Here is a 144,179-nt window from a genome sequence, read left to right as displayed (position 1 = left end):
ACGCTTGTTCCCAGCATCCCTTGCTGCGGGCAGGACTGGTCCAACCCAAGGCAACCCTTTGGCACTCTCAACTGCCTCATCTTGAGCAGAACCCCAGGCTTGCCTGGGGACTTCGGTGGAGTTGTTCTGTGAAAAACTCTAGTATACGCATGACTAAATAAGTTGGAACTCAGTGCCAGTTTGGAGTGATTAAAGGATCCTGTGAAAGCTGAACCTCTGGAGAGATGTATATGCTTCTACTGTATAATCCCCTAAATTCAAAGGGGCAGAGGAGAAGCCTCATTTGATCCCAGCACCTGTGCACACCCACTCTTGCCCCTTGGGTTTTTGGCATGAGCAAAACAACTCCCGTCATGGCAGCCAGCTCCTGGCTTTTTCCTGTCACCCTGGGAATACCTTCTTAAGATTTCCTCCAGAGATTTGGTCCTAGACTTGTACTGGTGCTCTTAATATGTTTAGACCTGGCCTCTGGGACTTAATAGCAAGTCTAAGGAAGTGGTCATTTCAGAGGCAATGCTTTCAAACATGCTCATCCCTCTGCCTGAAATGCTCTTCCCTGTGTGTCTTTCCTGTCTCTTCAAACCCGGCTCTCATTCCAAGGCAGTCAGAGGCCACCTTCTCTGTCAACCCATCCGTGACCCTACTCTCTCACTTGGACTTGTTTAGTTCCTACAGCCTTGGAGCTTCTGGAACTCTTTTATACATATTTTGGTTAATTAGCTTTTGGAACTGTGTCTGGCACAGTTCTCCTTAAATGTTTGGGGGTGATGCTTCTTCGACTCCCCTTTCTCTGGGACAGCCTTTAAAAACTGCACCAAGCGGGACGTCTTGGAATACTGCGGGCTTCAGCTTAATGGAAGTCAGTAACTTACTTTCCTCCCTTCCCATAGAGTGGAATGGCTAAACCCTGAAGAGTTAAGAGAACAAAGTTGGAAACCTGCTCCATCACTTTCTAGCTGTGTGATCTTGGGCAAGTACCTTGACGTCTCATTACTTCGCATGTCTGTAAAATGCAAATAATGATGAGCCCTACTTACTACTGTTGCTGTAAAGATTAAATAAAATGCTCCAGGTATGGCACTTAGCATAATACTTGGCACATAAGAACCTAGTAACTGTTAGCTGTTGTTACCTTAACAAACTAAAACCCAAATCTGTTGCTGTTGAGCTGATTCTGACTCATGGCGACCCCTGTTATAGAGTAGAACTGTGCTCTATAGGGTTTTCTTGGTTGCAATCTCTACGGCACCTAACAACATCAGCAGCAATGATCTTTACAGAGGCATATCTCCACGCCTCTTCCGTGGCACCAATGGGTGTGTTTGAACCACCAACCTTTAGATTAGCAGCTGAACACAAGCCATTTGTGCCTCCCAGAGACTTTTTAAAAATCACTAGAAATCTATTGAATATCTAAGAGGAGACAGGGCAGAGTTGTAGGTTCCAGTCTCCGAGTCTCACACGGAATTGACATCTAGGTGACTTGAGACAGTATCCGGACCTTTCAGCAACCCATTCATAGATTTAAAAAAAAATCATCTTGTTCATTCACTCAACAGATACTCATTGCCTGTATATTATACACAAGCTACTCAGGCTCCCACAACCATTTTGTGGGATCAGGATTAATGCTGGGAAAATATTTTGTAGTTTTGGCTGAATGATGGATTAGCATTCTAGACTGCTTATTTCTTCACTACGATTTACTTTGCCAGCTCCCAGCCCTGTGGTCAGGGACAGGAGATTCTTTGCTTCGCTTTAGGGGAATGCAAGACTGAAAATAATACTCCTGTTTCAGCTATTTCTCAAACAGAAGGGGCTGTAAAGGGAGCTTAAGAGAGAAGTGTGTGGGTTCACACAATGCTTTCTGGCTGGAAAGGAATGAAACCACAAGGATTAGGAGGTACATGGCTTTTTTTTTTTTTTTTAAAACAGGAACAAGACAAGGGGCTTAACTCTTTATGAACCTGGGCTGAAGTTTAGGATTCATGATCTTTGGCTAACTGTAGTCTGGTGGTCAGTATACTTTTTTTTTTTTTGATCCTGCAAGTATTGTGTTCAGAATGTAGAACCCTTTGCTTGACTCGAGGTGGGGGAACATTGGTTAGATGCAACACCTGGTCTGACAATAAAGCAAGATTCTGTAGAACTTTTTGCTTCTTAGCCTCTGCCTAATTATTGAATGGCAAGTGTCCTGTAAGAGTGGCAGGCTGTAGCTCAATAAAATGTTCGATGGTGCATATTCATAACCCTTTCTCTGTCAAATGTGGGTGCATTTTGGGAAACACGATTTTTCTTTCTGCAGGACTGCCTTTTGCATTCCCACTAAAAGCCAGTAGTACCCTCCAGTTATTATAAGTGAAAGTGCTGCCGCTATTTCCAAAAGCCCCACAGGGGGACTGCACTAACCCCAGTTGAGAATTACTAACTGATACGGGACTCAGAGTGTCTCTACAAGGTCTCCTTGTTTGACGATGATACAGAGTTGAATGTTCACAATTTTCCCCACTAGGCCAGAATCCCTGCAAACCTTGCACACACTATATCTGGTTTTCTTCCCTGCTGTTTTCTGGTGCTTGGGATAGGGCTTGGCTCTTGCCGATTCTCAATTGATATCTGCACCAGGTTGTTGGAAAGACTATATAGTACAGCATTCATTTTTGCACACCTTCGTCAAACTGGACTGTAGAGTTTGTGGTATGCAGGGGTAAGGGCAAAATATTTAACAGACAGTACTTGCACAAGCACTGGCCCGTCAGAACACATCCTGGGGATTCTGGAGACCCCTAACCGTAGGCTGCTGACTTGTGGGGAAGTCCAGGAGGCCCCAAGGGTAGGGGTCAGGGAGGCAGGGAACAGCTGGAGGCAGCATCTATTTGTCAGCCACATTTTAACAACCAGAAAGGCAAGACTAGAACATGCTTCTGATTATCCGAGTGATTATTGTGCATGATACAGTATGTAGAAAGTTTTTAGTATAATATGGTAGCCATTCATTCATTGACCAAATACAGTGAAATTTATCTACAAAGTTTCCCCTCTGGCTTCCAGCCCCCACACACCTGTCAGTCTCCCACGCATCTGTCAGTTTGTCCTACTTTGGGGGCTTGTGTGTTGCTGTGATGCTGGAAGCTATGCCACCAGTATTCAAATATCAGCAGGGTCACCCATAGCAGATGGGATTCAGCTGAGCTTCCAGACTAAGACAGACTAAGAAGAAAGAGCCGGTGATCTACTTCTGAAAGGAATTAGCCAGTGAAAATCTTATGAACAGCAGTGGAACATCGTCTGATATAGTGCCGGAAGATGAGCACCTTAGGTTGGAAGGCTCTCAAAATACGACAGGGCAAGAGCTGCCTCCTCAAAGTAGAGTTGACCTTAATGACGTGGATGGAGTCAAGCTTTCATGACCTTCATTTGCTGATGTGGCATGACTCAGAAGAAACTGCTGCAAACATCCATTAATAATCAGAACATGGAATGTACGAAGTATGAATCTAGGAAAATTGGAAATTGCCCAAAATGAAACGGAACACATAAACATTGATATCCTAGGTATTAGTGAGCTGAAATGGACTGGTATAGGCCATTTTGAATCAGACGATCATATTGTTTACTATGCTGGGAGTGACAACTTGAAGAGGAATGGCGTTGCAGTTATCATCAAAAGAACATTTCAAGATATATCCTGAAGTACAACGCCATCAGTGACAGAATAATACCCATACGCCTACAAGGAAAACCAGCTAATACGACTATTATTCAAATTTATGCACCAACCGCTAAGGCCAAAGAGAAAGAAATTGAAGATTTTTACCAGCTTCTGCAGTCTTAAACTGATCGAACATGAAATCAGGATGCACTGATATTTACCGGTGGTTGGAATGCTAAAGTTGGAAACAAAGAAGAAAGATCAGTAGTTGGAAAATATGTCCTTGGTGATAGAAACGATGCTGGAGATCACATGATAGAATTTTGCAAGACCAATGACTTCATTGCAAATACCTTTTGTCACCAACATAAATGACGACTCTACACATGGACCTCACTAGATGGAATACACAGGAATCAAATCAACTACATTTGTGGAAAGAGATGATGGAAAAGCTCAGTATCATCAGTCAGAACAAGGCAGGCAGCTGACTGCAGAACAAACCTTCAACTGCTCATATGCAAGTTCATGTTGAAAATGAAGAAAATTTAGAAGAAGCCCATGAAGAAGGCAGCTTTCATTAAGTAATTCCAGATGTAGTGAACGTAATGTCAAAGGAAGCAAAGGTGCTATGGGAACCTAAGGCAGGGAGCACCCATCTAGTTCAGGGGTTCAGGGTGGACCTGAAGGATGAGTGGGAGTTAGATAGCCAGCTGTCACCTTCTCATTAAAATTGCAACATCAATCCTTACACACCCACACACCCTATTCCTCTTCCCTCCTTGATTTTTCTCTATAGCACTTTTCTTCATCTGACAAACGTATATTTTAGGTACTTATTTTTCTGTACATAAGATATATGTTTGTCTCCCCAACGAGGATGTAAACTCCATGCAGGCAGAAATCTTTGTCTGTTTTGTTCACTGACATATCCCCAAGTACCTGACACATAATAAGCATTTGATAAATATTTGAGTGAGTGCAGACTATTCCAGGCAGGGAGACTAGCATGTACAAAGGACTTCAGAAAAAAAAAAAAAAGAGCATACAGCATCCCAGGAATGAACAGGAGAAGTTCAGAATTTTGAACTTTGAAAACAAATTGCCAACAAGTTGGTCCTGACTCATGGTGATCCCATGTGTGTCAGAGTAGAACTGTGCTCCACAAGATTTTCAATGGCTGACTTTTCAGAAGTACATCTCAGCCCGGCCTTTCTTCTGAGGGAGGGCCTATTCCTCTCTACAAACAACAGTTTCATGAATCTCTCTTCCTCTCCCCTCTCCCAATGCCTATATCATACACAGCCTTCATGCTTTAATCCAAATGATATCATTTCTTTGAGGCCTGGCCTGATTCCTCCAGATCAAGGGTAGTCATCCTACCCACCATTATCCAGCACTCATTATGTGCCGAGAAATAAGCACTTCATTGATAAGATTTCATCTAATCCTGATATCTCCATGACCTAAGTACTATTATTGTCCCCCTCCTTTTCTTTTTTATTTTTGACAATACTTAGTTTTAGAGGATTTAAGTACATTTTGAAGAAAATCCGTTCCTGTCGAGTCGATTCCGACTCATAGCAACCCAACAGGACAGAGTAGAACTGCCCCCATACGGTTTCCGAGGAGCAGCTGGCGGATTCAAGCTGCCAGCCTGTTGGTTTGCAGCAGAAAGCTTAACTACTTCACCACCAGGGCTCCTTAAATACAGTAGATTCTCATAGTAACAGTAGTTATGTTCTGTAAGTCACCATGAACACTGAATTATCAAATAATGAGCCACTTGGTTCCTGCGAGCCTCTGGTTACATTTTCATTAACTGATCAATACATAACTTTGTTGTATGTGTGTTACTGTTTAAAGACACCTTATTTAGTATGGATCTCTTACAAATAATTCATTTTATGCAGTATTTCTTTATAATAAAACACTGACCAAGAAAGTTTTAACATTTTCCTGACCCTAGGTAAAGTGATCCCAAATTACTTTGGCTTCCAGCCTCACAAAAATGCTGCCCGTTATTCTTTCACTGGTTATCATCTCATAAATCCACAAATTTAGCCATTTTTCCATCATTTCCATAGCTTTACTATGTCCTATAGGTGTGACTTTAGCGCTTTCCAGAGTGGCTTCATGTAACAATAGTCAAATTTTCTCTTCCTTTTTCTGGATGTACTATATTGTTGATTCATTAACATTGGGTTCATGGCCAACAGCACTATAACTCATGGCTGAATGGAGCTTATCTAACACACATATTTTCTCCATAAGGTACATCGAAGCCTTCTTTCACTTACAAGTATTGATTTTGGAGTTGCAAATAAATTTTAGTCAGTAGGCAAATTCACGAATAGGGAATCTGCAGATAATGAGAATCGACTGTAATTTACCAGGAGCAGCCTAGATGTTAAAACGTTGAGTCTTAACAACTTCCTTCTGTCTTTTATCTTGCCCTTCTCCAGAAATCTCATCCCTCTCCAGGACACTCCTACCAGTTTACCTCGTGACCAAGGTTCCAGCGATTTATATATAGCTTTGCATCACCCTTCTATACTATAAGCTTCTTAAAAGCAAGAATTGTTCATATTTGTTTCCCTGGTACCTGGCATCTAGCAAGGATTCTATCGATGTCTCTCTGATGAAGAGACGTGAACACCAAGCTCAGGGGCAAAAGCTGACCACTGTTCTTGATAATTTTATTTAGGAAACAGAGGAGGCTTATCTTAGAGAGTTAAAAACCTTTCATTTGCCCTCTGACTTAACTCATTCATTCCTTCAGCAAATATTTCACGAGCACTGTGCTGAGTACTAAGGAAACAGATCAATCAAACAGAGCCCACACCCTCTGAGAGCTTATAACCTGGTGGACAAGACAGATGAGTCAATAAATCATTGGAATACAATGTCTCAGGAAGCATTTATTTTCCAGGTAAAGGCTGTCTTGGTGTCCGGAGTCCTCAGGAAAATAATGAAGACAGGCAAGCTAGGACTTGCACAATGTCTAAGAGGTTGAAGAAGAGACCCTATAAGCCAAGAACCACCTTTAAATACCAAACCATCATATAAAAGGACAACACAAATCTTCCCCTCTCCTCATGTGGCAGAGAGCCAGTTTGAAGCAAGAATGCATGAGAAACTCTATACTTGAGCTTGGTTTAAGCCAGTCAGTATTAGAAAAATCTCACATGAGTTTTGAATCCAGGCCAAGCTGGGTTCAAATACAGACTCCACTACTCATTAGTTGTGTTGTTGTTGTTAGGTACCCTCAAGTCGGTTCTGACTCGTAGTGACTCTATGTACAACAGAACAAAACATCGCACAGTCCTGTGCTATCCTCACAATCATTGCTGGGTTTGAGCCCATTGTTGCAGTCACTGTGTCAATTCACCTCTTTGAGGGTCTTCCTCTTTTTCACTGTCCCTCTACTTACCGAGCAATATGTCCTTCTCCAGGAACTGGTTCCACCTGATAACATGTCCAAAGCACATGAGACAAAGTCTCACCATCCTCGCTTCTAAGGAACATTCTGACTATACTACTTCCAAGACAGATTTCTTTGTTCTTTTGGCAGTTCATGGTATATTCAATATTCTTCACCAACACCATAATTCAAAGGCATCAGTTCTTCAGTCTTCCTTATTCATTGTCCAGCTTTTGTATGCATGTGAGGCAATTAAAAATACCATGACTTGGGTCAGGTGCACTTCAGCCTTCCAAGTGACATCTTTGCTCTTTAATACTTTTAAGAGGTCCTTTGCGGCAGATTTGCCCAATACCATACATCCTTTGATTTCTTGGCTTCTGCTTCCATGAGCATTGATTATGGATCCAAATAAAATGAAATCCTTGACAATTTCAATATTTTCTCTCTTTGTCACGATGTTGCGTATTGGTCCAGTTGTGAGGATTTTTGTTTTCTTTATGTTGAGGTGTGGACCATACTGAAAGCTGTGGTCTTTTATCTTCATCAGTAAGGGCTTCAAGTTCTCTTCACTTAAAGTAAACAAGGCTGTGTCATCTGTATAAAAGTAGATCACAGTCATTATTTAGTGCTCCTCCAATCCTAATGTTGTGTTATTCTTAATATAGTCCAACTTCTGGGATTATTTTCTCAGTATACAGATTGAATAAGTATGGTGAAAGGACACAAGCCTGACCACACCTTTTCTGATTTTAAGCCATGCAGTATTCCCTTGTTCTGTTCAAACAGCTCCCTCTTGATCTATGGGCAGTCACATGAGCACAATTAAGTGTTCTGGAATTCCCGTTCTTTGCAATGTTATCCATATTTGTTACCATACAGTTGAATGCCTTTGCAAAGTCAATAAAACACAGGTAAACGTCTTTCTGGTGTTTTCTGCCTTCAGCCAAGATCCATCTGACATCAGCAATAATATCCCTTGTTCCACATCCTCTTCTGAATTAGGCTTGAATTTCTGGCAGTTCCCTTTCTATGTACTGCTGCAACCATTTTTGACTTTTCACATAATTTTACTTGTATGTGATGTTAATGATATTGTTCAATAATTTCTGCATTCTGTTGGATAACCTTTCTTTGGAATGGGCATATATATGGATTTCTTCCAGTTGGCTGTCTTTCAAGTTTCTTGGCATAGATAAGTAAAGTGGTTTTTAGCATTGTAGTTTGTTGAAACATGTCAGTTGGTATTCCATCAATTCCTGGAGTCTTGTTTTTTCCCAGTTACTTCAGTGTAGCTTGGACTTCTTCCTTCAGTACTATCAGTTCTTGATTATATGCTACCTCCTGAAATGGTTGAACATCAATTCTTTTTGGTACAGTGACTCTGTGTATCCCTTCCATCTTTTTTTATTATTATTATTGTATTTTAGATGAAGGTTTACAGAACAAACCAGCTTCTGATTAGACAGTTAGTACACATATTGTCTTATGACGTTGGTTACCAACCCCACAACAGATCAACAGTCTCCCTTCTCAACCTTGGGTTCCCTATTACCAGCTTTCCGGTCCCCTCCTGCCTTCTAGTCCGTGCCCCTGGGCTTCTGTGCCCCCTTTAGTCTCATTTTGTCTTATGGCCCTGTCTAATCTTTGGCTGAAGGGTGAACCTCAGGAGTGATTTCATAACTGAACTAAAAGGGTATCCAGGGGCCATACCCTCAGGGTTTCTTCAGTCTCTGTCAGGCCAGTAAGTCCATTGTTTTTAGTTTTTTTGAGTTAGCATTTTGTGTACATTTTTCTCCAGCTCTGCCCAGGACCCTCTATTGTGATCCCAGAGCAGTCAGTGGTGATAGCTGGGTACCATCTAGTTATACTGGACTCAGTTTTGTGGAGGATGTGGTAGTTATGGTCCATTAGTCCTTTGGACTAATCTTTCCCTTGTGTCTTCAGTTTTCTTCATTCTTTCCTCTTCCCAAAGGGGTGAGACCGGTGGAGTATCTTAGATGGCTGCTCACAGGTTTTTAAGACCCCAGACGCTACTCGCCAGAGTAGAATGTTAAATTATGCCAGTGAGCTAGATATTCCCCAAGACCATGGTCCCCACAGCCCTCAGCCCAGTAATTCAGTCCCTCAGGGAGTTTGGATGTGTCTACGAGGCTTCTATGACCTTGCCTTGTACAAGTTGTTCTGGCTTCCCCAGTGTCTTAGTCATCTAGTGCTGCTATAACAGAAATACCACAAGTGGATGACTTTAACAAAGAGAAGTTTATTCCCTCACAGTCCAGTAGGCTAGAAGTCGGAATTCAGGATGCCTGCTCCAGGGAAGGCCTTCTCTCTCTGTCAGCTCTGGAGGAAGGTGTTTGTGATACATCAGTTTCCCTTGGTCTGGGAGCATCTCAGCACAGGAACCTCAGGTCCAAAGGACTCACTGTGCTCCCAGTGTTGCTTTCTTGGTGGTATGAGGTCCCCACCTCTCTCAGCTCACTTCTCTTTTTTATATCTCAAAAGTACTTGGCTTAAGACACTATTTAATCTTGTAGATCTCACCAATATAACTGCCACTAATCCATCTCATTACATTATAGTGATAGGATTTACAACACATAAGGAAATCACATCAGATGACAAAATGGTAGACAATCATACAATACTGAGAATCATGACCTTGCCAAGTTGACAGATATTTTGGGGGACATAATTCGATCCATGACACCCAGTATTGTGTACTGACTTACCCATCACCAAAGTTACCACTTATCTATTGTCTACTTAGTATTTTACCCTCCCTATTCCTCCTCTCCCTCGTAACATCGAAGATTGTTTCTTTTTGTGTATAAATCTTTTCATGAGTTTTTATAGTAGTAGTCTCATACAATATTTGTCTCTTTGTGATTGACTTATTTCACTCAACATAATGCTCTCCAGATTCATCCATGTTGTGAGATGCTTCACAGATTCATCAATTTTTTTTATCATTGTGTAATACTCCTCTCTGTGTATGCAATATAGTTAGTTTATCATCTGTCGATGGGCATCTAGGTTGTTCCCATCTTTTTGCTATTGTGAACAATGCTGCAATGAACATGGATGTGCATATGACTATTCATGTGATGGCTCTTATTTCTCTAGAATATATTCCTAGGAGTAGATTGCTAGATCATATGGTATTTCTATTTCTAGCTTTCTAAGGAAGCACCATATCATTTTCCAAAATCATTGTACCATTTTGCATTCCCACCAGCAGTGCATAAGAGTTCCAATCTCTCTGCAGCCTCTCCAACATTTATTTTTTGTTTTTTTTTTATTAGTGCCAGTAATGTGAAGGTGAGATGGTATATCATTGTGGTTTTGATTTGCATTTCTGTAATGGCTAGTTATCGTAAGCATTTCCTCACGTATCAGTCACTTGAATGTCTTCTTTGGTGAAGTGTCTGCTCATTTCCTTTGCCCATTTTTTAATTGGATTATTTGTCTTTTTGTTGTAGAGGTGTTGGATTTTCCTGCAGATTTTAGAGATTAGACTTTTGTGAGATTTGTCATACCCAAAAATTTTTTCCCAATCTGTAGATTCTCTTTTTACTCTTTGGTGAAATATTTTGATGAGCATAAGTGTTTAATTTTTAGAAGGCCCCAGTTATCTAACTTATCTTATGGAGTTTGTACATTATTAGTTATGGTTTATACCCCGTTAATGCCATGTATTAGGGCCTCTAGTGTTGATCCTATTTTTTCTTCAATGATCTTTATAGTTTTTGGTTTTATATTTAGGTCTTTGATCCATTTTGAATTAGTTTTTGTGTATGGCGTGAGGTATGAGTCCTGTTTCACTTTTTGGCTGATGAACACCTAGTTTTGCCAATACCATTTGTTAAAAAGGTCGTATTTTCCTTCCATCTTCTTTTAATGATTCCTGCGTCATTCAACATTTTCCTCATAGAATCCTTCAATACTGCAACTCGAGGTTTAAATTTTTTTCTTTAGTTCTTTCACCTTGAAAAATGCTGAGCGAGTTCTTCTCTTTTGGTTTTCTAACTCCAGGTCTTTGCACATTTCATTATAATTCTTTACTTTGTCTTCTAGAGCTGCCCTTTGAAATCTTCTGTTCAGCTCTTTTACTTCATCATTTCTTCTGTTTGCATTAGCTACTTTACATCCAAGGGCAAGTTTCAGAGTCTCTTCTGACATCAGTTTTGGTCTTCTCTTTCTTTCCTGTATTTTTTGTAACCTTTTGCTGTCTTCATGTTTGATGTCATCCCACAACTCATCTCGTCTTCGATCATTAGCGTCCAATGCATCAAATCTATTAGTAAGATGATCTCTAAATCCGGGTGGAATATACTCAAAGTCATATTTTGGCTCTCATGGACTTCTTTTAATTTTCTTCAGCTTCAGCTTGAACTTGCCTGTGTGTAATTGATGGCCTGTTCTGCAGTCAGTCGGCCCCTGGCCTTGTTCTGACTGATATTGAGCTTCACCATCATCTCTTTCCACAGATGTGGTCAATTTGCTTCCTGTGCTTTCCGCCTGGTGAAGTCTACACATATAGTCTCTGTTTATGTTGTTTAAAAAAGGCATTTCAAATGAATAGGTTGTTGATTTTCAAAAATTCTATTATGCAATCTCCGACATTGTTTTTATCACCAATGCCATATTTTTCAACTACTAAAAAAAAAAAAAAAATTTTTTTTTTAATCTTTATTCTTTGTTTCCAACTTTAGCATTCCAATCACCAATAATTATCAATGCATCTAATTGCATGTTTGATCAATTTCAGACTGCAGAAGTTGGTAAAAATCTTCAGTTCCTTATCTTTGGCGTTAGTGGTTGGGGTGCATAAATTTGAATAATAGTCGTATTAACTGGTCTTCCTTGTAGGCATATGGATATTATCCTATCACTGACAAGTTTTGAAATTCAGGATAGATCTTGAAATGTTCTTTTTAACGATGAATGCAGCATTGTTTCCCTTCAATTTGTCATTCCCAGCATAACAGACCATATGATTGTCTGATTCAAAATGGCCAATACCAGTCCATTTCAGCTCACTAATGCATAGGATATTGATCTTCAAGCATTCCATTTCATTTTTGACAACTTCCAATTTTCCCAGAGTCATACCGTGTGCATTCCATTTTCTGATTACTAATGAACATTTGCAGCTGTTTCTTCTCATTTTTGAGTTATGCCACATCAACAAATGAAGGTTGTGTACAGTTAGGGAAATCTGCTCACCTCTAAGTTTTAGTTCCTTTGTCTATAAAATAGGGATAATAATGCCAATTGAGGAAGGTGTTATGTGGGTTAAATGAAGCAAATATGCAAAGCACATCCTGTACTAGTAAAGGCTCCATGAATGTAATTGAAATAGGTTCTGGACTCACCAGGTCTGGGTTTGAATTCCAGCTCTGCCATAGTGCCACCTTGGGATACTACTGTGTGTGCATGTGTGTTCCCTGCCGTTGAGTCGACCCTTGGCTCGTGGTGACCCCACGCACAGTGTAAATAAATGCTGCCAGATCTGCATTGGTCTGGAAGCTCCACTGAACCCTGTTCAGCATCATAGCAACATACAACCTCCACTGATAAACGGCTAATGGCTGCACATGAGGTGCATTGGCCAGGAATTGAACCCAGGTCTCCTGCATGGCAGGAGAATTCTACCACTGAACAACCATGCCCCATCTACTACTGTTGTTGTTAGTTGCAGTGAAGTCAGCCCCATTTAGTCAGCTTCTCTAAACCTCAGTTCCCACCTCCATAAAATAGAGAAAATGATAATCTACCTCATGGAGTTGTTGTGATGATCCGTGAGACTGGTATATATATATAATATGGATGTGTTTGTGTGTGTGTATATGCCATATATACATACATATATACACACACATGTGAATATATAGTGTGTGTACATATACATGTATACATTAGCAGGTACTTGTAGGCCAGACCTGAGTTACATCCTTGTAAATTTGAATAATTGTTCTTTTATTCCCATCTACAGGACTGGTTAGTCCTATTACTGCTGTTATTTTCCCATCTTCTTGTCTAGGATTCCTAAAAGAGCTCTTACTGTTTCTTTTTAGGCTTAAGTCCATTTGTTGTTCCCTCCTCCACTTCAGAGTACCCCCAGCCCATGGAAACACAGGGATACAATAACTCACAAGACAGTAAGTACATTAAATAGAAGCACTAATGCTTTTTTTCCTTGTTCCAAAAGCAATGCATGTTCTTCCATGTAGAACTCTTGGTGAGAGTTTGAAATTCTTCTGAAGGCCACCTCCTCACCCAAGACCCCTTGGAGGAGGGATGGTTTCACACAGGAAAAGGATTTGTTAAGGTTTAATCCCATAGAGCTGGGGCAGAGTGAAGTAACAGGCAGCCTCTAACCACGGTTTACTCCCAGAGACATCATTGCAAATGCCTGAATCTGCATTCACTAAGGTCGTCTATCTTTCTCAGGATCCAAAGTTGAAAACACCCTCCTGCTGTCCTCCATTGGGTCATAAATCTTTCCTTAATCCTAGTCATTTAAAAAAAAAATTGTTGCTGTAGGTTTTGAAGCCACTCCCTCAAGCTAATAAGCTTGGCCCTTACCCCCATCCCCCCCAGCTCCTGCCCATCACTGGCTCACTGGTTAGGTTATGGGAGGCTTCTCTACTCTACCTGGTGGAGACGTGCCCCACCCGCAGCAGCTACTATCAAAAAGATCATGCAATGGTGTCTGTAATAGTAAAACACTGGAAACAACCAAAACATCACATGTGAGGAAATCAGTTAAATAAATTATATCACATGCATAAAAAAGAATAGGGTGGAAGCCATTAAAATCAGGTTGAAGAATAAAAAGACATGGGCAGGCATTTGCTTTATAAATTGTTCATTTGTTTTTTAAAATTATTGATCATAATAGAAACATATCTATTGCAAGGGTACCTCTTGCTCCTATACATATTTTTAAGATGCTCACACACGCATCCCTTGACTACATATTTTCTACTAATAGAGAGCAATAGAAAAGTGATAAGCTGAACCCTGTCAAAAGTGGAAAACTTGCAAGACTTGGAAAAACAACGCAGCTCTCTCAAGTTCTGGCTATCACTGGCTTCACTGTCTATCTGAGGTGGAATCAGGGGCGACTTTTCTTCTTCCTTTTTTTTTTTCTTCTTCAGGTATGTCTGTATTTTCTACAGGAATTATGTATTCCTTTGTGTATTAATTTCCGTTCGCTGCCACAACAAACTTTCACAATCTTGGCAGCTTAAAACAACAGAAATTTATTCTCTCACAGTTCCGGAGGCCAGAAATTCCGTCAAGATGTCAGCAGGGCCACACCCCCTCCGGAGGCTCCAGGGAAGAATCCATTCCTTGCCTCTTCCAGCTTCTGCTGGCTGCTGCATTCCTTGGCTTGAAGCCGCGTCACTCCAACCTCTGTCTCCATTCTCACATCCCCTTCTTCCCTTATCTCTCCTCTTTGTGCCTGTCTCTAAACTCCCTCTGCTTCTGACTTATAAGGGTACATGTGATTGCATTTAGGGCCCATCACATAAGCCAGGATAAGCTCCTCTTCTCAAGATCCTTAACTTCATCACCTCTTTTGTCTTATAAGCTGGTCTTCACTCTTTTTCCATATAAAGTAATACAGGTTCCAGAATTTAGGGTATGGATACATCTTTTGAGGGCCACTGTTCGGCTCACTACATTTTGTAATCAAGAAAAAGAGGCCTATGTTTTCCTTTTAGGTACTTAATACCTGGCTCATTATTTTAGCCCCCAGGCCAGTGCCCAGTACCTAAGGAGCCCTGGTGGTGCAGTGGTTAAGCACTCGGCTACTAACCGAAAGGTCCGAAATTCAAATAAATCAAGCCGCTCTGCAGAAAGATGTCAGTCTGCTACCATAAAGATTACAGCCTTAGAAACCCTGTGGGGCAGTTCTGCTTGTATAGGATCAACTATGAGTTGGAATCCACTCCATGGCAATGAGGGGCCCAGTGTTTGGCTCATGGTAGACACACAGTAAATATTTGTTAAAGGGAAGAATGAACTGCCCAGAGTAGTTACTGTGATCAGGGTAAGAAATTACAGGTGACTTCTTCCTTTTTGTTTTTCTTTGTTATTTTTGTTACTACAGCTTTTAGATGCCACTAAGAAGTATTTCCTTCTTTTTTGCTCATACTCAAATATTTATCCTTCTAAAGCTAGGAAGTCAAAATTTTCCTATGACCCAACATTATAATACAGAAGGGGGCTCAAGTTTTCCTGGCTTGTGCTCTATTCTAAGAGGGTAAATGAGTGAAGGGTCTCTACCCCAGCCTCAACCCCTCATGCAGCATTTTCTTTGCGGCAGCCACCCCGGGCAAAGTGAGGCCAGAGACTGGCATTGTAAGAAAGGCTCTCTTCTATCATTTTGTCCTTCTCCCTCTGGCACTGGGAGCACCGATTGAAACCACACCTAGAGTCTGGTCACCTGAAAGCAACTTATATCACCTAGTCTCCTACCTGAAAATGCTTCAACTCTACACTCCACTTAATCCCAACTAAGCTAATAACACTGAAACTGTACAGGGTCTGGGAACCCTCTACTCCCTCAGAACGCATTGCCTTTGAGTCAGTTCTGACTCATGGTGACCCCACTTGTTACAGAGTAGAGCTGTGCTTCATAGGGTTTTCAATGGCTGTGATCTTTCAGAAATAGATCTCCAGGACTTTCTTCCAAGTGCCCCGGGTGGATTTGAACTGCCAGGCTTTTGGCGAGTAGGGATCCCTTCCAGTCCTTTACCCCCACTCTTTTTTTTTTCATGGATTACCACCTCTCATCTAGAACGTGAGCTCCACTAGGACAGGGACTTTTTCTGCTTTGTGCACCACAGTGTTCCCAGCACTTGAAACAGGGCCTGGCACATAGGAGGTACTCAGAAAATGTTTGCTGAATGAATACATGGGGCCAGGGTTCCTGCAGGGAGCTTTGCTGGAGCTCAGCATGAAGAAATATGTGGAGCTCAGTTGTTACTGTCTTTGACCATCAACCTAAGGACCTTGGTCTATTGCAGAACACTTACAAAGTGTTTCCCAGAGAACTCCACGGGATGTACTAGGTCAAAAACAGGAATTCCACATTCAAATGTATTGTTGGAACACTGTGTTAAACAAAGCTAAGCAGGTTTCTTTTCTGTATTTCTTTCTAACCTTTACCATATAATTGTGGATATCCAAGCATTCCCATGTATTAATCCATAGCACACTTCTTTTTTAACACATCACATTGGATTTAGCATTTTCCTTGAAGACACTTTGGGAAATGCCAGTGCAGAACATGGGAAGATTTAAAGATGCTGGAACAGTTGTATGTATATACAACGATATTTTCAGAGGACTAATCTGGTAGGATGCATTAACAGAGAAAGAATTGAAACAGGGAGTCCAGTTTGGGGATTATACTATGAGTAAATTCTTCAATCGTAACACAACAAATATTACGTGCCAGGCATATTCTAGACACTAAGGATAAAGCAATAAACAAAACAAAGTCCATTCCTTGTGAAAGGAAACCAGATGTCCCTGTTTACCCAAGGCAGTCCCTGTTTTTGTCTGTTGTCCCCCATAACTATTAAATAGTGCCATCATCATTCTCGAAGTGGTCCTGGTTGAGATAATAAATTAAGTGGCCACCTTATTCTTTGGTGGTTTGAACCTACCAGTGGTTCTATGGGAAAAAAGATCTGGCAATCTGCTCCCATAAAGATTTCAGCCTAGGAAACCCTATAGGGCAGTTCCACTCTGTCCTATAGGGTTGTTATGAGTAGGAATTGACTTAATGGCACATAACAACAACAACAATTCATGGAATGGACATTCTATGGAAGAAACCATGAGGCTAGCCCATAAGACATGTTTGTACAAGTTAGACAAAAGCTACCCCTCTGAGGGGACATAGCCCACGGATGCATGGTTGGACAAGCAGACATCACACTTGTGCACTCTGAATAAAACCATCTTTATGGGAAGATGCCAGGATATTCCACTTGCAGGGCACAGCCTGGGTTGAACTTCCACCTCCACGGCCCTACTTTCAGTAAAATGCTTGCTTGCTGAAAGAGAAAAGGACTTGAGGCACTTACTAATGAAGATCAAAGACCACAGCCTTCAGTATGGATTGCACCGCAACATAAAGAAAGCAAAAATCCTCACAACTGGACCAATGAGCGACATCATGATAAGTGGAGAAAAGATTGAAGTTATCAAGGATTTCATTTTACTTGGATCCACAATCAACAGCCATGGAAGCAGCAATCAAGAAATCAAGAGACGCATTGCATTGGATAAATCTGCTGCAAAGGAACTCTTTAAAGTGTTGAGGAGCAAAGATGTCACCTTGAAGACTAAGGTGTACCTGGCCCAAGCCATGGTATTTTCAATCACATCATATGCATGTGAAAGCTGGACAATGAATAAGGAAGACCGAAGAAGAATTGATGCCTTTGAATCGTGGTGTAGGTGAAGAATATGGGATATACCATGGACTGCCAAAAGAACGAACAAATCTGTCTTCGAAGAAGTACAACATAGAATGGTCCTTAGAAGCAAGGATGGTAAGACTGTGTCTTACATAGTTTGGACATGTTGTCAGGAGGGATCAGTCCCTGGAGAAGGACATTATGCTTGGCAAAGTACAGGGTCAGCGGAAAAGAGGAAGACCCTCAAGGAGGTGGATTGACACAGTGGCTACAACAATGAGCTCAAGCATAACAATGACTGTAAGGATGGCGCAGGACTGGGCAGTGTTTCATTCTGTTGCACGTAGGGTTGCTATGAGTCGGAACTGACTCGATGGCACCTAACAACAACAAGGCCCCTACTGTGTGCAGAGATTTACAATCTAGGTGTGGAGTCAGGAAAAAACAAAGATGCAAGAGATCTTAGTTATCAATGCTGCTGTAACAGAAATACCACACGTGGATGGCTTTAACAAAGAGAAATTTATTCTCTCACAGTCTAGTAGGCTGGAAGTCCAGATTCAGGGCGCCAGTTCCAAGGGAAGGTTTTCTCTTTCTGTCAGCTCTGAGGAAAGATCCTTGTCATCAATCTTCCCTTGGTTTAGGAGCTTCTACACGTGGGAACTCTGGGTCCAAAGGAGGCTCTCTGCTTTCTTGGTGGTATGGAGTCCCCATGTCTCCCTGCTCGCTTCTCCCTTTTATATCTCAAAAGAGATTGGCTTAAGACACAACCTAACCTTGTAGATTGAGTCCTGCGTCATCAACATAACTACTGCTAATCTCACCTCATTGACGTTATAGAGACAGGATTTACAACACATAAGAAAGTCACTTCAGATGACAAAATGGTGGACAATCACACAATAGTGGGAATCACGGCCTACTCAAATTGACAGATTTTTTTTGGATGACACAATTCAACCATGACACTCGGCAGGCCTGGCCCAGCCCTCTTGTGTTGTGAACAACCCACACAACAATTAGCTGATGCCCTAGAACAGATCAAAGAAATAAATAAACAAACAAAAATGCATAAATGAATACAATGTCAAGTAGCGAAAAGCAGTGGAAAGAAGAGCAAAGCAAGATAAGGGGACTGAGAGTGATGCGGCACCAATATTGTATGACTCCACCAGCCACCATTCACAACGTTTTCTGTAAGTGGTACCCCCTGGAGTTGAGCAACATGGCCAATCTGACAACCAGTACTAGTTGCCTTTGACTCCGACTCTTGGTGACCCCATGTGTTTCAGAGTAGAACTGTGCTCCATATGGTTTCCAAAGGATGGTTTTTCAGAAGTAGATGAACAGGCCCTTCTTCTGAGGGGCCTCTGAGTGGACTCGAACCTTCATCATTTCAGTTAGCAGAGGAGTTCGTTAACACCACCTTGTTTGCACACCCAGGGATTCCCCACCCTGGCAGGGGGTACTGTTTTGGAGAGGGTGGTCAGTACAGGTCTGTCTGTGATGGTGGTAGATAATTTGACACCAACCTTAATAAAGAGGAAGAGCTATGAGAGAAAAATCATGGGGGGCGGGGAGGTGGGAAAGTGAACATGACATGGTGGTTGACTTCATGCAAGGGATTTGGGGAAGGAGTGTTAAAAAGTACTTCAAGTTTTCATGCATGTCATACTAGGGAAATCATGGTGCCGCTCAGTTCTGAACACTTACGCCTGCCCTGTGTGTATGGTTGGGGGTTGTGGGGTTGCAAGCAGGGAACATACCTGGCAAGAGCCACAGTCCTCCTCTGGGGAGTTGACCAGCTCAATCCGGATTTCTCAATATGTGTTTGGTGAAACACTAGCCAGGTGGTATGAGAATTGGTGTTACTAAGAAAAGTTGCTCAAATAAGTGTGGGAAATGCTGAGTTAAGCAAAATTAAACATATTTCTTTACTAGAAGACTTCTCGACGCTTTTAATAGGCTAATATGCTTCATGACCACCACCCATCTCTCAATCTGTCATACTCTGGTGGCTTGAGTGTTGCTACGATGCTGAAAGCTATGCCACCAGTATTTCAAATATCAGCAGGGCCATCCATGGTAGACAAGATTCAGCAGAACTTCTAGCCTAAGACAGACTAGGAAGAAAGGATTGGCAATTTACTTCCAAAAATTAGCCAGTGAAAACCCTATGGATCACAACAGAATATTGTCCACTATAGTGTTGGAAGATGAGCCCTCCATGTTGGAAGGCAAACACCAACAATCATGAAAATGGCAGAGGATTGGGCAACATTTCTTTCTGTTATACATGGGGTAACCATGAGTTGGAGCCAACTCCATGGCAACTAACAACAACAACAATGCTTTGTGAATCCCAAGCTGAGAATATGGACAGCAGCCTCTCTTCACTTAAGGAAATTTTTCTTCACACAGTGTTTCAGACTAGAGTTCCTGCGGTGGGAACTGTGCTCTAGACAAATGCCAACCTGACTAGAATGGAAAGCAGAGTCAGATAAGGGCAACAAGGAAGGCAGAGCTGACGGAGATAAGGGAATCATCACAGGGCCTTTTGCGCGGCCCTGAGGAGGGCAGGACCCCACAACTGTTGGGTTGGCCACAGCTGCCTTGGGTGGGCCTACCTGTGGCTGTCCCCACAGGCCTGGCTTCACTCAAGCCCCATGGTAACCTCTGAGTCAGCTCCCCCTCAGGGCCAAGTTTAGCCTCTGACTGACTGGGTGGTTAAAGTGGTTGTCTGACCTCCCCGAGCATCCACTTACCCTTCTATAAAATGGGGATAAAAATATTGCCCTCCCTTTCCTGGGTGGCACGAGGCGCTGGTAATTACTATTTGGCAGGGGAGCTGAGGTGCTGACAAGCTCTGTCTGACACATTTCTTCTCAGCTGCTCCAGACGCCTCATCTCATCTCCACAAGAGACCACAAACCCCGTGGTCAGCACCCCACAGTGTGCTCAGACCTCAGTAATGTTCAATGTTCGGTAATGTACTGTTCATCTCTGTAGCTGCTGTCAAAACAGGAGAGTCACCTAACCCTCTTTGGACACCTGGGCATTGTGGAGGTGGGAGACCCACCTGCCGGCTGCCCTTCCCAGGCAACATCTACCTGGAAGCAGCCATGCCATGTCCCTCTCGCTGAGGAAGACAAGCCCACCCAGCTGGGGCCGTCACGGGGCAAGGTAATGACAACATCAGAGGACCCGAGCCAAGCCCAGTCTGGCGGGACCAGTGAGCTGAGGTAGGTGCTATGTGTGTCTGAGCATGCAAGGAGAAGAAAGAGTGCCTGTAGTGAGAGGAAACTCTGGCTATCCTTGCCCCCATTCTCCCACCAGAGAGGAAAAGGAAGTGGCGCCTCCAGCCAGTGTCAAGGGAACCTCCAGACCCCTGTACATACAGTTAGCCAGTAAATCAGCCCCCATCCCCACTCCTGAGGGATAGGACAACCCTGCTCATGAAGCATAGTGGTCATTTGTAGCTACTTTCTCACTTCCCCTGCCTGTGAAATGCATTTGTACCCAGTTTCATCTGGATAGGAAATGTTGAGGAGTTAGTGAAGCAGCACATGGCACCCTTTAGACTAGGTTGGAGAGGCCCCTGGGTGGTACAAACAGGTAAGCGCTCAACTACTAACCAAAAGGTTGGTGGTTTGAATTCACCCAGAGGTGGCCTCAGAAGACAGATGTGGCAGTCTGTTCCTGGAAGATCATAGCCTTGAAAACCCTGTGGAGTAGTTCTACTCTGCATACACGGGGCTGCCAGGAGTCAGAATCAACTCGAAGGTAAACAACAACAACAGCCTAGGTTGGAGGCAGTTCTACAGATGACTGAAGTAACACCTGGCTCTGAGTAGGACTGAAAAATAGTAGCTGTTGGGTCTCCCTGTATGACTTTGAAATGCCAAATGCTCACCTGCAGAATGGGGCCATAACAATGAGCTCTTCCAGCTGGCTGGTATCAGAACTCATTCCTGTTTCTTGGGCATTTTGCCGTAATCCAGTGGTTAAGGTTGATTTACACCTTGCTTATTTGTACAGATAGGCCTTCTGATCCTCCCCAAAGCACCTCACTAGATAGTGGGCTTGTACTTCTATCCTTGGCTAAATTCGGCTGCTGTAAATGCTAAGCTGGAATCCCTGGGTGGCACAAATGGTTAACATGCTCCTCTACTAAACGAAGGGTTGGAAATTCGAGCCTACCAAGAGGTACCCTAGAAGAAAGGCCTGGTGATCTACTTCTGAAAAGCCCTCCACTGAAAACCATATGGAGCACGTTTCTACTCCGACACATGTGGGGTAGCTGTGAGTCAGAGCTGAGTTGATAGCAGCTGGTTTTAAACCCTAAGCTAGAGCTAAGATCCATGCTGATTTCTAGCCAACTCTCTAGCCCCATGGCATCGAATGCCAGCTTACAATCAAGATCTCTTGAAATCCCTGAAACTTGGGGGAGGTAGGAGGGGGCCTTAATTAGGAAACGACATCAGGAGACTGTCTAGCTCAGTTTCCAGCCCCTGCCTTCTTTAAAAGCCATCTCTGCCTTTAGCCCTAGCAGGTTACCAAGTACCTTGTCAATGTCAGAGCAGCCACGCAAAGAATCTTCGGCACGTTGTTAACCCCGTTCCAGCATGTAATTAGTCTAAAAGGCCTCCTCGCTGCCTCCATTCAGCGTTATGTCATAAAGAATCAGGTATTTTACTATTTGCAGGACATGGTGAGGACTTTAAAGAGTTAATTATGGCTCACTCAAGCCCATCCCCCAGATCCAGGAATTAAATTGTTTATTTTCAAGTGTCAATCTTCAAGACAGCATTTAAGGCAACTTCCTCATGGGATCTGAGTTTGACGTTGGATTGATAGCAGCTCCACGAGGGTACATGGTACTGGGTTGGAGATCATTTGATTTGGGCCTTCCTCCAGGTCTTGGCCAGGTATTTTCAGAGATCCCATCCTCTGTTCAACCTCAGAGAGAAAAGAGAACCAAGCCAAGTTGGAATTCTACTTACCCTTTTAGTTCCATGGAGTGAATCCAGCTAAAGCCATTTGTAATCTCTGAGCTGGAGAGACCAGCAGTGTGGCCAGAGTTCAAAGGGAGTTCAGCCCTAATCTAGATGTTACAATCTGAGCCAATCTAACCATGCAGGCTCTGAGGACATTATTATCAGTCAAGTGTAATTATAGATAAAATAGTTTTATTAATCAGCTTCCTAAGGGGAATGTGTTTATCTGATGGGTGTGTGTATAACGTGTGCATGGGGGTGGGCAGAGCATATGTGCTGTGTGTGGTTGGTCCATGCCATGGGGAGGACAGGGAGTCTGTTGGGGAGAGTGTAGTACAGGTAGGAGGGAGTGTGGCTGGGAGCTATGTCTAGGCACTATGGGGGCTCTGCAGGAGGGGCAGAGTGTATGTGGTCGCGTTGATAGCTAGTACGTGGTGTGTGTGTGCGTTTGTTTGCTCAAGTTTATACAACTGAACTTGAAACTGTGCCTGTTTCTCCACTATACCTTGGCTGTGTCATAATCCTTTTCCTAATCAATGAATTATTGCTGTTGTGTGCCATCAAGTCAATTCCAACTCATACCAACCCTATAGGACAGAGTAGAAGTGCCCCATAGGGTTTCCTAGGCTGTAATCTTTGTGGGAACAGATCACCAAGTCCTTTCTCCCACGGAGCCACTGGTGGGTTCAAATCACCAACCTTTTGGTTTGCTAACATTTAACCAAACATTTAATGATTGTGCCACCAGGGATCCTAATCAATAGACTTTCCCATATTTGTATCTAGCCGGGGTCTATAGAGATCCCAGCTGTGGATTCCACTTGCGGGTGCTCTCTTGGGTCACTAATTGTCAGCCACATCTTATCTCCAGACCCATCCTGGCATATCTTAAGTGTCTATCACCTTAAACAAGTTTGCCAGTTGCAAGTGTTTCTGAAAGTGTAGTGTTTCTCTTGCATATCGTTTGGCCTGACTGGAAATCAACTCCACTCACCTCGTGGCTAGGGAAAATGAACAGACTTCTTGGGACCCAAATACTGAAGACTATCTCCATAAAGTCTACAGTTTTGACTTCAACTTGATGAAGCCTCTGGGGGGGGGCGGTGTTAGGCTCCCCGCAGAGTAGGGCAGAGGGTTGAGCGATTACAGGGAGGCAGTAGAACAGACTTTGGAGCCAGCCTGGCCAACTCTGGTTAACCATGTGTGTCAGAGTAGAACTGTGCCACACAGGGTTTTCAGTGGCTGATTTTTCAGAAGCAGATCACCAGGCCTGTCTTCTGAGGCACTTCTGGGTAGACTCAACCCTCCAACCTTCTGGATAGCAGCCAAGATCATTAACCATTTGCACCAACCAAGGACTCGATTAATCTAACCAAAAAAAACCCGTTGCCGTTGAGTTGATTCCAACACGTAGTGACCCTATATGACAGAGTAGAACTGCCCCCTAGGGTTTCCAAGGAGTGCCTGGTGGATTCAAACTGCCAACCTTTGGTCAGCTGCCGTAGCACTTAACCACTATGCCACAGTCTGCACAGAGGGTTAAGTTTCTAGATCAGCCCTCTTGAGGCACAGCCCGAATCTCTTGGCCAGTTGTGGAACTCTCTGCCTGCCTTGGCTGGAACACTTGACCTGAAATGATTATTTCTCCCTTCAGAGGGCCTATGCAAAACTCTTCTCTCCACCTCTATTGCAGAGGTGACACCTGTACTTTGCCCAAAGTGGCAGTGGCAACATGGGATCCAACACAATCTGAAAGCCAGAAAGTGCAAGTGGCTGTTCCCTTCACCAAGGGGGGGTGGCATCCATTTTCACAGAGGCTCTGCAGAAAGGTGAATTTGCAAAAGCCCCTCTGAGAGGCCAGCGAGAATCTGATTGCTTGTATGTTGTTGTCGTTAGGTGCCATCGTGTCAATTTCAACTCTTGGCAACCCCAAGTAAAGAAGTAAAACTGTCCCATAGGGCTCTGTAGGGAGCAGATCACCAGGGCTTTCTCCTGCAGAGCTGCTGGGTGGGTTCTAACAGCCAACCTTTCTGTTAGCTGCTGAGCACTTAACCATTGCGCCACCAGGGCTCTTTGACGCTTGTTTAGAAAGATGTAAATCATGCCAACCATGAGTAATCTTTATTGCTTGATCTGTTGGCCAATCTGGTTGATCTGTTGGCCAATCTGTTAAGTGAGCTGTTGGGATTTCTGGGGCCTCTCTGCTCCCAAAAGGGCACATGGAAGCCCAGAAAAAAGTCTGGGTGAGGAAATGAACGTTTTATAAAGCTATTGTTCCATTTATTTTGTTGAAGATCATTCAAAAATGGCTGCACCAGTACATCGACAGGGAACTGCCAAAAATTCAGATCAGTTTCAGAAGAGGACGTGGAACGAGGGATGTCATTGCTGATGTCAGATGGATCCTGGTTGAAAGCAGAGAATACCAGAAGGATGTTTACCTGTGTTTTATCAACTATGCAAAGGCATTCAACTGTGTGGATCATAACAAACTATGAATAACATTGCAAAGAATGGGAATTCCAGAACACTTAATTGTGCTCATGAGAAACCTTTATATAGATCAAGAGGCAGTTGTTCGGAGAGAACAAGGGGATACTGATTGGTATAAAGTCAGGAAAGGTGTGCGTCAGGGCTGTATTCTTTCACCATACCTGTTTAATCTGTATGCTGAGCAAATAATACGAGAAGCTGGACTATATGAAGAAGAATGGGGCATCAGGATTGGAGGAAGACTCATTAACAACCTGCAGTATGCAGATGACACAACCTTGCTTGCTGGAAGTGAAGAGGACTTGAGGCACTTACTAATGAAGACCAAAGACCACAGCCTTCAGTATGGATTGCACCTCAACATAAAGAAAACAAAAATCTTTACAACTGGACCAATGAGCAACATCATGATAAACGGAGAAAAGATTGAAGTTGTCAAGGATTTCATCTTACTTGGATCCACAATCAACAGCCATGGAAGCAGCAGTCAAGAAATCAAGAGATGCATTGCATTGGGTAAATCTGCTGCAAAGGAACTCTTTAAAGTGTTGAAGAGGAAAGATGTCACCTTGAAGACTAAGGTGCACCTGGCCCAACCCATGGTATTTTCAATCACATCATATGCGTGTGAAAGCTGGACAACAAATAAGGAAGACCGAAGAAGAATTGATGCCTTTGAATTGTGGTGTTGGCGAAGAATATTGAATATACTACAGACTGCCAAAAGAACGAACAAATCTGTCTTAGAAGAAGTACAACACAGAATGGTCCTCAGAAGCAAGGATGGTGAGACTGCGTCTTACATACTTTGGACATGTTGTCAGGAGGGATCAGTCCCTGGAGAAGGACATTATGCTTGGCAAAGTACAGGGTCAGCGGAAAAGAGGAAGACCCTCAAGGAGGTGGATTGACATAGTGGCTGCAACAATGAGCTCAAGCATAACAACGACTGTAAGGATGGCGCAGGACTGGGCAGTGTTTCATTCTGTTGCACGTAGGGTTGCTATGAGTCAGAACTGACTCGATGGTGCCTAACAACAACGACAATTGTTCCATTTAAGATAATTAAGGACCGCTGGCCAAATATAGTGGCTTTTCCCCAATTCCCAGGGCTAATACGCTTCTGATGAATGCCAATAAAAGACTGAATTTAACAAGTGGTTGGATCTACTATGTGCCAAATGCATACACCTGCATTATTCCCATTCATCTAACCAATTGCCTTCATGTCATTTCCAACTCATCACGAACCCCTGTGTGTCAGAATAGAACCGTGCTCCATAGGGTTTTCAGTGGCTGATTTTTCAGAAGCGGATCACCAGGCCTATCTTCTGAGGCACCTCTGGGTAGACTCAACCCTCCAACATTTCAGATAGCAGCCAAGATCATTAACCATTTGCACCACCCAAGGACTCAATAAAACAAAAAAACCCCAATGCTGTTCAGTCAATTCCAACTCATAGCAACCCTATAGGACAGAGTAGAACTGCCCCATAGGGTTTCCAAGGAGCACCTGGAAGATTGGAACTGCTGTCCTTTTGGTTAGCAACTGTAGCTCTTAACCACTATGCCACCAGGGTTTCCTCAGTTAATCTAGTGAGTAGTTAATATTATTCTCATTTTATTGATTAGGAAACTGAGGGTTAGATATATTTAATAATTATCATTACTATTGTAATATCTATAATTTATTGAGCATTTAGCATGTGCCAAGCACTGGGTTAAGTACTTCTTATATTTCATTGTCTCATTTAATCCTCACCAAAAAATATGGAAGTGGTCAAGAATCTCATTTTACTTTGATCCACAATTAATGCCCATAGAAACGGCAGTCAAGAAACGACGCACTGCATTGGGCGAATCTGCTGCAGAAGACCTCATTAAAGTATTAAAAAACAAAGATGTCATTTTAAGGACCAAGGTGAGCCTGACCCAAGCCATGGAGTTTTCAATCACTTCATATGCATGTGAAAGCTGGACAATGAATAAGGACAACCAAAGAAGAACTGGATGCCTGTGAATTGTGATATTGGAAAAGAGTATCAAACATACCACAGACTGCTAAAAGAATGAACAAATCCGTCTTGGAAGAAGTACAAACAGAATGCTCCTTCAAAGCAAGGATGGCGAGACTTCATCCCACATACTTTGGACATGTTATCAGGAGGGACCATTCCCTGGAGAAGGACATCATGCTTGGTAGAGGGTCAGTGAAAAAGAGGAAGACCCTCGATGAGATGGATTGACACAGTGGCTACAACAATGGGCTCAAATGTAGCAACAATTGTGAGGATGGCATAGGACTGGGCAGTGTTTTGTTCTGGTGTACATACGGTCACTCTGAGTCAGAACCAACTCGATAGCACCTAACAACAACAAAACTCTATGAGGTAACAATTTATTTATTCAGTTTTTCAGATAAGAAACTGAGGCTCAAGGAGATAAGTAACTTGGCTATCAAGAGATAGAGCTGAGATCTGAACCCATATCTATCAGACTCAAAACCTAGCACTCTTTCTATTTCTGGTTTTTCTTCAGCTGCCTTCTCATCTGCCTTTTGCTCTCAGCAACACCGTGATTATCTGTTTAGTTATTGCAACACCTAAAAATGTTCAGCTAAGTCCCATATCTCACTGGTTCCTTGGAAACAAAGGGATAGCTGTCCACTGAAAATGAAACTGAATTCCACCCATCTGCCTTTGCAAATCAAGAATGAATTAAAACACAGTTTCATGAAAAGCGGTGTGGGTGACAATGATATCCAGGGCCATAGAAGACACTGGTCTTCACATTAACTCCAATAGCTCAGTGATAACTTCCAAGAATGCCGATCGTGGGCACTCAGCTTGGGGAAGGACAAGTTCCTAAGAGGAGAAAGAGGGTTCTGAAGTGCCCTCCCGGATCTGTGCACTCAAGGTACAGACGGGTCCATATTGTGAACCAGCAGCCTCTTGGTGAGATGGGCAGCTTCCCAATTTTGAGGGCTCTGCCTGGGTGGCACAAATGGCTAAGAGTTCAACAGCTAATCAGAATGTTGGTGGTTCAAACTCACCCAGTGGCATCATGGAAGAAAGCCCTGGCAATCCACTTCCATATAGTTTACAGCCAAGAAAGCCCTTCAGAGCTCAGTTCTACTCTGCAACACATGGGGTCGCCATGAGTTGGAACCAACTCAGTGGCAACAGGTCTGGTTTTTTCCTCTGAGATTTATCCAGTACCAGAAATCATCGGGTTTCAATTGGGATATGATGGCAAACTCTGTAATAAAGTGATAAATCAGAAAACATCATACTAGTGATAGGCTGAAGTTTTGTAAAAAGAAAAAGTACACTGCTTAAATTCTTACACCATTCTGTGTTTATAATAGAGACTATTTCTCCAAAGTAGTTTTTGAACAGAAATAAACTCAGGAAACTTCCATGTATAATTCAGACCTTTTTACTTTTTAATGACAAACAGAACTGTGGAAGAGAGTAAAAGGTTGCAAAGATTTTCTGTTTTGCAAAGAAAACAATATTATCTCAGTGTTGATAGAAGAAGAAAACCAAGCAATAACTTCCACAAGAAACAACAGTACGACTCCTGGAAAAACACATAGAGCTAGAGTAAGAGCAAAATCAGAGTTGTTGACCAAGCCTCACCTGTCCTGCACAAATTTGTCCCTGAACAGCTGACAGGATCTGAGGCCATCCTAAACTCGAGGTTTCCATCAACTGGCCGGAGGCCCCCTTGTTTATAGGGGCTGATCCACCGGGCACCACAATTCAAAACTTAGCCTGAGTTACCGTGTAGTGATACATGTAAAACTGGGTGGACCTCCCGTGAATCGTCTTGGGCTATCCTGTACTCATTCTCACCTCCCACACACCTCCAGGTTTCCCCCTGATTGAAAAAGCCTCCCCTTCTGGTCATCCCCGACACCGCAGAGCATAGTGGTCAACAGCCTAGGCTTTGAGTCAGACGATACTAGAATCAAGTCCTGGCTCTGCTACTTGTTAGCTCTGTGACCTTGGGCAAATTGCTGAAGCTCTTTGAGCCTTGGTTTCTTTTTCTGCAAAATGAGGATAATAACAATACCTACTCCTGCAGTTGTTGTGCTTGGCATCTAGTAAGCATCCAGTTTCGGGAGGTCATCCCAATATTTCATGGCTCAGCTCAAATGCCACCTCCCACAGGAAGCTTCTTCTGACCGCTCCAGCTGTTATTGGCCTCCCTCCCTCTTAAGTCTTACTGGAATTTTATCCTTCCTCTAAATGTTTCCTCCTAAATTCCCTATTAGGGTATCTGTTCCTTGAGGGCAACAACTAGGTCTTACTCTTTTGTATATTCCTGATGATACTGGCCTATTATATTAATTGATTTTTTTGGTTGCTCTATTCACCTATTTTAACATTTCTGAAATCAGGATAAGCTTTATAATCTATTGATACACTTAACATAATGTTTCCCCCATCAAAAAAAATATGTAGCAATTATTTAAATAAAAGATGTATCTTAGACTCAACAGCATCGTAGAATTAAGGTTTGGTTGATTGATAAGTATAGATTTGCCCAGACCTAGTCACAAATATATCCTAGTATCCTTTCTCACACTCCATCCTCACATGCTTCCACTCCCACCCTTTGACCAAAGACACGCATTTGGGTGACAACTGGCAGAAGTGAGTTCAGACTGGACCATGGAAGTCAGTGCTGTCACCCAAACCAAACCAAACCCACAGCCATCAAGTTGAATCTGATTCCTTGCGACCCTGTACGATAGAATAGAACTGCCCCACAGAGTTTCCAAGGCTGTGATCTGGAAGCAGGCTGCCACATCTTTCCTCCACAGAGCAGCTGGTGGGTTAGAACCACTAACCTTTTGGTTAGCAGCCAAACCCTTTAACCACTGCGCCACCAGGGCTCCCTCCAGTGTTGTCACACACAGTAACAAACTACATGTGTGAATCACTCTCACTCGACAGACAAGGAAACTGGGGTTCATAAAGCTAAGTTCACCAAGCAAGTCTGATGTTAGCTCACCTATAGAAAGATTAAGGCCTTAATGACTGAGTGGTTATCTATTGATAACCTAACCTTCATTACTGTGGTTTCTGGATGAATCGAGGTAATTAGCCATGGCTGGAGGGACTGGCCCACTCAACACCCAAGATTTCAGTGGCAGCACCATTAGCACCATTCCATCCTCTCACCCGAAAACCCTGGTGAAGCAGTGGTTAAATGCTACAGCTGCTAACCAAAAAGTAGCAGTTTGAATCCACCAGGTGCTTCTTGGCAACTCTATGGGGCAGTTCTACCCTGTGCTATATGATCACTATGAGTCAGAATCGACTCGACGGCAATGGGTTTTTGGTTTATTATCCTCTAACCAACAGCATGAACTGACCACAGGAGCCAATGTCACCTATTCCTCAAACGTTACCCCCAGCAACTCTTTCAGGAAGCAAGCTCTAACACTTTCCAGGGGGCTGAAATTTAGTAGGAAAACAACTGAAGAAAATTCTGTCTTCGAGAACCTTTCTTTTGAGAATGGGTTTGTTCTCTGGGCTGGGCCTCTCAGACCTGTGACTTTGGACAGCCATTATTGCTTCAGATTCATCGGTTTGACCCAAAACACAGAAACTTTGATGAGGATGACTTCCGGTACCTTTCTTGGAAGAAGAGAAACTAGAAATACAATCACATAGTTGTGCCATATATTTCACATATCATAATTACACCTTGTAACTACAAAATGAGTATTCTTATTATTATGCCTCTGCCAACTATTGACTTTGTCATTGCTTAACCTCCGTGATGCCTTCGGTGCTGCAAATGACACAGAGATCCATTACTTCCATCAAGGTCATAGCCAAGGAAAGGTTATTAGGGCAGCAACTTCATTATTGTATCAACCGAAGTGGGGCACCTGGTCAGGAGGAAGACCAGTACGAGGATCTAAGGAATGAGATGGACATAGGAAAGTGAAAGAAGATAGCGCAAAGAGAAAAATCTGAGAATACACAATTAACGAACAAGAATTGCTTGAGCACGTATTTGTTCTCAAGTCCATGCTGGGTGCTTCAGGGGACAATAGATTTACAACTTTTGGTCCTTGCTTTCAAGGATCCTTCCAGTAACCTTGGGGTACCTAAGAAAATGAGTATCCCTTCAACCTAGATTCTGGAACCTCACCAATACTAATGATAGCATAATGGTGAAGCTTGTGGACTCCGGTGCCACCCTGCCTAGGTTCAACTCTTGCTTTGTGTCCTAATAGCTGTGTGATATTGGGCGAGTTACTTGAACTCTTATGCTTCAGTTTCCTCATTAGTAAATTATTGATGATAAAAATGGTACCTACCTCATAGAAATGATGCAAAGATTAAATGACTTAATACATGTAGCATGCCTAGACAGTTCCTAACCAAACCAAACCCGTTACCATCGAGTCGATTCTGACACATAGTGACCCTATAGGACAGAGTACAACTGCCCTATAGGGTTTCCAAGGAGCAGCTGGTGGATTCAAATGGCTGACCTTTTGGTTAACAACAAAGTTCTTAACCACCACACCATAAATACTCAACAAATGGTAACTATTATAATTGTTCATTGTAGAAGGACATAGCCTACTTAATATTGTAATGCTCAAAGATCAGGGATCTCAACTAACATCTGCATTTCTCTCCATAACTTATAAATAGCCACCATTTGTTGAGCACTTACCAGGCACCAGGAATCGTAGTAGCCACTTCACAGATGAGGAAACTGAGGCTTCATCTAATGTCTCCCCGGTGGCAAGTGCCAGAGACAGGAGTCTGAGTCTAAAGCTCATGCATTTTACCATCACATGGCAAATCCTCTGCTCCTAACGGCATCATCTATGAAATTATCTAAGCTTCTATTTTAAACTCACTTTGTTTTCAGCCTGTGCTTCTTCTTGGGGAGGTGGTGAAGGTAGCAGGTTGGGGGAAAGAAGAAATGACATAAAGAAATGTTGGCCTAGATCAAAGAGGACAGGTTCCAGGAAAAGCAGGTGAAACATGGAGCCTGTTATATCTAGTAAAAAGAATTGGCACACCCATGTTTATTGCAGCTCTGTTTACAATAGCAAAAAGCTGGAAGCAACCAAGATGTCCATCAACGGACGAATGGGTAAATAAATTGTGGTATATTCACACAATGGAATACTACGCATCGATAAAGAACAGTGACGAATCTCTGAAACATTTCATAACATGGAGGAATCTGGAAGGCATTATGCTGAGCGAAATGAGTCAGTTGCAAAAGGACAAATATTGTATAAGACCACTATTATAAGATCTTGAGAAATAGAAAAAACGGAGAAGAACACATACATATGTGGTTACAAAGGGGGGAGGGAGGGAGGGAGGGAGAGGGCTTTTTATTGATCAGTCTGTAGATGGGAACTGCTTTGGGTGAAGGGAAAGACAACACTCAAAACAAGGAAGGTCAGCCTAATTGGACTGGATTAAAAGTAAAGAGGTTTCCGAGATAAAATGAAAGCTTCAAAGGTCAGCGAAGCAGGGGCTGGGGTCTGGGGAACTTGGTTTGAGGGGACTTCTAAGTCAATGGGCAAAACAATTCTATTATGAAAACACTCTGCATCCCACTTTGAATTGTGGCGCCTGGGGTCCTAAATGCCAACAAGCAGCCATCTAAAATACATTAATTGGTCTCAACCCACCGGGAGCAAAGGCAAAGGAAGAACACCAAGGTCACACGACAACCAAGAACCCAAGAGACAGAAAGGGCCACTTGAACCAGAGACCTACATTATCCTGAGACCAGAAGAACTAGTTAGTGCCCGGCCACAATCGATGTCTGCCCTGTCAGGGAACACAACAGACAACTCCTGAGGGAGCAGGAGACCAGTGGGATACAGACCCCAAATTCTCATTAAAAGACCACACCTAATGGTATGATTGCGACTGGGGGAATCCCGGAGACGGTGCTCCCCAGAACTTCTGATGGCACAGGACAGGAACCATCCCCGAAGACAAATCATCAGGCATGAAAAGGACTGGTCAGTGGAGGGGAGAGAGATACTGACGAAGAGTGAGCTAATTAAATTAGGTGGACACGGGAGAGTGTGTTGGCAACTCTTGACTGGAGGGGCGATGGGAAGATAGAGAGAGAGGGAAGATGGTAAAATTGGCACGAAACGAGAGACTGTAAGGGCTGACTCAATGGGGGAGGGCAAGTGGGAGAAGGGAGTAAGATGTATGTAAACCTACGTGTGACAGACTGATTGGAATGGTAAATGTTCACTTGAAGCTCAATAAAAATTAAAAAAAAAAAAAAAAAGAATTGGATGGGAGCCTTCAGCCTCATGTGGAGTGGCTTTTCCTTCAGGTCACTTGGACTCAATAGGGCACCAGAATTTTCAATCTACACCAACAGGCAGACCATGAGACCCAAGGATCTTGAACCAACAGGGAGGGCTCAAGGCCAGTGAGGCCAGAGCAAAAGAAGAGAGACCAACTTGAGCTCCCATTTCTATAGTGTGGTTTTAACATTAGGCAGGGCTGAGCTCAACCCAGCCCTGGCCACTGGCCAGCTGGGTGACCCCAGCAAGCACCGCACCTCTGTTTTCCTCATCTTAAAAAAAAAAAAGGCGGGGGGGGGGGAATAGTAAGAACTACCTCTCAAAGTCATTATGAAAAAAACTGAGGCAAGACAGCTCAGTAACCCTAGCACAATGGTTATAAATGTGTGACTCCCTCTTCTCTGTTCCCAAAGAACTACCCCATGAGCACCCAGAGTCTCACTAGCACAGCAGCAAGAAAAGGGCTCTGGAGGCAGGCAGCCTGGATAGAAATATTTACTCTACCACTTGTTAGCTGTGTGACTATGGGCAAGTTACTTAACCTCTCTGTGTCTCAGTTGCCTCATCCTTAAAATGGGGATAAATAAGTAATTCCCTCATAGAATTTTTTAAATTGTGTTAAGTATATATATAGCAAAGTATTTGCCGTTTCCACATTTTTTACATGTACAATTCAGTGACACTAATTACCTTCGTCATGTCATACAACCATCACCACTATCCATTTCTAAGTTTTTCCACCACCCTTAATAGAAACTCAGTGCCCCATAAGCAATGACTCCCTCCCTCCACCCCACGTCTGGTAGCCACCAATAAACTGTGGTCTCTACACATTTGGAAACCTGGATGCTGCAGTGGTTAAGTGCTATGGCCGCTAACCAAAAGGTCGGCAGTCCCATTCCACCAGGTGCTCCTTGGAAACTCTATGGGGCACTTCTACTTTGTCCTACAGGGTTGCTGTGAGTCGGAATCGACTCAACAGCAGTGGGTATGGTTTCTATACATTTGCCTCTTCTAGAGATTGCCTATAAGTGGGATCATACAATATTTGCTCTTTTGTGTTCTTCATGGAATTTTTGTGAGAATTTAATGTGAGTAATGAAAGGAACAGACCTGGCACATAGATAATAGAGCCCACACTTAGGCTCTGTACGCTCCACAGGTTTTAATCCATTTAATTCACACGACAATCCAATAAGAGATGTATTATTTTTTGCCCATTTTACAGATGAGCTAACTGAGAGGCTGGGATGTTAAATAAGCTTTCCAGACTGGGCCAGCTAGCAAATGGCAACTGGGGATTCAAATCTAGGATGCCTGCTTCCAGAATCTGTTCTCTTATCCACTATGTTATGATAATCATCCCAATTACTGTTACTGTTATTACCATGTGATTGAGACACGGGAAGGAGGATAGGCTAGACATTCTAAAATGCATCATTCTTTCTTCTGCCCCTCTTTCTTCATCTCCAGTCCTTCATCTGCCCCCACCATCCTTCATTTTTAGTCCCCATTTCTTTTCTTCCAACCAACATCCATAACACAGTTTTTATAAGCTTAGTGTTTGATATCAGCCAAGATCTCCACCCCAATCACATTTAATGTGAGGGTTAAATTTAATTAGAGTCAAATTCCTCTTTTATTTTGGTTTTATCTTGATCATCCCTTTTATCCACTGGTCAAGAAGACTATAATTCCATATACAGGCGCTCAGAGATGCCGTATTATACCTTTAGGACTACGAGAAAAACAGAGCTTGTTGTCATGCACACCCACTGCCATTTTTCATTTTTAAATATTTGAGCCAATGGAACAGAGAAAAACATAATTTCTCCAACAGACTCTTTTCTAAAAATAATACCAGAATATTCTGTTTTTCTTTGAAAACCTCTCCATGGAAAAGAGTGTGTCTGTGCATGCAGACACAAACATTGGATGCCTCTCAGAAGCCAGTGACAAGATCAGAAAGGGCCAGCAACAGAGGACATGGTGTATAGGACTCACGCAATCCCCTAGAAACCAAGGAGGAAAAGGGGAGATCACACAATTTTAGAGCTGAAAGGAATCTCAAAGACCATGTAATCCAGTTATTTACCAGCTCTTTTAAGTACAAGTTCTTTTGTTCAAATGAAATCTTACCCAGAAGATTTATAGAAAAGCTGAGATGCGCTTACGAATCAGGGAGGAGGAGTCTGGACCCTAACCCCCTCACTCCCCATCCTCTGGCCCACATATGCCCTCATGAGGGCTCCAGGGAACCCCTGTGATTTCGGGACACAGTTTGAAAATCATTATTCTAATCCAATCTCCTCCTTTTATCACTGGGGATAATGAAGCCCAGAGAAGCCACCTGACTTGCCTGAGGTCACACAGCAGATCAGTGGTATAAATAAATGGTCTTCTTATCTTTCTTCAACAATTTTTCCATGATGACACCCTGGGCCCTCTAATGAACTGCCTTTTGTTCCTCTAGAGTGTAAGTTTGTTTGTATTTGTATGTTTGTACACATGCCCAGTGTTCTCCAGAAAACCTAACCAACCAGTCCCTGCTCTCACTTTAAAGCTCCGAGTCTGTAGTTTAGACGCAAATTCTCAGCTGCCCAAGAGAATTGGAAGCTCAGGTCAACAAGGCATAGGGTTATAAATGCTGTCCCATGGATGGCTTGGGACATTGTATTTCACAGCCTAAATTAGATCAAGTGTCTGCTTTTCACAGGGAACCACTACAAAGAGGGTAGGCCTCAGTGAGGCACCTGAGAGCTGGCATCCACCTTGGGCCCCTTGTCTATCAGCTTTGGACACTAGACTGGGCCACTAAGCCACTCCGTTTCTCCATCCATGAAACGGGGGAGGGACAAGGGAGAAAAGTATGATGCAGCCCATTATATCCGAAGATGGTAGAAGTTGAGTTAATGTTTCTAGTGCCCTATTATGGATTGGGTTTTATTATGGATTGACACAGTAGCTGCAACAGTGAGCTCAAGCATAACAACGATTGTAAGGATGGCGCAGGACTGGGTAGTGTTTTGTTCTGTTGTGCACAGGGTCGCTATGAGTCGGAACTGACTCGACGGCAGCCAACAACAACAATTAGTCCTCTGAGTCAAAATGTCAAAGAAAGGCCCAACATTCATTCTAGGTGGCTGTTCCCTTCACCTGGTCAGTAGGAGGAAGGTTGGAAGACATAATACAGATGGGGGTTTCTAATTACTCTGCTCTATCGCTTAAAATCCTATGATCATCATAGCTAACAGAGGGTTTACTCAGTGCTTTACGTGCATAAGCCAGTTGCTGTCCAGCCGACTCCAACTCATGGCTACACCATGTGTGTCAGAGTAGAACTGTGTTCCATAGGGTTTTCAATGGCTGATTTTTTTGGAAGTAGATTGCCAGGCCTTTCTTCCACTATACCTCTGGGTGGACTTGAACCTCCAACCTTCCAGTTAGGTGCCAAGCATGTTAACTGTTTATAATCTCATGTGATCCTGACAACAGCCTGTGGCTCAGTACTAAAATTTGCATTTGACCAGTGAGGCTCAGACAAGCTAGTTAACTTGATCCAGGTGATACAGCTAGAAAAATGGTGGGCCCAGAATTTGAATGCAGAGCCACCTAGTTGCACAACTCATGTTTGTAACCACTGCCCGATACTGCCCTTTTTCCTTGCCACACAAGAAAGAGGGAAAATGATGTGATAGATAAAAGGGCAGGACCCCGCCAGCCCAGGAGGGACGCAGCACAGACAAGCACTAGGATGAGATTTCTGCGTTGCCCCTGCAGCTTGCACAGAAGAATTCCCCAGCAAACGCAAAACCCCGAGAAGCTCCCAGAGGCAAGAATTCCCGGCTTGTTTACTGAGTCCCCTGGGCTGGGGGTGGTGAGCTGGGCACAAAAGCAGGATAAAGGTAAACTTTCTGCATGTGAGAACCATTCCCCCCCTCCAAGGAGCCATGCCACACTGTATGTCACCGTCATCAAAGGGGCTGTGCATAAACCTGAAAAACCAAACGGACCTGTCTGTAGGTGTTACTTATATCACAAGGCTACAGGTGCCTTTATTTCCACTGTACGCTGATGCAGGGAGCTCCTGCCTGCCTTCTCTTGCCTTGAAACCTCCTCTTTGGACCTAGCCACCGCTCTCACGTAAGCACCTTTTCTTTGCTCTTTTGGTGGATTGTAAGTGGTATCAGGGCTCAGAGGCTCAGGCTGGGGCCTGGGTCTGTGTGTCTGTCTCCAGCTGCAGAGTGATAGCCCCTCGCTGCGTCCTTCAGGCACCTGCCTCTGGGGAGCTGTTTGGCTTGGATTTAATGGCTAGCCTGACAGAAAGAAACATTTTTGCCTTCTCTGGCTGTGTGGCCACCCTCCCCACCCTTACCAGTTCCCACTCCCTAAAGATCCCTTAACTAAGCCAAGGGGACTAAAAGAGAATGCCTACAGGCACTCTCCCTTCCAGCTCTCTTGAGGAAGGGAAGCTGGATGTTTACCCACACAGAGATTCTGCTTAAGCCCACCAGCCCCTGGATTAACTCCTTCTTTTCCAGTCTGCCTGTTTTACTGCCCCCTTGGTACAAAGAAGATAGCCATCTTATTAGAGTTTGGGGCATTTTTGAGGAATTCATCTGTGCAAAAGAGTTTAAAAGAAACCCATTTTGCTCTTTCTCACCACCTCAGAAAAGAATGCTTCCAGAAAAGCAATGGTTAGGGTTTTTCCACTGAATTCTCGGACCTTGTCAAAGACTGCAGTGCGTGGGGAGCCTATGGGTTCGCCCTCTGCTGGCAGCAACTAGTGGTACATGTTCCCTTCTTCCAGCTGAAGCCAGGAACCCACATTTGGATGTGGTGAGACTTTTACAACTTAGAAAGGATGCCAGAGATCATTGGGTACAGCCTCTTCATTTTACAGATGAGGAAAACTGAGGCCCTAAAAGGTTAAGTGATTGAAGGAGACAGCTTGATGTTTTAGTCTAGTTCAAAGACCCAGGGAGAGGGGTTGTTTGCCTGTCTGAGTAAAAGCTTAATTATTTTGTCCTCATGTTCTCCAAGGGAATGTTTTTCATGATTCAGGGTATTCTTCTTGCTGGAGTCCCACGTTTTGAGTATCTTCCCTTCGTAGCAGACTTCTAGATACGTTGATGATAATTGATTTTTCCCTCTGGGACAGGAATGAGCATATGCATTGCCCCAGTCCTCTGCATATATTATCCGGTTTTATGAACTTATAGGCATATTCTGATGATGGTGTGTTAAAAATCCCCATTTTACAGATGAGGAAACTGGAGCTCAGAGGATTGTGAGTTTTTATGTGCCACACCTTGTATGAAAAATCAAAAGAATTTCAGCAGACCGAATAGCAAGAGATTTGCCCCACAACACTTGCCTTGTGGGTGGCAGAGCCAGGATTTAACCCCCAGTGGGTCTACACCCTGGTGGCATAGCGGTTAAGAGCTACGGCTGCTAATCGAAGGTTTGGCTCTTCAAATTCACCAAGCGCTCCGTGGAAACTCTTTGGGGCAGTTCTACTCTGTCCTACATGGTTGCCGAGAGTCGGAATCGACTTGAGGGCAATAAGCTGGTGTTTTTTGTTTTGTTTTGTTTTTGGATCTAATCCAGAGCCGGTGAACTCTGCATTAAAGCCCGCAGTGAGCTCTCCATGGCACACCCTCCATGGGTCTTTGTGGCACCGTCAGAAAAACAGCTGAAAACAAACAAGCAAAACTCCCTACAAGCTGAGGGAAAATGAGGACTCACTTGACAAGACCTCAGTGAGTCCATGCCCACAGCTGCTTGGGTTTCTCCGAGAAGAACAAACACTCAAGGACCCAACCCACAATTCTTTCACAGCAAGTGTTGAAATACTCCATTGGGTTTTCCTCAATGTGTCCCTTCTTAGGGAGATCCAACGGGTAAGAAATACAGCCTGTCTTGCCCTCATAGCTCAGGGCCCAGTGAACATTCACTGCTGAGGCAACACCATTTTTTTTTTCCCCAATGCTGCTGAACCGAAGGTGGGATCAGGGAAGGCCTTCCTTGGCCTGCTTTTCCATGCTTTGCGACCTCCCGGTCTTGTTCTGCTCAGTGATGTTTTGGTGCATGAACAGCCAATGTGTAGATGCTTAATTAGGTGAGTTTTTGGTCACATGCCCAGACTGAAGTCGATGATCCCCACCAGGGTCAGGAAGGAATTTTCCTCCTCTGGCAAACTGGCCAAGGCTGGGTGGTTTGCTCCTTCCCCTCTCTCTGGAAGGCTGAGCAGAGCTACCTCATTGCTCAGGCCATGGGCAGAGCACCTGTCGTTGCTGCCTCTGACTCCTGTGGGGTTGAGAAGCCCACAGACCTGCCCCTCTGACCGGGTGGACCCCTCCCTGTGCACACATGGTGAGTGCGCTGGCTCTGAGAAGGGCTAGGAAGCCACTGGAGGCATCCGGAGACCTCAGCTATCCATGCCGTCGTTGTCTCACTCCCCAAAGGTATCCGCAGCCAGGCTTTCTCATGGAAGGGATCCAGAGGATTTCTCCAAGTTGTGTTAATCGTCTTTGATCTTTTCCTACTTACCAGGCAGCTGGAAAGGTGAACATTTTGGGGAAACTGATTCCAACAGCCTTGGGTCTGTTGGTGGACAGTGAGTGAGGGTCCAGAGTGTTTAAGAGGTCTGGTGAGGCCAGACAAAGAATGCCCGGAGACCACGGCTCTCCCAAAACTCTCACGCCCAATGGGGGAGAAGGTGATTGGCATAAAGAAAAGGAAAAGAGAATCGGGGAGGTTTTTCAGAGCTGAAAGTTGAATCTGTGATTGGATTTTACTCCAGTTTGGTGGACTTGCTTGTCCACATCTCCAAAAAGAGCCAATATATATGCATATGTGTATGTGAGCATATGTTGGGATGTGTTGGCTGAGTGGGTGGATCCCTGCAGATCATGGACCTTGGGCAGACTGTCGAGCTCATCTTGTCTGTGTCCTCATCTAGTGGGTGAACAACTGAGGCTTGGAAAGTTGCAAAAGGCAGAATCATGACTCCCAGCACAGTGCTCTTTCCAAGATGACAAGCCAGGTAGCCCCTTGACAAATGAAAAGCGTGAACAGAATGGCAGGCCAAGGGCCCTTGCTAGATATCCCCTTCTTGTCCTGCTGCTAGAAGCCCTGGTGGCATAGTGGTTAAGTGCTGTGTCTGCTAACCAAAAGGTTGGCAGTTCAAGTCCACCACGCACTCCTTGGAAACCCTCTGTCTTTTAGGGTCGCTATGAGTCGGAATCAACTCAACAGCAGTGGGTTTGGTTTTTTTTTTTTTTGGTTCTGCTGCTGACTTTTGGGCTAACCCTGTGCTTCTGAATCTTTTTTCATTATTGTCCCCCGAAGGAGCCTTTGGAGTCCCAAGGTGACACAAACAGTTAAGTGCTCATCTACTAATCCAAAAATTGGTGGTTGAAACCCACCCAGAGTTGCCTCAGAAGAAAGGCCTAGTGATCTACTTCTTAAAAATCACAGCCATTGAGAGGCCTGTGGTGCGCAGTTCTACCCCGACACACATGGGGTCACCAGGAATCAAAATCAGCTGGAGGGCAACAGGGTTTTGTTTTGTTTTTAAGGAGTCTTTTGAGATATTTTATTCCAAATCATCTCTCCCCTCAAAATGTTAATACCATAGATACACTTTATGTCCGTTTATGTACCCAGGGGAGGACCACAAAACCTTGTCATATATGAGATCGGATCCCCTAAGAACCGATTTTTGCCCCCTGGAACACAATATCACCTCTATTGAGAATGCACGGTCTAACCCCAGGCCAGTGCCTTCATGTGGCTGCGCCTCAACGTCCTTGCTAAGAAATGGGGCCCCAAACAGCTGCTCTGACCCACCTACCCTGCTCTGCCTACATTAAAGAAATCTGTAAGGGCTAAAATGTTCGATTATTGCAAGGACCTCAGAGGGCCTGAAGAAGAGGGGTTACTGAACACAAAGCAGACATTATTCCTGAGCTCTCACGCCTCATGTGTGCTGGCTAAGTGGCCAAGGTCTTTTGTGGGAAGCCCTGAGTTAATAACACCCCCTTCTGCTACAAGAGCAAAAGAAGAAAAAAGTCCTCGGCTTTTAGAAAAGACATTTTTCCAAATAGCAAGAAATAATTACAGAAGGAAAATAGCCCATTGTACACCTGAGTGAGCCCTTTAAGAAAACTTAATGGATATAATTTGCCACAGAAGGAATTACCAAAGGGGATCAGCTACGGCGTTCTGTACAGCACTGGGGAGATTTCAGATCTAGTGAGGAGGCTGGTCTAAAGAGAAGAAAACAACCGGTAAAGGAGGAAAATACCCTATTGATCAAAAATTTTTCTCATTTTTAAAATGATCGTATTCCATTTATCAAAGGATTTCCGAGAGCTATTTGTCAGGCACAGGTGAGGAAGATCTCACTCTTATTGTTGAATTTTGTTTTGGGAAGAATTTTTATTGCCACTGAAGACATGGGAACTGTTTCCTGCTTTCTTCCATTCATGGTCTACCTTTCATTTGTCCAAACCCACCAAGTGAAGGCCATGTCAGAAGCCTGCCATCCTTTTCCTTGGTTTTCTGAGCCTTCTGGACCACAGGAAAATGAGGGGGTTTTTACCCTTACCCCCCACTTAAGAGAGCTTTTCTGCAATCCAGTCCAAAAAGCAGAAGTGGCTATGGGCTCCAGGGGCCCTTCCCTCCCTCATAAACTCCAGCCCCATCCCTTTTCATCCTGCCTCCCAAACCCAAAACCCACTACTGTCAAGTCGATTCTGACTTGTAGCGACCCTATAGGACAGAGTAGAACTGCCTCATACAGTTTCCAAGGCTGTAAATCTTTACGGAAGCAGACTGCCATGTCTTTCTCCCACAGAGGCACTGGCAGGTTCAAACCTTTTGGTTAGCAGCTGAGCCCCTTAACCACTGTGCCACCAGGGCTCATTTCCTGCCTCCTGCTCAGGATCTAAAGCCATCCAATCTGTGGGAAAATCAGAGCCCAGACCCAGACAGCCCTGACCTCTGGCTGATATGGCTCCCAGTGGGGAGGAGATCCAAGGCCCCGATAACCTGCTGGGCGTGTTAACCCTCTCAGGGCTTCAGGAAGGAGACTTGCTATTGGGGTCTGGTTACTTTTGGGGGATAGCCCAGAAAGGATGCCTAAGTCTGAGAATTCAAATGTGGTTATTATTTATGTCAGGAGCACGGTTCCCGTGCAAATCTGGTGGTGGTGATGATGATGATGGCAAAGATTTGTATCCGAGGCCCACCAGGGATTAGCAAACATCTCCAGGAGTTGGTCTTTGGTTCTCGAATCGCACAATCTTGACTTCTCTTAGTACTGAGGTTCCATGTGATATTTAAGTGTGTCTGGGGTGTGTCCGTGGTAGTTGTGACTGTGAGTGTCTTTAGAAAGAGAAGTAGATGGGTCAAGAGTCAGAAAACTTGGAACCTTTCTACAACTTAAGGAGTCCCTGGGTGTTGCAAACAGTTAATGCACTTAGCTGCTAACCAAAAGGTTGGAGGTTTGAGTCTGCTCAGAGGTGCCTTGGAAGAAAGGCATGGTGATCTACTTCCAAAAATCAGCCATTGAAAACCCTGTGGAGCACAATTCTACACATGGGGCCGCCATGAGTCGGAATCGACTCCATGGCAACTGGTTGTCTGCACCTTAGTTCTGCTATCTACTGGCTGTATGACCGTGAGCAAGTTACTCAAACTCCCGGGGCCTCCACTTTTTCAGCTGTAAAATGGCGGGGGTGAGGAGAATCTAGACTTACTCAGTATCTTCCAGCATGTGGTGCTCCCACCACTGGTGATACACATGAGATGAATCTGGTCAGGGGTTGGCAAACTTTTTCTTAAAAGGGCCAGATGGTAAGTATTTTAGGATTTGAGAGCCAAAAGGCAAAATCAAGGATATTACGTAGTGTTTACATAACCAGTTAAGATGTAACCTTCAAAAATGTAGAACCATTTCTAGCTGGAGACGGCACGAGAACAGGCGGCAGGCCAGATTTGGCCTACAGCCCTTATTTAGATGGTTCATGGATGAACAATTTTTATTTAAATTCATATACATTTATTTTACGTATGTTAAAAGAATACTGAATTCCCATTTTACAGTAGTATAGTTTTCTTTTAAGTAAGTGTACTTACGTTAAAACAAAAAGGGAGTTGATTTTTTAAAAAAATATATTAAGTGTGTGGATTGAATGAAAATTATCCTGGTGGTAGGAAATGACTGAAGTTTGAAGAACGCTGGACTAGATGATTGATAAGCTCCTGACCAATCTTAAAATCCCATCCTTTTAATATCCCAAGAGGAGTCCCTGAGTGGTACAAATGGTTAATGTGCTCAGGTGCTTATCAAAAGGTTAGAGGTTCAAATTCACCCAGAGGCTCCCCAGAAGACAGGCCTGGTGATCCACTTCTAGAAGACAAGCCATTGAAAATCATGTGGAGCACAGTTCTACTCTGACACACATGGGGTCGCCATGTGTCAGAATCGACTTGACAGCAACTGGTTTAGTTTTTTAATATCCCAAAACCCAGATTGCAGTCTTTGCTGTGACACTTACCAGCCGTGTGATCTTGAGCTGCCATGTCCTTTTTTGCAAAATAGGGGTAGAGCCACCCTATCTCATTACCTTACTATAAGAATCAAAGAAGATAAATGGTGTGAACAGATTTTTTTAATCCACCAAACATGGATTCATTTTCTCCATATCATGTAAATATGGAAAGCTGCAAAGAGGTGGTTTGATGACGAGATTGGCCTAGGCAAGGATGAGTGTGAACGGTCTCAGTGCCACTCTCTTCTTCCTGACACCTTCCTCTGAAGTTTCCACCTTGCCAATGTGTGCAGGAAACAGAGCGCAGCAATTAGAATCATGGGCTTTTGAAACAGACAAACCTCAGTCCCCACCCAAACTCCACCACCTACCAGTTGGGCGGTTTGAAAAAATGTTACCTGGAATCTCAGCGCCTCCATCCCTCATCTGTAAAATAGGATCACACCTGTGCCTACCTGAGAGCCATTGTTCTGAGGAGACCATGAATAATGAACATAAAGTACTGAAGCAATTAGCTTGGAGCCCAAAGTAAAGTAAGCACTCAATTAGCGCTAGCTATAATTTCATGAGGAACCCCTGGTGGCGTATTGGTTAAGTGCTACGGCACTTAACTTCATGGGTTCACACTCTCTTATCTCAAATCTTACAGCCAGGTGTGCTGCAGAATTCAGAATTCTTCACATATAAGGAAAGTGTGATACAGTATATATGACACAGAATGCAGAATATAACCACGGGGTCTAGGACAGCTCCAAACAAAAACCAATTCCAACTCATAGCGACCCTACAGGTCAGAGCAGAACTACCCCCACAGGGTTTCCAAGGAGCGGCTGGTAGATTCAAACTGCCAACCTTTTGGTTAGCAGCTGAGCTCTTAACCACTGTACCACCAGGGCTCCCACACATCAATATTTCTGTAGTTCTTCCTATGGATATTCACTAAATGAAATAGATTAAGCTGTAATTAACCTCACCTCAATTCAGGACTGATTTTTTTTCTGGGAAATAAGTTTGGACCAAACACACATACATGTACACACACTCTCTCTCTTTCTGGTTTTGGAGCTTTCAGATTTCATAATTGTGCATAAGATTTTTTCATATGTAACAATTCTTACCCTGTTTTCAGGAGCATATTGTTAGACATTATAAACCAGAGTTTGGGTGGCCAGGTGTGAGTGAATATGAAACGTAAATAAAGAGGCAATATTACAGAATAGAGCCAGGTAGCACAGTGGTTAAGAGCTTGGCTGCTAACCAAAAGGTCAGCAGTTCGAGTCCACCAGCTGCTCCTTGTAAACCCTACAGGGCAGTTCTACTCTGTCCTATAGGGTCACTATGAGTCAGAAATAACTCGATGGCAACGGGTTTAGGTTTTGTTTTGTTTTGTTGGTATTACATAGTAAGAGGCTTGATCCTCAAATCCCAGCTCCGCCATTTACAAGCTATGTTAAGTTGGGCAATTGTCTCAACCCCTCCGGACCTCAGTTTTCTCCTCTATAAAATGGATGTAGAGGTGCAAACCTCACAGGGTGTGGCAAGGGTTAAATGAGGTCCTAAATGGACAGCATTGAAACGAGTGCCTGGTTCATAGTTGGCAGCATGTAAGTATTTGCTGTCCTTATTAAAACCCAAGTGTTGCCCTGCAGGGGCTTCTGCTCAGTGTTGGCTCTCGGGAGCCAGTGGCCCCAAGCCTCCTTACAGCCTCTTCTGCTATTGCAGGGTGATGTTGGACTCCGTGACACACAGCACCTTCCTGCCCAACGCGTCCTTCTGTGACCCCCTGATGTCGTGGACAGATCTGTTCAGCAATGAAGAGTATTATCCTGCCTTTGACCATCAAACAGGTGGGTACGCCTGGAGGAGTTCATCTGAGGGCAGGTGGGACAGGATTGGGCAGGAGGTGGTGCTGGCCTCGGTCAGATGACAAGCTGGAAATACCAGCCCTTCACCAGTGTTTAGGACAGAGGGCCGGGGGAGGGCTGAGCCAGCAGGAAGGGCAGTCTCTGCAGAGAGGACAGCACTAGAATCCTCATGCCAACCTCTTGCCTCCTCTGTGGCCTTGGGCCATTCAACTAACCTCTCTGAGCCTCATTTTGCTAACAGGTAAAATGAGGAAATAAAGCCAATCTCTCGAGGTCCCTGGGTGGCACAAATGGTTGAGCACTCAACTACCAGCCAAAAAGTTGGCAATTCAAACCCACCCAAAGGTGTCTCAGAAGATAGGCCTGGTGATCTGCTCCCAGAAGATCACAGCCTTGAAAACCCTGTGGAGCAATTCTATGCTGACCACGTAGAATCGTCCTAAGTCAGAACTAAAACTGCCCCATAGAGTTTCCAAGGAGCACCTGGCGGATTTGAACTGCTGACCCTTTGGTTAGCAGCCGTAGCACTTAACCACTACAACACCAGGGTTTCCAAGTCAGAACTAGTCAATGGCAACTAACAACAACAACTTGGGGTTATAATGATACTTAAATAACATAAATAACATAGTGGGAAGAAAGTCCTTAGCCCAGAGCCCAGGACACTGTGGGGGCTTGATCACCGTGGTATTACTAACATTTATGGAGTGCTAGCTATGTGCCAGATGTATGCCAAGTACCCATTTCAGCCTTACAAAAGAAAGGCATGATAATTATCTCCATTTTATAGATGAAGAAATTGAGGCACAGAGAGGTTAAGTCACTTCCTCAAGATCACACAGTTAGTTAAGTTCCAAGGTAAGTTGAAGGAGCCTTGGCGGTGCAATGGTTGGAACCCAGCAGCCACTCCATGTGAGAAAGTTGTGACAGTCTGCTTCCGTAAGATGTACAGCCTTGGAACCCCTGCGAGGCAGTTCTGCTCTATCCTATAGGGTCGTTATGAGTCGGAATTGACTTGATGGCAATGGATAAGCAAGTTGACTTCAGCACCTGTACTCTTAACAACTATTCTATGTGGTCATCTTACAAATGATGAAATACTTAGGTTATCAATAGTAATGTTATTATTATTCTCTGAGCTTCTATTTCCTCATCTCTAGAGCAGGAATGATAAGAGTCACTGTGAGGATGAGGAAACTCTGGTGGCATAGTGATTAAGAGTTCAGCTGCTAATCAAAAAGTCAGCCGTTTGAATCCATCAGGTGCTCCTTGGAAACCCTATGGGGCAGTTCTACTCTGTTCTATAGGTTCGCCATGAGTCGGAATCAACCGGTTTTCGGGTAAGGATGAAGGGAGACAACGTGTATAAAATATATAGCCTGGCATAAAGCAAGTACTCAATATACGAGTCCTCATGCTGTCCGCCAGGCCTCCCTCCCCACACTTCTTCCTCTCTCTCGGCCATTGTCTCCCCCTGAGAAGGAAGCATGGTGCCTTGTGCAAATGCCATGTCAGAAAGAGGCCAGCCGAGCTTTGCCCCAGAAACCCTCTGTGGGCCTCTGTCCCCTGTCTGCTTGGGTAACTGCATATCACAGCAAACCTGGCTGACTTCTGGGCCTGACAGGTGCATGCCCGAAGGTGGTGTTGCAAGGGCTAATTCAGCTGTCATCCTCCTGGAGCTTAACCCTGTGCACCCCAGCCCTGTCGGAGCCCTCAGTTAGGGTCACAGGCAGGCAGCTTCCAGGAGACACCAAGCCTCCAAGGACAACATGAAATGTCATCACCACCAGGAAGCCCCTGCCTCCTGGGCCAGGGCTGGGGGTGCACAGATTTAAGGCCATTACCCATACAACTATCCACTATGATCCCCACCACCACCGCACACACATATACACACCCCTAAAGTGTCCATGTGATTGCACTTGGACTTGAATCATACAGATACATATTATAATTTCCCAGTAGGCTAAGAAAAACTTCCTTTCCCAGAAATATATAAGAAATGTACTCAGTCTTCTCCTTGTGCTGTTTGGTGGTTGTTGTTAGGTGTCATCTAGTCAATTCTGACTCCTAGCAATCCTGTAGGACAGAGTAGAACTGTCCCCTAGGGTTTCCAAGGCTGTAATCTTTATAAAACAGACTGCTGCATCTTTCTCCCTCGGAGCTCCTGGTGGGTTCAAACCAATGGCCTCTCAGTTAGCAGCCAAGTGCTTAATCATTGTGCCACCAGGGCTCCTTCCCTATTTTGTTAAAACCCAAATCAAACCCATTGCCATCAAGTCGATTCCAACTCATAGCGACCCTATAGAACAGAGTAGAACTGCCCCATAGGGTTTTCAAGGAGCAGCTAGTGGATTTGAATTTCTGGCGTTTTGGTTAGCAGCCCAGTGCTTAGCCACTGAGCCACCAAGGCTCCGTCCCTGTTTGGTTAGGAGGCTAAATTTGAAGAAGGAAAATGAAGGCTTTGGTGTCTCCTTCCTTCCATCCATGTGTCCCAGGATGGTGGGGCCCAGCTCCCTGTCCTCTCCCCACTGGTGCAAAAGGCCCAGGCCTCTTCTAACCCAGACCTGTCATCCTAGGAGCCCCCTCTTTCTGCCACTTTCTGGGAGGCAGTTGAGGCATTAGAGGGAGCAGATGGCCTCGACTGCCTGCCCTGTGCTGTGCCCTAGGCAGTGAGCAGCAGCTTCTGTGATTGTCAAGAGCTCAGAGTTTGAGCCAGGCTTCCTAAAAGGGAAGTCTAGCTTTGACACATTAATAGTTGTGCCATCTTAACCTCCGGTGTCCCAATTCTCTCATCTGTAAAATGGGAATAAGAAGAATGCCTACCTCATAGGGTTGTTAGGAGGATGAACGAGTTAATATATATGAAGCATTTTAACATGGCCTGGCACATGGCAAGCACACCCAAGTGTTTGCTTAAAACTGAAGGATTAACAGAGGTGATCACCAATAAGGTTGCCAATGTGTTTTAAAAATCTGACAAACCGTTAGAGAAGCAAACACAACTTTCTCCATCTGAGGCCTCCAGGTTTCCATCGCTGTGATGAGGGGGTTGGACCAGTTCATTTCTAGGATGCCTTCCAGAAGCTTCTCTGATTCCAGCCAACCCTTGAGAGAATAGAAACTCCCACCAAGTCTTGTATCCAATTAAAATAAAATATCCTCCAGAAGTTTCCAGGTTCCAAATGTTCTGTTAGAGACGAGCCAGGCTTTTGACCTGCCACCTGGCTATTCTGGATTTCAGATGAAGCTGTGTGTCTCTGACCTTGTAAAGGTCAGAATGGGGCATGAAAAGTCAGTCTTGAGTGAGCTCCTCTCCAGGAGCTGCCAGGCACTGGGTGAGCCTCAGAGTCCTGTTAGTGGGAGGAACACCCGGCAGTGGCGGTGCCTTCTGTCCTTTCAGGACAGGGACGTTGCCACCTAGAGAGGCAGCCATGGGTCTGAGTTTCTGCAAAGGCCTCTCTGAGGTGTGAGGTGACAGCCGGATTTGCCTCTGGAAGTGGGCTGCAAACTCCCTGTGCTCGCTGGCCACTGCACTCTGAGACTTCTAAGGGGCTCAGCCTTCCCTCAGGAAACTCCATCTTGAATTCAGAGCCTCCCCCAGTGTGTGCCCCAATGGGAGCTTTCTGTTGGAGTCTGGGTTCAAGGGCTGCTGTGGCCACGTAGCAGCCACGTGACCTCAGCAGGCTTGTTTGTTTTACGTGAGGTCTCTGAGATCTACCTTCCTTTGCTATAACTGTATCTGCCTCCTAGAGGTGGGAGAATTAAACGTTATTCCGCATATTAAAAAAACAACAACAAACAAACACGTTGCCCTTGAGTCAATTCCTATTCATATTGACCCTATCAGACAGAGTAGAACTGCCCCATAGGGTTTCCAAGGAGGGGCTGTTGTATTCAACCTACCAATCTTTTGGTTAGCAGCTGAATGCCTAACCAAGGCTCTGCATATTAAGTGTTTGGTAAAGAGCCCCGGTCTTGCTAGGGGCTCACTGTAGCCAGGAGCGCCTCATGCCTGCAGTTTGGATGGAAAACATTTTTCTCTCTGTCTCTTCATTTTTCATATTGGATAAAAGCCACACTGGTCTCAATTCCAGTTCTGAACTTTTGACAGTGTAGATACTTTGAGACCAATAGAAGGGAAAGGGAAAAAGAAATGATGTGCCCATTAGACAAATCATGTCGACAAAAGGGCAGGGAGGAATACTTAACCTATTTAGGAAAAACAGCTGTTCTCAGAAAACGTTTCCAATGGCATTAGCAGAGTCCTGCTGAATCTGTGCCTTGGGTGTGCTAACCACAAAGGACTCTGACCTGCTCTTTGAAGCAGGACTTCTGCCTGGCTGCACTGCAGACTGGGAGGTGGACGGTCCCAGATTGCAAAATACTCTAGAATTTCATTAACTCACCCTGGCCCTCCCTTCAGTTGTTTCAAAATAAAGAATTACAAATACTGGAATATTTATCAAAGTGAGGTGGCTGCATATTTTTCACATGCATACGGTTACTTAAGGAAACACTTGTGGCGTAGTGGTTAAGTGCTACGGCTGCTAACCAAGAGGTCAGCAGTTCGAATCCACCAGGTGCTCCTCGGAAACTCTATGGGACAGTTCTACTCTGTCCTATAGGGTCGCTATGAGTCGGAATCGACTCGAAGGCAGCGGGTTTTATGGTTACTTAAAAAGGTTATTCTCCAAACAAGTTCCAGTAGGCAACCTGTATGACAAGTCCTTGAGTATCCTGACATCATTCCTACTTCCTGGAGCTTCACACCTGTACATTTGCACAACTGCACACCTGTATACCTACACACCTGGACATCCACACATCATACACACCTCTCCACACCACCCAGCACACAGTACCTTGTTTAGATTTTGTCTGCAGCAAAAGTTCCTAGATAGGGATAGCTCTAGAGGTTCCTGTGAAATCCCTCAGGGGCCAGCACAGAAGCAGGGTGGAGTGGCCATTGAGAAGGGTAGGCTCCAGCCCTCCACTCTCAAGCAAGGCTCCTCTACTTTATCTCTGGAGGCAGTACAGCATAGTGGTTATTAAGGCTTGGCAGTGGGAGCTAGAACACACCTATATGATCTGCTTCTTGCTCTTCCCACTTACCGTGTGAAGTGGGAAAAAGGGATCTAACCCCTCCGTGCCTGTTTCTTCGTTTGTAAAATAAGCAACATAATAGATGACTTCATAAGCATTGTGTTCAGGATAACATACGAAAACACAAAGTATTTGGCATGAGATCTAGCACATACTAAATTCTCAATAAATATGTCAGCTATTATTACATAAGGAATTTCCCAACAAGTTTATTTGAAGAAAGAGCCTTTTTTTAATTAAAAAAAAGGGGGGGGTACAAAAACTGCTTATCTTTGGTATTAATATCCAGAAGATCAGGGAGAAGCATTTGAGTCCCACGTGGGCTTTTCTAAACAAGAGTCACATGCTGGGCATGGAAGTTTGAGCGCAGGTGCAGGGGAGAGAGTCTAAGAATTTCTCAATCCAAACCAAAGAAAGATGAAATCATCTGAAAGTCTGAGGTGAGCCCTGTGGCAGCCGTCATGTCCCCAAAGCACCTGCATATGGAGATCTCACCCTCACCTTTTGCCACCTGTAGCCTCTTCTAAGTATCTAAGCCTCTGGGCCGCCATGGCCCCAAGACTGCTGGACTTTGCTTTCTCTGCCCCTTTCTAAGTCCACTCTCCAAAGGCCACGTCGCTTTGCAGATACACAGACAGCCCTTTTCCTCTTTTCTCCATCCAGTTTCCTACATTTCTCCTGGGTTTTATTTTTCTGTTTCATGGTCTAAATCTTTCCACAGGCTTGGAAGGAAGGCCAAGAAGGGCCATTGGATGGGGCTAGACCAGTGCTGGGTGGAAACTTGGAAACAATTTATCATTTCAGGCTTTCTCTCCTAAAGCCTTCCTCTCAGTGACAAAGCTGCAATCAATGGTGCCCTGTGCTACCTGGTCCACTGACCAGCTCTCTTAACTGCTGCCCCAGGCAAAAAAAAATTCCCAACTCCATATGCCAATAAATCATGCTAATTATGGTCCGATGTTGTCTCACTCAGGCCTCCTCTGACCCAGACTGTCTGCCTTTTCCTAGCCAAAGCCTGGGCTTGTTTTGTTCTGGTTGTTCCTCAGCCAGATGGAGGCCCCAGTGGGGAAGGCCTCCTTCCCCTAAGAACAGAAGTTCCAAAATGACAGCTAATCACAGGTGACTTATACTGAAAGTTTACTATCTTCCAGGTACAGGGCTAAGTACTTTACTTGCATCATTTCATTTCCTTTTCATAGCAAACTTCCTAAGAGGTACACACACGAGGTAGGTACTATTATTTCCATTTTACGGATAAAGGAAGCTGAGGTCCAGAGGGGTTAGGAAACTAACAAGTCGAAGAGCTAGGACTTCTAATCAGGTAGATCCGTGTCTGTGTCCCAACCTCAGTTACATTACACCATCTTGGGACTCCCAATGGAAGACCCTTTCATGCCAGGAGGACAGTAGGCAGAACCCTCGAATGCAGGGATGCCAGCAGCAGTCTGATTGAATCCCTGTAGCTGGCACCTTCATCTAGCTTTGCAAACTTTCTTATCAATGCTTCCAACTCAGTAGAGGAAAAAGATCAAGTTCTCCTTCAGAGAATCTAGAGCCATAAAGCTCTAAGCTCAAACTTCTTTTGCAGTCAGCAAATTTTGCATTCTGCTGCATATCTGTTTTGCTGTAATATGAAAATCAAAATTTCCTCCAAAATTCCAGCTTCAAGTGAGGCTCCAAAAAAAATGAATACTGGTTGTTTTTTTTTTTTTTTTTAATTAAATACGTTGTTGGCACTTATATATCAAAATCACATTCTCGAGGAATTTCACATCACGATTTGGGCCTGGCCACACAGGGCCCACCGTCCCACTTGGCAATGGTCAACTGAAGTTGGGCACAACTGTCCACTTTGGCATGGACTTTCCAGTCCCCACTGCCCCCTCCCAGCGTCAGTTCAAGCATGGACGTTACCTGTTGACCCTGTGGACGCGTAAATGTACCAACCCAGCTCTAAAAGCTAAAGCCCTTCTTCTGAATTTAAATGCATCCTAGGTTGTAGCATCATTTGTGAGAATACCCCCTGCAGGCTCTGTAAGCTCTCCATAGCTCCTCAACTCTTCTTCCCAATGCAGCTGGCCCTTGGAACAAGTGTCCTGACCTACTTCATTCAGACTTCAAAGGAGCTGGAAACCCCTGCTGTTTAACAGTGGCCTCTGAACATTTGGCTTAAGCCTACCAGCACAAGGTGCATCCCCAACTAGTAGATATATGCAGAAGGGCCTCATAGCTCAGCTTCTGCAAAACGTTTAGGTTGTTTTATAAATGCTGGATGCATTGAGGGAAACACTTTATATCTCCAGATGATACAACCTATTCAAGATAATCTATCTCATAGGTCTATTTTCTCTTCTTTCATTTGTCCTGAGTTCATCTCTTCCAAGTAGCAAAAAGGGTCTTCTTCATATCATTCACTGGGGTTGCAAACATCGTCATCATCCTTCTTCACCCCCTTTCTGATTTTTCAAACCTAGGAGATATATACATCCTAGGTTATAGCATTGTTCTGCCTTCATTCAAATCTTCTAGTCACCCTTCAAGATGTCTGCCCAACTTGGTCCTTCTCCACCAAAAAGAGTGAGGCACAGTATGATGCAAAAACCCCACATTCAAAGTCAGAAGAGTTGGTTTGCAACCTAACTCCCTTCCTGACTTATCTGGGTGATCTCAGGCAAGTCCCATAACCTCTCAGAACTTCAGTTACCTCATCTGTGAAGTGGAGATAATAATCAGTCATCTATCTGGTCAGTTGGTTACACTCCCTGAGCACTTACAGTGCTTAGGCTGGCTTCCAAGCACTTCCCATTCAAGATGAGCAAAACAGAGCAGCTGGCCCAGCCTCAGGGAGCTCATGGCCTGGGGAGGGAGGCGGGCATGAATCTTTCTTGAGAAGGACACATAAAGAGGACAGTTGGGGGTGGGAAGACCCTTTGAGAAGGGATGAGTGAGCTGTAATCTTGAGGATGGGCAGGAACTAGCTAGAGGAAGGCAAATGGGAAACCATATCCAAGGCAAAGGAAGTTCTGAGACAGGACGCAATCCTGAGGGAAGGCCAACGTGGCAGGAGTTCAGCCAGTGACAGGGAGAGTGGAGACGTGAGAAGGGGCAGAATGAGGCAGGCCTTGTCAGCCTCATCTCTGCGGCCTTCATCATGAGGTTGTTGTGAGGCACAAAAACAGGACTGGGGAAACACATCACTACTGAAAAGTGCCTCAAGGAGGTTAGCTCTCATTACTGTCCTTGTCACTGAGAACGGCCATTTTCCTTTCAGCTATGGGGGCTGTGGGAAGGGCTTTCCTAATGAGGAGAACAGGCTGCCCTTGGCTCTGCCTCCCGGCTTCCCTCCAGAGGCCAGAGCTGCACACAAAGCCTGCTCTGTGGATGAGCTTCAAAGGAGAGAGCTGAGAAGGGAACCTATGCCAGCAACACCTTCCTAGTGTCAGTGCCCACTCCCAACCTGGGCATTTCTCCGAATCCTTAAGGCCCTCTTGGCTTCCAGAAACAATATGGCCCTCGTGAAATGCCAAAGAAAATAACGAGGGGTTGGAAGTAGAGAGGGGAGGGGAGGGGCAGAGAGACTTGGTAAAGCCTTTCCACGAAAAGGAATAAACTGTGTCCTCTGACTAGAGCGCACTGATAGCCATCTCAGCCAGGGCCAGCTCGGGACCACGGCTGAAGAATTTCAAGGTTCATAAACATCGCTCATCAGAATACCAGAAAAGTCAAAAGGCCTCTTAGGTTTACTCAAACCAGAAATTAGTAAATGAAATCACAGAACAGGCATGAGAATGGCCACCCTATTTTCCCAGAAGACCTTGTTTGTTACAAGGCAGCCACCAGGGGGCTCCAGCCAGTGGCCAGTGAGGAAGAGAGGCATCCAACCACATCTGCCCCTGCTCTCCTCACCCACAAATAGAGGTGGCAACATGGGCCTCAATCAGTCTGGTGGAATACTGACTCTTTGATCTACGTGCATATAGAGTCTGATTAAAATTTTTTAAATAAAACAAATCTCTTGTGTAAGCTCTACCTTCCTTCAGTCCATTTCCTGTTGGGAAGAGAGATTGCCTGGAAGGGCTCTGAAATTTGGGGGAGCCTCAATTTTCTCACCAGTGAAATGGTCTGATCATACCTGCTGGCATAGGATTGTTGGGAGGATTTGAGAAACTTGAAATGATGTAGATAAGGGCACTTAGCACCATGGCTGGCACACAGTGGGTGCTCAGTGAGCAGCAGCACTTGGCAAGGCAGACAGCCCATCTTGAGGTTGTCTTTCCACCTGGAGCTGGGGCACCACAGCTCAGTTGGAGACAGTGGTGGCAGATAGAACATTTAAGGGAGAAGAGGAATAACATCATTGCAATTTGCTATGGAATCTAACTGGTGAGTGACCCTTCCCGTCACCCACAGAGCCTGAACTAGTCATACATGCTATGTTCTCTCTCTCTCTTTCTCCTCAGGGCTTCTTGTTCTCTGTAGCTCACCATCTGCCTTCACCTTTGTCTCCATGTTTTACCTCTGCTCTGCACTGACCCTCTAAGGCTCAATATGATAAAATGGGAAGAGCAATGGCTTTGAGTTCATGCTGAAGTTCAAATCCCATCTCTGCCACAGACTGGCTGTGAGATCTTGGTCAAATCCTCTATAACCCTCAGGTTCCTCATCTAAAACCTCCTGGGGACAGGGACCAAATCTGTCTTATTCACCATAAGCCCTTAGTACCTACTTTGTTTCTTCACCCATAGTAAGTGTTGAATAATAATATTAATGATAGCATTAAAACCCTCCAGGCTCTGTTCTATTTTTATTTGCATGGGTGGTGCAATGGTTAAGTGCTTGACTGCTAACTGAAAGGTCTGTGGTTCAAACCCACCAGCTGCTCTGTGGGAGAAAGATGTGGCATTACATCTCCGTAAAGATGTAAGGTCTCAGAAATCCTATGGGGCAGTTCTACTCTTCTCCTGTAAGTTCACAATGAGTGGGAATGGACTGGACAGCAACAGGTTTTTTTGGTTTTAACTCATTTAATCTACAGGATAATTCTAGTATGTAGATGTTATTATGATCCTCATTTTACTGATAAGGAAAATGAAGCTCTCATTTATTGACTGACTGACTAAATGAATGATTCTCATGACAGTTGTTAAAAGTATTTACGTCAAACAGCCTGACCAAGTACCTGGCACCTTGCCTTTTTCATACCCTATGTCTGCTTCCCTTTCTGTTTCTTCTGGCATTGGGACACAACTATTGAGCCCCCAATCTCTACCCCTGGACCAGACACACAGCCTCACAGGCAGGTTGGTGCCCACCTCTGTCTGGGTGTGGAGGGGGCTTCTTTGAAGGAGTGAAGGGGCACAGGCCTGAAGACAGATTCCTCAAAACACCACCAAAATCAACAATGCCACAACTAACTTCTCCTCCTCCCCTTCCCCCAGAAGAGCATGCTGTGGTGATCCAAAGTCTGCTAAACTCTGGGCAACATCTAACCAGCCCCAGGACCTTGGCTGGAGGCAGTGCACAAACAAATATCCAGTGCTGCATAGCTTTCCATAAGAGCAGAGGGGATTGAACAGACTTTGAATGGTGCCTAGAACACAGTAGGCATTTGATAACTATTGAATTGATTGATAGTTTTCTATGTGCTAGGCAATCCGCATATTTAAAAAAAAAAAAAAAAACCCATTGCTGTAGAGTCAATTCCAACTCACAGCATCCCTGTGGGACAGAGTAGAATTGCCCCATGGAGTTCCCAAGGAGTGCCTGGTAGATCTGAACTCCCAACCTTTTGATTAGCAGCCAAGCTCTTAACCACTGTGCCACCAGGGCTCATATTAACCCTAAATTCCATAACAGCCCTGTGAATTGAGCATGTTACCCTCATTGCACAGATGAGGAAACTGAACCCTAAATGTTTAAGGACCTTGCCCAAGTAGAAAGTGGCAGAACTACAGTTTGAACCCAGGCTTGTCAGGCTCCAAAGTCTCTGCTCTTGATACCATGTTACCTGAAACCAAATACCTGGAGGGCCTTTTTTCTTTCTTTTTCCGCTAGTTTCCTTATTCTAAGCACAAGAGCTAGGCTTGGGTACTACCAAGCCATGACCGGCTTTCTTGCCCCTGTCATTTTCTCTCTGTTCCCAAAGTCTATCAGCCCCTCTGGTTTTCTCTGTGAAATGGAAGGTGACCTTGGCCCCTGCAGAACACTCATTGGACAAGGAATCCTGAGAGGGTGGAGATTTTAGGATAACGAGCGCTTCCTTCAGAGTAGCCTTCCGAAGTCTTTCTTGAAGACATTGTCCCTCACTTCTCGCTCCTTCTGTGCAGCCTGTGACTCCTACTGGACATCTGTCCACCCCGAGTACTGGACCAAGCGCCACGTCTGGGAATGGCTCCAGTTCTGCTGTGACCAGTACAAGCTGGACGCCAGCTGCATCTCCTTCTGTCACTTCAATATCAGCGGCCTGCAGCTGTGCAGCATGACACAGGAGGAGTTCATTGAGGCAGCAGGCATCTGTGGAGAGTACCTGTACTTCATCCTCCAGAATATCCGCTCTCAAGGTCAGTGTCCCCAAGCCTGAGGCCAGGGGGCCGGGCCTGGAGGGAGGTTGGGGGAGGAACAGGGGGTGGGACCAAATGACCTCAGGAGATCCTTTCCCACCACGTGACTCACACAGCAAGCCCCCTGTTAACCAAGGACCTCTTGATACTGGAATCTTGATAACCTGGAATTGGGAGATTTTAGGTAAAAGGGAGCAAGTTACAAGAAAGCAAGTTAAGTACATTCAAAAAAAAAAAGAAGAAGGAAACAAAAGAAAAATAAAAACACCTGTCAGAGTCTGCCCAGGAACCAGGCTCTAAACAAAATAATGCATTATGTTCATAAAGATTTGCAACCACAAGGGGTAGATGAAAAGAGACTTTTGCTTGACCAAGTCAAAAGGGAAAAAATATTTAACCAGACACCTTCCCTTCCTGCTTCCAGAGTATTCCAAGTAATTGGCATTTCATTTTATCACATTCCTAATGGACAAGGGGAGCCCTGGTGGTGCAGTGGTTAAGAGCTCAGCAGGTAACCAAAAGTTGGCAGTTCAAATCCACCAGCTGCTCCTTGGAAACCCTATGGGGCAATTCTACTTTGTCCTGTAGGGCCACTATGAGTCAGAATCAATGGCAGCGGGTTAATGGGCAAGGATCAAGTGGCCAGAAGGTGGTGACGGTGACATTATTTAACTCAACAAGCTCTGCAAGAGTAGAATGTTGATGGACATATTTTTTAAACCTGAGAAAGATCTCTGAGAACAGCTAATTCTGTGTCCTGACATTACAGATAAGGAAATGAGGTCCCCAGAAGTTAAGTGACTTCCACAAAGTCACACAGCAAACATGGCTAATTCACAGAAAGTCAGTATAAAGAGATTTTGAGATCAGAAAGACCTGCATTCAAACCCTGGCTCCAACACTTCCTAGCCATAGGACCTTAGGGAATAGACTTAACCCCTCTTCGTCTCTATAGCATCATCATACAATGAGATAATGATACACACTTTCACAGTCTTCTTGAGAGGATTCAGTAAAATATTATCTGGCACAGCATATAAATAGGCAAATGCAGTAAATGGGGATAGTTTCATCATCATTAATATAATTAAAAGGTGGAAATTTTTAAGAAAGAGAGGAAGGAAGGAAGGATGAGGAAGAGGGAGAGAAGGAGGAAGAGGGAAGAAGGGAGGGAGAGAGAGAAGGAAGGAAGGGGAGGGGAGGGGAGGGGAGGGAGGAAGAAAAGAAAGAGAGAGAGAAAGGGAGAGAGAGAGAGAGAGAGAAAGAAAGAAAAGAACTCAGCTCAATATTAAGAAAGTCCTATCTAACAGAATCTTTGCTTCAAAGGGCAGCTTCAGGCAATACTGTAGGTAGGAAACTCCCTGCCACCAGGGATAATCAAGCAGAGTCTAACCCCCTGTTGAAGGGGATGCTACGGAAGGAGTTCCTGCTGTGGGATAGAAAAACCACTGAGGCGGCTTCCAGCTCTACAATTTGATTCATTAACCACTCACTAGATCATCCCTCCATCCCCTAGTCCCACAAGTACCTGAGGGCAGGAAAGGCTGGTGTCCCTCAGGTACTGCTTGGCTGGTGCCCTGGGAGCCATGGCTCCCCTGGGGTGAGGAAGGGACAGACAGGTCTGCTGTCCATTGTTAGCCCGTTTCTACTTGGTTATGTCCAGTGACCTGACAAGTGCTGGGTACAGTGGCCTGGGGGCCTTCAGCCCTTCCCTAGAGTGGGCATGCCCTTGGAAGGAAGCAAATCTGAGCAAACATGAAACTTCCATTTCAACTCCAGCCCACCCCGTTCCACAGAAGAGGATACTGAGGCCCTGACATAGTCTCCCAAACCCTCTTTAAACTTGGCATTCATGTAAGATTTTGCCCTTGTTGTGGCCTCTGATGCCCATTTTCCCTTGACCAGCATGTAAAAAAAAAAAAAAAAACCAAACTCATTGCCGTCAACTCAACTTCGACTCATAGCGACCCTATAGGACTGAGTAGAGCTTGACCAGCACATCGGATATCCAAATCATAGACTCTTACAGCCAAAGAAGAGCTTAGCAGCCCATTTGTCTTGTGTTGCCAATGCAATGTCTCCCAGCTCCCAGGCCAGGGTGCATCCTCCAGTGCCCACTCAGAGAATCCATAGAGGCTGTTGGGATGCCTGGCCAGGTGCTTTCCCCAAATGGCCTTTAAAGACACAGAGATTGTGTTCTCCCATGGATGCCTTCAGGGTGGCCCTATGAGGATCAGATGGTCCCCAAGATTCCTTCTGAATTAGACTCCCCTCAAAGGACACAGTCGCTCCCCTTCTCTCCCGTATCTCCCCTCCTTGCCTGGTCACAGGTAACCAGGACTGCATGGTATGCTTTGTGGATTTCTTTCTCTTTCCCAGGTTATTCCTTTTTTAATGATGCTGAAGAGACCAAGGCCGCCATCAAAGACTGTAAGTAACCAAGCTGTCCAGCGCTATGTCAAGCTGCTGTTGGGCACGTGGGCTTGGTCATTCTTCTAGGACCACACTAAAGGGCTGATGAACTGAAACAATCTCAGACTTGGAAGAGATAAGACAGAGGGGAGAAATGTGGTGGAAAGAAATGGGGCTTTGGAATCAGACAGTTCTGAGGCCACAGCCTGTGTCTATGGGTTACTTATCCTCCCCAAGACTCAGTTTCCCTATATGTACAATGGTGTACCCCCTTGCTGATTGTGGTGAGTTTTAGAAACAGTGCCTACAGAATACCTGGCATGTCTCAGCAATGCAAATGCCCCAAAACTGGTGGCCAGTAGCAATGACAATAATAATACTTGCTAAACATTTGAGGCCTCGTAGTTGATAATGTTAGGAAGAATCTGAGCTCGCTGAACAGGTTGAGTTTATAATTATAAGGTGATCAAGGATCTCAAATGGTCTTGTTGGTTCTGAACATTAACCTTTACAGTTTCACTTCTGCAGGTGGAGAAGGCTTAGGAAAGGAAACTTTGGAGCTTTTATTTTTTTAAGATGATGATGGTTATTGCTATTAGTTATTGAGTCCCACTCAAAGGCCCTGGCCTGGGGTGAGGGCGACCTGTAGGCAGACCCCTTCTCTCGTGGGCTTCAGCTCATTCTTCTGCAAAGAGAAGGCAGGTCACATGGAGATTTCCAAGGCCTCTGAGAGATCTGAGCCTCAGGGGCTTTATCTTGGCTCTCCTTAAAATAAAGTCCTAAACAATTGACTGAGAACTCAGGTTATTTGGCTCCTGGTTAACAAAACCAAATCACTAGGAGTTTTAACATAGAATAGCCAGGTCCAGGTCTGTGGCCCATATCCAGCAGACATAAGCAGGTATGCCCTGCCCACAGACACCCTTGCAAAGCAGCTCTGCTTGCTGCAAGGCTCCTGCCACTCAAGGAGTCCCTGGGTGGGGCAAACAGCTAACAGCTTGGCTGCTAACTGAAAGGTTTTAGGTTCAAATCCACCCAGAGGTACCTCAGAAGGAAGGCCTGGTAATCCAGTTCAGAGAAATCAGCCATTGAAAACCCTATGGAGCACAGCTCTACTCTGACATGTGTTACCCAAAATAGGTCCTGTCAGATGCAGTTTCTCATCAATAAAGACACACCAAGGTGAGGCAGTAGGAAGAGCATTTATTGCAAGTGTGCAGGCAAGGAACAAGGAGGTGTATACCTCAAATCAAGCTCCCCAAACAAAGAGAGGCAGGACATTTTATACTGTCCTTCACAAAGAAGTACATACAAACACCACGGACTACATAGGTTATCATGGCGTGCTGGTGCAATAAGACAAATTGCATTTTTTTTCTTAGTATGTACAGAAAATGGCAGGTAAGTCCTGCCCTGGGTGGAGATCTTAGTATTCAATTAGGTCTTAATGAGGCTTAGGTTACTTTGGGACATCTTTGAGGCTTGTAAACTGGGTTTGACTGGTTTAAGATAGGAACTGAGCCATACACAGGTCTCAGGGTCTTTGAGGACTATGGACACGAAAGGACAGGTTCCATTTGGTAACAGCTGAGCAGCTGCTAATTGAATCACACACAGCACTGTCTATCACTTAAGGTCTTGATGATAATGGACAGGAGTAGCAGGTCTTGCTCGATAATGGCTGAGCAGCTGCTGGCTGCGCTGGCTATCACATGGGGTTGCAATCGCCATGAGTCGAAATTAACTCCATAGCAATTGGTTCACTGGTGACTCACTCAGGGTCACAAAGATTAGTACCTCCTCCTACCTGCCAGCAAAGCTCCCTCCTCTGCCCCTCATTTCCTGGTTCTGGTGGAATCCTTCCTGATCCATATGCAGTAGCCTAGGGGTAGTGGTTAAGAGCTTGACTGCTAACCAAAAGGTCGGCAGTTCGAATCTACCAGCTGCTCCTTGGAAATCCTATGGGGCAGTTCTACTCTGTCCTATAGTGTCGTTATGAATTGACTAGACAGCAACAAGTTTGTTTGTTTTTGGCGGGGTGGGGCCACCCAATCCAACCCAAGCAAAGGCCCTAGAAGAAACTAGCCCCCTGAGGCCCAGGGGCCATATCTACATCTGTGTCCAAAGACTTGAGCTGAGGGGTGGGAGATGCACATTGACGAGGCCTGGAATTTGCTTTCACTAAGTACCTTTTCCAGGTGGTAGGGTCTTCACCTATAAATGGAAATCACTTGCCAGCTTGCCTTCCTAACAACACACGGAAGACAATGAGCGAGGAAGAGATGCTTTGTTCCACAAGGTCTTTAGAAGTAGGTGTTACCTGAATATATAACTAGCCACAACTAGATTCAGTGCTGTAACAATAATAGCAGCTAGCATGGATTGAATGCTTACTCTGAGCCAGGTCGTGTGCTAAAATCTTTCTAGAAATTATCTCAGGTAATTCTCCCAATAACGCTAAAAGACAAGTACTAGTACCATAGCCCTATTACAGACATAGGAACTAAGGCTTAGAGGTTGAAGGTGATATAGGTAGAAGCTGGCAGGTGACTCAGGTGTGTCTGAATCCAGAGCCCTTAACCCCTTTACTGTCCCCATCCATTTTTCTTTTTTCATTCATTCATTCACTCAACAAATATTTACTGAGCAAATACGAGGTGCCAGGCCCAGAGCTAGGCACTGTGGCTGCAGTGATTAACAAGCATCCCTTGATCCCAAACACATGGAGGAGATCATAAAAGGGAGCCTTTCCCTCCCCCTTCTTTCCAATGTGGCATTTCAATCAAAGTTTATTGGCTATTCACCAGTTAATAATTCACCTTTGTTTATCTTTATGACTTCATTTGTTTTCTCTCATCTTAAAGATTAAAAAAAGAAAAAACAGTGTGCTCGGCAGGTGACATGGTGTAGCCTGGCATTCAGTCAGACCAAAGTGCAGAACGCTTGATCATGATCAGCCAGCTATCAGCCCCGCTCACCTGGGGCCACCTCTGTCCACCTGGGCAACCTCCACCTCCATCATCGGCCAATCTCACCTGGTCATTCATTTATGGTTTACACATACCTGCCTGGGGGTGGGGGAAGGAGGGATCTGTTTTTCCACATCAGTGCAGTTCCTGAGAAGAGGCCTAAGGGACCTGAAGGGTGAAGGCATGCATTCATTCCAGTGGGCAATATAATCTTGTCATTAGAGGGGAGAGCTCTGACGAGAGAATGTTTCCATGCAGGGGTCAGCCCTACCACTGGCGCTGCATGTGACCTGAATTGTGCTTTCCCCAAACACCCCCAAGGCTCACTCTTCCTGCTTTAGGAAATATCTCCTTATCACAGAGACCTTCCCTGTCAGCCGTGTTTAAAATAGCAACTTCATCCATCCTTCGCCATCACTTTCTGTCCTCCCACCCTGCTGTTATTATTCTCTACAGTATTTATCACTGACTGAAATACTATGTATTTGTTTTTGTTCATTGACTGTTCCATCCACTTGGACACAAGCTCCCTAAGAAGGGAGACTTAGTTTTGTTTTCTGCTGTATCTTCAGCACCTAGTGCAGTGATTACACTATGGCTCAATAAATGCTTGTGAACAAATGAGTGAACAACCTGTAATGAGCTACCAAAGCTTTCTACACCTCAGCTCTCTTATCTGTAAAATGGGGGTAATAGTAGACATACAAGAAGCCCTGGTAGTGCACACGGTTAAGCACTTGGCTGCTAACCAAAAAGTTGGAGGTTCGAACCTAGCCAGCAGCTCCGCGGGAGAAAGGCCTGGCGATCTGTTTCCATAAAGATTACAGCCAAGAAAACCCTATAGGGCAGTTCTACTCTGTCACATGGGGTCGCTACGAGCCGAAATGGACTCAATGGCACCAAACAACAAAACAACAGTAGACATTTATCATAAGGGTGGGTATGGATTGAATGAGTGCCTGATAATAATAAACACTCCACAAATCTTAGCTAATAATATTATTACTTATTCATGCGTTAAATATCCATTGAACACCTACTATGAAGTAGTCATAATGGACATTAGCTTTGGAACAGGACCACTCTAGTCCAAGTCCTGGCTATACCACTTCGAATAAAATTCTTAAGCTTTCTGGGCTTCAATAACAACAGTACTCACCACACAGGACTGCAGCAAGGATTAAAAGAGATACCACACGTGAAGCACTTGACAAGCATTTGGCATTTAGTAAATGCTCCACAGGTATCGGCTGTTAGTGGAGGAGGAAAAGAGATAATCTCAAATATACAATAGAGCTGGGCCAGTGCTGTGATACCAAGGAGCACACGGTGCTATGGGACTGAGAAGAGCTCTTACCCAGACAGCAAGATCAGGGTAGGCTTCCTGAAGAGGTCTTGTGAGAGGGGGACTCAGCCAGGTGGAAATGAGGGGACAGAAAGTCTGTGCCAAGTCCCACTGGGAGAACTGCAGGAGTTCCATCTCTTGGGGAGCAGCAAGAAATAAGGCTGGAGAGCTGGATGGGGGTCATTTGTGAAAGCCTAACTAACATGGCAGCCTTCTCCTGGAGACAACAGGGAATCACTGCAGGATGATGGGCCAGGGAGTGGCATGACTCGATTGCACTGAGATAGGTCACCCTGTGCACAGAACACACAGTCCACATCATTCCTTCCCTGGACAACATATTTATTCCTTCGGCCATTTCACTCATATTTATGGAGTACCTCCCATATGCCAGGCACTGTGCTAGGTAGCAAGCACCGGCGGCACAGGGGTTAAGATTTCGTTTGCCAACCAAAAGGTCAGCAGTTCGAATCCACCAGCCGCTCCTTGGAAACCCTAAGGGGCAATTCTACTCTGTCCTATAGGGTCACTATGAGTCAGAATCGACTTGGTGGCAGTGGGTTTTTTATTTGGGTGCTAGGTACTGGGGAGATAATAGCTGGAAACCTAAATCCCTGCTTCTAGCAGGCAGACAGTGAACTAAATACGTACATATAAAGACACATACATGCATACGCACACAAACAAAATCTAATGTGCTCAGAGGTGATAGGTGCTGCAGGAAAATATAAAGTAAGGGCTATGAAGTGCTAAATAGGGGTGAGTGTGTGCAACTGGGTAGTCAGAGAGGAGTCCCTGGGTGGTGCAAATGGTTAACCACTCAGCTGCTAACCAAAAGGTTAGAAGTTTGAGTCCACCTAGAGATACCTCAGAAGAAAAGCCTGGCAATCTACTTCTGAAAAAGCAGCCATTGAAAACCTTATGGAGCACAGTTCTACTTTGACACACATGAGGTCACCATGAGTTGGAATCGACTTGATGGCAACTGGTTTTTACTGGTTTGGGCACACCGCGTGCCTGCCTTACCAGGACTACCTCCAGGCAGGGCTTTGCACTTGCTGTTCCTTCCACCTGGAGCATTCTTCCCCACCTTCTTACACTGGCTCTTTCTCATCTTTATCTCTTAGCATAAATGTCTCCTCTCCATGGGACTTTCTCTGGCCACTCTATCTAAAGCAGGTACTCTCCCCCATCTTCATTCTCTATCCAGTATCTTGTTTCCAATGTCTTAAGTTTTATCTTTTCTGTTATTCCTTAAATTCCATGTAAGCAGGGACCATGTCTGTCTTGTTCACTCCTATATCCCCAGCACTTAGCCTAGAGCCTGGCACACAGTAGGTCCTCAGTGTCAAATACACGTGCTCCTTAAAAATATCATGTCATAACCATCTTTGCACATCCTACCTACTGTTGTTGTTGGGTACCAACGAGTCAATTCCAACTCATAGTGACCCCATGTGACAGAGTACAACTGCCCTATAGAGTATTCTTGGAGGACTTGAAGCACTTACTGATGAAGATCAAAGACTACAGCTTTCAGTATGGATTGCACCTCAACATAAAGACAACAAAAGTCTTCACAACTAGACCAGTAAGCAACATCATGATAAATGGAGAAAAGATCGAAGTTGTCAAGTGTGTCATTTTACTTGAATCTACAATCAATGCCCATGGAAGCAGCAGTCAAGAAATCAGATTGCATTGGGCAAATCTGCTCTTCAAAGTGTTAAAAAGCAAAGATATCACCTTGAGGACTAAGGCACACCTGGTATTCTCAATCACCTCATATGCATGCAAAGCTGGACAATGAATAAAGAAGACCAAAGAAGATTTGATGCATTTGAATTATGGTGTTGGTGAAGAACATTTTGAATATACCATGGACTATCAGAAGAACAAATCGGTCTTGGAGGAAGTACAGATAGAATGCTCCTTAGAAACAAGGATGACGAGACTTTGTCTCACGTACTTTGGACATGTTCTCAGGAGGATCTAGTCCCCGGAGAAGGACATCATGCTTGGTAAAGTAGAGGGTCCGTGAAAAAGGGGAAGACCCTCAACAAAATGAATTGGCACAGTGGCTGCAACAATGGGCTCAAACATAGCTACCATTGTGAGGGTGGCACAGGACCAGGCGGTGTTTCATTTGTTGTACATAGGGTCGTTACGAACCGGAACCGATTCAATGACACCTAACAACAAAGCAGTCTTTATAGAAGCAGATCACCAGGCCTTTCTCCCACAAAGCCACTGGGTGGGTTCGAAGTGGCAACCTTTTGGTTAGCAGCCAAGCGCTTAGCTGTTGTGCCACCAGCGTTGCTTTCCCACCTACTAATTATCCCCAAAGTGATCAGCACTGTGCCTTCTACAACAAAGGTGTTCAATGAATCTTTGCTCATTTCGGAGCGATCTGAGGTCTGAGCATGCCCTGTAAATTCCTTTCCACTCCTATAAATGATTCTATTTCAGATGCTGATTCCAGTTGCTTGAAAGCAGGTGGCATCAAAAGTCAAGACTGCCACAGTCACAGTCGAACAAGTAAGTGAAAAGATGCTATTCTTCATTTCCAATACCGAAAATCATTCATGAGACAAAGCAACCAGCTTCAATAAACTTTGAAATTAAACCAGTGAATAGGTCCAGTTACTTCCAAAGGAAGGAGCAGAACAACGGATGATGACATTTATAAATGTTATCAAAATCAAATTTATTTTCTTTTGCTTGGAAATGGTATTCTAAGAGTTAAAGTGAAGAAGTAGAAATGTTTTCCAACCATGTTGTATTCCTAAGTGTTTATTTTTCCTGGGTCAAAAAGTCTACAGCGAGTTGTGAGTTGGCAATCCCATTGGCCTTTCCCAGTGTGAAGATAAATTGCAGAGTCAAGCCCGCCATTTCACAACTCTGGTGTGTGTAAAGAACACTTTCTACCTGCTAGGTGTGGCTCTCACCACTTGAGAGGTATTAAATCACCGAATCCCCAAACCTATTTTATGACGTAGGAACACTGATCACCCACGTTCTGCAGATGAGTTAAATAGAGAGATTAAGTAACTTGCCCAAGGTTACAGGTGATCTCAGACACAAGCCCAAGCAGTGGGACTGCAGAACCAGTCTTTACCATGATAAAATGGAACAAGAAAAATACTAGCTTTTCATTAAAAGCAATTGTAGGATTGACCCACCCAGAGGGTGGTGGCTATAGAATCCCAGTACAACCATTCTGCCTGTCAGAAAGAAAAGTGAGAAGACCATTTGACTATCATTTCATTAATCCCATAGGAATTATGGGAATTAGTCCCACAGTTCCATAGAGCAAGGTCTCTGAGCCATGGTGCTACCAGTCCATATAAATGTGGTATCTGTGTGTGTGTGCTGTGTGTATGTGTGCTGCAGTTGCTTTGATGGAAGACAGACATTTCACAGCTTGGTAACGGTCTAAGTAGAATGCTTAGTCAGAAGTGAGGGCAATATTCCTACAAAGCAGCAGTTACCGGGTTAACGAGAAGCTGTCCACCACGGGTCTGTCAGTTTGTCATACTGTGGTGACTTTCCTGTTCTGATGCTGGAAGCTATACCAGCAGGGTTACTCATGGTGGACAGACTTCAGTGACACTTCCAGACTAAGACAGACTGAGAAGAAAGGCTTGGTGATCTGCTTCCGAAAATTATCCCATGAAAACCCTATGGATCACAACTGAATATTGTCCAGTATAGTGCTAGAAGATAACAGCGATTGTGAAGGTGGTGCAGGAGAGGGCAATGCTTCGTTCGTCACTGTGAGTCAGAGCTGACTCAACAGCAACCAACAATGAAAAGTTCTACAGCTCTTCTCCTAAAAATAAGAGGTAAAAAAAATTAAACAACTAATTTTTTTTTTTTTTTTTCCTTCTCAAAAGGCCTTCAAAGCTCTCACCTCTGGGAATTTGTGAGAGACCTGCTCCTCTCTCCTGAGGAGAACTGCGGCATTCTGGAATGGGAAGATAGGGAACAAGGTATTTTTCGGGTGGTAAAATCAGAAGCCCTGGCCAAGATGTGGGGACAAAGGAAGAAAAATGACAGAATGACATACGAAAAACTGAGCAGAGCTCTGAGGTAAGTAAATGACATGAATTACCATGAGCCTTCAAGCAGAGTTATGTAAAATGGCCAGCCAGACAAACTCACACTGTTTTTGCAGCTTTTTACTTGAAAATTGAAAGATCATGTGACAAAACTTGGGTTCTCAGTTACAGGGAGGATTATGGTTTGTAAACTGACACGTCGCCCTTTTCATTGCTGGCAGCCTTCTCCAGGGCTCACTCTGAACCCAGGCCATCTCTCTCACACACACACACACACACACACACAGAGTGAGGTTCAGTTTTCAAGATGTCTGGGAAAGGTTTAAATGTAAGCTGATAGCGGGGTGTGGAAATACCAGGGTAACCAGAGAACCGCCTTGTCACCCGAGAAGAACGGGGCAAGAGAGTGTTTATGGTTCCGTTGTTTTCCTGGCATACCAACCCTCTCCACATTTCTCTTTTGCTGTCTTTCACAGATACTACTATAAAACAGGAATTTTGGAACGGGTCGACCGAAGGTTAGTGTATAAATTTGGAAAAAATGCACACGGGTGGCAGGAAGACAAGCTATGATCTGTGCCATGCATCCAGCTCACTGTATGGATTTCTGTCTTTTAAAACAATCAGGTTGCAAAAGACATTTGAAAGTTTTTGTCTTTTTCTTTTTTTTTTAAACCTGCAAAAGTGCTGATAAAATTTCTCCACATCTCAGCTCACATTTGGACTCAGAGTTGTTGCTGTCTACTTGCGGTGATGGTAGCCACCCTTAAGAAAAAAAATTTTTTTTTTTTTTGAGGGGAGATGGGGATGAACTTTCACAGCACCTTGATCAAATATCATTTCCCTAATCAAGAGCTGCAGAGCCACAATAACCAATGCCACTGCCACTGCTTAAAAAAGATCGAATTCTGCCATTAGAGACTCAGCCCATGCTCCCATCCTAAAGGTTCAAAAGTTTCTGATGTTCCACTCTGGCAGCTCACAAAGAAAAAAGGTGATTCATTTGTAGTTTACATAGTAGGAAAGGGTGAGATGTGGGTAAGACATGCATACTTAAGAGTTTAAATCATTAAAGTCAGGTGCCATAGAAAGAATTCTTAATAAAAGAGCTAAGTCATCAAGCTGGGGCACTAACTGGATTTAGCATAGATTATTACAAAGTTTCTTAACCAGGGCATCTTTCTGGCCACTCAGGAATCCCCCATGGCCATCGTTCTAGAGTTGCACACTTAAAATTAGCCCCGTTAATAATTGTTGCTGAGCTTATTCCCCCTCTCCTCCTAACTGGTGGCTGGCATCAGATATGCAAAGAGTTAGTCAACAGATACTCACATCAGTTTCCAAATCATTGCTGTTTCTGTGATTGAAGTCATCAAAAGGATAAAATTGTAATTCATGGATTCTGTCTGTGGCCAAGACGTTAAACCTTCTTAAACTGGAAATGTCCTGACAACTCTGTAATAGCCAATTAAATTGTGAGTCTCTTTTGTCTTCCTACCTGATGTGTACTCAAGCTCTAAAACACATATTTCCTTGGCAAAAATAGTGACAGTGAATTTACCCCAATAAATATTCACGGGTTAAAGTCTGCACTGACATTTGCTCATCATCACTGGTACGTAAGTCACCTAGCACCTACAACTAGGTGGACTGCCCTATGACTTCCACTTCACCAGAACAGGAAGCATCAAGTGAAGAGGCACTGAACAGGCTAACGACCTCCATGCTTAGAGTTTAACTTCAAAAGCTAACTTGTTTGAAAAAAAAAAAAATGTGAATTACTGTAAAATAATCTATTTTTGGATTCATGTGTTTTCCAGGTGGATATAGTTTGTAAACAATGTGAATAAAATATTTAACATGTTAAACTGTCTCTGCATGATTAAATTCTGCAAGACAGACTCAGCAAAGTATTGACAACCTGTAAAACTTTTGATGACCCTTCCGTTTCCTAACAGTTGGGGAGGGGGGAAATTTTTAAAGAGCCCAAAAATATATGGAGTGATGCTACCCACCACCATTACATCATCAGACAAAGGTCCCCATAACAAAATGGAGACCATGGGCCAATGTGTCCTACAGATGTGTTTTTGTGTGGTACACACACTACGTACATACATATTGTTGTTGTTAGGCGCCATCAAGTCGGTTCCAACTCATGGCAACCCTACGTACAACAGAACTAAACACTGCCTGATCCTGTGCCATCCTTACAATCTTTGTTGTGCTTTAGCCTACTGTTGCGGCCACTGTGTCAATTCATCTTGTTGAGGGTCTTCCTCTTTTTCACTGACCCTCTACTTGACCAAACATGATGTCTTTTTCCGGGGACTGGTCCCTCCTGACAACATGTCCAAAGTATGTGAGACAAAGTCTCATCATCCTTGCTTCTAAGGAGCATTTTCGCTGTACCTCTTCCAAGACAGGCTTGTTTGTTCTTCTGGCAGTCCATGGTATATTCAATATTCTTTGCCAACACATAATTCAAAGGCATCAATTCTTCTTTTCTTTATTCACTGTCCAGCTTTCACATGCATATGATGCGACTGAAAATACCATGGCTTGGGTTAGGTGCACCTTAGTCCTCACAGTGACATCTTTGCTTTTTTAACACTTTAAAGATATATATATATATATATACATTTTTTTTTTTTTTTTGCTTGCTGTTTTGAGGTTTTGGTTTGTTTCTTACTGTGAATTAGTTGCCTTATTTAAAAATCTGGAGATTTACCTAAAAATTCAGGTTACTACCTTCTCTTAAAAAATCAGAATATCTGGCAACACTAATTTCTCCAGTGACTTGTGGCAATAATTTCCTGGAACTAAGTGGAAGCTGCCCCTTCAGATAGAGCATTTGGCCACCACTTCCTATTGCCTTCTGGACTACAGGCTGTCAGCCTCCATTTAGCTTGGTTCAGGAACTTTTTTTTTTTTTTCTCATACATCCAGAATGCTTTTATGGAGTCCCTAAAGGTGGTACAAATGGTTAAAGCATTCAACTGCTGACCAAAAGGTTGGAGGTTCGAATCCATCCAGTGGCCCCTCGGAAGACAATTCTCGTAATCTGCTTCCAAAAAATCATAGTCTTGAAAACCCCATGAAGCACAGTTCTACTCTGACACACATGGGATCCCCATGAGTTGGAGTCCACTCTACAGTGTCTGGGTTGGTTCTGCTGCTCAGGTTTTCAGTTTGCAAAACCATTGAACCAGCATCTATTTTGTATTAGTTTCCAAGGAAGGCAGTAACAAATGACCACAAACTGGGTAGCTAAAAACAACACAAATTGATTCTCTCACAATTCTGGAGGCTAGAAGTCTAAAATCAAGGTTTTGGCAGAGCCACACTTCCTCCAGAGGCTTAAGAGAAGACTCCTTCCTTGCCCCCTAGAGTGTCAGGTAGCTCCAGGTGGTCCTTTGCTGCATAACTCCAATCTACCTCATCTTCACCTGACTTCCCCCCATCCTTCTGTCTCTGTAAGAACACTTGTCATTGGATTCAGGGCCTATCATAGAATCTAGAATGATCTCATCTTGAAATCATTAACTTAATTACGTCTGCAAACACCCTTTTTCCAAATAAGTTCCGAGTTACGACATGAGCAAATCTTTTGGGGGGCCACCGTTCAACCTATGACACTCTTTAAAATGGGATTTGACTTAAATAGATATCAACCAGAAATGACCATAACCAGTTCAGACCAGCCACAGGTGCTTCCACCTATAAACCTTACTTAACTGGTACTTTCCAAGCCCACATTCTCTTGAGACTTCATCTAGTAAAGCCAAGAACCCTTGCACGTATACAAATGTATGGATTTTAATGTAAGGCCATGTGACCCAATACAGTTTTGCCCCCCACTTTAAAAGGACCCACTTTTGCTTAAATGACAACTTTCTATAACCTATTCCTTTCTTCCAGCTAACTTCCTCAAAGCTTCTTATAAATGGAGACCGCTATCTGTCTCAAACTGGCACCTCCTCTTGGCGCCAGGCTTCCTTGCTGCAGCAATTTGATCTACTCTCAAATAAAATCTTTCCTAAAATTTTTATATAACTCAACTCCAGAATCCGTCATTTAACACACGTAGCTTCATAATGCAACTCAATAAAAGACAGAAAGCACAAAGGGCTGTTTGAAATACACTTTAATACCAAAACAACAAAAGATAAAAATAATAGACAACGCAAAATTCACTCAACACTCAAAACGGAATATGTTTTTACTTTGTAAAAAGGATTCATGATAGAGCTATTTCAGTATAACTTTCAGTATATTAATTTGTGATGGTTTTTTTCAAAAATTCAGAATTATTCAGAATTTTTTGGAGGGTACCTCTGTTAACCCTTGGCATTTTTAAAAGTTCTGATGAGAATTTTAAATCCTTCAGTTTGTTTTATCAGAAAGTTTAAACCTCAATGTGACCCTTTGTTCTTTTCATACCATGAACTGAGAGGCAAAGAAATAGCCCATGCAGCTTGTTGGCTGCTTTTCTCTCAGAAAAACGAGCTAAGAAGTTCTTAAGACTTGTTTTCTTAGCACAGATAACATATCAGAGTGATGGCCCTTTATCAGGAAAAGGGGGTAAATAAAAAAGATTAAGGTGATAAAAAAAAAAAAAAAAGGTGATGTTTACCCAAAATTCTGAAATCCTTCTCAATGCTTCTAAAAGCCTAGAGCACGTCTTCCTCTTAGGCCAGTGTGGGGTTTACTAACTTTACCCCAAAAATTTAGTCTTCTTTCTTGTTTCCTGAAAAATATCCTTAAACCCTTGGAGTTTCCTGAGTAATTGAGAAGCTTTTGTTAGCTATAAGCCTCCAGACCACATCTGAGAGTTTACACTAATGAAGTGACTCTGGTTGGGTATGGCCAGGCCAGAAAGACCCACCAGGTGATATCAACTGACCTCAGAGGAGGTGGGCTGATTCAATCAATCATGCCTATGCAATGAGGCCCCAGTAAAGACTCTGGACAAGGAAGTTCCACAGGCTTCCTGGTTGGTGAAATATGTCCACAGGGGCCTATCTTTGGAAAACAGTGCCTAGGGCAATTAGTGTTAAATTGCTGAATGATGTCTTAACAGCTGGGAATGGACACTGTGATATCCAATAGAAACTGCTCATTGGGACCCTGCCTCAAGAGGTGCTCAGGGCACGCACCCTACCTGCTATACCTCAGTTACACCTCTCGGTGTCAATGTATGTGGGAGGGCAGTGTGTCCCATTTTGGAAGATGGAAGCTCTGCCTTGGGAACGCTCCCAAACCTCACCCTTGTGTCTCTTCATTTGCATCCTTTTCGCTATAATAAAACTGTAATCATTAAGTACAGTGCTTTCTTGGGGTCTATAAACCATTCTAGCAAATTATTGAACCCAAGGGGGTAGCAGGACCCAGCAGGTCAGAAGTGAGGGGGCCCTGGGGACTTAGGAGCTTGCAGCTGGTACCTGAGGTCTTGGGCAGACTTGGCAGTCTGGACTGTGCCCTTAACTCACGAGGTCTGACCTAGCTCCAGGTGGTTAGTGTCAGAGGAAGAAGTGCTACGTGTGCAGTGGTGTCAGAGAAGTGAAAAGTAGACTTTGATATATCCTTACAAGGAGCAAGTAATAGATTTTACAACACCATGAGTCAATGTTTAGAGAGTGGTGTGCCAGAAGGGAGTGAAAAAAGCCTTTAAGAAGGAAAGAATGCAAGAAATGAAAACATGTCCACAGAAAACTTGAAAATCAATGTTCATAGCAGCATTATTCATACAAGCCAAAAAGTAGAAACAACCCAAATGTCCACCAAATGATGGATAAACTAACTGTGGTATATCCATACAATGGAATTTTATTTGGCAAAAAAAAGAAGAAATGAATACATGGTACAACACGAATGAACCTTGAAAACGTTATGCTAAGTGAAGGAAGTTCGTCACAAAAGATCATATGTTGTACAATTCCATTTTAAATGAAATTGTCCAGAAAAGGCAAGTTTATAAAGATAAAGTAGATTCATGGTGGCTTAGGGATGGCAGAGGATTAAAGGGGGTGAACGGTTAGTGACTAGCAGCTACAGAGTTTCTTTGTGGAGAGATGAAAATGTTTTAAAATTGTGGTGATGGTTACACAATTGTGATGGTTAAAGTTATGTGTCAACTTGGTTAGGCCATGATTCTCAATGGCTTGGCAGGTATGTAATGATGCAGTCATCCTCCATTTTGCAATATAGTGTAAACACCTCCATGTAATCTGATGTGATCAGCCAATCAGTTTTAAAAGGGGAGTTTCTTCAGGGGTGTGGCCTGCATTCAATACATATGGATGTTCTGGCAAAACTTGCTGGTTTTTGCTCTCTCCGGATCCTGCATCCGATTCATTATCCTCTGCATCCTCTGACCTTCAGCTCCTTGGGAGGTGAGCCAGCAGCCTGCCTCCTGACCTGCCCATTTTAGATTCATCAGCCCCTGTGACCATGTGAGTTAGGAGAAGCCTCCAGCCTCATGCCTGACCTACAGATTTGGGACTTCCCAGCCTCCACAACTGTGTGAGCCATTTCCTTAAGATAAATCTCTCTCTATATATTTATATATATGTGCTTCACCTTCACTGGTTTTGCTTCTCTAGGGAACTCAGCCTAAGACAACTCTGAATATACTAAACACCATTGAATTGTACACTTTAAATGGATGAATTGTATAATATGTAAATTGGCTCCCACTACTCCCTCAAGGAGGAGACCTGATGGCGCAGTGGTTAAGTGCTTGGCTGATAACCAAAGGTCAGGGGTTCAAACCCACCAGCCCCCCCACAGTAGAAAGTTGTAGCAGTCTGCTTGCATAAAGATTACAGCCTCGGAAACACTACGGGGCAGTTCTACTCTGTCCTACAGGGTTGCTAGGGGTTGGAGTCGACCTGACGGCAACCGGTTTGGTTTTTGGGTTTACTCCTTCAGGAGGACCCCTGGTGGTGCAATGGTTAAGTGCCTGGATGCTAATCCAGAGGGTGGCAGTTCAAACCCACCCAGTGGCTGTGCAGGAAAAAGACCTGGCAATTTGCTCCCATAAAGATCACAGCCTAGAAAACCCTATGGGGCAGTTCTACTCTTCCTATGGGGTCACTATGAATTGAAATCAACTCCATGGCACACAACAACTCCCTGAGGTTCAAGCTATTATAAAAAAGAAGGTACAAATGATCAAAGGGGTCAAACAAATGAGAGGCCATGCAGACAATGACTGAGAACGGACCACTGAATTTTGGTGACATGGGAATTATTGGTGACCTTGCCACTATAATATGCTGCCTCTCACTAGTTTTATTCTCCTTATAGATTCTGTTCAAGAAACTCTTAGGATGTATCTTAATGTCACTTCAGAAGAACATATTAGACAGTAGAACCTAGGAAGCAAAACCAAACTGGGGGAAGTTAACCTCATTCGTATTTATCTTTGAAAATCACACTGGAGACACTTCCTTGTGTCTGATTTTTACATACAGGAAACATTTTAGATACATGTGATTTTAACTATCAACTTATTTTTAGACCACAGAATAGAACAAGGCAGAAAATGATCCCAAAAACTGTCTTTGTATGTGTAACCAATATTCATGTAAATAACCTCCTTCCCCATTGTCAGATTATACTGTTTTTATGAGTTTATCATATAGATTTAATGTTATAGAGAAACATAACTATAATGAACTTACTATATTAGAAGTAGTCACCATTGGAGGCAAATGGGTAAATTATTTTCTATGCAAATATAACAATTTTCAAAGCACACTCGAATACAGGAGGAATTCAGACAGAGGAGTGTGACAGGAGAGTAGAGACGTTTGCGCTGAAAGACTGTGCGTTTGTATCTGCCTGCTAGTAATCTGAGGGAAGCCCAAGATCTCTGGAAGTTTCTAAGAGTAAATAAGTATAAACTGGTTTTGAAGATCTGAAATGAAACGAGTAAGAATTTTCAAGGAAAATAGGTTTTCATTTAGTATTCAGAACTGCCACCACCTTTAAAGACTCCCACATAACTTTCAAGCATGACAGGCAAATATGAAAAGGAAAAGAAAAAAGTAAGTAATTAGTGGTTCTTGGCCCTTTCAAAACTCATACTCAGGTAAGTGAGCTAATGGGAAAGAGCTCTAAGTAGTAAGTTAATAAGTTTAATTCCCGATAGAATTAAAGTTCTGGTCACCAATCTGTCAGAAGACTGTCCAAAGGCTATTGATTCAAGTACATAACATAGGAACCTCACAATACTGACATTTTCATTTTTAAGAGTAAGCATTTGAAAACAGGTGATATTCAAATTAAGAGTGTGGTCAGAGGCCTGGTGGTGCAGTGGTTAAAAGCTCAGCTGCTAACCGAAAGGTCATAGTTCATATCTACCAGCCATTCCTTGGAAACTTGATGGGGCAGTTCTACTCTGTCCTATAGGGTTGCTATGAGTCGGAATCAACTCAAGGGCAACAAGTATGTGTGTGTATATTCCAAGTAATATACGGTGCAGAAAAGAAATCAAATCCTATTTCTTCTATTCCTAAGATTACTTTATTGTAACAATGTAAGCAATTACCTATCAGCCTGTTGCAAAATCAGTGCTGTATGTAATCAATATGATCCCAAGAGAAAAACAAAAAGTTGATCAATTCCAAGCTGGAATACACATTAAGCCATGATGGTGGCTCAAGTTCTTTTTGGAAGGCACTGATGTATTAAAGGTGTTTTTCCTACAAAGAATTTATAAAAATAACAACGTCCAGGTGGATCATCTTTTTTTCTTCTTGTATCATTATAGCCATGATTTTATTTAATAGGCCATGAGGTAATTTGTAAACACACCAATTTTAACCAAGATTTTTTTTCTTACCAAATAAAATCATATTTCTGCTAGAAACTTTCCTTCTAGTCATTTTAAATGAATAATCCAACTTACTGTCAAAAGCTAGTATATGTTTCTTTTAAACGCTTATTAAGCCCTAACCTCCATTTACCCCCAATTTCCCTAGGGGAAATAATTAAAAGTTATTAAAACTATGAAAAGTTATCATTAGGTTATTTGCTATAGAAACCTGAATTATCATGTTAAAGGCATTAGCTTGCATTTGCACACCCAGCACAGGAGAACCTCCTATCCAGCGATAAGAACATGGCACGTGTGGACGTCATGCTTTGCTTCATGGACTGAGAGCTTCTCAGCCAAGGACGCGGGCCCCAGACCTCACAGGTTAGCCTTTTCCCTCGCGGCCAAGTGAGACCCATGCTGCACAAAGGAGTGGATCGCGTTCTGTTTTGAAAGAGGAAGACCAGCAGGTTAGTTAACTCACTCGGCAGCAGCAACTTGGCATTTCTCTTAGCTTTAATTTGTGCTCAGATGAAAATATAATTCAGAATTCATTCACCTTTAGCTGTGTTACATGGTCCAGAGCTAAAATGAAGAGTGTGTGTTTTGTGAATGAGTTCTTTTTATCTCAAATGAGTTTCTGAATAGCTGTTTTAAAAAATCTAGAGGCTGCAGACAAAGGCCGCTGAGGAGAATGCTGCTCAAAGGAAACCAGCCTGATCTAAACCCGGGGCACACGCAGTTCTGCCGCAGCCAGGCAGCTCTGAGCTTACCTTAGGTTTCTCAGCGTTGTATTTGTCCAAAAGCGCCTGGATGCAGGCCCCGTAGTCAGGGTGGACATCACTGAAGTTCTTGACCTGAAACCCAATGAAAATAAATGTCAATATCACCCCAAAGCCCTACTATGACACTCCTCAGTGCCTCTGTTTCACCATGTTCTATTCGATGGGGGAAGGAAGGAAGTTTCAGCAGGAGATAAAACCAGACAGCGTTTGACAACACAGGCCCTGGAGTCAGCTGCCAGCAGAAACATTCCAGCACCTCAGCTCAAAGTGCAGCCTGACTTTTGGAAGCAGCTCTGTTCTTGCCCCTCCTTCTGAAGGAGAGTCGGGAGCCGTGACATCAAGCCTTTAGGCAGGCGTCAAACTACAAAAACGTTAGTGGTATTTCTCATCATCTGAAGTTTCAGCAAAACTGTGGAAGGACCCACATTCTGATATTGGACATTTACTATCTTGCACAGAATGTAGGTGTCATCAAAAGAAACAACATAGGAGACAATTCACCCTAAAGCCAAAAACCAACTAAGTGATTATACATTGGACAAAGAGCTAAGGATCAATGGACATGCCATACCGTATAAAAGATGGAGAGGAAGTAATCACAGGCCGACTGGGGAGTTACTACTGTTTTTTTAAGTCCCCTTAACCAGTAGCCATTGAGTTGTCCCTGATTCATGGTGACCACATGTACTTCAGAAAAGAACTGTGCTTCACAGGGTTTTCACAGCTATGATATTTTGGAAGTAGATCTCCATGCCTTTCTTCTGAGGTACCTCTGAGTGGATTCAAACCGTTAACCTTTCGGTTAGTAGCCAAGCACTTAATTGTCTGTACAACCCAGGGACTCATGTAAAACAGAAATGTCAGTTTTCCTTTTAGGTGTTCCTCCACACATCTGCACTATCTTCTTTTGCCAGCAGATGTCACCCCTTAGCTTACAAAGAATCGCTCACCGCTTTCTTCTGGATAAAAAGCTGTGCGTCTTTCAGATGGCCTGCAATGTTCTCACACAGGCGTTGCCTCTGTTCATCATTCAGCACGTTTTTATAGAATGTTCGCACCTGCTCATTGAGGAGAGAGAGTGCAGAGAACCGAATAATGGGTTTATGTCATTTACAAAACTCACCCAACGTACCACATTTGAAATGAATGATCAGAAAATTTTTTTTAATAATTTTAAATTATAGTTGAAATTGTTATGCGTTGAGTTCCTCACTATTAGTTTAAAGCAAAACGGGGAGAATCCAGTTATTGATAATAGCTAACAACTGATTTTTAATAAGGTCCTTTTTAGTCGACTGCTTATAAATTCCTTACAAATAGAAGGCTGTATAAAACCCGTTGCCACCGACTCAATTCTGACTCAGGATAACCCCATGTGTTACAGATTAGGGTTTTCTTGGCTGCCGTCTTTACGGCAGTGGATCACCAGCCATTCTTCCATGACGCCACTGGGTGGCAGTAGAGCCTACAATTAAAAACACCACCCCCTGAGCACAGCACAGGAGAGAGACTCCCCAATTTCTCAGAACTAATTGCTTCCACGACAGTCCACATGCCTCCAAGCTGCATATTGGGGAGTTTTTCCAATGGGACACCCTTTCCTGGTTCTCACTGTTATGCCTAGAGCCCAGTTCTAGCACTCTGCCATATACGAAGCCTGTGGCCTCAACACCCCATCCCTTGGATGCATAAAACCCTAATAAAGTGTAAATGAGGTCCGGTTACTCCCATGAGACATGCGCCTTCAAGGTTCACCCACCACTGTGATTCCTTTTTCATTTCCGGGACATGGAAATTGAACGTTCTTGTTTTTTAGCTCAGCTACATTACTAAAAACGTTTTTTAAATCTAGCATCTCTGTGTGTGTTACAAGTAGAAGGCAGGCCTCCTCTGTCATCTCAGTCTACCATCCTGAACTGAAAGGAATTTGGTCCTGCTTCCAGGGGTGTGCTGAGGCCAGCTGGTACCGGCTCGTGAGAGCTGCTTGTCGAATGTTCGGGAATTTAGTGAGCCACATAGTAAACAAAGCCATTAATAAAAATTAAATTATATAAGCTTACAAGTGAATAAATATAGTACAAATGAATAAATTATAATACAAAGGTAAAAAATACTTAAAATGCATCACTTTTTAATTAATTTACTATATATTAACCTATGTCCTTGAGGTTATTTTTGTCGACTGTATCTGTATGGTACAAACACCAGTGTTCTATTGAGCATTCCTTCCCAACTCCACAGATTCCGTGACATCATGTTACTATCTTGAAATCAGCCCTGTGGGAATATTTCCACCATGAAAATCAACAAATACCATAAATTAGAGTTCTTCTCCCAAGGGCCAGTTGTTAAAAAATCTACCAACACACCGCCAAATAACACCCATATAAAATACTTGCTCTTCCAGAGATTTGGTTAATCTCCAGTTTTTAAAAGGTGAAAAAAAAATATATATATACATACACGAAGATAAACAGTGCACCTATTTCAACCTGTGGCATAAGATGACACAATGGAAATACAGTCAATCCTCATTATTCTCAGCACCTGTATTTGCGAACTTGCCTACTCACTAACGTTTGTTTGTAACATCAAAATCAAGGCTCACTACGCTTCCAGTCATCCGCAGACATGCGCAGAACAGCAAAAAAATTCAGTCCCCCAATGTGCACGTTCCCAGATTTGGGGGAACAAGGCAATCGTCAGCTTTCTTATTCCAGCTCTCATACTCTAAGCAAACGTCCTTTTTGCGGTCTACTTAGTACCACGTTTTTCTCATTTTTTGTGTTTTGGTTGGATATTTCACTGTTTAAAATGGCCCCCAGGCAGAGCGTTCAAGTGCTGTCTAGTGTTCCCACGTGCAAGAAGGCTGTGATGTGCTTTCTGGAGAAAACGTGTGTGTCAGATAAGCTTCAGGCAGGCATGAGTCATAATGCTGCTGGCAACGAGTTCAATGTTGATAAATTCACAGTATATATTAAATAAACAAACAAAAAATAAACAAACCCGTTGATTGCCCTTGAGTCGATTTCGACTCATAGCAACCCCATAGGACAGAGTAGAGCTGCCCCATAGAGTTTCCGAGGAGCGCCTGGTGGATCTGAACTGCCAACCTTTTGGTCCTATAGGGTTCTATAGGGTTTGGTTTTTGGTTTGGCTTAACACCTACCAACTATATGTAGCTCAGTCACTCACTGCAGGAGAGCATGGACTCCACTGGTGTGACAGCTGCTCTATTAGGCAGACAAGGTTTCTGAACCACTTTATCAGCTCCAAACTTTAACCCTAGATCCACACCCCTCTCCCCTGCTGCCCCGGCCCCTCCCAATCACTATCCCCTTTCTCCTCACTGAAGATAATTTTTTTGTCTTACTTCTTATATCGTAAACGTGTTTTTCCTTTTAGAAATTTGCATAAATTGAATCATACCATCTGTATTCTTGTGTCTGGCTTTTTTGCTCAATATTATGTTTATGAGGTTCATCCATGTTGCTGTTTGTTGCAACAGTTCATTAATTTTCATTGTTGTACATTGTGCAATATACCACTATTTATTTACCCATTCTACCGTTAAGGGGCTTTTGGGTAATAGTTGGCTTATTTCCAGTTTTTTGGAACTCACGAAGAGTTTTGTACATGTGTTCTGGTGCTCAGTGTGTACACATTTCTGTTGGGTTCACACTTCAGAGTGGACCTGCTAGGTCAGAAAACATGCATATGTTCCACTTTCATAGATACTGACAGTTTTGTAAAACGGCTGAACCAACTGACACTCATGAGAGTTAAGACTTGTTCTTCGTTCTCACATGGTATGGTCAGTATTTTTAATTATAGCTATTATGGTAGATACGCAGTAGTATCTCTTTGTGATTTTATTTTGCATTTTCCTGACAGTACGAGGTAAAGCACCTTTCTGTGCGTTTCTCAGCCACCTGGATAACCTCTTTGATGAAGTGGCAATGCAAGTCTTTTGCCTATTTTTCTATTCAGTTGTCTATCTTTTTATTATTGCTATTTCATAGGAGTTCGTTATATACCCTGTAGATGAGTCCTTTGTTAGTTAAATGAATTGGAAATACAATCTCCCAGTCTGTGGCCTGTCTTTTCAATTTTTTAATGGTATCTCATAATGAAGTTGTTTTTTTGTTTTTCCCTCTCCATGAGTTGGTTTGGGTTGGCTCCATGAGTTGATCTTGATAATATCTACTGTTCTATCTTCCAATCCACTATTCTCTTCAGCTGCATTAAACCTCCTTTTAAACCCATCTACCAGTTGTCATTACAGCTCATGGAGATCCCATATGTGTCACAGTAGAACTGTGCTCCACCGAGTTGTCAAAACTGATTTTTCAGAAGCAGATTCCCAGGCCTCGCTTTCAAGGCATCTCTTGGTGGACTCGAACCGCCAACCTTTTGGTTAGCGGCTGAGCACATTAACTGCTTGCAACACTGAGGGACTCTGTCTGCTGAGTTATTATTTCAGTAGTTTCATTTTTCAGTTTAGTATGTCTATTTGATTCTTTTATTTTTATAAAATTTATTAAATTATCCCAGTTATCATTTATTTTCTTAAACATATTAATGACAGTTATTTTGAAGCCTGTACTGGCAACTTTGTTGTCAGGATATGAATAGGTCTATTCCTAGTGTATTTCTTCTTTTTCTTGGTTTTCAGTCATTAGGTCTCATGTGCTGGGTATGTCTGATAATTTATTATTGAATACTGGACATTTGTGTATGCAACAGCATAGAGTTAAACGTGAGGCTCTATTTTCCTCCAAAAAATAATCATTTGTTTCTGGGAGGTAGTTAGGATAGAGGGAGCTCACCTTAATTCTGTCTGAGATTGAGCTAAAGCTGATTTTCAATTTTTGTGAGGGCAAATTTATTTCAAGTTTTACCTTATTCCTAGGAATGGCTCTTCAGGGATTCCAATTGAAAGCCTTGGGTGGTAATCAGAGACCCTTCCCCTTAGCAGACCCTTAACTCTAACTTTGTTCCTCCCTCCAGACCCATAAGGCTGCTGTAAGCTCTGCTCAGCATCTTGGCCAATGCTTAAGAATTGATAAATGCATCATAAAGGAAGGGCACCAAAGGTCAGGCTCATCTCTCTGCATTCCCGTTGTGTCTGAGATCTGACCCCTCAAACTCCTGCGACTTTGTTTGCTCTCCAAAACCTTCAAACAGATGCTTTTCATATTTTATCTAGCTTTCCAATGGGTTCGTGGGATGATGGGTCTGACACAAGCTAGTCTGCCACAGCCAGATGTGGAAGTCCAAGTGCATCATTTTTACGAGTACAAATCTGAACCTTCTTACTGTTTCCCATGAAGTTCTTATAGTCACAGAACTATGCTGTGAACCTATAATGGTAACATGACTGCTTAAAAACATGAGCTCTATATGGTGTCATAAAAATCTCTCAGTAAAATAAAAATGGACATGTAGTAAAATTTTACTGTATAAGCAATAGCCTCACAATCTAAACTGATTCTTGCAGGGTTGTATGAGCTAGTTTAACCCTGTATAGATCCCACAAAGGAAAATTCTTCTGTGTTACCTGAGTGACGTTGTCCTCGTCAGCACTGTTGAAGCGCTGCACATCCCCAGAACAGCGGGTGCCGTGCTCCAGGGCAGAGCGCTGTTGTTCCGGGGCGCTGAAGCTGTTGGGGTAGTAATTTGGAGCACCACCTGTAAAGGAAGAACACAGAGATTCACTTCAAACCAAACCAAACCTGTTACCATTGAGTCAATTCCAACTCATGGCAACCCTATAAAAAAAAACCCAAGCCCACTGCCGTTGAGTCAATTCTGACTCATAGTGACCCTACAGGACAGAGTAGAACTGCCCCATAGAGTTTCCAACGAGCGCCTGGTGGATTTGAACTGTCAACCTTTTGGTTAGCAGCCACAAGTCTTAACCACTATGCCACCAGAGTTTCCAGTGACCCTATAGGACAGAGTAAAACTGACCCATAGGGTTTCCAAGGAGCAGCTGGTGGAGTTGAACTGCAAACCTTTTGGTTAGCAGCCAAATGCTTAACCACTGTACCACCAGGGCTGCACTTAGGGAGATAAAAAATGAAGCAAGTCTATAATTACTCAATGCAATAAGAAATAAATATAAGTGGCAATCACATATACACACATTACACTTACCATATATCTATGTATAAACATATAAATACACACATACACATACATATCATACACACACACACATATGTCCCTGGGTGGCACAAAGGGTTGAGTGCTCGCCTACTAGTCAAAAGGCTGGTGGTTCGAACCCACCCAGAGGTGTCTCAGACGACATACCTGGTGATCTGCTTCCCAACCGTCACAGCCTTACAGCCTTGAAAAACTCTACGAAGCAGTTCTAGGCTGCACGCGTGGAGTCACCATGATTCGGAACTGACTTGATAGCAACTAACAACAACCACCACTACAAATAAGTTAAAACGGATGTTTCTCAGTCTGGTACTTCTAGTAAATCAGCTCTCATTTATCTGGGGTAATAGAAGGAGTACCAAATACAATCAAAACTCTTATTATGACTTCTGAAATAAACTGTCCATATTTTTTGTTTTGGCATATTTATCTTCCTAACCATACTTTGCTTAAACTGATATTAGCAATAGCGTCAATTATCTGCACACACACCGCCTAACCAGAAGGAGTGGCCGAGAAACATAGTAAGTGGTTTGGGCAAACCAGTCTGGGGTGGGATTTTCCCAAGCTCACTGCCAGAACAGATCATCCACAAACGGACAGCCAGGAGGTGCCTATATATCACGCTAATCTAAATGCACCCAGTGGGTGTGGAGGGGGAGGGGAGGGAGGCCACCATACTATTAGGGAGCCTCATTATTAACCCAAGAAAGTAGTTCCAAGCCAGACACGCCCACATGAAAAGCAAAATGCTCCAATAACCCTGCCACCACCGTGTTCTCTGCATGAACAATTAGCTCTGAAATGTGTCTATCTGAGTAACTTAAAAATTCTATTTCCGGATGAGCTCTGACCTTTCCTCAAGGTGGGAGTTTTCCTTAAAGTCAGTGACTACTGAAACAATTGAGCTCTTTCATTGCGCTTCAAGAGCATAGCCCAGATACTCTACATTTAAAATTAGGCAAAGGGTGTGTCAAGACACCTCTTTAGGTCATTTTTTTCCATAGGTATACCACCCTAATGGTCAATAGGATTGAGCAACAAGTTATTAAGGAAGTTCCAAAATATATATGAACCTCTTTGCTATAGCCAGCTTCAAAAACAAAGGGACTGAAGACTGTGAATGAAAAAAATAACAGCAGAATAAAAAGTGAAAGGCAGAAGTCAGACACAGGTAGTATCAATTACTTCAGGCAATAACACACCCATGCTTCCGTAAACCTGAGAGCAGAAATGCTGCAACCACCCAACGTAATTAATTACCAAGCACGTAAATGTGTCAAATATATGCAGAAAGCTTAGTGATAATACTGACAAAAGCAAGGCTCAAAATCATACACACAAAGTGATCTAACATGTATAAAAAATATTCACAGAAAAGACTGGCAAGAAATACAGTGAAATTAACAGTTTTGGCCTTTGGGTGTAGGGACAATACGTGGGTTCTTCTCCCTTCTCTTTTTTTCCCTATATTTTCCGAATTTCCTTTAGGGCACACGGATTATTTTTATCATGGGAAAACAAACTTTGTTTGAATATGGCTATGGTTATAAATATAAATCATCAGTAAAATTTCTCAAGGGATCAATGTAAGCAGCCTATTACTGAAACATATGTGCCCTAAACGTGGAAATCAAAAAAGAAAACTAGGACCTATTTTAAGCTGTGGTATATTAAAAGGGAAAAACATTAATCAAGTATTCTGTTTAGCTAATGTAAATGAGTAATTAGAAACAAAGGCTGCTTGTAACTGGCAACAAAATAAATTCATAAATTTGACAAATAAGCTACAAAAAACAGTCTCACCTAACCAGTTAAATTTACATGAATTCAATTACACGCATTCAGCAAAAAAAGGTGGAGGGGAGGGAAGAATCCCTTTATTTACCCCACGTCCCCCCTGCCTGCCTGCTCCTTCCCCTCCAAGTTCTAACCAGACTTGCTCCTTCAACGCTGGAGCAGAATTGCAAAGAGAAACAAAAGACATGAGCTCTTGGCTTTGCGCTTCCAAGCGTCTAAGTCCTGGTGGTTTAAGGAATTCCCCTGAAGAGTCTTTAAAACTTAACCCCTAAGTTCGATGCTGGAGTCCCAGGATGGTGCAAACGGTCGATGCACTTGACTGCTAACCAAAAGGTTCAAGTCCTCTCAGAGATGCCTCAGAATAAATTTCAAGATTGAAAACCCTGTGGAGTACAATTCTGCTCTGACACACATGAGGTGGCCAGGAGCAGGAATTGGCAATTGGTTTAAGTTGGATGCTACTCGACTATAACCAGCATGAAAGCTCCTTCTCTCTATCAGCTGAACTGCAAACCTGAGGTGGGAACTCTCAACAAAATTGATAAGATAGGTAAAAGCATGAAGAGCCCTCAGGCAGTTTAAACCTTCACTGCTAGGCAAAAAAAAAAAAAAACCCCAGTTGTCTGGCACGCCTGTGGAGCACCTTCGCAGAGCACAAGGCAAGGGGGTCCTGTGGGGCCCAGCTTGCAAACCACTGGCCTGGTGTCCCATCACATCCACTCTGGCATCTCCCCTTGCAGGACCCACCTTGGTTGTGCAGCATACACATGGGGCCATCACGCTGGTAGTTGGCCACCTGAGCACGGTAGGGACAGTTCACAGGTATCTGAAGGTAGTTGGGGCCCAGGCGGTGGCGGTGAGTGTCAGGATAGGCAAAAAGACGGCCCTACAGTTATAAATGAAACAACACTGACCATCTGCAGCAACATATAAAATAGGAATGGTCTATAAACTTCATTCCAAAATTTGAAGTACAAAGTACTCGGTATATGGTTACCACAAAACCTTGCCCATCCCCCCACTAAAAAGCAAAGTCTCTTCTCTCTTATGAAATGAGTTCTCCCTAACTAAACAAGTCTTTAATCTTCCATGCCATAAAACCAAACAACTGTAAATCTTCACATCTGTTCTAGATAAGAACTTCTCTTCCTCTCCCCGCAAAATAACTAGTGCTCTGTTTTGTATTATTTCCTGTTCCCAAGGAAGCCTTACACTGTAAAGTAAATTCACCAGAACCCAACTAACTGGAATCCTGATTTAATTCCATTCCTCTCAACCTCCTTCCACTCTAGGAGAAGGATCAACCTTTTGTTCTTAACAAAAACAAGCAAATTAGCACAAAACCAACTGTCTAGGAAATTACTGAAGAAAACACCTCCCATTTTGTGTTCTGAGTTATCTCAGATACAGTTTGAGCTTTGAAACTTTCTAGTTATAAACAAAGAACTACACAACTTATTGCTTTTAAGCTAAGCAATTTATAAATGCAATTTATAGCTTTTAAGCTAAGGTTTTTTAAGCTGAGGTTCAAAATGATAGCCCTACAATGCCAGAAGGTCTTGAATCAAAGATTCAGCTATGTTTACATATTTACCAAGGCAAGATGATACACATCTTGAAATTTCTTTCAATTAGTACAGACATAAAAAGTTGTATGATTAACTCTGCATTAATATTACTATCCAATTAAGTATTCTCATCATCTAAAGCTCTACTCTATGAGCCATTTGTGTATGCGTGTGTGTGTGTGCTTTACATGAAGGTTTATAGAGCAAATTAGTTTCTAATTACACAATTAATACACGAGTTCCATTCGTCCAGCTTTCCTGTCCCCTCCTGCCTTCTCATCCTTGCCACTGGGCTGGTGTGCTCATTTAGTCTCGTATACATGGTTGAGCTATATTTATTATTGTTTGTTTTATGGGCTTGTCTAACCTTTGGCTGAAGGGTGAACCTCAGGAGTGACTTCAGTACTGAGTTAAAAGCGTGTCTGGGGGCCATACTCTCAGGGTTTCTCTAGTCTCTGTCAGACCAGTAAGTCTGGTCTTTTTTTGTGAGTTAGATTTTGTTATACATTTTTCTCCAGCCCTATCCGGGACCCTCTGTTGTGATCCCTGTTAGAGCAGTCGGTGGTGGTAGCCAGGCACCATTTAGTTGTGCTGGATTCAGTATGGCGGAGGCTGCAGTAGTTGTGGTCCATCAGTCCTTTGGACTAATCTTTCCCTTGTGTCTCCAGCTGTCTTCATTCTTCCCTTGCTCTATGAGCATTTTTTGTTCATTGACTTTATCATTGGCCTTGAATCTTAAAAAAAATTAAAAAAAGGACATGCCTATATGCCTAATTTTACCTGTTCCACTGCTCTGTGGATAGTCTACTCTTAGCCAAGTGGCGGCACCTCCCATAATCATTTCAAAGAGTCTAAGCTAATATTTAGATGACTGGTCCTGAGCCATGACTAAGACCCACCTCTAGCTTGGAGGCTGGTTACCTCCTTTGGCTCAAAATCAACTAAGTTGAACTTTAATTCTACCAACAGGATAAACAATGCAATCAGGCCATTAGCAGCCCCTGGGATGTAGCCGCTATCATGTAATTGTTCTGGTGTCACCTTATGCTTATTGAGCAACTAACTCTAGTCCAAGGTGTGAAGCCTGGAAAATTGGCACAGTGAGAACGTAACCTGGACACCAAGTTGAATCTAGGGCTTACTCAAGGCCCTGGGCCTGAACTCCTCTGCTGGGCCTGGTGAGAAAGCAGAACAAAGCTCCCACACACAAGCTACCAACCCAACCTCTTCTCTGACTCCTAGTGAAGAAAGGATAAACCTGTGCCATCAGGTACTAAGTGGACAGTCTCTCTGTGACTAACAGGTTACCCACCCATGCATTATACTACTCTGTCCATTTCACTGTGGTCTGGCTTATCACACTGGAAAACAAAGTCTTACAATTTATTAATGTGATCTTGCCGAAAGGTAACTGACAACATTATCCATTAGTATACTAATCACCATAACGCTAAAGCACTCATGAACTCTCGGTAGGAGTAATTTCAAAGTTCTCCTGACTGGCTCTCCACTTCCAGTCTCTCCTCCAACAAGACATCCTACATACTCCTGCCAACAAATGAATCTTCCTAAGGCCCCGCTCAGATTATATCTCTTACCTACTCAAAAAATATATATGATTCACTGGTCTCCATATGGCTGAATGAGAGCAACAGTCCTTCCACAGCTGTATGGCTCCTAAAAAGCTCCATGGTTTTAGAATTCACAGCTAAATGACCTAAGATTGTATGGGAAAAACTAGGCCAGGAACTGATACCTTGACTGAATTTACTAAAGCTCTTTCATATACTTTTTTAAAATACACTTTCAAAAAAAAAAACCATAAAGAAAGAATACTAAATTTAAAATATATTATTTATCAATAGAGAAATGACCATATGTTTAATTTCCATTTATGATCCTTTTTTAGGATGCAGTTTCAATAAGACGCTTTATACATTTGTTTTCTTTTGTTGCAGAGAATATGAACTGGTTAGGAGGTCCCTATCCCTCCATCCAAATAGGCCTAGTCCTTCATCCAAATCTTCAAAGTCAGTGGTGCTGACAGCCTCCAAGGCCCACTGAGGTCCTCAAGACCCAGAGTAGCCTAGATTCTTCTGAAAAGACTTTGGGTGACCTTATATGTCTCAACCTGTTCCTTCAATACGCAGGGTTGTGCAGTCTTAGCCCTGCCCATGACAATTTCGGGCCCTGACAAATTCCTTCACACAGTTCAGCTCCTTTTTAACCACCAGGGAGGGGAGGTTCAGGACCCAGGGATACATTGCCTTGGCTTTCTCTACTCCCTGGCTTCAACTACAAGCACTTCTGCTTGGCCTTACCTTTTCTGTTTCCAACCCCCAGTTCCCTCTTTTTCTATCTATCCCCAACAGGAATGATTCTAAATGGCATATACCAGACCACATTTCTCAAAACTATAGGAAACTTATTTTCCCTGAAGGGGCAATTGTGCAAACTTCTCACTCAAGAATTTAAGGTCCCCTCTGACATTTGTCCACTGTACCTGTCCAAACTTCTAATTCAGGAAAGAGGGACAGATTATAGTTTAAACCTGTTCCCCCCTTCGTGCCTATGCTTCGTTCCCTACCTGAGATGCATTCTGCCCTATTAAACCTCTGCTGAAAATAAAAATTGTATGCGCACTTCAAAACCCATCTCAAATGCTACCTCGCTCATGAAACTTTGTTGTCATCCTCTAAAGAGGCAAGATTTCACCTTGTGATTCCCCAAGGTACTCTGCCTTACCTTAGAGTTATCTTGTGTTTTCACATCCCTTATAATACCTGGGACAGGCTATCACCCACAGTAGATTGGAACTCAATTTCCATTAGTTAAATTGAACTAAAAACTACTGAGAAACCCACTTTCTATAAAAACCTCAGATGTTCCCAATGTCACAGTAAACAAGTTATTACAACAAAGGAATCTGAGCTTGTCCTCCAAGGAAGCTGACACCTGAACAGGAATCAGATCCTTACATAAGACGCAACCATCGGTGACTGTGGTCTGGTGGAGGGCATGGTCTTCAACCTTTATTCGATGGTCATAGTCCAAATGTACAACAGATTAATTCATTCAATAATTATTAAACCAGTTATTTTCCTACTGGTTTCTGATCCAAAGAAGAATTTCTAACTCTTTGTACTCTTGAAATTAAAGGAAAAGATTCTGCCTAACTAAAGACCTCTTTAAAATATTAAAAAGCAAAGATATGGCTTTAAGGACTAAGGTGTGCCTGACCCGAGCCATGATGTTTTCAATGGCCTCATATGCATGCGAAAGCCGAACAATGAGTAAGGAAGACCAAAGATGAATTGATGCCTTTGAATTATGGTGTTGGAGAAGAGTATTGAATATACCACGGACTGCTAAAAGAATGAACAAATCTGTCCTAGAAGAAGTGCAGACAGAATGTTCCTTAGAGGCAAGGATGGCAAGACTTCTCTCACATACTTTGGACATGTTATCAGGAGGAACCAGTCCCTGGAGAAGGACATCATGCTTGGAAAAGTAGAGGGTCAACAAGATGGACTGACACAGTGGCTGCAACCATAGGCTCTTGCATAACAACTATTGTGAGGATGGTGCAGGACTGGGCAGTGTTTCATCCTATTGTACATGGGGTTTGTATGAGTCAGAACCGACTGGACAGCACCTAACAACAACAATAACAACTCTTGAAAGAGCATATTGGAGAATGATGTAAAACATACTGAATGTCTTCTACCACTGGCAACATAAATTTAGTTCATAAAAATCATTTCCACACTGAGCTTCTGGTAAAGGTGATGGAAAAATTTAGAAACGGAGAGTGGTGATGGTTGTAAAACACGATGAAGGTAATTAATGTCACTGAATCTTACATCTAAAGAATCTTGAAATGGCAAATATTTTGTTCTACTTATACTTACTACAATTTAAAAAAAAAAAAAAAATCACCTCCAGATCTCTTTTTACAGGTGGAGAAATTTAAGCATCCCATGAAGAGGACATGAATAAAGTTACCCTGACCAAAGTTATAATCAATTAATTATATGCCCTCCCATGAGTTACAGACTGAACAAATAATGCTATATTCTACACATACCTGAGGCATTTCTAACATATCCATGGAATTTGGTTTTTTCTTATTTTATTCAAGTAATGTTCATCCAAGGATGGTTTCATCTAAATTCCACAGGGAACTAAGATGCAGATTATTAAAATTTAAATGGTATTCTAGTTAATTCTTCATATAAAGATTGTACCTCAGAACACTTTGATTCTCCAGGCTCACCTGAAGCATTTTGTCAGGGCTGGGCTCAATGCCGGGTGGCATGTTGCTTGGGTCAAAGGCTATTTGTTCAACCTCAGCAAAGTAATTGACAGGGTTCCGGTTTAAGACCAGTTTACCAACTGGAATAAGAGGAAAGTCCTTGTGAGGCCAAATCTGAAAAAAAAAAAAATGTCATATTCACAATTACCACACAACCAACTGAAGGAAACTAACAATTACCACACAACCAACAGACAAAAGCTAAAACTATCCATAAAAATACCAGCATTCAAATCTAATGAAGCCAGAGATGACAAGTAAAAATCATAATTTTTAATCCAATAAAACATGTTAAGAACTTAAAGTGAGTACCTTGGTTGAATCTTTCACAATAGTAAACAGTAAATATGGACAAAAGTACGTCACAAGCAAAGTACTTCAACTTTTCAAAATTTGTTCCCTGCTAATGATAATGTGGAAACCCCGGTGGCGTAGTAGTTAAGAGCTACACCTACTAACCAAAAGGTCAGCAGTTCAAATCCACCAGGTGCTCCTTGGAAACTCTAAGGGGCAGTTCGGCTCTATTCTATGGGGTCGCTATGAGTTGGAATTGACTCGATGGCAATTTTTGTTTTTAAATAATAACACAGGAGCTCTGGTGGAGCAAGAGTTAAGCATTCGGCAGCTAACTGAAAGGTCAGCAGTTTGAACTTACCAGCTGCTCCTCAGGGGAAAGATGTGGCAGTCTGCTTCCATAAAGGCTACAGCCTTGGAAATCCTATGGAGCAGTTCTACTCTGTCATACAGGGTCATTATGTGTTGGAATCGACACAACTGCGATGGGTTTGGTTTTGGTTTAGTAAGAATGTACCAAACCACCGACATAAATTCATCAAACATGAATATGGAATCGAGATGCTGGTGAGCTCTCACTGACAGGTCTAGGAACTCTTAAGTGATACTCCCGTACTTTGTATATAACTTCCCTATCATTGTGAATACTTGCGAAAAATTTTTAAAAAGTAGGAAATAAGAGATTATAAAAGAAGAAAACAGTTTAGTTGTTAACTGACTCACCTTGGTGAGATCAAATGGATTAAATGGAAAATTTTCTGCCTGACTGAATGTCATGACCTGGATGTAAAAGGTCCAGGAGGGGTAGTTGCCTGTGGCAATGGCATTATAAAGATCTCGGATGCCATAGTCAGGATCTTCCTGGGAAAGTCTTGCTGCATCTTCCACAGAAAGGTTTCTGATGCCCTGGTCAGTCTACAGCATGAAAGAAATAAGCTCAAACTGAAACTTACTGGCAAAGTTATCAACCTTTAATCAGTAATTCATTGAAGGCTTATGAGACTCAATCAAGAAATCTTCATGGAATTAACTAACCAAAGACAGAATTTTCCTTGTAATAATACCACCATTGTTCAAATCTGACACCAATATGAATGTATCAACAAGAAATTCTACTTGATTATCGATTCTTTTGAATGCCCAAGAAATTCAGATTACATAGTTTATATTTAGGATTAGTTCTATCTTTCCCTTTATATATTTCTATATTACTTGAATTTTTACACTCTGTTACTTTTCTAATCAGAAAATTAAAATATATTTCAAAAATAATCAAATGATTAATAAAATTAAAGAGGGCTTCCCCTTTTTTACATGAATTTTTTTTCTTATTTTCTATTTTATAATAGCTCAAATCAATAACTGACATTGTGCTCAGCTAGTATTCCCTCTACTCCCACCTTCTTCCTTTTTTTTTTTTTTAAGAAACCATAGAATCATAGTCCATAGAGATGAAAAGAACTTTAGTAGGATTTTTCTGAACCAGCTCTCCCAGAATTAGTATTCTGACTTTCCAAACAAGCCATTACAACCCAAAGAAGTTAAGTCACTTTTACAAGTGCTGTTATATGATACCACACATATCTTCAATGAACTTCCTGTGTAAATCTGAAAGACCCGCAACAAGCCAACTACCATGAGATTTCCTTAGTAAAAGTCAACTCTGAAAGCTGGTTCATTTCATCCTAACTCTCTCTAGCCAGTGGAAATATTTGAAGCCTTCCTTCTCTTGGACCAGAAATGAAGCCACCTTCACCATTGAAAATTGAATGTTGCCATTTACAGGTTACCCAAAGAGCCTACATTAATTTGCAACATCTCTTTAATTTTAACTGAGTCCCCTAGGTTTAGGAAAGAACAATCTAAATCAAAGTAATCCAACTTGATGAGTCCATGTCATTCTCAGGTTTCTTCAGGGCCCTCTGCTGAACAGTTCCATAAGCAATCCAATCTTTCCAGGCTGTGGGCAGCTGGTATTATTATTATCATCAAAATTATACAGTGAAAAAAAACTGGAGCTTAGAAAACATCTAATAATATGCCCAAGGTCATAGCTATCTAGAAAAGTAAAGATATGAATTCAAGCTGGTCCAATTCTAAAGAAATCAACTTGGGTGGCTGTCCCAGGTGCAATCACTCAGTCTCACTCTAAATGACACCACAATGCTCCTTTGGGCAATAACCAGCCAATGGGTCAACTGTTTCTTAAAACAGTTCTCAGTCAAAGGTTACAACCCAAGCCATAAGAATAAAGAGGGGTGACAGTTTTCCCATTAGACATGCTTGCACAAACTGTTCAGATGAAGATTAAGACGAGATGGAAGAAAACAGGTCTTTTAAATAGCATTAAGAGGAAAACCATTTCTGTCTTTGCTGATATCAGCAGCATTTGGAAACAGAAGTTCTTGGGCCCCCAGGGGTTTTTAACCCCCTGAAGCTCTTTGAGAATATTACTTATTGTCATATTGCCAAAATCATACCAAGAGAGGACCCTATAATAAAACACTTCAATTAATTAAAGGGTTCTCAAAAGCAGAGGTAACCAATTTGATTTGAGTGTATGAAAACAAATGAAACAAGCATAAAGAGAATTCTGTTGTCTGACTTTCATAATTGATTTTACTTATTTTCCTTGTTCATAATACACTCTTCATAAATGCTGAATGAATAGATGGGTGATTTAAAAAGTTAGGAGAAATGTTTTTAGAAAGGAACCACCAGATGTGGAGAGTGACACTGTGGGGTTTACATAAACTTTCCCCAAAGAATAGAGATAACTGTGAAAATCTTGGTTTAGAAAACCATTCCTTGATGTTTAGGAGTCTTGGATAAGAACTCCAAACCACATTTAACCAACAGGTTATGCTGGTGAGGTGACTCTTGGGTAGGAGCTGGCCAGGCCAGAGGGACCCACCTCTTGATACCACACCATAATGACCACTTCATGATAAGCTCCATGGGCTTCCTGGTTGGTGATAGATGTCAGTGCATTCCTTTCTGGGACATGGAAGCTTCGCATTGGGAGCCTTCCCAGACCTTGCTCTAATAAGTGTCTCTCCACTTATATCCTTTTTGCTATAACAAAACTGTAATTGTAAGTACGGCACTGTCCATGAGTTCTGAGCCATTCTAGTGAATTATCCAACACTAAGTTTTGTTTTTTTGAAGGAGTATTGGGAGCCAGCAAATCAGAAATGAGGGGGGTTGGGAACCCATGAGCTTATGGCTAGTATTTTGAGGGGGTAGAGGGATCCCTCAAATTTGTACCTAGCAGGTCAAAAGGGAGGGGAGCCCTGGGTACTCCCAAGCTTGAGGCTGGTGTCTGAGGTCTTGGGCAGACATGGCACTCTGGAAGGCTGTACCCTCTATCTTGTTAGATCTGACTGAGCTCTGGGTGGTTAGGGCCAGAGGAAGAAGCACTGCATATGCAGGTAGTGTCAGAACAGAAGTGGCAGAGAAGTCTAAGGGTGAGATTTGCTATATCCTTACAGATGGTGAGCTGGTATTACAGACATGAATACTCCCATTCCACCTTAATCCCCTCCAAGATCCCAAAAGATAACTGTGCTCAAGACAATGACTCAGGGCTAGAAAAAAGCAAAGCAACCTAATACTTTACAGTTTTCTAGGGCTTAATCCAACATTCCAACACAGAATCCTAGAAAGCTGTTAGTGTGTGTGTGTCTGTATCTAATTGCTCTCTTTATAACTCAGAAGTGATTCATTTAGAACCCAACCCACTCAGGCATGATCTAATTAACATAACAAAAAACCTGTTTCCAAACAGGATTACATCCATAGGTACAGGAGATAGAATTCCAACCCATATTTTGGCGGGCCACAATTTAATCCCTAACAGTAAGGCAAGGTGGGAGAGCCCCGCATCCCCCCACCCCAGAGGGGCAACAAGCACCTTATAATGGAATTTGCAATAAACTGCCTCTCCATCTGCATTGACCAGTTTGAAAGTATGTGATCCATATCCATTCATGTGCCGATGTCCGTCTGGAATCCCTCGATCACTGAACAGGAAAGAAACCTAAGGAGCAGAAACACGGGCCTAACATTTTTCAGTTTAAAGCAAAATACCTTAGATTTTTAAGACATTCCTAACTAAATTACTGGTTAATCCCTTACTGACATGGAACATACTAGCCAATTACCCATGGGGAGAGCTACCATGATTTCATTTGCGGAAAACAGAATTTTAAAGCAGAATGACATATAAATCATTAACAGCATGGCTCAGAATTCTACAAAAGAAAGCTAAAGTTTATTGCAGCTCTGTTTACATAGCAAAAAGCTGGAAGCAACCAAGGTGTCCATCAACGGATGAATGATTAAATAAATTGTGGTATATTCACACAATGGAATACTACACATCGATAAAGAACAGTGACGAATCTGTGAAACATTTCATAACATGGAAGAACCTGGAAGGCATTATGCTGAGCGAAATTAGTCAGAGGCAAAAGGACAAATATTGTATAAGACCACTATTATAAGATCTTGAGAAATAGTATAAACTGAGAAGAACACATACTTTTGTGGTTACTAGGCGGGGAGGGAGGGAAGGTGGGAGAGGGTTTTTTTACTGATTAATTAGTAGCTAAGAACTGCTTTAGGTGAAGGGAAGGACAATACTCAATATATGGAAGGTCAGCTCAACTGGACTGGAACAAAAGCAAAGAAGTTTCCGGGATAAACTGAATGCTTCAAAGGTCAGCGGAGCAATGGCGGGGGTTTGGGGACCATGGTTTAAGGGGACTTCTAAGTCAACTGGCAAAATAATTCTATTATGAAAACATTCTGCATCCCACTTTGAAATGTGGCATCTGGGGTCTTAAATGCTAACAAGCGGCCAACTAAGATCCATCAATTGGTCTCGACCCACCTGGAGCAAAGGAAAATGAAGAACACCAAGGTCACACGACAGCTAAGAGCCCAAGAGACAGAAAGGGCCACATGAACCTGAGACTTACATCATCCTGAGACCAGAAGAACTAGTTGGTGCCCGGCCACAATCGATGACTGCCCTGACAGGGAGCACAACAGAGAACCCCTGAGGGAGCAGGAGATCAGTGGGATGCAGACCCCAAATTCTCATAAAAAGACCAGACTTAATGGTCTGACTGAGACTAGAGGAATCCCGGCGGTCATGGTCCCCAAACCTTCTGTTGGCACAGGACAGGAACCATTCCCGAAGACAACTGATCAGACATGAAAGGGACTGGACAGTGGGTAGGAGAGAGATGCTGATGAAGAGTGAGCTAATTATATCGGGTGAACACTTGAGACTGTGTTGGCATCTCCTGTCTGGAGGGGGGATGGGAGGATAGAGAGAGTTGGAAGCTGACAAAATTGTCACGAAAGGAGAGACTGGAAGGGCTGACTCATTAGGGGGACAGCAAGTGGGAGTACGGAGTAAGGTGTACACAAATTTATATGTGACAGTCTGACTTGATTTGTAAACATTCACTTGAAGCTCAATAAAAGTTAATAAAAAAAAAAAAAAGAAAGAAAGCTAAAGAAAACGAGACTAGTCTAACATGATACTCGAAAATTACTTTAATAGAAAATTTCTTTGGTACTACTTTTCCCTCATTCCATCAATATCAGAAGACTTATCTCATACTAGAATCTTTGATCCTTAATATTGTTAAATATGATCTATGCTTCTAACTATTATCATCATCATTTAAGGACTATGGGTCAGGAAGATTAACAAAAATCAGTCATTATAAGAAATCTGAGGAAGTCTCCCAAAAAGAAAATCAGAAACCAATCCTAATAAAATAACCAAAACGAGAGAAGCCCGTTATGACACATGATAAACAGTTCCATCCCAGGTGATGGTTATGATACAGTGAAAAACTAAGTGTTCCTACCTGATGCAGAGACTCGGGGCGCAGGCTCCAGAAGTCCCACACCATGTCGGGATCCTTCAGGTGCGTTTGAGGGTTTCTCTTTTGGCTGTGGATAAAGGAGGGGAACTAAATGGGACAAAAAAAAAATAATGACAAAACTAAGTTTACAGGAATTATGGTGTCACCAGGCAATGTTTCTTTCTGTTATACATAAGGTCATCATGAGTCTGGGCCGACTTGACAGCAACTAACAACAACAAAGCATTATACTTTGCTTATTGCTAGGTTTATGGATTATAATTCTGAACAGTTCTAGAATTTTCACCTGTGAAACCCTCAAATGAAATTCATGCAACATAGGCAGCTAGTGCCTAAGATACCTAAAGTATTTCAAACACACTCAAAGCTATAGCATGTCTTTACGGAAACAATGCACCCGCCCCCGTGCACAGACACACACCTCCTGCTGATGCTGAGCATGTACAAACACCCACTACTCATTCCCAGGGCAAAGCCCCTCTTTTTACTAATGCTCCAAGCTCTGCAAGGAAAAGTGAACTCTGTGCATTGGAGCCAATCAATCTTGAAATGCCAAATCTAAGACCAATGGTAACTGTTATTTGATCTAACAAAAATATACTAAATACAGAAAAACGTTTACAAAGGCAATCCAGCCAACAGAAATTCTCTTCTTTCTGCCTTTGCCAGGCACTCTCCTCAAGTGCCAACCTATACAGAGTATTTGAAATCCATTCAAATTAACAAACATTTATAGAATCCAGAGTACTATAGCACCTACCAATAAGGCATCCCTGATGAAGAAAATGGGAGTGTTATTTCCAACGAGATCCCAGTTACCATCTTCTGTGTAAAATTTCACTGCAAACCCCCGAGGGTCACGAACTGTGTCAGCTGAGCCCAATTCTCCAGCTAGAAAACAAATAGGAAAAATGAAGCATTAGGCAGAGTACCTTGCATTCAAGAAGCCCAAAGCCATAAACATGGGTATCTATCCTTTTCAATCCATTTTCTAGAAGTGAGTTAGCTGTTCAGATGCCTGGGTTATTATTTCCACCACCCACCAGCCAATTTGATCTACAAATTAAACATAAGAACTAACTGAGAGTAATAAGAGAATACACATAATAATAGCTAAAAAGGTTATCCATTTAACATAAGAAGATAGCTTTGTTTACAGATAATTAAAATTTAAACTAAAATAGTGGAAGAGAATAATTAGTAATATCAAGGTAGCGAACAAAGACAATAAAGTGAGTTGCAAAATTATGAGGTTAGTATTAAGGAAAAGAATGAGAAACTAATTTGCTCTGGAAACATTCACCTAAATCACAATTTAAAAAAAGAAGTAAAATATAGATTGTCATTCTCAAGTTTTTTTTTTTTTGCATTCTACCAAACCAAAAACATATCCAATGCTGTCAAGTCAATTCCAACTCACAGCAACCCTATAGGACAGAGTAGAACTGCCCCATAGGGTTTTCCAAGGAGCAGCTGGCAGATTCTAACTGCCAACCTTTTGTTTAGCAGGCAAGATCTTAACCACTGCACCACCAGGGCTCCTTACACTCTATAAGATTTTAAAAATGCAAAAGCATGGAATGATAGAGACACAGGATTAATTACACATGGTGGTATACCAAAGTGTGGTATGATAGATCTGTTGTTGTTGTTGGGTGCTGTCAAGTCAATTCCTACTCATAGCAACCATATGTGACAGAGCAGAACTGCCCCATAGGGTTTTCTTGGCTGTAATCTTTATGGAAGCAGACTGCCAGGTCTTTCTCCTGCAGAGCTGCTGGATGGGTTCAAACCACCAACCTTCCAGTTAGCAGCTGAGTACTTAACCATGGCACCATCAGGGCTCTAATACTTACTAATTCTGTCACATGAGGAAAATCACTTAACCTTTCTGAAATAAAAATAGTTCTTACGAAGTAGCTCTACAGATCTGAGATAATGTCTGTGACACACTAACCCTGGTGAGCACATAGTTAATTCTCAATAAATGGCAGCTGGTATCATGGTTATTGAATAAGATCCTCATCCTAACGCTTCCATGTGAGGCGAGTGATCACCTGTAGGCAAGTGCTTTCCAAATGTCAGAATTGCAGAGAATGGCCTCTGTGTAGTGCTGTGTAAAGATCTCAGCAAACAAAAATATAAGCAACTACCTACATGTCTCAAAACATTGTTTCTACTATATAAACCTTGCTACCATTGGAGAGATGCTTATTTCCTGTTGTGTAATAAGTTTTTCTTGAAAGTAAGTTATAAATGCCCCAAATAAGTTACAGGGTTGAGTTTATCAAGCTATACCAGTCACGCCAATAGACCAACTTACCAACAGTGGAGAATCGAACTGCAATGGGAGTCCTCTTTCCAATATGCTCAAACACCTTTGCCTTGGAGTATCTGGTAATGTCATGTGTGACCTCAAAGTAGCCAAAGGCCCCTAAGAGAAATACACATAAACCGTCACCATGAGACCATCACTCAGCCCATGAGGCCTTCAACACTCTTCCAGGCATCTGGGTGACTACAAAGAGAAACTGAAAGTTTAGCCCTGGCCTTCTTGGAGCTTCTAACATGAAGGGGAAGGGGAGACAAACCCAAAATAATGAGAATCAGATACAAAGCCCTATTAGCATTTAGTGCTAAGCCAAGCACCACGGAGCTGAAGTCAGAAGAAGAGTGGGGCTGGGAGTGTTTAGGCAAGGTTAACCAAAGGACATGAGCCAATAGAGCCTTGAAGCACAGGAGGGATCTAGAGAGAAACAGAAGAATAGGAAGGAGAGTAGAGAAAACACAGGGGAGAACAGACTAGACATATATTAAAGATGCCACAGGGCCAAACGATAAGCTGAACAGCATATCAAAGTCATGATAAAAGTCATGGAGGAGATGGGAAGAAGTCTTATCTAGGAAAAAGAAGAGATGAAGACAGCGGGAACTCCTAACTGAAGTCCAAATAAGCAGGTCAAGGGAAAATTTTTTCTTCCTTTCTGTTGTTTTATTTTCCCTATTGAGTCGCTTTCTTTTAAACACAACCACCATCTTTTGTTTCTGCCATAAAAGCAAGATAAAAGTTTTACAGATTTGTAGGACAAAAGGGAAGGAAAATCACCCCAGACCCACCACCCTAACACAACTATCTTCAATTTCACACAGTTTGTTCCAGTATTTGTCTAATAAGTACACCATTTAAACCTGCTTGCAATGATGCAAAGTGTCTACACCTCTTTATTTTTTTAATTTCCCCACTGAACTATACAATGGAAGATATATTCATGATTACAATTTTTTATTTTTAATGAAATAAACTGTTTTCTATATAATATTCTATCCAGGGCAATACCTGTTGCCATCGAGTTGATTCAGACTCATAGCGACCCTATACAATAGAGTAGAACTGATCCATAGGGTTTCCAAGGCAGTTGTCTGTATGGAAGCAGACTGCCACATCTTTCTCCTCAGAAGCCGCTGGTGGGTTCAAACCACTGACCTTTCGGTTACCAGACAAGGGCATAACTACTTCGCCACCAGAGTTCTGTATCCAAGGCAATTACCTCATTTAATTAATAATTCCCCTATAGATGGAAATATTTCTTTCTAACAGGGACAAAGATTTGACACGTCTATTAAAGGAACATTTCCCTTCGGGAAATAATTTTGACCCAGGAACGATGAAACAAGGCTGGTACGACAAACGAACATAGCTCTCACCTGCTCCTTTAGCATGCACGACTCTCTCAGGAATTCTCTCTCGGTCAAAGTGAGCCATTTCATCAGTGAAAACCACATCCTGAACCAGAAGGGGTCCCCGGGGCCCTACTGTCATAGAGTTAAGTTTGTCTCCTACAGGGTTGCCGGCTCCAGTGGTCAGGACACTAGGTCTCTAAGTGAACACAAGAGGGAAAAAAGCATAGAGGAGTCAACACAATGAAACTCTTAATTTATATGCTCATCCACGATGTCATTTAGTTGATTCCGACTCATGGCGACCCTATAGGACAGAGTAGAACTGGCCCGTAGGGTTTCCAAGGAGCAGCTGGTAGATTTGAACCTCTGACCTTTTGGTTTATAATCCAGCTCTTAACCACTGTGACACCAGGGCTCCTATATGCTCATAGTGTACATCATTTTCCAATTTTTATACCTTTTTCCCTAACTCTTTCTAAATTTCCTGTGTCCAAAATATTGAAATACTACAAGATGTGCTATTGTCTGAAATTTATCATCAGATCTCAGAAATCTTTGATAAATCGCAACACCAATCTGCTAAGAAACTTGGTCTGAAGAACAGAAACACAGCTGAATAACCTGCCAACAGCTTAGCACCTCCTCTAGAAAGACTCAACTCCATACAGGAAGCCCCCACACAGGGATCCTCCAAAAAAGGACCATACGTGTTTTGCACTGAATGTCCAAACTAATAGCAAGAGGATGGTCTCCTAACCAGACCATCTGCTGGTTACTGCTTTGCTCAGTAAACTGTTTTGTTACTGCTACGAATGTTAAAATACATCATCCTCTATAATGAAGTCCTTTTTCTCAGGCAGTGTATAGTAGCTATCCATAACATTTCTTTTCAATTCCAGGGGAGAAAAAAGTCAAGGGCTTTTACTGTCACTAAGAATAAACTGTTACTGGCAAAACGGATTATAGTATTAATTTTCTAAGATGTCAAATGTCCCTGAAATGGGATAGGTTATTTTACGGTCATAAAGAACTAGTTTAATTCACCCAATTCTTGGATTTCAGTTACATCAGAAGCCTCTCAGCTGTCCCTCCTCTAGGGTCAGAACAGCATTCTTTAAGTCCCACATAATCCTGGGCATCTCTTAGCTTTGTATTGTCTTGCTCCTGTCAAACCTCCATTTTTGATGACAGACAACTGCCTCTCCAATGTCTTTCCCTGGGCACCAGGAAATCAGGAGAGACATGTGGATGAAGCAAAGCTAAGCCACCTCCATCCTGGGGAACGACTCGAGGTCTACTGATTAAAGGCAACCTTACCAACTTCACACACCCAGAAAAGCATTGTTTTTAGTATTTCACAGACTCCACCCTCCCTGGGGTGGGGTGTATAATTTTCACCTTTTCGTGCACTCATCTTGCATTTTAAAATGAAATTAATACCTGCCTCTTCTCTAGAAGGCGATATGGAGGGTGGCGGTGGTGCTTTAATAAAATACCATGAACTATTTGGGAAAAGGCTTGAAATTTACAAACTTAATGAACAAGACTCTCTCTCTCTCTCTCTCACACACACACACGTAAACCCTCCTGGCCCACTAGAGTTCCACCAATATCAAAATGGGAAGAGGCCTATACGGTACCATGGAGAAACCATGAGTGCTGGCACCACAGAGCCTGGGTCCAACTTCCAGCTCTGCCAAGTACCAGCTGTATAGCTACTGGCAAGTTACTTGTTGAAACTTCTGAATCCCAGTTTTTCATCTGTGAAATGGACAGAATAACAACTATATCACAGAATGAATTTGTGGATTAAAAGAGCTAAATGTATGGAAAATGCAGGCCATGCACTAGGTATGAATATGAGAACCATTTTTCTGGCTGTGGAGGTCCCTAAGTGGTGCAAATGGTTTGCACTCAACTACTAACCTAAAGGTTGGCAGTTCAAACCCACCCAGCAGCACCTTGAAAGAAAAGCTTGGCAATCTGCTTCTGTAAAGATTATAGCCAAGAAAACCCTATGGAGCAGCTCTGTCTGTAACACAAGGGGATGCCATGAGTCAGGGCTGACTCTACAGCAGTGGTTTTTGTTTGTTGGTTTGTTTGTTTGTTACTGGCTGTAAGGAAGTGATGTAATAGCAGAAGAAGCAGAGCATTTATGTCTTATTTTTCAAGAACTCATGACAGATGTACACTCATCCACCAAGATTCTCTCGACCTTTAGCCATCTAGCCACAAACCCTTCAACACTGTCAGTGAGTTTAAAGGTCCAGTCAGCGGTTACCACACAGTAATACCCTTTGTTCTAAAGAGACACATGCTAATACATGTAACACTGCACATTTATGTTTTTTAAAGTAAAATATTAACCAGAAAAAGAAAACACAAAGTTGTACAATTTTACCTTCAGTTTAAACCTAATGCCTTGGTTTTCAATCTGGAATGTACACTGGAATCACCCAGAGGACTTTAAAAAAATACTGATGCCTGAGTCAACCCCTTAGAGATTTTTTTTATACAATTAGTCAGGAGTGAGGTCTGGACCATCCGGATTTTTTTTAGGCTCTCTAGGTGATTCCAAAGTGATCCACAGATTAAGAACCACTGACCTAAAGCTTTTGGATGTTTCAAAATTAAAATAATAACCTAGTTTAACGAATTAAATCTGTCTACCCCTTAAATGCTCTTTTCAACTATATAAACAAGGCACTATAGGAAACTTAAAAAAAATAAGGACATCTCATAAAGGCGAGGAATACAAGAGAGGATACCAAGAAGCTTAGTAAAAGAAAAGCTAACCATGTCAGAGTTTTGCTTAACCCATTGCCGTCAAGTCAATTCCAACTCATAGCCATTGTTCAGGACAGAGTAGAACTGCCCCACAGAGTTAGAATTTTGTTTACATGCTTGCATTTCTAATGCAGGAAAGAAGCTGCATGAGATAGGAAAGCCACATCACATGTCGCCTGCTGGTTACCAGGTCGGTGTGATACAGTCAAGAATAAAAACCATGCCCAACGAGGCAGATGCAGAGCAAGCGCCAATGAACGTCTGTTGGATGGATGGACAGATGGATGGACGGATGGGTAAGTGAAGAACTAAAGCATAAGGTGGTCTCACCATAAGACAATGAATCATGGAATCTTAAAGCAGGAATGCTGGAATTATGCCACCATTAGTCCCACCACTCGCTCAATTCAGGAACCCCCTCTATAACATCAACAACAATGAGAAATGAAACCTGGACCACACACAAAAACTAACTCAAAATGGATCAAAGACCTAAATATAAAATCTAAAACTATAAAGATCATGGAAGAAAACACATGGACAATATTAGGGGCCCTAATATATGGCTTAAATAGAATACCAAACATAGCTAAAAATGTACAAACAGCAGAAGATGAACTAGACAACTGGGGGCTCCTAAAAATTAAACACTTATGCCCATCAAAAGACTTCTCCAAAAAAGTAGAAAAAGAACCTACAGACTGGGAAAAAAAAATTGGCTATGACAAGGGTCTAATTTCTAAAATTCACAGAAAACTTGAACACCTCAACAGCAAAAAGACAAACAATTTAAATAAAAAATGGGCAAAGGATATGAACAGACACTTCACCAAAGAAGACATTCAGGCAGCTAACACATGAAGAAATGCTCACACTTATTAGCCATTAGAGAGATGAAAATCAAATCTACAATGGAAATCCATCTCACCCCAACAATAATGGCACTAATAAAAAAAAATTAAAAAAGAAAATAACAAACGTTGGCAAGTTTGTGGGGAGACCCAAACTCTTATACACTGCTGGTGGGAATGTAAAATGGTATAATCACTACAGAAAATGGTACGGCACTTCCTTAAAAAGCTAGAAGTAGGAATACCATATGATCCAGCAATTCCACCCCTAGGTATCCACCCTAAAGAAATAAGGAAGGGAAAAAAAGAGAGAGAAAGAAAAAAGTATAATATACATGGTACAACATATAATAAGGAAGATATGTGCAAAATATAATTTTAAATCACTAAAAAAAGAAATAAGAGCTGTGACACAAACAGACATATACACACCCATGCTCATTGCGGCATTAATTCACAACAGCAAAAAGATGGAAACAACTTAAGTGCCCATGAATGGATGAATGGATAAACAGACTGTGGTACATAGGCACAAGGGAATACCACACAACGATAAAAAGAATAACAATGAGTCTGTGAAACATCTCACAACATGGATGAATTTGGAGGAATTACGCTGAATGAAGTAAATCAATCACAAAAGGACAAATACTGTATGAGACCACTATTACAAAAAAAAAAGAAAAGGTTTACACACAGAAAAAAAATTCTTTGACGGTTACTGGGGATGGAAGAGAGAGGGAGGGAAAATTACTAACTAGATAGAAGACGTGTCAACACTGGTGAGGGGAAAGGCAATACACAATACACAAGAAGTCAGCACAACATGACCAAGGCAAAGGAAGACACTGGGAGGGATGCAAGAATAAAGGGCAACTACAGTAATTACTATTACATAGACAATTCTGCAATAGTATTAACAAGCAATAATCTAGGGATGGATACATAGGTAGATAGGTATGTTAAAGAGGTGTGTAAGGGTATAAGGGAGCACACCCACCTGCATATAGGTTTGGTGACCTGTATTTCTACATACATAATTGTAGGTGCTACATGTATATTCATATAGACAACAGAGCACACAAAGGGCACAGACATATCCAAACATCTTGCAGGATGAAGTTTCTAGGCTTGAAGGTGAAGGACCATAAACTCGGGGGACATCTACGTCAATTGGCACAACACAGTTCATAAAGACAGTGCACTGCATCCTACTTTGGTCAGTAGTCTCTGGGGTCTTAAAAGCTTGAGAGTGCCACCTAAGATACAACTATTGGTCTCTTCCCGTCAGGAGCAAAGGAGAGTGAAGAAAACCAAAGACTCAGGGAGCAGTTACTCCAAAAGACTGAAGGACCACTTGAACCACAGCTTACATGACCCTGAGACCAAAAGAACTAGACGATGCCCAGCTATCACTACTGACCACTCTGACTAGGATCACAACAATGGGTCCCAGACAGAGCAGGAGAAAAATGTAAAACAAAAAATCAGATTCACAAAAAAGACCAGGCTTACTGGTCTAACAGAGACTGGAGGAACCCTGGAGTCTATGACCCTAAGGCATCCTTCTCACATGGAACTGCAGCCTTTCCTGGAGACCACCTTTCATAGACATGGCTAGACCATAAAATAAACACTAACAGCCAAGAGCAACATGTTCCTTAGAACAATCAATTATATGAGCTTAAAAGGACAACATTTGCCCAAAAGGGAAGACGAGAAAGCAGAAAGGGTAGAGAATCCAGAGGAAAGGAAACGGGGAACCCAGGGTGTGGGGAGAATGCTGACGCATTGAGCGGAATGCAACCAATGTCATGGAACACTTTCTGTACAAACTATTGAATGGGAAACTAATTTGCTCTGTAAACTTTTACCTAAAGCACAATTAAAAAAAAAAAATTAAACCTGGGTTGAATAAAGTAAGGTAAAAAGGTAGCATTTAAGTTGGCCACACTTAGTATCTCTTCTCATTCCATCCTCAAATAAATCAATGTGTCCTATTTTATAATAACTTCCCTGGACCAAGTGTGGCAGTGAAAGTTTCACCGTGGTCAGCAACACAGAAGTGAGGCCAATGGGCGAAGACTAGAAAAGAAAAGGCCCCCTTGATTTGAGGGGAATGTTTAGGCCAAGACTGATTCAAACTAAAAGAAAGAATTTATTAGATGGTGAGGAGAAGGATGTAATGCATTTGTTGAGATGAAAACAGTTTAATGCAATAAAGACTTACTAAGTAAAATGAGAATGGACCACAAAAAGCACATTTTTAAGTCGTTTCTGAAAAAACGTACAAACCTTAGAGAAGTTTCTAGAAAATAACAAAATCCCAATGTAACCAGAGGTATTGCTTCATAATGTCCTCTGAGCTCAGTAATATCTTTACATTATAGAAAAATAAAAAATGGACACAGGTTAAGGGCTCTTTCCTACAGTACCCTAAGACAAGGAATGGACAGCAGTTGTTTACTACATCTGTTTGTCTCAAAGAAAGCCATATTCCAACTACATCTCTAAAAAATTAGGCAAAAAAAAAATCTACTTAGGTTTCCCTTTCTACTCTCCAGTAATATTTAGTAATACTCAGAAAACTCTGAAGTGCATATGAAGACTTAGATTAAATTCATTCAACAACATTCAAAATATGTTTATTGACTGTTTAGTATGTGTTAGGCTTGTTCTATGTGCTGGGAATTATATCAGCAAACAAATCAAAATTCTTGCCTTCAGGGAGTTTACATTCTATTGGGGATGTTAAGGGCTATATATTTTTTTATTATTATTTTTATTGTGCCTTAAGTGAAAGTTTACAAATCCAGACAATCTCTCATACAAAAATTTATATACTCCTTGCTACATACTCCTAGTTGCTCTCCCCCTGATGAGACAGCACATTCCTTCTCTCCACCCTCTATTTTCGTGTCCATTCGGCCGACTTCTGACCCTCTCTGCCCTCTCATCTCCCCTCCAGACAGGAGATGCCCACATAGTCTCATGTGTCTACTTGATCCAAGAAGCTCACTCTTCACCAGTATCATTTTCTATCCGATAGTCCAGTGCAATCCCTGTCTGAAGAGTTGGCTTTGAGAATGGTTCCTGTCTTGGGCTAACAGAAGGTCTGGGGACCATGACCTTTGGGGTTCTTCTAGTCTCAGTCAGACCATTAAGTCTGGTCTTTTTTACGAGAACTTGAGGTCTGCATCCCACTGCTCTCCTGCGCCTCCAGGGGTTCTCTGTTGTGTTCCTCCCTGTTAGGGCAGTCATCAGTTATAGCCAGGTACCATCTAGTTCTTCCGGTCTCAGGCTGATGTAGTCTGTGATTTATGTGGCCCTTCCTGTCTCTTGTGTCTTTGGTGTTCTTCATTCAATTGGGATGAGACCAATTGATGCATCTTAGATGGCCACTTGCTAAGTGCTATATTCTTTATAGTAGTAAAAGCTTAGAGACAGCTTAAATGTCCAAAAGTAAAGGCACAATTAATTAATGATGACACATCTATAAGATGAACCACTATGCCACCATTAAAAACTGCACCTACACAGAATTTTTAATAACATTGAAAGTACTAAGAAATTTAGGTAACTTAATTATAGGTCATTTTCATTTTCTTTATACTTTTTTCTATTTTCCTGCTTTAAATAATTTTTAAGTAAAAAAGGCCTTCTCTATGTCTCAACAGCAGAAGCTTTTCAAATTATATATATTTTTTCATCGGCTCAACAAAGGCAATGTGATTCACTTTCATGTAATAAGCAGACAAATTTCCTAAAATCATTTTTAATAAATATAGTGTACCATAAATATACAAATACAGTGTACCAAAGAAGAACTGATGTCTTTGAATTATGCTGTTGGTGAAGAATATTGAATATACCATGGACTGCCAGAAGAACAAATTCATCTGTCTTGGAAGAAGTACAGCCAGAATGCTCCTTAGAAGCAAGGATGGCGAGACCACATCTCACATCCTTTGGACATGTTATCAGGAAGGATCAATCCCTGGAGAAGGACATCATGCCTGGTAAAGTAGAGGGCCATCGAAAAAGAGGAAGACCCTCAACAAGATGGACTGACACAGTGGCTGCAATAATGGGCTCAAGGATAACAACGACAGTGAGGATGTCACAGGACCAGGTAGCGTTTCCTTCTGTTGTACATGGGGTCACTGTGAGTTGGAACCGACTTGACGGCACCTAACAACAACAACACAGTGTACCACTGCAAGTGTCCTCTCCTAATCCCTTTTCTAACCACTTTCTAAAAACTCCCTAAACTGTGCTTAGTTTACATCTGTGTGTATAAACTTAGAGACAATTCAAAGTTTTATTTGCAGTTATGCACATCTTCAGCTTAAACTGGCTTCATATAAATATAAGTATACATATAGTCATTTTTAAGGGGGAAGTCCCTAAACAAGACCCCTTCCCTCCCTTCTCATACTTCAAAGATATAAGAGATGTATTAAATAGCGGCTGTCCATCTCAGAGGGGAAACTCTTCAGAGAATGAGTCACTATTGAGCATAAGCTCTTAAATAAGTTTAAACCACTATAATTCATCAGTTATAATATATGCATTTTTTAAAATATTTTAAGATCTCTGAAATTGGGGAACATCTTATAATCTACGGCATCTTAGCAATGAGTCATGGTGTCAATTGGCAGAGTTCTTTCTTAGTAGTATATAAAATATTGGTGTGTTTTACAATGAATGGCATCTTAGATACCATGAAATATGGTACATTAACTTAAGACTGGGAAAGTACTACCTAAAACAATCTAGTTGAAAAAAAAAAATTAAAGCATTCAGAAATGCTATTTTTACTATTCTAATATAATTTTTAAGGAGCCCTGGTGGTACAGTAAAGTGTTTGGCTGCTAACCAAAAGCTCAGTGGTTCGAACCCATCAGCCGCTCTGTGGGGAAAAGATGTGGCAGCCTGTTTCCATAAAGATTACAGCTTTGGAAACCCTGTAAGGCAGTTCTACTCTGTCCTATAGGATCACTATGACTTGGAATCAACTTGACAGCAATAGATTTTAGTTTAATATAATTCCTGCTCACATCTCTTATTATCTGCGATCCACAAAAATATCTGTCTAGCAAAAAAGAAAATAGAAACCTCTATAAAAGATGCTACATTTAGTGTGTAAATATCTTTCTGTTTTCAGAACTGATACAATGAACAGTGAGTGGCCAATCAACACTGACTACAGTAAAGGGTGGGGGGAGGGCAGAACAATGTGTGTGCTTCTGATCATAAGGGAGACTGATCTGGAAGAGGTGAGACAGAAGAGACCCAAGGACGGGGCGCCTAAGACAGCAACGTTCCCATGCACAAAAGAAGGCTCTGCAAAGCAGAACGAACATGTGAGGGAAGAGAGGGAGACCTGGAGCCTGTCACAAGATCCAAGAACTGAGAACTTCAGGCCAGGGAGAGGGGCTGACACTGGCACTCACTGCGAAAGGATTGTATAGAGTGAGGACTGAAAAAAGGCCACTGGGCTTGGAAAGCTGGGGTCTCTGGTGACCAGTGCCATGCCAGTTTGTATGATAAATAAAATAACAGCAGAGCCAGGCACGGACCAACGACGACATTGTGGCATAAACCAAGGAATGTAATTTAGCCAACTGGGTGCATCTGAAGTACTATAAAGCATTGCTTGTTAATTTTTTTAACTTTCAATCCGTGGCTCTAGAGGCGTAAGTTAGATTGAAGAAGTTGAGGGATGACTAGGAGGGAAGGAAGCAGGAGCTCCGATTACAGTCTCTTTTGAGAAATGTGTTGATAATAGGAGGCAGAGAGCGGAGGCACCTCAGAAAGAAGGCAGCAACCACCCTGTAGCCTAAGTCTAGGGTCACTACCATGGTCAGTTTCATGCAATCAAGCACTGCAATCAACCCCAACATAACAGTAAAAACTCCATTTTTGAGGTCAAACCTCCAGCGAGCTCAAGCATTTTGAGTAATTTTGAACTAGTGAGTAGAGAGCGGTGAAAACCAGCCCTCCAGAGCTACGAGCGATGACAAAAATATCTAAGAAAGGAAAGACGTGGAAGGTTACACCTGATTAGATGAGCACAGTCGGATGAAGCCACTCTGAGCACAACCTGAAAAGGCAGAGATGGCAGGAGGGAAAAAGAGAAGTGGAGGAAGGAAAAGCCCCCAAAACATCAGAAGCTGCCGGCACCTGACAAGGGTGAGGAGAGCTGGAGGGTGGGATGCTGGGAGAGAAACAGCTGGTGGGAAAAATAATTTATTATACAGCTTGTCAGCAGGTCAAGGGCATACACGGTGGCCTTAAGGGCACCCAGGTCACATTAAAATTTCAACAATCCCACAGTGGCCCCCTCTGCAGGACAGAGGGTAGTGTCCAGGTGGGTACAGTATTTAGAACCAGGGTTCCTCCCTAGTTCATTTCAGCACTCATTCATTCATTCACCAGTATGGCCTCGTCCTTCCTGTCCTCATGAAAAGAAGCACCCATACGTCTCCCATACGCATAGTCCAGGTCTGCAATCATAGAGGAAGGAGGTCAGAGGGCTCCTGCAGGGCAGGAAGTGACCGCTAAAACCATAATATGGCCACATCTTCCTATAGCCTGCGCCCTTGCTTTTTACAAGCAGCATATTAAAAAAAAAAAAAAAAGGTCATGATGCAAGCTTTGAGCTTTCCCTAGTGCTTAAATAGAGGGAGAGCCTCAATGAGATGGATTGACAGTGGCTGCAACAATGGGCTCAAACATCCCAATGATTGTGCAGATGGTACGGGACCAGGCAATGTTTCATTCTGTTATATATAAGGTTCCTATGAGTCAGAGCCAACTCCATGGCAGCTAATAACAAAATAACCAAAAAAAAGAAAAAAAACTTGTTGCCATAAAGTTGATTCTAACTCATAGTGACCCTACAGGCCAGAGTAGAACTACCCCAGAGTTTCTAAGGAGCAGCTGGGAGATTCAAACTGCTGACCTTTTGGTTAGCAGCCTAGCTCTTGAACAACAACAACAAAATAGAGGGCAGCTATTTCTGGCTCATGGCTAACCAAAAAACACAAAGATGGAATCCATGCAGTTGACTGAAGTACACATAAATTTCTAATTTCCCTTTTTAACTACTATTTCTGGAGCGCCTACCATATGCAAGGCATTATCCTAGCTACCTTCACAGAAATTATCTCATTTACAAAAAAAAAAAAAAAAAAACCTGTTGCCATTGAGTCAATTCCAACTCATAGTGACCCTATAGGACAGAGTAGAACTACCCCTTAGGGTTTCCAAGGAGCTGCTGGTAGATTCGAACTGCCAACCTTTTGGTTAGCAGCTGAGCTCTTAACCACTGCGCCACCATTTAAGTCTCCCAATAAACCAGTGAGACAAATATTATTATTTCCTTTTAGTGGATGCAGCTATCTGCTCAGAGAAGTAAAGCGACTTTACCTGATATCATGAATTGAATTGTGTCCCCAAAAAATATCCGTCATGGCTAGGTCATGACTCCCAGTATTGTACGATTGTCTACCATTTTGTCATCTGATGTGATTTCCCTATGTGTTGTAAATCCTATCACTATGATGTAATGAGAGCAATAAGTGGCAATTATATTGATGAGATCTACAAGATTAGATAGTGTCTTAAGCCAATCTCTTTTGAGATGTAAAAGAAAGCAGCACTCAGAACAGAACTCATCCTTTGGACCTGAGGTTCCTGCACTGAGATGCTCCCAGAACCAAGGAAAGACTGATCACAAGGACCTTCCTCCAGAGCCAACAAGAGAGAAAACCTTCTCCTGGAGCCAGTGCCTTGAATTTGGACTTCTAGCCTACTGGCCTGTGAGAGAATAAACTTTTCTTTGTTAAAGCCATCCACTTGTGGTATTTCTGTTACAGCAGTACTAGATGACTAAGACACCTGAGTTTCAATCTTGTGGCACAGCTTTCGCTGTTGCATATAACAAGAGCATACAGGCAGAGGCATTTCTTCCAACTTACACATTATTATTTTTTAACATTGTGAAAGGTCACTTTACAAGTAGAATTTTTTAAAAAATAAAAAAGTTCTTTTGTTGCTAGACAATGTTAAGAGTTTTCTCTGAAATAACATTCATATCTGTTAACATTTTCACATCTTACCAGCTGCTAATTATTTATTACATCCACGCCCTGGGACAAGCTCCTCCTGAACCCTTCAGGCTGGGCTAAGGGCGTCTTCTTAAGTCCCATAGTAAAAAGTATGATAATTGCCTGTTTACTTCCCTATTTGTCCTCTGACAATGCTCTTTTCATATGTATATTCCTAATACCTGACACGGTGCCCAATACACCAGTGAAAGCACAAAAAACGATTATGAATTAAATGTGTAAACAAATTAAACTATGGACCAATATGAAATGGCCAAGAAAGGTTATTTCTAAGTTCAGGAGGAAGAAGCAGCAACAGCCTAGCCTTCCCATAATTTGTTGTGAAAATTGCTGCAAAAATTGGCAAAGAAGATACCCCGGCTTGGCCAAAAACTGGCACCATGATTGGAAACAAGAACTCAAAAGGAAAGTCAAATTCCATTTTGGCTTCGCTGCTTTAATAAGCTGTTTTTGGCCATAGTTAATTCATTAACGAGGTGATTTTCCTGGGAGGAGTAAGATTGGCTTCCTCTGGAGAAATATTTTATTTAACATAGTTTCCACAAGAGGATACAGCATGGTTTAAAATCAGGAAAGGTGTGAGTCAGGGCTGTACCCTTTCACCATACTTATTCAATTTGTATGTTGGGCAGATATTTGAGGAGCTGTACTATATGAAGAATGGTGCAGCAGGACTGGAGGAAGACTCATTAACAACTTGCGATATGCAGAAGATACAACTTTGCTTGCTGAAAGTGAAGACAACTTGAAGCACTTACTGATGAAGATCAAAGACTACAGCCTTCTGTATGGATTACATCTCAACATAAAGAAAACAAAAATCCTTACAACTGGACCAACAAGCAACATCATGATAAAAGGAGAAACAATTGAAGTTGTCAAGCATTTCATTTCACTTGGATCCACAATCAATGCCCACAGACGTAGCAGTCAAGAAATCAAACAACATATTGCATTGGGCAAAGCTGCTGCAAAAGACCTCTTTAAAGTGCTGAAAAGCAAAAATAGTATTTTCAATTGCCTCATATGCATGTGAAAGCTGGACAATAAATAAGGAAGACTGAAGAAGAATCATGACTTTGAATTATGATGCTGGTGAAAAGTATTGAATATACCACGGGCTGCCAGAAGAACAAACAAGTCTGTCTTGGAAGAAATACAGCCGGAGTGCTCCTTGGAAGTGAGGATGGTGAGGTTTACCTTCTGTACTCATGACATGTTATCAGAAGGGACCAGTCCTTGGAGGACATCATACTTGGTAAGGGAGAGGGTCAGCAAAAAAGAGGAAAACCCTTAACAAGACGGACTGACACAGTGGCTGCCAACAATGGGTTCAAACATAGCACTGATAGTGAGGATGGTGCAGGACTGGGTAGTGTTTCATTCTGTTGTACACAGGATCGCTGAGTGGCAACCGACTCAATATCACCTAACAACAACAAGTTTCCACTTACTAGTATCTTTTACTCAAGAAGTTCCAAGAACTAAACAAACATCATACTTCTTCAATTTTTAAACTGAAAATGAATGGTAGTGCACACATCCCTAACGTGTCAGTCCCCAAGGACTCACAATGACAGCTTCTCATTCTCAGTGATCAATGAAGAATGCACCTAATGTTTTCCAGCAAATTACTGCCTAATACATTGTGATGCACCGAGTTACTTAATATGGCTCTTCTAGCCATAGTCTTTGTAACACCCACCAAATGACTGGGTGGGGCTACACAAATGAGGTGCTTGTGGCCTACCAAGGGATTAGATAGCTTGCTAATAATATAAATAAGGTTCACGGAAACCTTGGGGTGGGGTGGGACCATGCAAGTAAGGTGTATGGAACCCTAATCAGGGAATTGGTCAGTGCTGCCATCCTGCTAGGCTTAAAATGAGTCATCCCAGAGGTGGAACGGAGGTACCTCACAACCACCAAGATAGAAGAGCCATGAGTAAAGTGGGTCCTTTGGAGGTGGGATCCCTATGCTGAGACAGAGTCCCTAAGTCCAGGAGACAGAGAGAGAGAGAGAACACCAGAGACGGTGAGAAGCAGCACTAAAGAATGGCAGCAGCAGAGGTAGCAGAAGCAGGAGATCAGCAGGAGACAGCATGGTGGGCTTCCCGGTCTATGAAGCAAGAAAGTTGAGCGCCTTCAGGCAGGAGGATTCCTGGCAGAGTGGGATGCCTCCAGACACTTGGTGGCAGAGCTAGGCTCACCAACCCAGATGGAGAGGGCTGAGCATCCTCAGGCAGGAGACTTCCCTGTACAGCGGGGTACCTCTGGCCACTTATCAGCAGAGCTAAAAGGCTTTCTAACACTTGCCCAAGTAGGTCAGAGGCCAAGGGGCCAGAGAGAGGCATATCTGAAGACACGACTGCGAAGAGGCTGTCCTGATCAAAGAACTGTATCCTGAGTGTTCCTGAACCTGAACTGTAAACTCTTACTTCCCTAATAAACCCTGTAATTTTAAGTATTGTCTATGAGTTCTGTGTGGCCACTGCAACAAATTACTGAACCCAGCAGAGAAACAGAGAGTGCTGTGGGAGGGACAGTTGGTATCAGAATTGGTAAAAATGGCAGAGAGAGGAGGTAAAACTGACCTCTGGCCTCATAGGAATCAGCCTTGGGCTGTTGATCTTGATTCTCTTTCCTCTACCTTGTGAAATTAGGGAAGGTCAGACTCTGTCACCAAGCTGTTTTATACACATTTATTTAACAAATATTCATCAAGTGCTTACAGTGCGTACACCTATGTACAGGAAACCAAAGACTGTCCTGGCCCTCAAATTTCTGATTTTGTAGAAGAGAAATGGCAAACACACAAACAGGAAAAACTAATACTATATACTTAGGATGGGGGAACTTCCAATTTGTGTATTTGAGTTTTGGCTTCTAGGGAAGCTGGGCCGGGGAGGGTGGCTACACCAGAGCTCCTCCTGCCCCATCCCACTCGCTGCACCCAGGAAGGGGAGAGACTTCCCTGAATAAACAATCTGGGAAAAGAACCCAGGCCTGCACAGGGCTCAGCTACCCTTTGGCAGCCAGGGCTGCCAGGATACAGGGGATAAATTCAACTCAGAGGTACAATCTCAGCAAGCCCGCTTTGCCAAAAATCCTAAACCACATTCTCCAACCAAGCCTCTACCAGTAATATTTTGATCTCCACCTGCCCCATCAACTCCTTATTTCTCTCTCAGCCTGACCATACGGGTAAAAAAAAAAATAACCAAACCCATTGCCACCAAGTCAATTCCAACTCACAGTGAACCTATTCGACAGAGTAGAATTGCCTCACAGAGTTTCCAAAGAGCAACTGGTGGGTTTGAACTGCTGACCTTTTCGTTGGCAGCCGTAGCTCTTAACCACTACGCCACCGAGATTTCCATATGGGCAAGGGGAGGTCTTATTAGGCTCACTCAAACCTCAAAACAATAATCATACCTAAATATGCAGGCATTGTTCTAACCTCTTTACTTGGGTTATCACATTTAATGCACTCAACAACTCTCAGAAGTACTTAAGTATATAGTATTATTAACCCCCATTTTACAGAAAAGGAAACTGAGGCACAGAGAGTAGACTCACAATTTGAATACAGTTTGAACCCAGATAGACTGGTTCATGAACCCAAGTTCTTAACCTTAACACTAAACCTAAAACAAAATAGCTAACGTATCCTGTGCACCCCACTATATGCTGGGAAATCAATGTATTAATTTACACACATAGATGTACGAATCGTCATAACAATTCTTCAGGATAGGAGAATTATTATCCCATTTTAGAGGTGTGAAAAACAAATGGCAGGGAGGCGAAGTAACCTGCGGAAGTGATTAAGCCAGGGTTTGAACCAGGTCTGACCCTAAAGTCTGACTCCTCAACAATGCATTAAACTAAACCACTGTAAACTTCGTTTATAACCATCATAAGGAACGCAGAGAGAGACTTAAAAGACGTATCAGCCAATGCACTACGTGACCCTCATTCGGCTCTGGGTATGAACAAAGTATCAAAAAAGACGCAGTTAAGGAAACCGAAGACACTGACTGCACATCTGAGGGTATTAAGGTATCACCATTTATTTTTTAGGTGTGATAATGACATTGTGGTTACACATTTTTTAAAAGTCCTTGTCTTTTGGAGATAATGAAATATTTACAGATAAAATGATACGATGTCTGTGGTTTGCTTCAAAATAATAGAGGAAGGAGTTGAAGTGAGTGGAATATAAATGAAACAGAAATATGAAAGCTGAAGGGCATGTACTTTAAGGTTCATTGCACTATCCTCTGTACTTCAATATGGGTTTGAAATTTTCCATAATAAAAAGATTTTTTTTTAAATGAGAATCAAACATAAATGTCTAATAAGAAATAAAGGGGGAGGGGCAGCTAACCAAGAGAAAGAATGGAGGGCAGCTTCCATAATGCTAAAACAAAAGTGTTTACTCTGAGCCAGCCTCTGTTCTAACCACTTTTCCTATATTAACACATTTAATCAAGACAAAGAGGAATATTCAACATCGTACACAAAATATACATTAGGCACTAGACCAGAGATGATTAGCACTGGTCCCTGCTCAGAAGGTTTATCATCACCAGAAAATGTGGAAAACCCTAACGTCATAAAAAACGTACGCCATTTAATCCCAAATGCTAAATCCTGTCTGATGTGCCTTTTTTTTCTTTTTTTTTTAATAATCTTAAACCATTCTAAGCATCACAGGGTGGTCCACCATAATACCACACCACACAGATTCTTAAGCACAAAATACATGTATTTTCACAATACTGGGAAAATTCACTGATTGCCTTAAAGATTGAAAATGATATTTTCTGGGCTATAAACTGAGACTTCATCATTCGGATGCACTTACATATCTCTTAGGTGGAATTCATCGTGGTTAAGCCACTCGGTGCTTCATTTATGACAAAAAAAAACACCTGCTGTTATCGAGTCGACTCCAACTCACAGCGACCCTATAGGACAGAGCAGAACTGCCCCACAGGGTTTCCAAGGAGTGCCTGGTGGATACGAACTGCCAACCTTTTGGTTAGCAGCTGCAGCTCTTAACCACTACACCACCAGGGTTTCCCATTTAACAAGTCGGTGACAAATCTGTAGTTGCTCCAGGGCAATGAAGATGGCAGATACAGTGGCAGTGATCGCACTGTTGAGACAGCCTCTTTCAGGCTCTTTACTTTGTTTAGGATCAACATTTGTAAACATTAAAGAATACAGTAACCTTTTGTGTTCTTTATCAAGAGCACAGTCTTATTTTTTCTTACCCTTATAGCATTTCACTTTTCCATTATACATTTTAATGTTTTATTGAGCAGCAGTTCATTAGGTGGAGTGTGTAGGATAATCTAGGCAATAAACAAGGTAGAATGGAACTCATTCTTGCCCACTGAGGTTGAAATGACTGATTTGTCACGGACCATTTATGACTCTATGCACTGAAACCCGCAGTAGTCACAGAACTCATGAAGGAGATAACAAAAATCAGAAAACTAAGGAGGAGCATTTCAAAACTAAGGCTCTTGACATGACTGAGACTTCTGGCTGAAGTCCAGGCCAAGCCCCATCTTGCCTTAAGAGACTCACTTTTGGATTTTTAAGTATACCTTCTGTCATATATGCAGCCTGTCACATCTATAAAATTTCCATTGTACCTTTGACCTTGAAACAAGTAGTCAATTGACTTTCATTTTGTGTTCCCCAGTTTAAACTGTACTTTGATTCATACAATAATAAACTTTTAAATTTTACCTTTAACAGAGCACTGGTGTTTTTCAGCTCTAGTACATTTTCGTGCCAGAAGTGGGATCCGAAGGAGCATTTCCTGCAGCACCCTCTGAGGTCCTGGGGAATTCGGGCTTGGCCAGTGGAACCATTTGGGTTCTCTGACTTCATGGCATTTAGGGGGACACCTCGGTGAGTGACCTTTCAGATACAGCCTTTATGTTGAGACACTCCAGTTTACTAAGGATTATTATTTTCTTTCTCTCTCGTTTGACCTAGGTTTGGTGCACAAAATGGCTATTGTGGAGGCAGCTGTAGAGGATCTCACGGTCAGCACCGTAGGGGTTACCATAAGGTTTCTCAGAATCTTCAGGACTTGCTCTGGCTCTGGGAAGCCAAAAATAATGCTCTCACCTGCCTTACCCTGAGAAAACTTAGTTTGTCTATGTTGTCACTAGCATTCTTGCAAGAGTCGTGGGGTTTTTAATTCTCGCAAGTGTGTGACAGGTCTTAAGAAAACGCTGGTGGCAGCAGTGTTTTCTCTATGACATGGGTAATGCCAGTTCCTAAGGCAGACAGGGGCCTCCCTCTAGGTCCCCTGTGCATTTACAAATTAGCATTTTGGTCTTTTGACCTGTGCCTTTCTGTCTGGTTGGCACTCCATGTGGGGATAATCTGGAAAGTTAGTAGCCATGGATCTTTCAATCTTTCTCAACTAACTTTCCTAAGCAGCAAATTAGAATAAAAAGAGTCCTGAATAAAACAAATTTAACAAGACACTTTTTTTGGTTAATATATTAAGGCCTCTAGAAGAGATCAGTAGCCATTTTAAAGTACCTTCCATGCTTTTTGAGGAAACCCTGGTGGTGTAGTGGTTAATTGCTACAACTGCTAACCAAAGTGTTGGCAGTTCGAATCTGCCAGGTGCTCCTTGGAAACTCTATAGGGCAGCTCTACTCTGTCCTGTAGGGTCGCTATGAGTCGGAATCGACTCGACGGCACTGGGTTTTTTTTTATTTTGGTCCATTCACCCTTCAGCCAAAGGTTAGACATGCCCATAAAACAAAACAAGACTAAACAGGCACACCAGCCCAGAAGCAAGCTTGAGAAGCCAGGAGGAGAAAGCTAGTAATGGGGAACCCAAGGTGGAGAAGGGAAGAATGTTGACACATCATGAGGTTGGCAACCAATGTCACAAAACGATATGTGAATTAACTGTTTAATGAGAAATTAATTTGCTCTGTAAACCTTCATCTAAAGCACAATTAAAAAAAAAAGATTGGCATATGAATAAAAACGTATACGTTTTAAGGTAAAATAAAGTTTAAGGTGCTTGTGTAAAAAAAAAAAAAAAAAAAAAGGAATTTTGCCATTTCCCCTTCTAAGTATCATAGCTTTTACCCATGTAAATTGGATTGGATTGGATTGAAATAAAGATGGTATAATTAAGAAAAACAAAATAATAAAGTACTTTCCAGTTAAAAAAGACTAGTATATTTGAAATCTGAAATAAGAAACTAGGTCTCTAGCTGACAAAATGAATCAAATTCAAGAAGAATGAAACCAAAAGTTTTAACCTAAGAGCTCAACATCTTTGGTAAGTAAGCCTAGATTTCCCCCTACCACGATACTGGTTTGAGATTCCTGTTCAAAATTAATTTAGGATTTCAATGATCACTTTTTAGAAAATTAAGTTCCTCTTTGCATTACTCTCTTCAAGATTTTTATTATTATTATTATTATTTGATTTTACTTTTTGCTCAATGCTCAATTTTGGTCAAAGGGTCTGAATACAATCCCTCCATGTGAGAATCAGGTAAATTAATAAGTTTATCTGAGACCTAATTTTTCTGCAAAGAATTACTGTATACATTTAAGAGACGGGGTTGCTTGTTTTATGTGGTATTATATAAGCCTTGTGAATTTATATGGTTTCTTTTTGTTTTGCTTTGTGTCTGAGTCTGTATTGTCTCAGAAAACCACGATTGGCATTTGCAGAATTTTTCCTATCATGAGGCAGTCTTTTAAAATAAAGACTGATTCTTGTAAGTTAAGCTTTCAGCAGCTACACTGAGAAAATTTTATATAAATCGGTCTATTTAAAAAGTGCACTAAAAAAAAATATTACTTATTTTGATTGCCTAACAATGTCTTAAAAAGAGACAATTATTCTAAATTGCTTCTTTAAAAGATCCCACAAAGCATGCAAAAACCATTTATAAAAATGTAATAATTTCTTACATCCAGATGGTATTATTAAATAGATTATAATATTCTTTCAAAGAACTTAATCAGTTTAACAATAAAAAAGCACTTTTACAAATTAAATAGTCCTAACAGTCTGTTGTGCAAAGGGTCGCTATGAGTAGGACCTGACTCGACAGCACCTAACAACAACATTCCCAGGAATTAATGAAAATAAATTTGTTCTGATCAAAATGTTTACGTCAACCTTAAAAGCAAAACCTTTTTAAGTAACTTAAGCTAGATATTATATGAGATGTGTTTTATTTAAAGAAAGGGAGTAATTTTTATTAAGAAGACTAAATTGCTTACCAATAAGATAAATAATAAAGGTTTAAACAGAAAATATAGACTATTTAAACAAACTTTACTTCAATAATATATTTTATAATATATAAGCTTAAATTAATTTCTAAGATTTTTAGGTAACTTACTGGTCTTAAAATTGAGTTAATGGATATTCATTATAATTAGAATCTATAGGCTCTTTTATCCCACAGAAAAAGGACAGATACATATTTGGGTCTGGTAACAAGTATGTTCATTTTCTATGTCATTCCAAAAGCTGTACTATAGAGAATATGTAATAAAGATGAGAAGCTTAAAAGGTTTATTAACAAGGAATTCATTTGACATAATTAAAATTTTTATCTATCTGGTTAAAGTTTTATAATTTATGAAATTATAAATAGCTTCAATGTCAAATAGCAAAAAACTGACTTCCTCACTATTAAAATAACAAAATTCTTTTTAAATATTAGTTTGAAGAGTTAATTCTATTCTTTGTGCAGTCTACTTCAAAAGCAAAGGTTCAATAAAATAAATTCCTAAATATAAAAAAGATAAAAAATATATTAAGAAAAAACAAAGTTTACTCAATTTTGATCATCTTGCTTCCTTGGTTTACTGTTTATTGCTTTCACCTATAATATAAAATTTATTTTTTTCTGTGTAAACTGCCTAAGAAGCAAAAGCTCTGTGTCTCTAAGTTTATGCTAACTTTTATGTCCGTGACTAAGAAACCAAGCCACTTGGCTTTAGAAAAAGCTAAAGTTAACTTTTAAGATTTTTAATTAAATAATTCAAGCTTGTTTCTCACTGACTTGTAAGAAACTCCTGGCAACTTTAAAACGTCCTGAAATGCCACGAAAGAATTGTTTTTATTTTTTTTTAAAAAAAGGGTTTATTTGCTACATTATGAATCACATAGGATACGTTCCCAAGTCAAAAAAATTGCCAATTTTTTTAGATTAAATTCATATACCAGTAATGTTTGTCTAATATTAGAAACCAACATACAATATTATGTCATAATTTTATTATTTCAATTACTAACTTGATCACAACTTTGTTTCTTTTAAATCTAGCATAAAAAAAACAATAATTTTAACTGAGAAATACATACAATTTTCCCACAGTGTCTTTATTCCTATATCGATGTTTAGGGACTTAATATTCCTGGTATATTCTTGACATATCCTGACCGTTATGTTTCAAGATTATTATATATCTAAAGCTCTTAAAAAAAAAAGTTAGTCATTATATTTTGAGATGCATTTGTCTAAAGGTTTATTGATTTTTTTATACTACTTTTAAAATTCCATTCAGGTCGTTCACTTTTTAAAAGTATTGTTATAAGTTAACCATGGTCATCTTTAAGTTTGTCATCTACAGAAAAATTCTACTTTACCATTCACTGAAAATGCTCAACTAAAATATTTCAACAAAAATGGACTATATCAGACTGATGAAAAGGACTATAACATTTCAAATATGGATATCATCAAACTAAACCAATATTTCTAAAACTTTCATGAAAAACTAATGAAGTTTTCAAATTTCTGCTGATCCAGAATTACACAGAACTAAAATAAACTAAGACTGAATGAACAAAGGATTGCTATAAGGTTCAAATGAGAATATTGTTAATATTCAATGTTTTATTTTCTAAATGTAAGAAAGATGTCACTTTGGGGACTACACTATGCCTGATCCAAGCCATGGTATTTTCAATGTTTTAATGTCAGCTACACATGTTTTTATATATATATATATATATATATATACATGTTATTAGATTTTGCTTAATACTATTGTTTTCTGAAATAACTTTAACAACTAAGGTATATCTCTTAGTAGATCATTTTCTCTTAATTCCCCTTCATTCAAAATAGTCTTATCTCATCATCTAGGATTTATTTGTTAATAGTATTTACCTTAATAAAAAGTACCTAGAGTCACTTTAGGCCATTTAAAAGTACCTTTAACAGCTCTAAAAAAAAAAAAAAAAAAAAAGCCTTTGTTAAAATCACTCAAACAGTAGGCAGCACAAGAAATTTAACTAACTGCTAGAACAGGACATTAAAAGAACGCTGCCTGGTTTTTAATTTTATTTTTTTTTTTTACCTGGTTTTTAATAGGTACCTGGTTACACATCAACAATCCTGAAATTAATTCCTCTTTCTTTAATTTCTTAAGTATCTCTAACTGGCTTCCAGAAAGTATTAACTTTTGATAACACTCCATAGTCCAAACTGGGTTAGTTTTGTTACTTAATTTTCCCATTTGAAATTATAAAATGCATAATAAATTGTACTAATAGACTTTGCACCCAACCATAACTCCTTCTAAGCAACAGATTATGTACTTTGAAGGAACTATCTACCCAGAAGAATTTGACCTTGCACCTTAGTTAGCAGCCTCCTGACTGTAGAGTTTTTCCTTCTAATTCAGCCTTGCTCTATTCATATCCCCAATACAAAATATCACTGAAGCAGAGCATTTAAGGAAGGCTTGTAAGTAACAAGCAACTGTCTATAACATTGCACAACCAAGTCCTTGCAGAAGAAGAGTTACTCCTCTGTAGATGAGCAGAATATGAATCTGAAAAACAACTCATCCTGAAGATAAGACCACTAGCCTAGCAAGGTGAAGCCAATGTAAAACCAGTAACTATAATGCTCTTAAGTGTGATCGTCAAATTCCTAGAGAATTCTTGATCAAAGGGGGGAAATGAGGAAGAGCATTCCAAAACTAAGGCTCTTAACATGACTGAAACTTCTGGCAAAAGGCCAGGCCAAACCATCTTGCCTTGAGAGACTTCATTTTGGATTTTTAAATGCAGCTTCTGTCATACAATACAACCTGTCACTTCTGTAAAATTCCCACTGTACCTCTGACCTACAAACAAGTAGATCTATAGAAAAATGTGGGTATTGCTATGGCTAGAAATGATCAGTGTAAAGAGAAGATTATTCGGCTAGTACAGGGGTTAAGCATGTGACTTTAGTGGTTGGCTGATTCTCAGAAAGTGCTCCTTAGCCCTCCTAAAAAAATGTTTTTCTAACCTGTGTCCGAGTCCTTACACAGCCCTGAATCTTTCCATAACCTTCTAATTGCCCCTTATGTTCTGTAAATGCCAAACCTTAGCAACTATTTTAGTTATACCCTTCTACCTGCATTTTTTTTTTTAACCCCTGCAGTTAAACACCTCTCTGGAGCCCTGATAAATGTACTTTCAATCTGTGCTCCCTGGTTTAAACTGTACTCTGATTTCCACAATAATAAACTTTTAAATTTTACCTTTAACAAAGCACTGGTGTTTTTCAACTCTAGTACAAAACAAACAAAAGATAAATATTTGCTTGTTCTACATTTTACAGTCAGCTCGGTTTTCTGCCTGGATGAAAATTACAGAGTGGTTGAGATACTGGCTGAGAAATAGAAACGAAAAAGTATAGAGATCTGGATCTCTCTTTCATAATGTCTCTCTTACTGTCACACTAGCAATTCCACTCCTAGATATTTCCTAGGAGAAATGAAACAGGGCTTCAAATCAGTTCATTCTGGTTCAACCCCCTGTTGAGAATTTGCATTTCTACTCAAGATACACTGAATCAGAATCTACATTTTAACAATATCTAGAAGAATCACCAGGGGATCTTGTTAAAATGTAGGTTCTGACTCAGTATATCTGGGGTGGAAATGCAAATTCTCAGCAGGGGTTGAACTAGAAAAAAACAGTTTTAAGTCCTTAAATGAAAGTACATATGCACAAAAAGTTAAGTTACTCAGTCACCCATCTTCCATCCCAAATATTGGCAGTGTAATATCAACGCTGTTACCAGGTTATTCCAAAAAATGTATAGCCTGTCCTGGGCTCTATCTTTAGACTCACTGACAGAAGTGGACAGGCTAAGACCCAACCTCTCTCCCAGGTAATAAGAAGTATAAAAAAGTAAGGCTTCAAATGTTTAAATGCTACAACTTTTAAGGGATCAGAGAATTACTAATTAACCTAAATATTTCAAGGAACCACCACTTGTGTGTCATTCTGTAATATTACGGTGGCTTGCAAGTTGCTAAGATGATGGAAGCTATGCCACTGGTATTTCAAAAGCCAGCAGGGTCACCTATGGTGGATAGGTTTCAGTGGAGCTTCCAGACTGACAGACTAGGAAGAAAGGCCTGGCAATCTACTCCAAAAATTAGCCAATGAAAACCTTATAAATCATAACAGCACACTGTCTAACTAGCTTAATTTGTATATATCATCAGGAGGGGCCAATCACTCAAGGAGGACATGATGTTTGGTGAAGTAGGGGCCAACAAGAGTATGAGAGAACTTTGATGAGATGGACTGGCACAAGAGCCACTATGGTGAACTCAAACATGCCAGTAATTGTGAGGATGATGTGGGAGCAGGAAATGTTTCATTCCGTCATACATAAGATCACTCTCTTAGTTACCTAGTGCTGCTGTAAAAGACATACTATAAGTAGATGGCTTTAACAATGAGAAATTTATTCTCTCACAGTCTAAGAGGCCAGAAGTCTGAATTCAGGGTACCAGCTCCAGGAGAAGGCTTTCTCTCTTTGTCGGCTCTGGGAGAAGGTCCTTGTCATCAATATTCCCTGGTCAAGGAGCTTCTCAATGCAGGGAGCCCAGGTCCAAAGGACACGCTTTGCTCCTGGCACTACTTTCTTGATGATATAAGGTCCCCATGTCTCTCTGCTCACTTCTCTCTTTTATATCTTAAAAGAAATTGACCTAAGACACAACCTAATCATGTAGATTGAGTCCCTGCCTCATTAACATAACTGCCGCTAATCCTGTCTCATTTGACAACATAGAGGTAGGGTTTACAACACGTAGGAAAATCACATCAGATGACAAAATGCTGGGAATCATGCATGGACTTGCCAAGTTGACATAAATTTGGGGGAGACATAATCCAACCCATAAGTTGCCATGAGTTGGAGTCAACTCAGTGGCAGCAAACCACAACTCTCAAAGGAAGAGGCTGTGGCACTCTAAGCACTGAGTAAAAAAGTTCTCATATAACTTCCATTCAAAATGACTGGAAGTACCTGTAGAACTACCACCCTACCTCCTCAACGTATTCTGAGAGAAAGACAAAAATTTGCAAGTAGATCCAAGTCATACCTATGAACACATTCAATTCAATGTTCACTTATTAAAGTTTACAAGGCTCCCAAATGATCAGTCAGCAACAAAATTTGACCCTAAGGACAGACGCCCAATAAATTGCTTTCACATTGGCTGACACTCTGGTTCCAAAGGAGGATACACCCAGCTCAGCATTCTGTGTCTGGTTCTTGAGGAGGCAACAGGGTAGCTCTGATAGTAGCTACAAAACTGAAAAATCTCACTGTCCAGCAAAAGATCAAAACAAATGAGGGGAGAGGAAAGAAGAGAATACTGATACAGAGCTGTCCGTTTATACAAAAGCATTTACCAAGCAAGGGGAAATTTGTTACAATTTTCTAATAGAAAGAATATCTAATGTCAGTAAAAATGACATAATCTTTAAAAAGAGACTATCTCTTTGTCTGCACACCACCGCATCACAAATGCCTCGAAAAAATTTTCACCAAATATGGAACATTTTGATAATATGGCAGAGTAGGCCTCCTGGATATGGAGACAGACTACATTTCCCAGCCTCCTGTGCAGTTCAGTGTGGCCATGTGACAGAGTTCCATCCAACGGAATGTGAGAAGTGGCCAGCACCACTCTAGCTGGACTCCTAAAGCTTATGACATGCCCTCCTCCATGCCCTCAATTCTTCTGTGGTTGGATGGTGATGCTCAAGGCAACTTTAAAAGCCTTATGTTAATAATAGAGGAGCCTCCTTCAACCTAGGTCTCTGAGCAACTGTAGGGAGCAGAGCACTTCACCCCTCCTCTCCAGCGTCAAACCACTTTGGCCTATCATGTAAGGAAACTACATTTCTAATGTGTTTATACCATTGTACATTTTGTGATCTATTATTATGGCAATTAGCTCACACATGATTTAACTTAATATATGGACTATGAATCAACAGGAAACCCTGGTGCCATAGTAGTTAAGAGCTATGGCCACTAATCAAAAGGTCAGCAGTTGGAACCTACCAGATGCTCCTTGGAAAACCTATGTGGTAGTTCAACTCTGTCCTATAGGGTCGCTGTGAGTCGGAATCGACTTGACAGCAACAGGATTGGTTTTTGTTTTTTTTATGAATCAATAATAAAAAGACAAACAGCTCAGTTTTTATAAGGACAAAAGATGTGAACAGATACTTCAAAGGAACTTATATTAACGGTCCGTGGGCCTATGAAAAGATGCTCCGCATCACTGGTCATCAGAGCAATGCAAACTAAAACCACAGTAAGAAACCACCCACCAAAACGGCTAAAGCTAAAGGCTGACAACACCAAAAGCTGATAGTATGTGGAACAAATGGAACTCTCTTACACTGTTGATGGAAGTGTAAAATGGTGTAATCACTTTAGAAAAAGGCTTGACAGTTTCTCATAAAATTTTCATTTGCTCATTTACTCTATGACCCAGCAAATCCACTCCTAGGTATTTCCTAAGGGAAATAAAAGCACATGCACACAAAAGACTCGCATAAGAATTTTCACGGCAACTTTATTCATAATAGCCAAAAACAGGATCTAGCCCAGATGTCCAGTAAGAGGATAAACAAATGGTGATACACTCATGCCAAAGAATGAAACTCATCAATAAAAGAAAAAACTGCTGATACATGCAATAACATGAATGAATCATAAAAACATTTTTGTTGAAAGAAGCCTTATTAAAAAAGTATATAAATTAATGTTTAAAAGAAAAAATCAAAACAATGGTTTCTTGGGGTAAGGTTGCAGGGAATGACTGGGAAACACCATAAGAGAACTTCCTAGGGTGCTGATTTTGCTCTACTTCTCGACAGGGGTTTCGGATTCATAGGTGTATGTATCTGTCAAAACTCATAGAATGGCCGGAACAACCAGAACACAATTAATGAGAATGCTGACACATTGTGGAAAATGTAAATAGTGTCACTCAACAGCTTGTACCGAAAATTATCACATGGAACCTAATCTGCTGTGTAAACTTTCATCAAAAACACAGTATTATTTTTTAAAAAAATCATATAATGATAAATTTAAGATCTGTGCATTTCATTGTATGTAAATATTATCTAAAAAATGTTAAACTCTGTTAATAATACTATGCGTAGTGTTTAAGGGTGATGTATACTGGTGTCCACAATTAACTCTGAAATGTAACCCAAAAATAAATAAAATGGATTAATGGATACATGAAGGGATGGACAGATGGAATAACATGTGATAAAACACACAGCTAAGTGGTAACTGTAGAATCTAGATGGTAGATATATGGGTAGTCATTGCAGAATTCTTTCGACTTTTCTGAAAGTTTGAAATTTTTCATAATAAAGCATTGAAAATTATACAGACTGTATGACATATGCAAAACCCCCTTTGGAGGGTCCTGGGGGATGACCTAAAAGAGGTGAGCAGTTACCAGTCACAGTAGCTAAAACTGAGGAACGATGAGACATCAATGTGACTATGAATCAAGACCAATGTGCATAGGGCACTGACATGCCGTGGGCAGAGGCAACAGCAGGAATTTCAACTGAGTCCCGCCCACACCCCCCAAATCATAAAGGCAGATGCTTCAAATTATAGATTTTGCCTCATAAGTCAATTCTTTCTCATGTGGGCCACTATGTACAATAAATTAACAGCAGAAAAGAAATTAAGAAACCAGTTGCCATCGAGTCAATTCTGACTCATAATGACCCCATGTTTGCCAGAGTAGAACTGTGCTCCATAGGGTTTTCAAGGCTGTGACCTTACGGAAACAGATTGCCAGGCCTTTTCTTCCAAGGCCTGGCCCACCAGTCTTTCTGTTAGCAGTCCTGAGCTTAATCATGCAGGGACTCCAGTAGAGTCTTAATGATTTAACAACAGATAATGATTCTCCCGTATCCCTGGTGGTGCAGTGGTTAAGAGCTTGGCTGCTAACCAAACGGTCAGCAGTTCAAATTCACCAGCCACTACTTGGAAGCCCTATGAGGCAGTTCTACTCTGTCCGATAGGGTCACTATGAGTCGGAATCAATTCCATGGCAACAAGTTTGGTTTAATGATTCTCCCAATCAATGAAGAGGCAAGCTAGTCTCAGAATAATGGGGAATCCTTTTAAATAAATAAATTTTATCTTATGAAAAACTCGCTACATTGTCCATGTTTTTCTCAATTCATCAAGTATTCATAAAAACATCAGTATGAACCACTGAGTATGGAAAGGAAACCCTGATTGCCTAGTGGTTAAGAGCTATGGCTGCTGACCAAAAGGTCGGCAGTGCCAATCCACCAGGTGCTTCTTGGGAACTCTATGGTGCAGTTCTACTCTGCCCTATAGGGTCGCAATGAGTCAGAATCAACTCAACGGCAATGGGTTTGGTTTTTTTGGTCTGAGTATGTAAAGGGTCCTGGCCCCCAAGAAGCTGAGTTCTAATCTTGACTCTGCCATTAACTGCTGTGTATCCTTGATTAAGACACTGCATCTCTCTGGTTCGCTTTGATTAAAAGCTGCATGACAAACTGAAATATCCTAGAAAAAAAAAAATCCTAGAGGCATATAGAAAAGGACAGGCAAGCAAGGAGAGGTTTTCAAGGACCTTAGAGAAGAATGGCAGTACTCTCAAAGAGAACCATTAAAGCAATTGATGAGCACTGTAGCATTAATACCCAGTGCACAAGCACAAGCACTACTAGTCACTGGAAGGAGCGGTGGTGTCACACTGGTAAACCGCTTGGCTGCTAACCGATAGATCGGTGGTTGAAACCCACACTCCACGGGAGAAGGATGCCCGAAGTTTGCTTCTGACAGCCTTGGAAACCCCATGGGGCAGTTCTATTCTGTCCTACAGGGTCGCTATGAGTCGGAATGAACTTGACGATAATGGGTAGGAGTCCCTGGGTAGCACAAAAGCTTAAGCGCTCGACTACTACTGGAAAAGTTGGCTGTTTGAACCCACGCAGTGGCACCAGGTGGATTCGAACTGCCTACCTTTTGGATGGCAGCCGAACTCTTAACCACTACGCCTCCAGGGTTTCGGAGAAAGCTTTGGGAAGGTGGAAGTTGGAGCTTCCCACTACTCTTTCCCACCAGTCTCTCACCCCACACTTCCTTTCTTGCAGCTGCAGCCCTCTATCTCTTTCCCCCGGGGCCTTCTTTCCTCCCTCAAGCTGTGACCTCTGTCCCAGTTGGCAACCGTGCAAAACCCGCCGCCAATTGCCGAAGGCAAAAGCTGAGGGTTTGCAAGCATTATTGGGAGCCCGCTTGCCCTTGCCCCAGCACCCTCTCCCCAGCTCCCCCGCCAATGTAACAGCCCATCTGGACAAACACTGCCCGGCTCCCCTCCCCCGGTCCCGTGACCAATGGTACGGCCCTCCCGGGCGCCTCTGCACGGTGGAAGCTGGGGCCCTTATTCGCAGACCCTCAACTTTGGTGAGGCACGGGGTTTACCTGCGTGGAACGCTCCTCCTTCCAGCGCTTCATCTGGTCGCTGGCTGGGTCCCGGCTGTCCGCCATGGTGTCCGAGTTGGGTTGCAGAACCTTGCAGGCTGCCTCAGGTCAGACGTCTTCACCCTAAACAGGCGAATGTGACAACACACCGCAGGCCCTGCCAGTCAGCACCGCCCCTCGTCGGAAAGGCTGCCTCCTGATTGGACAGTCAGTGCTAGACGGCATACGATTGGATGGCCGGTAGGGGCGAGTGTGAGCGTGGGGGGTCGAAGAGGAAGGCTGGCTGGGCAAGGAAGGCGAGGACCTGAGCACTGGGAGACACTGGGCAAGGGGGTGAAGTAGACAAGGAAGGGGAGGCCCGCCACTCCCGAGCACGGCCCTAAGAGCGGAGCCCCAGACCTCCGGGATTACCGAACCAGGGAGCGGCCCCGCGGCCTGGGACCTGACACTCGCCCCTGGTTATCAGCATCCTCCAGGGTGCCTTTGGAGGGACGCTGCAGTTGGTGGCCTGCCAGTTTTGCTGAGGTAATGCTTAGACCCTGCAGGGTGAGGCTTTGGACTCGGCAATTATGCCTTCAGTTTTTAAAAATCATAAAGCCTGGATTGAATTCATCTGCGCAGAATTAAGTTTGTCATACCTGAAATGTTGATGGGATTTGGAATAAATGCAAAGAGTGATTCCACAATTCAATATAACCAGTAATCTTAAGCTCAAATTTACATTTTTTATTCTTTATTAGGCCATCAAGTCGATTTCTACCCATGGGGACCCCAAGTGTTATAGAGTAGAACTGCTCCGTAGGGTTTTCCAGGCTGTGACTTTGAAACAGATGGGCAGGCCTCTCTTCCCAGGTGCCTCTGGGTGGGTAAAACCAACAATGTTTAGGCTAGTAGCCAAGCACTTAACTGTTTGCACCACCCAGGGACTCCATATGTATAGAAAAACATGCCTTTTTAAAACATACAGAAAAAATGAAACATTGACAAGTTCTTGATAATCTTAATAGTCTAAAATCCATAGTAAGCAAGTTCAGCATTTTTAGGCACCCTTTTGGCTTAGCAGTCCCCTTTTTTTGAGTGTCAGTTATGTGCTAGATAGTTCCCAGGCTGTATAATTTAATCCTCACCACTCCATGATGAAAGTTTTGTTATCCCTTATTTTAAAGATGAAGAATCTGAATATTAAGAGAGGTGGAGGAACTTAAAATCTAGCTAAATGTCAGAGCCTGGATCTCTGGTCTTCTGATTTCAAAGTCTGGGTCCTATACCACTATCAATCCAGCCCTTCTAAGAGGAATAACCTATTCGAAATTGAGGAAGACACCTTCTGTGCAACGGATTTTATGTTCCTGGCTACATGATATGTTGACACTGTCTTGGAACCATTTTATTATTAAGTAGATAGCACAAATATCCTTATCACTGCCTCTGACTTTTACCTTATCCCGGAGCCTCACCCTATCACTGGTCCTTAGAGGTTGAGAATATGCTGGGAATGGACTGAGGGAGGCTTCAGAATGGGTTGGGTCAGTGATATTGGATTACATATATATTCTCATAATAAAATAGCAGTGTATTTTGCATCTTGCCATGAATGAGTATCAAAGCATCTTATGTGGGATACATGTACATGATTCCTAAAATTTATTTTTGCTCCCAAGCTAAACCCTGTCTCTGTTGCGTGTTTCACCTTTCCCACTGTCCTGGTCACTGCAATCCCTCCAGATGTTTGAATGCTAAATCTTCCCTTTCATTTACTTTCCAGTAACAAGGACACAATTTCTCTAGCCTTTCTATCTCTACCCATATTATTTTAGCTTAGGAGAGGTTAGGACATGGTAATTATGTTCCCCTTCTGATTCCTCCACTTCCTAGCTGTGTGACCTTGGGTAAATTACTTAGCCTCTCTGTACCTCAGTTTCTCTTTATATAAAATTGAGGTAATAACAATACCTCACGGAGTGTCGTGAATATTAATTAGAATATATATGGGTTTTACACCTGGCACATAAAAAGTAATATAGTTATACAAGAGTATGACTATCATTGTCTGAGGTGAACATCTCCTACCTGCTATTCTACTTCTCAGCCCACATGGTTTTTTTCTCTCTGTTTCACCTCTTTATATTCTGCATCGAAACCCCTACTCTTCTAAAGAGTTCCCTGACATCCTTTTTCAGTGAACCCTGTGGAACCCTGAATCCGTTTTAAAAGCCTTTTTCCTGTTGCATTTTTATCTTACACATTTTTTTTCCTCTGTCAACTCTTATTCATGAACTGTCTTCACTCATGAGGCTAGTATTTAATATAAAAACACTCTGCAATTTTATCAGTACAGATGGGTATTGATTTCCTGCTTCACCAGAGAAAAACAACTTAGAGGGTGAGCATGTGACTGGAAAAATATATTCGACTCTGCATATTATGTCAAATTGACTTCTTTAAAAACTGCGGTAATAAATTTCAGCCCCCAAATAAATAAGATTTTGAAAAATCTGTCCTTTAAAAAGCCATGTTAAAAAGTAAAATATTTAATAAAATATGTAGTAAATTACTCATCAGTTTATTGTAGTAAACAAACAGATTGAATGATCCCCCCCATGCTAGAATTTATCTTTAAAAACCTTGATATCTATAAATGTATCATCATCTTCAAATTAAAAGTTCTCAGCTTTTGAGGTTTGAGGTTTTCAGTAAAACTATGTATAATGGATGGATATAGGGTAGTGGAAATTTCAGATGTTCTAAAGTCATCAGAGTTTAACTTTGGCAGTTCATTGGGAAAACAGCCCACACATTCCTCTTTAACATCCTGTGTTTTTCCTTCAGGACACATAACACAATTATAAAGATGCCATTAGCTGTGTGATTTGTTTGATGCCTTTCAATACCTACCCCATCCACACGACCACTAGACTGTGTTTGATTTGTTTGCAACTGTACTATTCCACACCTAGAAATTACTGAGCACTTAGTATCATCAGGGACTGTTATAAACCCTTTGTGTGTATTTACGTAGTTAATCCTTCCAGCAACCCTGTTAGTTAGGTAATGTTTTTGTCCTCATTTCACAGAACAGGAAAATGAGGTGTGGAGAGGTTAAATTAAGAGATAATGCCAGGATTCTAGCCCTGTCGGATCATCTCCAGAGCCCGTGATTTGTTGAGTGAATGTTGAAAGAACAAAACAAATTATTTTCTTCACTAAAGTAAGTATCACTGGAGTAAATAAAGAGATCTAAAGTCATGTGTTGACCTTTGTTCTTTATATAAACCTTGTTTTGTGGTTTTTTTGCTATTTCTGTTGCTGTTTGTCTTAGTTATCTAGTGCTGCTGAAACAGAAATGCCACAACTGGATGGCTTTAACAAACCAACGTTTATTCTGTTACAGTTTAGGAGGCTGGAAGTTCAAATTCAGGGCACCAGCTCCAGGGGAAGCCTTTCTCTGTTGGTTCTGGGGGGAAGGCTTTGTCATCAGTCTTCCCCTGGTCTAGGAGCTTCTCAGCTCAGGGACCTTGGGTTCAAAGGATGCATGCACTCTTGGCTCTTCTTGCTTGATGGTAATGAGGTCCCTCTCTGAGATTCTTTCTTTTATATCTCAAAAGAGATGGACTCAAAGTACAGCTAATCCTGTAGATTACATCCTGCCTCATTAACATAACTGCCTCTAATCCTGCCTCAGTAACATCATAGGGAATTTACAACACATAGGATAAATATATCAGATCCCAAAATGGAGGACTACCACACAATACTGGGAATCATGACCTATCCATGAAGAAACACATTTTGGGGGATACAGTTCAATCCATAACACTGTTGGTTTGAATTTCTAAGGACTTGTTTCAGGTGAAAAAGAAATGAAGAAACAAGACTAGTTTGGGATCCTATCTTGTGTATTAAATTAAGGTGTGTGCTTACAAGTAACAGCAATGAATTTATATTGGCTACGTAAAAAAAAAAAAAAATTTTTTTTTTTTTACATAAGTAGAATTCTATTCATTGACTCTCTAACTATAATTATAGTTTAAATGAAAACACTTTTGAAAACCAGCCCTAGTCTAAAAATACTTGAAACCAAATCTATTTGATTCCTAAAGATAATTCCAAGTGATTTGTTCAGTAAACAAATTTAGTCCCAGGTATTCATACTTTATACATGTAAGCACATGAGTATTTTTGTTGGTATTGCAAAATTCTTATTTAGAAAATGCTGTGCTTTGTTCAGAACCCAGCAAGATAAAATGTACCAGCATAAAACAAAATGTTATTAATCCTGATATCACCAAATCTGAAACCAAACTTACAAAGTAAACCGTATAGTAAGTGTTCAAGAGAGAAGCTTGATCATTCAGCTAGGATCTTTAAAGACAAATTGTCTTTCATCTGTAATTAGAGGAAAAGAATAGAGTGGATGAACTATATGTCTTTTGTTGCATTACAAGTATACAAAGCACCACAAGGAGTAACAGAAACCAATATAATTATTCATTTATGTTCTGATTCCCCCCACCATTTGAGAGGCTGAGAGTGTTATACATATTTCAATTTAATTTTCTTAACAATGGTCTTGTGAGGTAAACTGGGGATTAAGGTGAGAGGAGAAAAAAAGAACACAATGTAAAAGAAGACAGATGTGAAGATGGCAAATGAGTCAGAGGCTTCCACTGGTCCCTCTTACAACAAAGACCTGAAGAAACAAGTGAATCCATTATATATATGACAAGCTAGGAACCCTGAGCACCAAAGGCAAAATTAAGGGATCAGTCTGAATGACAAGGGAGGGAGAGATGGTGCAGAAGCAGCGACAAGTTGCCGAGCACACACAGCGCCTCAGCTCTAGTTCCTTGGCGCAACAGCAGCGGGGCTGATGGTAGTTGCCTGGGACACAGCAGCTTCAGCGAAAGAAGGCAAGCAGAGTGGCGCACCCCTGACCCTGTGGTATGTCTACAGTGGGCCTGGCTGGGATTTGGGAAGCAGCTGCATCAGCAAAAGAAGGCAAGCGCGGGACGCAGCCCTCCTCCCCGGGGCAATCTCTGCAGGGACCCAGCCAACAGCACGCAACTACACACGCCTCTGGAATCTGAGATTAAAACAGCACTCTCGGCGCAGGAAGATCTACTACCTCATTCTTTTGAAAGAACTTTCTCCTATAGGATCCCTCCTCCTTCTGCCCCAGCCAGCTTCATTAACTGTTGATTTACCTGGACTTGAGATAGGACCTGCTGCACTCTCTGAACCATTCTCCTGGCCTGGGAGAAGGAACAAATTAACAAACGGGGGAAGAATATTCTGCCTACTCCCCTAAGGTAGAAGCTTAGAGCAGAAGCAGCTCCAGTCCAGGCACAAACAATCCACAGACTTTGTCTTTTACCCCTGCATGGATCCGGGTGGCTATTATGTTGCAAGGGCTAATCTGTTTGACGTCTGACTGTAACTGTTTCAGCTATGCAGTGGAGAGGCAGGTTTTAGAGGTCTGATACCACTCTGCCTATTAAACAGGATCTTCACCTACCCGCACCAGGGACCTGAGGACTGGAGGCTCCATCCACGCCACTAGCCACCCGCGAAAGGGGACCAAGGATTGTGGTGCCTACCAGTCCTTACAGGTATAAGCATTGGACGCCTAAGGTACAGTGGCAGAGCCCACCTAGGGAATGGAGATGCTCCTTCCTCACTGACATTTGGGGGAAGGCTGTCAGCCCCCTGCGTTACTCAGTGTGACCCCCTGCTGCTACCAGAAACCAGTGCATACACTCATCACCACTGCTCCTCTAAGTAGGTGAGAGCCTATGCCACACACTAGGTGACCGACTATAAGGACACCTAAGCTGAATCTGTACAAGAATAATGAATGGACTCCTATGCTCATATACCTGGTAACAGTGCTAGCCATCTGGTAACAGGACATTAGTGCTTCAAAGGCCCCAATAATCAAGTTAGCTCACTCTAGTAGCCTATTTGGGTATATCAAAACAAAACAGCAAGAAACTAGGACACAGTGAGCAAACATAAAATAAATTAATACAATAACTTATAGATGGCTTGGAGACAACAGCCAATATCAAATCACATAAAGAAGCAGATCATGATTGCTTCAAAAAACTCCCAAAACAGAGAATCAAGGACTCTCCCGGATGAAGGTGTAATTCCTGGAATTACCAGGTGTAGAATACAAAAGATTAATATACAGAACTATTCAAAACATCAGGAATGAGATCAGGCAACACACAGACAAAGCCAAGGAACACAAAGATAAAGCAATTGAAGAAATTAAAAAGATTATTCAAGAACATAATGAAAAATTTAATAAACTGCAAGAATCCATGGAGATAGCAATCAGAAATTCAGAAGATTAACAATAAAATTACAGAATTAGACAACTCGATAGAAAGTCAGAGGAGCAGAATTGAGGAACTAGAAGTCAGAATTAGTGAAAATGAAGATAAAACAGTTGGCAACAATATATTCAAAGAAAAACCAGATAAAAGAATTTTTTTTTTAAATGTAGAAACCCTAAGAGTCATGTGGGACTCTTATCAAGAAGAGTAACTTGCGAGAGATAGGAATACCAGAACAGGAATGGATAACAGAAAATACAGAGAGAATTGTTGAAGATTTGTTGGCAGAAAACTTCCCTGACATCATGAAAGATAAAAGGATACCTATCCACGATGCTCATCGAACCCCATACAAGGTAGATCTCAAAAGAAAGTCACCAAGACATACTATCATCAAACTTGCCAAAACCAGAGCTAAAGAGAAAATTTTAAGAGCAGCCAGGGATGAGCGAAAAGTCACCTACAAAGGTGAATAAGTTTGGACTGTTCAGCAGAAACCATGCAGGCAAGAAGGCAATAGGATGACATATATAAAGCATTGAAGGAGAAAAATTGCCAGCCAAGAATCATATATCCAGCAAAACTGTCTCTCAAATATGAAGGCAAAATTAAGACATTTACAGATAAACAAAAGCTTAGGGAATTTGCAGAAACCAAGCCAAAACTACAAGAAATACTAAAGGGAATTCTCTGGTTAGAAAATAAGTAATATCAGATATCAACCCAACACTAGAACACAGAACAGAGCAACCAGATATCAACTCAGTTAGGGAAATCATAAAAATAAATCAAGATTTAAAAAAACAGAACAGGGAACCAGTGATGTCATTATGTAAAGGATGACATTAAATCAATAAAGAGGGACTAAATAAAGTAGTCCTAGATTTCCATATGGAGAGGAAATCAAGGCGATATACGGAGATACAAGTTAGGTTTAAACCTAGAAAAATAGGGGTAAATATTAAGGTAACCACAAAGAAGACTAATAATCCTACGCTTCAAAAAAAAAAAAGATAAACATAAAGACTCAGCAAAAACAAATTCAAATACAATGAAAAAGAGGGACACACAATTTATAAAGAAAATTCTCAGCACAAAAAGTGGAAAAATGAAACCATCAACAACACACAAAAAAGTCATTAAAATGACAGCACAAACACGTATCTATAATCACGCTGAATGTAAATGGACTAAATGCACCAATAAAGAGACAGAGAGTTGCAGAATGGATTGAAAAACACAATCCAGCTATATGCTGCCTACAAGAAACACATCTTAGACTTAAAGACACACAACAAACTAAAATTCAAAGGATGGAAAAAAAATATCAAGCGAACAACAATCAAAAAAGAGCAGGAGTGGCTATACTAATTTCTGACAAAACAGACTTCAAACTTAAATCTACCACAAAGGATAAGGAAGGACACTATATAATGATTAAAGGGACAATATACCAGGAGGGTGTTACCATATTAAATATTTTTGCACCCCATGACAGGGCTTCAAGATACATAAAACAAACTCTAACGGCATTGAAAAGTGAGATAGATAGCTCCACAATAATAGTAGGAGTCTTCAACACACCACTTTGAGTGAAGGACAGAACACCCAGAAAGAAGACAAGAGCTAAATGCCACAATTAACCAACTTCACCTCATAGACATATACAGAACACTCCACCCAACAGCATTCAAGTATACTTTCTTTTCCAATGCACATGGAACATTCTCTAGAGTAGACCACATATTAGGCCATAAAGCAAGCCTTACAGAACAGAACCCAAAACATCAAAATATTACAGAGCATCTTCTCTGACCATAAAGCCATAAAAATAGAAGTCAATAACAGAAATATCAGGGAAAAGAAATCAAATACATGGAAACTGAACAACATTTTGCTCAGAAATGATTGGATTGTAGAACAAATTAAGGATTGAATAGAGAAATTCATAGAATCCAACAAGAATGAAAACACTTCCTATCAGAACCTTTGGGACACAGCAAAAACAGTGTTCATAGGTCAATTTATATGAATAAATGCACACATAAAAAAAGACAAAAGGGCCAAAATCAAAGAATTATCCCTACAACTTGAACAAATAGGAAGAGAACAACAAAAGAAAACTTCAGGCACCAGAAGAAAGCAAATAATAAAAACTACAGCGGAATTAAATGAAATAGAAAACAGAAAAACAATTGAAAGAGTTAACAAGCCAAAAAGCTGGTTCTTTGAAAAGATTAATAAAATTGATAAGCCATTGGCCAGACTGACAAAAGAAAAACAGGAGATGAAGCAAATAACCCAGATAAGAAATGAAATGGGTGATATCACCACAGACCCAACTGAAATAAAAAGAATCAAAACAGAGTAGTATGAAAAGTTGTACTCTAATAAATTTGAAAACCTAGAGGAAATGAACAAATTTCTAGAAACACACTACCTACCTAAACTAACACAAACAGAGACAGAACAAATAAACCTATAACAAGAGATTGAAAAAGTAATGAAAAAACTGCCCACAAAGAAAAGCCCTGGCCCTAACAGCTTCACTGGAGAATGCTACCAAACTTTCAGAGAAGAGTTAACACTGCTACTACTAAAGGTATTTCAGGGCATAGAAAGGGATAGAATACTCCCAAACTCTATGAAGCCAGCATAACCCTAATACCAAAACCAGGTAAAGACTGCACAAAAAAAGAAAATTATAGACCAATGTCCCTCATGAACTTAGACGCAAAAATCCTAAACAAAACTCTAGCCAATAGAATTCAACAACATATCAAAAAAATAATTCACCATGACCAAGTGGGCTTCACACCAGGCATGCAAGGATGATTCAACATTAGAAAAACAATCAATATAAACCATCACATAAATAAAACAAAAGGCAAGAACCACATGATCTTATCAATTTTTGCAGAAAAGCATTTGGCAAAGTCCAACACCCATTCATGATAAAAACTCTCAGCAAAATAGGAATAGAAGGACTATTCCTAAACATTATAAAGGGCAGTTACACAAAGCCAATAGCCAACATCATCCTAAATGGAGACAGACTGAAACCATTCCCACTGAGAACAGGAACCAGACAAGGATGCCCTTTATCACCACTCTTATTCAACATTGTGCTAGAGGTCCTAGCCAGAGCAGTTAGGCTAGATAAAGAAATAAAGGGCATCCAAATTGGCAAAGAAGAAGTAAAAGCATCTCTGTTTGCAGATGACATGATTTTATACACAGAAAAACCTAAAGAATCCCTAAGAAAACTACTGAAACTAATAGAAGAGTTCAGCAGAGTATCAGGATACAAGACAAACATACATAAATCAGTTGGATTCCTCTACACCAACAAAGAGAATGAGGAGGAGGAAATCACCAAATCAATACCATTTACAATAGCCACCAAGAAGATAAAGTACTTAGGAATAAATCTAATCAGAGACATAAAAGACCTATAGAAAGAAAACTACAAGACACTATTGCAAGAAACCAAAAGAGACCTACGTAAGTGGAAAAACATACCTTGCTCATGTACAGGAAGACTCAGCATTGTTAAAATGTCTATTCTGCCCAAAGCAATCTATAGGTACAATGCAATCCCAATCCAAATACCAGTGACATTTTTTAATGAGATGGAGAAACAAACCAACTTCATATGGAAGGGAAAGGGGCTACAGATAAGTAATGCATTACAGAAAAAGAAGAACAAAGTGGGAGCCCTCACTCTACCTGATTTTAGAACATATTATACCACCAGAGTAGTCAAAACAGCCTGGTACTGGTACAACAAGAGATACATGGGCCAATGGAACAGAATTGAGAATCCAGACATAAATCCATCCACATACGAGCAGCTGATATTTGACAAAGGCCCAAAGTCAGTTAAATGGGGGAAAAGACAAATGGTGCTGGCATAACTGGATATCCATTTGCAAAAAAAATGAAACAAGACCCATACCTCACACCATGCACAAAAACCAACTCAAAATGGATCAAAGACCTAAATATAAAATCTAAAATGATAAAGTTCATGGAAGAAAAACTAGGAACAATGCTAGGAGCCCTAATACATGGCATAAACGGTATGCAAAACATTAGTAGAACTGCATCAATAGCAAAAGAGAAATTAGATAACTGGGAGCTCCTAAAAGTCAAACAGCTATCTATGCTCATCCAAAGACTTCACCAAAAGAGTAAAAATATTACCTACAGATTGGGAAAAAGTTTTTAGCTATGACATTTCCGATCAGCGGCTGATCTATAAAATCTACATGATACTGCAAAAACTCAACAACAAAAAGACAAATACCCCAATTAAAAAATGGGCAAAAGATATGAACAGACACTTCACTAAAGAAGACATTCAGGTAGCTAACAGATACATGAGGAAATGCTCACGATCATTAGCCATTAGAAGGCCATTAGAGAAATGCAAATCAAAACTACAATGAGATTCCACCTCACTCCAACAAGGCTGGCATTAATCCAAAAAACACAAAATAATAAATGTTGGAGAGGTTGTGGGGAGACTGGAACACTTCTACACTGTTGGTGGGAATGTAAAATGGTACAACCACTTTGGAAATCAATTTGGCATTTCCTTAAGAAACTAGAAATAGAACTACCATACTACCCAGCAATCCCACTCTTGGAATATGTCCTAGAGAACAAGAGCCTTTACATTGCAGCACTGTTTACAATAGCAAAAAGATGGAAGCAACTGAGGGGCCCATCAATGAATGAATGGATAAACAAGTTATGGTATAATCACACAATGAAATACTATGCATCGATAAAGAACAACGATGAATCTGTGAAACATTTCATAACATGGAGGGATCTGGAAGGAATTATGCTGGGTGAAATTAGTCAGTTGCAAAAGGACAAATATCGTACGAGACCGCTATTATAAGAACTCAAGAAATAGTTTAAACAGAGAAGAAAATATTCTTTGATGGTTACAAGACGGGAGAGGGAGGGATGGAGGGAGAGGGGGATTCACTGATTAGATACTAGACAGGAACTAATTTAGGTGAAGGGAAGGACAACACACAATACAGGAGAGGTCAGCACAACTGGACTAAACCAAAAGCAAAGAAGTTTCCTGGATAAACTGAACGCTTTGAAGGCCAGCATAGCAGGGGCGGGGGTTTGGGGACCATGGTTTCAGGTAACATCTAGGTCAATTGGCATAATAAAAACTATTAAGAAAACATTCTGCATCCCACTTTGAAGAGTGGTGTCTGGGGTGTTAAACGCTACCAAGCGGCCCTCTAAGATGCAACAATCAGTCTCAACCCACAGGGAGCAAAGGTGAGTGAAAAACACCAAGGACACAAGGTAAGTATGAGCCCAAGAGTCAGAATGGGCCACATAAATCAGAGACTACATCAGCCTGAGGCCGGAAGAACTAGATGGTGCCCGGCTACAACTGATGACTGCCATGACAGGGAGCACAACAGAAGATCCCTGAAGGAGTAGGAGAGCAGTAGGATGCAGACCCCAAATTCTCGTAAAAAGACCAGACTTAATGGTCTGACTGAGACTAGAGGGTCCCAGAGGTCATGGTCCCCGGGCCTTCTGTTAGCCCAAGACAGAAACCATTCCCAAAGCCAACTCTTCAGACAGGGTTTGGATTGGACTATAAGATACAGATAAATGATTCTAGTGAGGAGTGGGCTCCTTGAATCAAATAGACACATGAGACTATGGGTGCAGCTCCTGTCTGGGGAGGGGGAAAATGTGAAGGCCGAGGGGGACAGAAGCTGGCTGAATGGACACAGAAACACAGGGTGGAGAGAAGGAATGTGCTCTCATTAGGGGGAGAGCAGCTAGGAGTATATAACAAGGTATATATTTTTTGTATGAAAGATTGAGATTTGTAAACTCTCACTTAAAAAAAAAAATTTTTTTTTTTGACTCACTTAAAGCACAATAAAAATACAAGAAAATAAAAAAAGAAGACGTGCCGTAATCCAGAATGAGCAGTTTGCTTTGAGGGAAGGGCATTGAATAGCACCACAGCTCTATGAGTCCAGGCCTCTGTGGACCAGGCCTGGGCAGGCAAGTGAAGAAAGTGGAATCTGCATTTAAAAAGTGACTGTGGTTTTATATGTGATAGTGGTAGGTACCTCTACTCTGCCTATTTTGCTTCACCTTACCTTACACCTGCTTTAGTAAGAATAATTGCATCAGGGCAGGGCAGTCCAGATGGCCCTTGGTGTCTGAACCATCCCAAGAAAAAATATCCATGCGTCTCCCACCCACCCTCATGCCATGCGATTGATCTAGGTGATTGAGAGAAAGGCAAGAAATAAACAAGAATTTGGAATTTGTTTTGACCTTAACTTTTTTTTTTTTTTTTCCTGATTTTAAGAATAATGTATCCTTCCTATCAGAGGTTTGGAAATCCAGAATAGTATATAAAACTTAAAAATCACATTTTCTGTCTTATGTGTATGTAAAGGTGTGTGCATGGCAGAGAGAAAGTGAGAGATATTTACAGGGATCATATACAATATATAATTTTCTGTACAACTTTATTCATTTAACATTATATGATGAAAAGTATCCCCAAGTCATTCAATATTCTTCAAAAGTGTAATTTTTTTTCATGGCGAATAATTTGCAATCTAAGGACTGTCCATTAATTTATTTACAT

At 42.0% G+C, this 144,179-nt stretch overlaps 2 protein-coding genes across 4 annotated transcripts; one reads left to right on the top strand and one right to left on the bottom strand.

Moving 5' to 3' along the window:
• Positions 1-37,375: 37,375 nt before the first annotated feature.
• ELF5 (E74 like ETS transcription factor 5) lies at positions 37,376-70,084 on the top strand. Of its 3 annotated transcripts, none has more exons than XM_049889429.1 (7): positions 37,376-37,489; positions 45,631-45,755; positions 57,206-57,439; positions 59,819-59,869; positions 66,635-66,703; positions 68,062-68,257; positions 68,703-70,084. In XM_049889429.1, the coding sequence occupies exons 2-7, from the start codon at positions 45,635-45,637 to the stop codon at positions 68,797-68,799; spliced, it is 768 nt and encodes a 255-aa protein (XP_049745386.1). In that variant the 5' UTR covers positions 37,376-37,489; positions 45,631-45,634; the 3' UTR covers positions 68,800-70,084. The 3 variants fall into 3 exon arrangements, with proteins under 3 accessions (XP_049745386.1, XP_049745387.1, XP_049745388.1); XM_049889430.1 differs by lacking the exon at positions 37,376-37,489 and adding an exon at positions 39,351-39,721; XM_049889431.1 differs by lacking the exon at positions 37,376-37,489 and adding an exon at positions 39,740-39,813.
• A 2,422-nt stretch (positions 70,085-72,506) lies between these two features.
• On the bottom strand, positions 72,507-131,262 carry CAT (catalase). The gene is made up of 13 exons (XM_049889410.1): positions 131,178-131,262; positions 101,592-101,763; positions 100,210-100,320; positions 98,647-98,777; positions 97,869-97,973; positions 95,894-96,019; positions 92,704-92,895; positions 91,648-91,800; positions 86,551-86,689; positions 83,396-83,526; positions 78,786-78,893; positions 77,824-77,907; positions 72,507-77,494 (listed from the first exon to the last, which is right to left on the bottom strand). The coding sequence occupies exons 1-13, from the start codon at positions 131,241-131,243 to the stop codon at positions 77,429-77,431; spliced, it is 1,584 nt and encodes a 527-aa protein (XP_049745367.1). The 5' UTR covers positions 131,244-131,262; the 3' UTR covers positions 72,507-77,428.
• Between the last annotated feature and the right edge of the window lie 12,917 nt (positions 131,263-144,179).

This window comes from Elephas maximus, chromosome 7 (genome assembly GCF_024166365.1).
Source record: "Elephas maximus indicus isolate mEleMax1 chromosome 7, mEleMax1 primary haplotype, whole genome shotgun sequence".
Lineage (NCBI taxonomy): Eukaryota > Metazoa > Chordata > Mammalia > Proboscidea > Elephantidae > Elephas > Elephas maximus.
This window is presented reverse-complemented; position numbering and strand designations above follow the sequence as displayed.

Excerpts from the sequence above, each read along its gene's own strand:
- ELF5 (XM_049889429.1), top strand. The coding sequence starts at position 45,635 with ATGTTGGACTCCGTGACACACAGCACCTTCCTGCCCAACGCGTCCTTC. Across the intron at positions 45,756-57,205 it reads TGCCTTTGACCATCAAACAG|CCTGTGACTCCTACTGGACA; the intron begins GTGGGTACGCCT and ends CCTTCTGTGCAG. Across the intron at positions 59,870-66,634 it reads CAAGGCCGCCATCAAAGACT|ATGCTGATTCCAGTTGCTTG; the intron begins GTAAGTAACCAA and ends ATTCTATTTCAG.
- CAT (XM_049889410.1), bottom strand. The coding sequence starts at position 131,243 with ATGGCGGACAGCCGGGACCCAGCCAGCGACCAGATGAAGCGCTGGAAG. Across the intron at positions 97,974-98,646 it reads TCATCAGGGATGCCTTATTG|TTCCCCTCCTTTATCCACAG; the intron begins GTAGGTGCTATA and ends TGTCCCATTTAG. Across the intron at positions 77,908-78,785 it reads TTTTTATCCAGAAGAAAGCG|GTCAAGAACTTCAGTGATGT; the intron begins GTGAGCGATTCT and ends ATTGGGTTTCAG.